The sequence below is a fragment of the Dermochelys coriacea genome, chromosome 26 (assembly GCF_009764565.3).
Source record: "Dermochelys coriacea isolate rDerCor1 chromosome 26, rDerCor1.pri.v4, whole genome shotgun sequence".
Lineage (NCBI taxonomy): Eukaryota > Metazoa > Chordata > Testudines > Dermochelyidae > Dermochelys > Dermochelys coriacea.
The window spans coordinates 11,698,476-11,816,912 of NC_050093.1; the positions used below are offsets into that span (position 1 = coordinate 11,698,476).

At 44.3% G+C, this 118,437-nt stretch overlaps 4 protein-coding genes and 1 non-coding gene across 24 annotated transcripts in view; 3 read left to right on the forward strand and 2 right to left on the reverse strand.

Moving 5' to 3' along the window:
* Positions 1-2,293: 2,293 nt before the first annotated feature.
* TRNAG-CCC lies at positions 2,294-2,364 on the forward strand. The gene has a single exon. It is a non-coding gene; the product is annotated as a tRNA-Gly (tRNA).
* Positions 2,365-2,564: 200 nt separating this feature from the next.
* Positions 2,565-43,686, forward strand: TIA1 (TIA1 cytotoxic granule associated RNA binding protein). 8 transcript variants are annotated; one of them, XR_006277172.1, is made up of 15 exons: positions 2,667-2,890; positions 11,964-12,060; positions 12,528-12,626; positions 13,156-13,210; positions 13,385-13,417; positions 14,688-14,775; positions 18,725-18,800; positions 19,900-20,008; positions 20,887-20,982; positions 21,080-21,164; positions 21,825-21,948; positions 22,535-22,677; positions 28,454-28,550; positions 30,109-30,358; positions 43,596-43,686. XR_006277172.1 is itself a non-coding variant. In XM_038384677.2 (13 exons), exons 1-13 carry the CDS (start codon positions 2,568-2,570, stop codon positions 24,116-24,118), a joined length of 1,452 nt encoding a protein of 483 aa, XP_038240605.2. In that variant the 5' UTR covers positions 2,565-2,567; the 3' UTR covers positions 24,119-27,213. The 8 variants fall into 8 exon arrangements, 5 of the variants coding, with proteins under 5 accessions (XP_038240605.2, XP_038240609.1, XP_043359085.1 ...); XR_006277171.1 differs by having other exon boundaries at positions 28,454-30,358; XM_038384677.2 differs by lacking the exons at positions 28,454-28,550; positions 30,109-30,358; positions 43,596-43,686 and adding an exon at positions 23,995-27,213 and having other exon boundaries at positions 2,565-2,890.
* C26H2orf42 (chromosome 26 C2orf42 homolog) lies at positions 22,543-55,646 on the forward strand. 3 transcript variants are annotated; one of them, XM_043503149.1, is made up of 9 exons: positions 22,543-22,677; positions 39,958-40,792; positions 43,596-43,706; positions 44,026-44,130; positions 47,797-47,901; positions 49,858-49,965; positions 52,783-52,883; positions 53,800-53,962; positions 54,969-55,646. In XM_043503149.1, the coding sequence occupies exons 2-9, from the start codon at positions 39,970-39,972 to the stop codon at positions 55,175-55,177; spliced, it is 1,725 nt and encodes a 574-aa protein (XP_043359084.1). In that variant the 5' UTR covers positions 22,543-22,677; positions 39,958-39,969; the 3' UTR covers positions 55,178-55,646. The 3 variants fall into 3 exon arrangements, with proteins under 3 accessions (XP_043359084.1, XP_038240921.1, XP_038240919.1); XM_038384993.2 differs by lacking the exon at positions 22,543-22,677 and adding an exon at positions 30,231-30,358; XM_038384991.2 differs by lacking the exon at positions 22,543-22,677 and having other exon boundaries at positions 39,949-40,792.
* A 53-nt stretch (positions 55,647-55,699) lies between these two features.
* On the reverse strand, positions 55,700-105,097 carry LOC119848779 (1,5-anhydro-D-fructose reductase-like). 11 transcript variants are annotated; one of them, XR_006277174.1, is made up of 13 exons: positions 104,506-105,088; positions 103,754-103,852; positions 94,656-94,683; positions 71,663-71,832; positions 69,628-69,744; positions 68,280-68,357; positions 66,635-66,751; positions 65,454-65,560; positions 64,082-64,169; positions 63,799-63,882; positions 62,814-62,902; positions 60,594-60,767; positions 55,700-57,884 (listed from the first exon to the last, which is right to left on the reverse strand). XR_006277174.1 is itself a non-coding variant. In XM_043503157.1 (12 exons), exons 1-12 carry the CDS (start codon positions 105,052-105,054, stop codon positions 60,728-60,730), a joined length of 1,056 nt encoding a protein of 351 aa, XP_043359092.1. In that variant the 5' UTR covers positions 105,055-105,093; the 3' UTR covers positions 60,402-60,727. The 11 variants fall into 11 exon arrangements, 9 of the variants coding, with proteins under 9 accessions (XP_043359092.1, XP_043359088.1, XP_043359089.1 ...); XR_006277173.1 differs by having other exon boundaries at positions 55,700-58,640; XM_043503157.1 differs by lacking the exon at positions 55,700-57,884 and having other exon boundaries at positions 60,402-60,767; positions 103,754-103,834; positions 104,998-105,093.
* Positions 105,098-108,770: 3,673 nt separating this feature from the next.
* The window catches only part of LOC119848778 (low molecular weight neuronal intermediate filament-like), a 14,558-nt gene continuing 4,891 nt past the window's right edge, over positions 108,771-118,437 (reverse strand). The window contains exons 2-4 of the mRNA XM_038384994.2: positions 114,516-114,833; positions 113,316-113,440; positions 108,771-111,355 (exon numbers count right to left, since the gene is read on the reverse strand). Coding sequence (XP_038240922.1) covers positions 111,100-111,355; positions 113,316-113,440; positions 114,516-114,833 — 699 coding nt within the window. The 3' untranslated portion in view covers positions 108,771-111,099. The remainder of the gene's footprint in view (positions 111,356-113,315; positions 113,441-114,515; positions 114,834-118,437) is intronic.

A 118,437-nucleotide genomic window follows, 5' to 3' on the forward strand; every position in this document is an offset into this window, starting at 1 on the left:
TGCTGGGGGGGTTGGAGGGAGTGGGGGCTCCCTGGGGGAGATGCTGGGGGGGGGTTGGAGGGAGGGGGGCTCCCTTGGGCACTAAGGGGCACAGGGTGCCCTGGGGAGATGCTGGGGGGGTGTTGGAAGGAGGGGGGTTCCCTTGGGCACTAAGGGGTGGGGGGGCTGCCCTGCGGGAGATGCTGGGGGGGTTGGAGGAAGGGGGCTCTCGTGGGCACTAAGGGGCGGAGGGGCTGCTCTGGGGGAGATGCTGGGAGGGGGGGGAGGGAGGATTTCCTATGGGCCGAGGCAAGAGAGCTGGGGAGACAGCAGGATCTAGGGAATGGATGAGTGGGGGGTGGGGGGAGCCCTTAAATGTCCCATGGGGGACAGGGCACTCAGAGAAAACACCCAGTGACCAGATGTCCTGATTTTATAGGGACAGTCCCAATATCCAGGGTTTTGTCTTATAGAGGCACCAATTACCCCCCACCCTCTGTCCCGAATTTTCTCACTTGCTGTCTGGTCAGCTGGGCTGCAGTGTGTTTGCCCCACTTGGATGGGTATAACTCTGTTCAGTGATCCTCACCGTGCCTAGCCTTTGTGCCTGTTGGTGACTTGAATTCCAGCCTTTTGCTGGAAGGGAACTAAAGTGTTTTTTTCCCCCTCATCTGCGGTGTGAAATAGGTGGGTGTTTGACTGTTTCCCAGGTGGGCAGGTGTTCCTGTCACAAAAACAATGAGGAGTCCAGTGGCACCTTAAAGACTAACAGATTTATTTGGGCATAAGTTTTCATGGGTAAGAAACCCACTTCTTCAGATGCACAAAAAATAAGCATCAGAGCCAGATTCACAGCTGGAGTATTCCCATAATTTACACAAACTGAAGCTCTGGCCAAGGGTTGATGTAGCGGAGGAAAGGTAGGGGAGATAATGCAGGATTCATGATTATGTGGCTATTGAGGTCCAAAAACCTGTATAGGTGGTGTAGTGAATTCCATCTTTCTCTCCAACCCTCCCTATAAACAGCCTGCTAGTTTTCCACATGGAACCTAATTGGGTTGAGTGCCAAACTCTGAAGAACTGTTGTCTTAACTATATGTGTTATTTTTGTTTGATATATTTGCATTTATATATGCATATATGTTTATGTATATTTGTATCTTGCATAGTTGGCGTATACGGTGCATGTTTTTAAATTGGGTGAAGCACCCAGATGCCATGGCAGTAAGGTCCACAAGTTAACAGCCTTGTGGATCTGGGCCTACATGTCCTGTAGAAAGAACAGGATGAAATCAAATAAATATATTCAAAATATCTGCCTAAATGTTATACATATTAAATATAATCTTTGAAATTTTCCAGTGTCTATACGCATATAATCTTCATATTTTCATACCTATACAGGCCCCAATCCTGCAAAGATGTACACACTTGTTTAACATTATAGGCAGTAAATAATGTTAAGCCAATGTGTGTATCTTTCCAGGATTAGGGCTCTCTCTCTGTGTGTGTGTGTATATATATATACACAATGTTAACAGATATATTTCTACATACACAGGCAAATAATACTTTATTAATAAATAGGAATATATTATACAATGCATTTGTAGATGTACTTCTACATTTTCATTATATCTTACATGTGCCTTTGAAAATATAATGAAATAAGATGTGCATTTACATTTTAATATGTAATATTCTATCATTTGCATGTTTATTTCTATACATAAATATCTGCAATAGATGGTTTTTGTAATTATAATTCTATACATGTGAATATTGTATGGAATTTAGTATAATCTGTTTGCTTGTGAATATACAGTTGCATATATGTGAATATGCAATGCCAGTTATGCATTTGTACACACATGCCCAGCTTTAATGTCTGTGTCTTTTCTGCACAATTCTACACAATGTGTATATATATAATTCTGCATTTGCATATAGGAACATTTGCTACGTAAATAGCTGCTCTAATGCATGTTCACACTGTACATAACTATATTTATAGGCAATTCATGTGTATATTATACTTAATACTGTATGATTAATTTGCATATAGGCACTGTTTATTAGTGTTTAAGGCATGTGAACACACCTATGCAAATACAGGCACCTTGTTTGTGCCTGTATTACATGCACACAGATCTATACAAAGAAAAGGACTTGTGGCACCTTAGAGACTAACAAATTTATTTGAGCATATTTATTCCATGTGGAGAGTTAGATCTATATGGATGCCATTAGTAGGGACCACGGAATTCGGTTGCAAAGCTGATCGGTGCAGCAGCCAATTGAATTTCTCATCCGCGCCGCTGGTGTAGTGGTATCATGCAAGATTCCCATTCTTGCGACCCGGGTTCGATTCCCGGGCGGCGCAGGGACCCCTTTTTTACGCCCTCCCCCTGTTTAATTATAGCAACAGAGGAGCCAACCATAGCAGCGCACCGCCGGAGATCGCGGTAACATTCAGGCGACTGGAAAGAAAGGAACCGCCACCGCACGGTAGCGCGCATGCGCTGAGGAAAGGCGGAGAGAAAAGAAACCGGCGGAAGGAGAGGGCTAGCGCATGCTGTAGCGCGCATGCGGCATGCCATGCCCGAGCCGGCGGAGGAAACGGGCCTCAGAGGTTACGAATGCGCGTGCGCTTGTCGCCCGGCTATCTCCTGCGCATGCGCTGCTGCTCTCCCCCCCCCCCCCCCCGAGCCGGCCTCGCCGGACCCCTTCCCCCGCCGCCGCCATTTTGAGAGGCGCATCGGGGCTTATTGTCCGCCTTGTGGGCTTCGCGGGGCCGGCGGCGCTCGGGCTCCCCAGGCGCTGACTGGGCCGCGGCCGGCCGGCGCGGCAGGAGACCCCGGTGGGAGGGGCAGCGGTGGAGCCATGGAGGACGAAATGCCCAAGACCCTGTGAGTGGGGAGGGGGCGATCACGCCTATTGTTCGGCTGCGCGGGGGGGGCCGGGTCCCTCACGCCGGGCCGGGGGCGGGGGAGCTGGGACTGCGACTGCTTCTCCCCCATCGCCACCGGTCACTGGCGAGGGCAACTCCATCTCCGCCGCCTCAGGCAGCTCGGGGGGGGCTGCTTCCTCTGGGGGGAGGGGGGCTGCGGGAGCCGGGGGGGGCTGCTTCCTCTGGGGGGAGGGGGGCTGCGGGAGCCGGGGGGGGGGCTGCTTCCTCTGGGGGGAGGGGGGCTGCGGGAGCCGGGGGGGGGCTGCTTCCTCTGGGGGGGAGGGGGGCTGCTGGGGCGGCTCTGTGGGGAGAGGGGCTGATGGGTGTTTTTTCCTAGGCTCAGTGGGTCCCTCATTCCCCACTTCCTCAGAGGGAGCTGGGGGGGGGGGGGCGGAGGTAGGGGTTGAGGAATTGACCCAAACTGCACAGTGCCCTCCCTCCATTGATTATCTGATTTTTTTTTTTTTTTTTTTTGCTTTTCTATTTTTCCCCCTTCCTGTTCTTAAGTCTTTGTTCTTTCCTAGCCAGGGTTCTTCTGTCATCTTTATTTTTCTCTCTTTTCTTTCTTTCTTTCTTTCTCCTTCTCTCTCTGAAAGGCTTGTGTGTGTGTGTGTGTGTGTGTGTGGACCGTTTCCTGAGCATATGACTTAATTTGTAAAAAGAAAAGGAGGACTTGTGGCACCTTGGAGACTAACAAATTTATTAGAGCATAAGCTTTCGTGAGCTGCAGCTCACTTCATCGGATGCATTTGGTGGAAAAAACAGAGGAGAGATTTATATACACACACACAGAGAACATGAAACAATGGGTTTATCATACACACTGGAAGGAGAGTGATCACTTAAGATGAGCCATCACCAGCAGGAAGGGGGGGAGGGAAGGAGGAAAACCTTTTGTGGTGATGATCAAGGTGGGCCATTTCCAGCAGTTAACAAGAACGTCTGCTTCCAATGAAGTGAGCTGTAGCTCACGAAAGCTTACGCTCAAATAAATTTGTTAGTCTCTAAGGTGCTCCAAGTCCTCCTTTTCTTTTTGTGAATACAGACTAACACGGCTGCTACTCTGAAACCTGACTTAATTTGTGTCTGCTTGTATCTGCACAGTTGTATTACCCAATTTGCAAACCTGACCTTTTAAATGGATTTAAAATAATCCTGACTTCTCATTGAGTGAAAACCCCAAAACAGTAATCAAATGCCTGTATAGTTTAAAACAACAACAACCCAACTTTGCAGTAGATTCCATTTCATGAAGACTGACAGTAAAGCTGTTCAGGAAATGTACAGGAGGGGTAAATCTGTATAAATTCAGAGGTATTTGCTATAATAGTACAATGTACTGTTAAAATAAACTGAGATGGGGGGTGGTTGTAAATTATGAGGAATTTTGCTCATAACATGGGCGTCATTAACACACTGCTTTGAAAATCTGATAGCTTTTTCAAAGCAATCAACGGTTTACACAACTGGCTCCATTTGAAATACATGGGAGAGCTGGAGGTATAACTCTTGTCTACATTTCTTCCTCCCTTCCTCTTCCTGACAGATTTTTATCTGGAGTGATTTTTAATGCTTAGACTTCATGATTTCACTGATCTCTAGCTTTGCTGTTCTGTTAACTTGTTCTCCCATTTAGGCTGCTGCCACCATCTATTATGTCTTACCTTTAGGCGTATTGATGTTTAGGTAGGAGTTGTGTGAAGGGGAATCAAAAGGAGGGGATGAAACTTTCCAAAAGTGAGGGTAAAGTTCCTGCATTTGCCCTTGAATGATGCTTTGCACATGTCCCATTGGCATGATAAATGTCTTGGCTGACTTGCTGCTCAGGAAAACAGGACTCTTGTGACCTGTGCCAACTTTTCTAGTTCGTTTTCCTAAGTGATAAAGTAAACACGCTATTAAAAAATACTAAGGTCCCATTATCTTTTCAGTTTATCCATTTCAACTGCTTGAAACATGTGACCTATCTGTTTTCAGAACATTCTCAGCCCCATACTCATGTTTTAACTTCCTATTGTTGTTGTCCTTATTTTTCCACTAATTGATTTTTTTCATATGGAGCCATGATGAATGGTCTCACCAGTTACTTCAAGTGTACTGCTTCTGCTTTAAAGAATGAATTATCTGCACTCAATACATGCAGCTTATTGCAAAAGCCTGAATGTGTTTCTGACCTGCAAAAAATAGCTATTGAGCAATATTCTGAGAATATTAATTTTTTGAGTCAGTTTCAGGGGAGTTGCAGTTAGATCATCTGGAATATTGTATCATTAATTTTAAATTTCAGTCTGCAATATTCATATGCTCAAGATTTTGACTATAAGGCCACTTTCCAACATATGAGTCTGGAGTTTATTTGGAATAGCTGATAGTATTAGGATTTTTGTGTACAGTTTTACTAAAACCTTCATCCATAGAAGGATTAAGTTAGTGTTCTATCCAACTGTAGCAAGACAGTGTGATTGAACACTCATGTCCTTGGGTGTTTGCCAACTTCTAAACTTTATCTTTCTGGTTTTCTTAGGATAGTTGTTTTAGTAGCTCTTTTTGGAGAACATAGGTTGTTTTTAAACAGCCTTTTCTTTATAAAGATATTCATAAAAAGAAAAGGAGTACTTGTGGCACCTTAGAGACTAACAAATTTATTAGAGCATAAGCTTTCGTGAGCTACAGCTCACTCCGATGAAGTGAGCTGTAGCTCACGAAAGCTTATGCTCTAATAAATTTGTTAGTCTCTAAGGTGCCACAAGTACTCCTTTTCTTTTTGCGAATACAGACTAACACGGCTGCTACTCTGAAACCAAAGATATTCATGTAATTCTAATGTTTTGATATGAGGTTGTTAAAGCCTTGATATTTTGAAGCTCAGCTGAGCTGGATTGATAGCTATATTGTTTAAGTAACTCAATCACTGAGTAGCCTATTTATGTTTACATAGTAAGCTATATAACCACTGCTTTTGTTTAAATAAATGTTTGAGCATTCAAGTTTTAGGGTCACTTGCAGAACTTCACAGAAGCAGCTGAAGCCTACCCTGAGGAAATAAGTACCAGTTAATTAATGAAGAGTATAGTTAGGAGGGTATGACAATCCATAGTATTCCCATATCTGGAGAGACTTTCCCTCCTCTGATGGAACTGTTAGCTAATCCAGCTCAGAAGAATCATTAATATTAGTGCCTACTCCTGCAATTGTTGCATGTACATGCTTATTTCTGACTTCAGTTGAGTTACACTTAGGAGTGCAGGACTGGACCCTTAATGTATTTAATCTGTCATTGCCTCTCCACAGTAGTTTTACTGTAGCTTTGTCTCCCTGTGAAAAAAGCCTGTAGAAATGATGGTGGAGTGTAGAAATATCAATGGGTAATGACTGTTAATCTAAATATTAACACAATGAAGAGTTATAATGTAGCAAGTGAGCCTAATCTACACTCCAGTATACATGTGCAATGCCAATAAAGCAGGGGTTCTCAGTCAGGGTGAATCACTGCAGGAAAGCATAGTGTCCTTTTCAAACCAGAGATGCTGATTTCAGTTTGCAGGCACACAGCATTGTTAAGATCCATTTTACATTTCACTAGTTATTCATACTTAACTTGATGCCCAATAAATTATGAATTCTCTAGTGCATTTGTGAGGGTTATTCAATGTAAATGCAATCTAGCAACTTATTTTGCCAGCAATCACTCCACATAAGGTGGTGGTAATTTATTTCTATAAAGCCATCACATCCCCCAGTAATACACTTCACATATTTTAAAGTACTGCCATTTTGTGTCTTGTTGTGAATTTGACATGCATACAAATGTAACACTGGTAGTAAGTTAGTTTTTTTTTTAAACTTGTCACTACTGACAACTGCTGAACAGTTAGTAGGATGTTAGTTTACTGTCACCAAGCAATACTGTCTGTCTTCAGAGCTACCTTTTTTATGATTACACCTTTGCTGCTCCCCCAAATCTTAAACTAAACCACCCTGTTAACATGTTAGAGAATTCATGTAGCATATTTGACTTCAGTAATAAATATGAAAAAAACATCAGTCCACTTCTAGGAACATTGACATGTCCACTTTAGAATAGTGTAGTTTTTCTCTGTTGGTCTACTGAAGCAGCAGCTATGGAAAACCACCCATTCTACTGTCTTATATTGATTAGCTTGGTATAGTACAAGTTTTTTTAAAAAATAGAATTTGGGAATTTTTTATTTCAAATGCTTATGAAATATTTCTCTAACAAATCTGTTTTTAGATTTACTACGCATGCATAATTTTTAAGCATAGTTTCCCAATTAATATGATAGTAGTTAGTCCATTTTATGAACACTACATTTATGATCTCTTTCATACTTTTGCTTCTTGTTAACTCTTTGACCAGAGCTTTTAATATTTTAGGAATGTTTGATACCAGCCCAGAACTTTGCATGCCTTTCGTTAGCCAATAAAGTCCAAAGAATCTGCAAAGTTATTAGCCATTGAGACTAGGTAGCAGAGGTACACAACTATAGGAGTTAAGCTATAATGAAAAGTAAGGGAAGTGGAAATTTGATATCTTTAACCTATTCTTCTACTTCCCATTTCTGAGAACACTTGCATGTTTTACAGCTTCCATTTTGGCTTTCTCCATTAACCATCACTACCATTTAGCAAGTCATTGTTTGCTTTTCTGATGTTATGCCTCTTGAATGTTCATTAAGACATTCTGCATATGTATACAGAATTCTAGACATATATGCACGAAGAACTGGAAATTATAGACATATATGCACGAAGAACTGAGTTTTGATATTAGACATCACTGACACTAAGATGTCAGAAAACTTGTAGCACCATTCATTCATGTTGCAGATATTGATCCTGCAGGAACATATTTTTGCAGCTCCAGCTGATATAAAGTTTTGTGTGGCTGCCAAGAGATTATACAACTAAATCCAACATTCTAGAAACTTCTTAGATTGCTATGTAATTATGCAGGTGAAAAGGAAACATTATTTACTGAGTGTTCAATTTGTAGATGCTCATTTCTTAGGAAACATTATTACTTTTATGCTGTTAATAAAGCTAGCCTTGAAAGCAGTGCAAGGCTGTAAATTCTCAACTGAATTATTTAATGTACAGTAATTTAAGTGCAATGCTATATAAGTCACTAGCTATTATCGTTGCAGGATTACATTTGATGTGGGGTGGGGCTGTTACTCAACTGATTACTGAACATCTGGACTCTTCTACCAAAAATTTTATTTAAATTACTCAACCTAATATCACTTTAAACATTATAATAGCTGCACTATTTATAAGAGAAATCTTTATCACTAAAATGCAGAGAAATCCTTGCTTTAGTCAAAACATCAACACACACATTGCAATCTGATCCTGATGAAATCTTCCAGGTGTGTAGCTTTTTAAAATACAGTCCCTGGGTCATACTTAAGGTTGCCATTTTTCTTAATGTATTACTTCTTTATTCGTGCTTGCAGGTGGCCAAAATGCATTAAATTCCAGTAGAAGTTAATTAAAGGCATGGTAGCTGAGTGGACAAAGTGTCTGCCTTCTACGTCTCGTATACTGAGCTCCTATTCTGTTGTGGTTTATAAATTATATAAGCCCTTTTATCTAGAAAAATGTAAAAAAAACCCTACCTTAAGTAGCTCTAATATAAGATTCCTAATGAAGAAATTAAAGCTACAAATCCATCTTGAACTTGCTATAAGAGCAGGAAGTTTAATAGGAGGCTGTCACTTTGTCCTTAACTTACATTTTATCCTCGGATCATTAGAACACGACCTGAATTTTATGGTGCTCAGATGCAATGCTGGCGGTTGTTGGTATAAAAACCCAGATTGAGCAGGAAATTTGCTGCTTGTATTGCCTGCCTGTGCTTTATTTAGTGTATTTTGTGCTTGGCAGCATTTTCTGACACTAAGGTTTGCCACGTTAACTTATAGTTTGTGGGAAGGAGCTATCATAGGAATCTTTTTAACTCCTGAGGTTGCAAAAATGCCATAAAGGCAACATTCTAAAGAAACTTGGTACTGACACAGTTGAATATTATAAAGAACGTTTTAGACTGGCCCTCTCAAACACAGAACTAAGATGGAGTCCCAGGCTTTTTAGTGTTAATATGTTGGCACTAGCTGCTGTGAAGCAAATTTTATGGAAATCAGGACTTCTGTCAAAAAGGAGTGAACAGATCTTACCATTTTTGATTGTTTTTCATAATCATCTTGATTATGATGTCAAATGGAGTTGTTTAAGATCCAAGGAAGACTGAAGTAAATGAACAATTAGCATACAAAATTACCTTATTAAACACATATGGACAAAAATTAACTGATAATAGGTTTAGTCGGCTAGTTTAACTAGCATGTGCTGTAGACTGCTCATCTCCCATCTTTTGTTCAAACGTAAACCAAAGTCAGGTTCTAAAACACAATACTGCATCTATTCCCTCTGTCTCAAAAAGCAAATACTTTGTATTTCATGCAGTTGTTCATGTGCTTGTGGGTCAGAATGATGGATCTTATGCTCTATGTTGAACTACACCGCGGTGATTAGGCCTCAGCTGGATTGTCGTATCCATTTCTGGGCGCCGCATGTCAGGAAAGATGCGGACATATTGGAGAGAGTCCGGAGAAGAGCAACAAAAATGATTGAAGGTCGAGGAAAAAATGACCTATGAGGGAAGATTGAAAAAAATTGGGTTTGTTTAGTCTGGAGAGGGAAGTCTAAGGGGGAATCGAACAGTTTTAAAGTACATAAGAGGTTGTTAAAAAGAAGAGGGAGAAAAGTTTTTCTCTTTAGCCTCTGAGAATAGGACAAAATGGGCTTAAATTGCAGCAAGGGTGGTTTAGGTTGGACATTAGGAATAACTCCCCTACTGTCAAGATAGTTAAGCACGATGAATTGGCTGGGAAGATTGTGGAGTCTCCATCATTGGAGAATTTTAAGAGCAGGTTAGACAAATGCCTGTCAGGGATAGTCTAGATCAGCGCTTCTCAAATGCGACCACCATGGCTGCCTGCGGCCACCAGGGACTTTTCTTGCGGCCACAGGCTCCTGGGCGGTGGCTGGAGGGGGGGATAGAGGAAAGCAGCGGCCCCTGCCCCGGGGCCACCAGAAAAGGTTGGGTCCTGCCCCCCACTCTTTAGTAAGAAACTCTGGAGGAGCAGGCGGCCGGTGTGAGTTCCCACCTTCCTGGGGCCGATGGAGCTCGAGCTTCTGGCTTCAGCCCTGGGGCGGCAGGCTCCAGCCATGGGTCGGTGGGCTCTGGTCCCTGGCCGCAGGGCTTCAGCCAGACCTGCTGCCCCCAATGCCTCCTCCAGCCCCCATCCATCGTTCTGGCCCCTGCTGCCTCACTACCCACCTCACCATCCAGGTCTTAATTTGTCCCCCAGTTTGCCGGGACTTTGTAAATGTGCTGTGAACAATTATATTTGTATGTTTGTTTGTTAATATCAATTTTCATTGCCTCCTAGCTAGCTAGCAAGTCTGCTACTGTGAAAAATGATATAACAAACATACAAATATCACTTTTCATATTAGTAGACTTGCTAGCTAGCAAGGCTACCAAAAAAATTGTTGAGATCCCCTGGTCTAGATAATACTTAGTCCTCCCTTGGGTGCAGGGGAGTGGACTAGCAGACCTCTCGAGGTATCTTCCTGTCCTGTGTTTTTCTGATACCCTTTTAAATAATTGATAGAGAAACTTGTTAAACTGTTACATTAGTAACCATTTTCGGTTCTGCTAATGGAATTTGAGTATGTATTAAAAGCAGGTTGGTTTTATTTAATACATTTGAAATTATTTTAATAATTCTTAAGTTCTAATTTGTCTTCCATTATTATCCAGATGATAGAAATTTGTGGCCTTTAGAACTATCATAGAACAGTAAGATTCAGTACTAGATACTTGAGGTTTGCACAGGGATTTAATCCAGCTCCTCTTAAAAGTAATCTACTGTTCATTTCCTAATAAACGCATCACAAACCGTGGGACTGCACCTGTTTAAGTTCCTTTTTGAATTGGGGCATTAGTCTTTGGTTTGGTCTACACTTAAAAGTTAGGTTGACATAGCTAGGCCATTTGGGTGTAGTCCTCAATGACATAGCTAGGCCTACCCTCCCCACAATGCCCCATGTGTAGATGCAGCTATGTTGATGGAAGAATACTTCTGTAGACTTAGTTAAGTTCCTTCAGGGAGAAGGTGGTCTTACGCAGATGGGAAAAATCCCTGCCGTCAGCGTAGGCTGTCTGCGTGCTATGGAGTTATCTCCACAGTGTGGATACAGCTTTTTGTGTGTCTCATATCTGTAAATGGGAATAATACTCCATTTCTCCACCCTTTGTTTTATTTATTTATAGTGTTAGCTCTATAGAGCAGGGACTTCTATATTTTTGCTATATGTCTGTACAATACCTGGCATAATGGGTCTCAGTTGAGGACTAGACTCTACCATAATGCAGATAATATGTGTGGGGATGGCTGTAGCTTTCATCCATGCCAGAGCTGAAGCACGTTGGTGAGGCAGCCCAATCCTGCAAGGAGCTCCTCATTTGGAGAGTCCTGTGCTCACATTGAGCTCCACTGAAGTCAATGGAGATGTGCCCAGGCACAAGTATATGCATATGGAGTTCCTTACAACATCTGGGCCTAATTGTTCATTGATCAACTGATGACAACAGTCTCCAAAGCTATCAATCCAACATTGCTTGTAAGCATTAGGTTTGAATGGGAAAATGTAATCTATGCTATTTAGGTTTTTATACTGTACTCATCAGTGTAGTATCTGAACGCCTTAATATTGGAGTATTTCCATAATAATCTGAAGTTAGAATGTAGTTTGCATGTACATATATTAAAACTGAAAAGCTTTCAGAACAACTGTTGAATTTGCTAACTCGTAGTAAAATATTTTGCTAAATTAAGGGATTATGCTTGGTTCAGCAAGAAGTTCCTGCTTTCGTTTTTAATAATGCTGAATGGAGAAAATAAAAGGAATGTGTAAATAAATAAACTTTTTTAATCTTACAGATATGTAGGGAACCTGTCAAGAGATGTGACTGAGGCACTAATCCTCCAGCTGTTCAGCCAGATTGGACCATGCAAAAACTGCAAAATGATCATGGATGTAAGGGTCTTTTACTTGGATAACTTTTCCCACTTCTTGTAGCATGTCAGTTTAAAGAAATTCCCAAGCGTTTAACTTTTCATGAGTACAATGAAGAAATTTAAAGAAGGATGCTGAGGAGCTTAACTTGCTGATGCAAACTTCAGTATAACTTTAGTGATGGGTATGACATTGTAAAAGGAATAGAGCATTTGATGTAATTGGACTCAAATGTTGGTTGCTAGTTTTTTGTTATAGCAAAAGGGCATGGGGAGGCACAAAACATGCAAACCAAGATGCCTACCATAGCATACTTTTAAAATATTTTTCTAATATGTAGTTAATATTGTGACTGGCTTAAAGCTGTTTCAGTAAGCTTTCTCTAAATTGCTAAGACTTGCAGACATAAATATAACTGGGCATCAACTACAATTTGGGTAAAATTTGAGGGGATGATAATGTTTAATAAGATGTGTTTTTTTTAACAGACAGCTGGAAATGATCCATACTGCTTTGTGGAGTTTTATGAGCATCGTCACGCAGCTGCAGCATTAGCTGCTATGAATGGACGGAAGATAATGGGTAAGGTAAGCTGTCATGTCTAAAGGGTGAGTTGCAGTGGAAATAATATATACGATGATGTGGATGAAACATCTTTAAAATAAACAAAACAAAACCCCAAGCAGAACTGAGCCACAAAAGGTAAACACCTTCTCCTGTTTTTTTTTAATCTTGTAAAGTGAAGAACTTTTAACTTCATTTGAGCTTTATGATTGTGGTGGTAAAAACTGAATAGTGACGGTTCATAGGAGGGTTGGGCACAGAAGTGGGGCAGGGAAGAAGTCAAAATGATTGTAATAAATATTTTAATTCCATTGATCTTGAAGGTGAGGCAGACTAGCAGAGCAATAAAGCAAGATAAGTTCGTTATCTTCATTGTAAAATGGCTTAATGTAGCTGGAAATAGAACATTTAATCAAGAAACTTCAGCCACTAATGTCTTTCACTGCAAACTTGTGTACCTTCTCCCCCTGCAGTACAGAAATTAATTGCTAATAAAATCGGAATATAGTTCCAATTTACTTGGATATAACTTTAGCAAATAATTATTTGTAGGAAGTCAAAGTGAACTGGGCAACAACCCCCAGCAGCCAGAAGAAAGATACCAGCAGTAAGTGCCCCTTTATGCTTTTGAGTAATTTTTTTTATTTGCACAAGTAGTTTTTAAATGTAAGCAATAAGCAACATACAAATGTTTGCAGTAATGTTTTGATCATTATCCTAAGATGATATTAAATGTGTTTGTGTTAATAAACTTAAGAACAAATCTAATCTTTGTCATCAGGTAGTACCGTTGTCAGCACACTGCGTTCACAAGGTAATTGTATCTTCTTAAACATAAAATGAAATCTCTCAAGGGTATTCACTAACCAGCTGAAGCTATTTTGGGGGTTTTTGTTCTGTTTCGTTCTTTCGTTTGTGGCAAGATTTCCCTCTGCTTTCCCCATTGCATCAGAATGTGGTCTGTTGTCCACTCTTCCATTCTGGTGCTGCTTATTATAGTCGTTTGACTGCTATTCTAGAATTTCACCCACTATGAGAGCAAGATAATCAGCTGCCTTCAAGGCTGTTGTCTGTGCTGCTCCATACAAACTCATTTGGAGTACTTAAATTGCTTCTGAAATTCCCCCTTCATGGCAACCCAGTGTGTTGCTTCTGTACTTGGCCAGCCTTAAACTGCTTTTAAGAATTTGCGGTTTAACCAAACTAGTATTGTAGTGGATTTGTAAGTTTCACACCTGCTCTAATACAAGTTAGTTTGTATAGTGTTAATTATTGAAATATGCTTTATGAAAAATTGTGTAATCAAAGTGGAAAAAATCCTCAGATGTGGGATCTTTATTTCTCTCCAGTGCTCTTTTTAATGGCTCTGACATAAAATGAAGGATTACTCTTTTCATCTGTTGCCTTCAGTCTTAGTTCACTTGTACATGGATTCACTTATATTGAATACACATGGATTCACATGATGTAATGGCTGGGCAACCAAAACTGTTTGACTTTTGAGAAAACTGTCAAATTCTTTAACATCAAACTATTGCAATGCAAGGTATTTCTTTGTTCTTCACAAAATATGGTTGACATCAAATATTTTGTAGCTAGGTTCAATATCCATCTGACTTTTAAAGCAAATTTTATTCTACATTGCTCACAAAACCACTAAATGCTTTAGTTGGTAAAGTTTTGGATAGTTAATGAACTATCTGTAAATTTATTTAATTTTAACATTACTTTTGTAACTTTTGTAAGATTTCAAAGTAAGCTTTGGCTTTTAAGTAAACAGTCGCAATCTTTGTATGGTAAAATAGTGACTGGTTATGAACATAACTACAAAAATACAAAATTTGAGTTAAATACTGTACGTCACAACATTATCCTTTAAAATTATTGCTTTTGTTGTACTGTCACCAAGTGATGGCTATATTTGAAGCAATGACAAATGTTACCTTTGATAGGTAAAGGATTTTAGTTTCCCATGTAGCTCTCAGATATATGGAAGTTAATGCAATATAAAGTTGCTATGCTGCTTGTGTTTCCAGGAACATTCTTCAAACTTGTAAATTATTTTTTCTCTTTTTCCCAATAAGACCATTTCCATGTCTTTGTTGGAGACCTCAGTCCAGAAATTACAACTGAAGATATAAAAGCAGCTTTTGCACCATTTGGAAGAATATCGTAAGTGATTTCTTAGGGCAAATAAATTAACGTTACCTTTTACTGGAGGCAAGCTTGTGTTTACAGTAAGTAAAAGTCCAGTCAAGTTGCTGAAATGACTGCAACACACTTTTTTTTGTGCTCATAAAGAGAATTCAGAGTTCTTCTACTTGAGTAATAAGTAGGGATACATAATAAAATTACCCACCAGCAGTCAGTTTTTCTTTTCTTTTTTTAGAAAAATTCACTGTACATCTAGCTTTGTTTTTATACCGTAGAAATCCTCATGTAAGTTGGAGGGTGTCATACTGGGTAATTTCTCTGACTTGGGTTTTGTATTTCTTTTGCCACTAAATGTAATCATACATGTAATTATTCTTTAAAAAATAGTTTAATATGAATCAAATTCCATGTGCATATTCAGGTCCAATCAGATTTTGGCTTTTTGATGATGATCTAGGTATTTAATACGAAAGTTCTGTTAAATAAAATAGTTTGTACTTCTAGTTTAATAATCTGTTTGGTGGTTGTTTAACACTTGTCTTGTGGTAGCTTCTAAAGGCCACAGCCAGTTTGGGCCTCATTGTGCTAGTCACTACACAAACATAGTACACAAACATCCCTGGCCCAAAGTGTGAAAGAGTGTGAAAGACAAGATTTAACAGGTGGATGGGAGAAACAAGTGAGCTACAGTGAGGTGGGGAGATGGGTTAACAAGAGAACAATATGTGTAAAGACTTAGCTGATCAGTAGTAGTGATCACAGCTCTTTACCTGCCTACTCATTACTATTTGCTGTATTAACATACAGCTGTAGTGCTTATAGTTTGAAAAGCATATAAAAATACATGCTTTGTAGCAGGGCTAAGAGCAGCTTTTTTGTTTGTTCCTCCAATTTTAAACTATTCATTTACCTGTAACTAACTCTTTGTACTTGGATTGCTGCTCCTTGATGGTGAGGTAACCAAGATAAGAGTGCTTTGAAGTGTTGTTTCAAATAAAAGCATCACTACACAAGTTTTTCTTATGAAGTCCAATGTATTGGACTTAAATCCTAGTTTCATTTCTTGTTATGATAGGGTTTTCAAACTGGATCTGCAGGAGAGTCTCATTTTAGAGAACACTAATTTATATTTTAGATTTTTTTTTTTATTTTAATCACTGTTTCTTTCTGTAGAGGTAGCAGATATACTTACTTGCAGAGGAGGTTCAGTGCTTCACATAGCTGAACATCTACTCTCCTGAATGACACATGGCTTCTAAAATAGGACTTATCTGTCCTTGTCCAGAAGGATTAGAGTCTGGGAAGGAGGAAGTGGTACACTGAAATGTAGGAGGGATAGTTTTAGGCAGATCTTCTTTCAGAGCTGCAATCCTTTTTCCACCCAAAATACTGGTCTAGCAGTCAACTGCACAAGGCTTTTTTGAGAGCTGGCTTAGTGCTGGTCTACACTGAAAAGTTATGTTGGCATAACTACATAACTAAAAATCCATACCTCTGAAAGATGTAGTTAAACCAACCTAATCCTCAATGTAGACAGCCTAGGGTTCTGCCTAGTGGAGAGGTGGATTATCTGCAGCAACAAGAAAATCCCTCCTGTCACTGGTTAGTTATACACTGAAGTACTACAGCGGTGCCAGCGCAGCTGTGCCAGTCTAGTGTTTTAAGTATAGGCATTGCCTTACTCTGTAGTTTATATCCTGATACTCAGAGTGTAAAGAGGGGGGTTAGTTCCAAACATAGGCTATTTTAAACTTGCTTCCTTAATTTTTTCAGTTCCTCTGAGGGGCGTTTGTAATATTATAAAAGAACTCTTAAAACATGTCTGAAAAACGACAGGATTACTGGGTTCCTGTATATCATTCCCTTTGTTCCAAAAGAGATACTGGTAGTGGTGGTTTTCTCTGCAGTGAGAGAGCTGATTATCCAGACTTTTCAGGGCTGAAAGGTTTTTTTTTTTTTTTTTTTTTTTTTAAAGTCAGGTTTCAAATAACTTGTGTGAGAGACCCTCTTATTCTTTCTCTTTGGGGTATTCAGTACGTAATTGTAGGGCAAACTATCTGAAAAACCTTTTAGGTCATCTTGGCTCAAGCTGACTGTTCATGCAAAAAAAAAAAAAAAAAAAAAGAATTTAAGATCCCTCTTTGTTGTAAACTGTTGTCCTAAAGAAATAAGGGTTAATAGTAATAGTGGACCTTGATTTCACACAGTTACTCAATTAAATGTATGAAGAATGCTCCATATTTATAAAATGATACAAAATTTAACTCTTCTTAGTCATTGACTATTTCCTGGAAATGTGATTGAGATTTTTTTTTCCTGATTTTCTGTGAAATAATCAAAATTGAACCAACACATGATTAGCACTTAAGAATTTTTGGTAGCTTTGTACACCTTAATCTCTAATGTAAATACATACATCTTTATTGTGGTCTCCCTTTATGTTTGGTGTATGCATGTTTTCACTTGTTCAAGTCTTATTTTCAAAGTTTTCAGTTGAGGGTAAGTATAGCATAGTTTTTATTTCCTTTTTAGGCTGTGCAGAGCAAATTGATCTAAGATTACATAAATGACTGTTCTCAGGCAATTTGTAACTTATTATTCAAACTTTCTTAACACAGAAAATTGCAAGCAGTTTAACACTTTTTCATGAAGGGTTAAGGTACATTTCATTCTGTAGTGTATGGAAGTGGTCTTAATTTGAGTCTTTCCGTGATCTACATATTCTCTATAGCTGTATGTGTAGAAGAACTAGGTTTTAATACAGAATGCAACTATTACAAGGTTTTAAAAGTGGCATCATAAAACTCTCATTATGATTTTTCTGCCAGTCTTGGAGTACTGAATATTGTGCATCTAGCTGATCTAAACCGTATTTTATAAAGACTTTACATTACACTGCATGACTTGCTGACTGGTTTTATTTGTCTTGTTTTTTTCAAAAGTGCCTGTGTTTTTGTGGGATTGGGGAGGGCAGGATAGGGGTGTGTGTGTACTTGATATTTGGCTAACTGTACACGAATTGCCTGAGAAACACCATTTAATAAAATCAAACTTTCCACAAATGGGGTTTAGCTATTGTAGCCGGGTCTCTCCTTTTTTTTTTTTTTTTTTTTTTTTTTACTCAATCTCAAATAATAGGCCTCTGGTTATTTTGCAGAGTGTCTCTGAAGAATGGACAGAATTGCCATGGCTAACTACAAGCTACAGTTCACAGTGGACAAACGTTGTAGTTTTCTTACTTACTTTTTATAAATTTTGCCTTTATATCTTGTAGTTTCCAATCAATCCTGTATGATTTGCTGTTTGCGAATGCAGTTTTAAATTCTTGATAATAGTATATAGTTTAAAACATAAATGTCTTTAGTGTTTTATTTCCTTCAATAATGCAACCATTTCTGAAAATGTCAATTTTTCAAAATTTACAGCTGCCCACAGTCCAAAAAGGGGGTAACGAATTGACCTGAGAAACTTAAAGAATTCAGTTAACAGGCGACGTATGCCTTTTAATTCCTATTTTTTCATTTTTTCTATTTTATATTTTTAATGAGTAGGTAGAATGTGTTGGCAATTAGCAAGCTATAAATTGCATGGTTAAAGAGAGCCATTCAGCTAATGTTAGTCAGCTGTGTGGCTTAAGTGAGTCATTTGAACAGCTGCTTTGACCATGCTTAGTGTCTTAACAATATGTAAAAGCATTTTGAACTGGGAACCAACTATTGTAAAATATGTTTGTTAGAGAAACTATTGATTTGCATGTTTACAAAATTAAGTTTAATTTTGCTACTACATGACAAAACACAAGTAATGTTTCTGTTTAGAAAAGGAGGAATTTGTTTTGAATATGTTGCTGGTGCATTAAACAGTTCACTTTAATAAAGGTGAAACATGAAAATGAGCTGTGTGTGTGACTCTCATTTTATCAAGTTTTTTTAAAAATGCTAAATTGGCTATTGCTTCTGCTTTTTAGAGATGCACGAGTGGTTAAAGATATGGCAACAGGGAAATCTAAAGGATATGGCTTTGTTTCCTTCTTCAATAAATGGGTAAGTGATGGCATGAGTTGTAAAATCGTGGTAGTTGCTTTAAAGAGAACAGCTATGTAAAACATGTACATTTTTGGTCCCTTTTATATCTGGTATTGTATCAGTGTTCCCTTCTGTAAATAGGTAAGTAGTAGTATCTCCATCTATCATGTGATACTAATAAGGCTTCATTCATGTTTATAAAGTACTTGGTGCTTTCCAAGCATCATCCCTATGTAAGTGCAAAGTATTTATGTACAGAGATGAAAACTAGAATACTCACTGAGACTGATATTTGTACCTTAAAATTTTACACTTTTCTTCTTATGTTAAATACAGATTACTTTGGACTGAGTTATTTGGCTCTGACAGAATGGCAGTGTTTTAGTGCTTAAAGGTCTGGTGCACTAATCTCTAGAGCAACTTCTATTTGGAATTACCTTTATAGGATTTGTATTACATCATTAGTCAGTTTTTATAGAGCCTTATGATTGGCCTGGAGTGGAAGGTATTCAACATAAAGGGAGGAAAATGGAGTTAACCAGTTTAATATTAAACGTAGAATAATCTAACATTCCTACTTACAGCTTCTTTATGGGCAGGGTACTAAAAACTTTTTATGGCTCCAAATCTCTGTCTGTCTCACTCACTCACTCAGAAATAATACACTTCGGAGGGAAGAATGAGTAGGGCAAGCCATTATATGGTCTCAGTATATTTTGAAAATGGGAGATTGGGGGAGTTTTAAAAAAACCAAACCACATACTTTTCTTGGTGTTAGGCCAGACCAGGTTAAAATATTAGGTCTGAGAGATTTATTCTAAGTGCAGATGAGGGAGAGCTAGAGACTCAGCTGAAGGAATGTTCCTACAGCCTTTCAACTTAGTGGAGCAACTGAACACATGCTATACAAGAGTGCGTAACTCTTCTTGGGATACATTCAGTTTGGCCTAAAATAACTGCCTGAATCCTGTCTTTTAAACATCTTTTTGAAGCACAGATTTTATTTCAATATTTGTTATAAGTTGGCAATATCTGAGTCTGACAGACCTACAGTGATTCACTTTTAACATGGTGTTGCTCAAAAAGAATTTGAAAAATGTTTTTCCCCTATGGACAGGATGCAGAAAATGCTATTCAGCAGATGGGTGGACAGTGGCTTGGTGGAAGACAAATCAGAACTAACTGGGCAACACGAAAACCTCCAGCTCCAAAGAGTACATATGAATGTAGGTTTTTAGCTTTCTGTCCACCTTGCCCCCACCCAAATAAGGAACGAATAAAACCTCGTATTAGTTCTAAGTATTAGCGCTTCTATCATGAAAAAATTCAGTGCCCTGTAGAATTCAGAAGTAAAGGTTTTGCTTAAAGAAATACGTTAAATTATAACTTTACACAAATTTCCTTAAATTTTAACAATATTAGTATTTAAAAACCCTTCAGTTACTTTTCAGCACTTATTCAGTCTTGCATTTAGTCAACTTGGACAGTGAAAGTAGTGTTTTTGATTTAACTTGTTTTCATGCACTGCCAGTGTTGCATCTTTTGTGATGAAGATACAGGGTTGGGGAGGAGTGTGTTTAGACTTAAACTGATGGAAGGAAATATATCCATTAAGTGTATTTAAAAGTAGATTTATAAACCTGAATTTTGGGCTTAATTTAAATGACATCCCTTTAAACATTTTATGCATCAGTAATCCATACCATTCATCATTTGGGATTTACATCTCTCCTATTTGAGATCATCATGTATTTTGAATGTAGCTTTCCTTTTGGCGTGCACTTTTGTTTCTTTATTTTGCGAAAATGACTCAGTTGGGAAACCTCACTGACTTTTCATGTCCCTTTTAATGCTTGCAATTCTTTGCTTTACATCTCTCTCACTTTCTAAACTAGCACCTGGGAGGATGTTATAGCTATATATTTTGTAAGCTAAGACTAATGGTAAAATTAAAGATTTACAGGAGAAAATGTATTGGTATGCTTTTAGGCATCACCCAAAAAAGCCCTAGGATCCTTGCTCTTTGTAGACTTCTGAAGACAGGAGGAAAGTAAATCATCTGCGTAAATGGGAAAACGTAAAAAAAAAAATTTTTTTTTTACAGCAAACACCAAACAGCTGTCTTATGATGATGTTGTAAATCAGTCCAGCCCAAGCAACTGCACTGTATATTGTGGTGGTGTTACTTCAGGACTAACAGGTATGGCATCTTCTAAATTTTGGGGTTTCCTCATAAAACAATCTAAAAATCAGAAGTACTTCCTAATTTTTGATTGTCTACCTTTTCTACACTGCAGAACAGCTAATGCGCCAGACCTTTTCTCCGTTTGGGCAGATAATGGAAATTCGAGTCTTCCCAGACAAAGGGTACTCTTTTATACGGTAGGTTACATTTTTGCTCACTTTTAAAAATGTGACTTTTACCTTTCCCTTGCAAATATGTTAAGCACTGGTGTCAAATGGCCTCAGAATGTTTCTAGTAGGAAACTGTCCTATACAGACTTAGATTATCCTTCAGTGTCTACAGTTTCAACTATAGTATCATCTTGTTTGTGTGGTAATGTTGATCTGAGTTAACAAAGATGTACTACTTTTCTTTTTATAATTTCATAGCTGTACGTATTGGATATGATTCTTGCAGATTCAGAATCCTATTTTTAAATGCACTTTCTTTATTTTCACTGACAGCGCTGTAGATATTCAAAAATGCAGCTTAACACAATTTCAGATGTTACCTATCATGTGTGCTACTTACTTTTTGTTCCTTACTCAGGGTGAGACCGTGAAACTAGATAGGTCAGTTTTGCTTTCTGAATCTTCTGTACGAATAAATGCTGCAGTATTTGAGTTCCCTTGCAAAGACTAGTTTCTCCTGCAACAATTATTTTCATTGTTTTGGGTTTTTTTGTAATCAAACTTGGAAACTCTTAAAACTTCTTAAAGTACAGGCACACTTTTAGGCTGACAGTCTCCTTTTAAGTGTCTTGTCTATAGGTGTATGGAAGGTGGGTTTATATTGATGTTCCTTTTGTATCTTAACAGGTTCAATTCTCATGAAAGTGCTGCACATGCAATTGTTTCTGTCAATGGAACTACTATAGAAGGGCATGTTGTGAAATGCTATTGGGGCAAAGAAACACCAGATATGATCAATCCAATCCAGCAGGTCAGAGAACAAACCTACGCTAACTTGTACACTAACTTGTAAGATGGTGATTAGTGTGATCTTATTAATGAGATTCTTAACAGATTTCTACATATTAGAAATACATATTAGTTTCAGGGTGGTGGGTTGTGGATTTCAGGGTCACGTGGCACATGTGACCTCCCAAATTAATTCTTGGTTCCATGATATCTGCCTTTTAAGATACTTGATCAAAATTAAACTGTTTGGAACTTGAGGAAACCTGCTTTGGTCAATGATAAAGAAAGAGTGGGAAGAGCTTTAAGTTTCTGACTAAATTTCAACTTTGCTCTTTCCTGCAGTGCTTTCTGGAAGAGTTAGTTGTAATATTAGACTGCTGTACTCCAGAGAATAATCAGCAAAATGTGTGTGTGCAGGAGGTGGGGTGATTTTTCATATATATAGCGTTAGAGGGAGTTGCCCAGCTAAATTCTATAATAACCTTCAAAATGAGGTATTAGAATATAAGACCTTTTAATTTCTTGGTGAAAGACTAGCTTGATAGGTAGGAGTTTCTACAGCAATAGGTGACTGTGTAGTGTATTCAATATTTCAACTTTCTTTGCAGAATCAAATTGGATATCCGCAGGCTTATGGCCAGTGGGGCCAGTGGTATGGAAATGCACAGCAAATTGGTCAGTATATGCCTAATGGTTGGCAAGTCCCTGCATATGGAATGTATGGACAAGCATGGAATCAGCAGGGATTTAAGTGAGTATGCATGCTAACTGATCTGTGTGCTATAAATAAATTGCCAAGAATGATGTTGCATTGGGGGAAATCATCAGTTGAATTTAGGATTCATTGAAGTCCAAGGAAGTTTTATACCATTGTAAACTGGTGTAAGAAAATCAGGTCCCATATCTATCTGAAAGTACAAGAGGAATTTTAGGTTGGCAGAATAATTACCATACTTGAAATATTTTCAGGATGTAAGGGACTACTACCCTTGGGAATAATGCCAGAACTACATTTTAGAGTAGGTGATGTATACAGTAGTATCCTGGTCAAACTAGTACTCTCTCTTTACTAATGGTCATCTTGAACTTCGTGTAAATATAGGCACATTTTGTTCCTTTGTCCTAGCCAAATTCTAACTCTGGTAATTACACTACACTATGCTTGCTTACAATTCCTTTGAATTTTAAATTTAGATCAGTATTTAGTTATTTCAAATAGCTGCCATTACTTCCCAGTTGTGGGTGAAGTGATGTCTGTGCATATGCACTCATATTTTGGGATGATGGATACTATATTAAGTATGTACCTGAAAATTGGTTTCTTACACAGAATACTTCAGGGTTTAAATGTTGGATCCGTTAACCAGTAGTAAAACTTAAATCTACTATACTAACCTAAATCCATTGAACTACCCCTTCTGAGGGGTCTGGTGGTAACAAGCCACTTGAGCACTACGCTTTCCTCCCCTCTGTTCCCATGCCAGCCCAGACAAGGAGGTATAGCATCCTCCTCTTAATATAACTACAGATGTTTATAAAACAATATGGCCCTCTTTAAAATTCAGCTACATACAGCAGCAGAATTCCTGTGTGGATTCTTTGTTTTTACATTTACTGCCCTTTGTTGTCAACAGTTTTCCTCTTTTGCTTATTCTCATAGCTACACTTCATAAACATTTAAGTAACACCAATCTAACTGTCAAGTGTTGTAAGGGATTTTCTCTCCACTGAACTTGTTTGTTTTTCCCATCTGAAATGGGCCTAAATTTTTTTCAGAAGTGCTGAGCATCTACAGTTCCGGTTGACTTCAGTAGTGCTTGGCATGCCTTAAAGTAAGGTCCTAAATGACTTGCCCAAAGCCATAACATCAGTGCCCAGAGCTGGGGTTACATTTAGGAATTTTTCTATTTACTGGTTAAGATTCTGTTGGCCAAAACTTGGAAAGTATCTAATTAGCTTTCACTGCAGCATGGCAGTTCTTATCCTCTCCAATCTCTTTATGTAAATTCAGTCTCTTGGAACTATACATTTTCTGTAATCACCTCTCTTTCCCCTCCCTCCACAACAGTCAGACACAGTCTTCTGCCGCATGGATGGGTGCAAATTACGGAGTTCCACCACCTCAGGGGCAGAATGGAAGTGTGTTAACTAATCAAACTGGATATCGCATGGCAGGTTTCGAAACTCAGTGAGAGAAAAGGATTCTGGAACCTAACACCAGTGACTTAAGGCAACAAGGAGTGCTGTAAAGCCTTTGTTTACTTAGATTTATCAAGTCAGTGCAAATGTCAGATACAGTGTATTTATTTAAAGAAATCATTTTAATCATGAAACTATTTGTCATCCACATTGTTTAAAAAAAAAAAAAAACAGGAAAAACTAGATGCTGGATGTCTGCCAACTTTTGCCTTCTTTTCCTCCTTTTGATGTGTGTTTCTTAAGATCCTTGTTTGAAACACAACAAATGCAGGGATTACTGCCACTGTTAAAATGGGGCAGAAAATTGCACAAAGTCGAACTTTTTTTTTCTTCTGAAGTAGTGTGCAGTTTTAGTTTGTATTCCTAATGATTTAAAATGTATTATAAACAGTTGTACAAAAAAGCCAAAACTGTGTGAATTCTGAAGGTTTTTTACAATCTTCAGCCTGTGCACAAATTTGTTTTAAAAATAGCCTATTGTATAAAGTGTCCATCTCTCCACTTTTGTTTATACCAGGGTTTTCAAATATAAATTATTTTACATCATTTTGTATCTAGACATTTTTCAAACAGTTGTCTTTGCCTTATGACATGAGGAAAATGTGATGCTCAGCATAAAATTGCGTGCACAACTCTCAGATGGATCTAACTGAAGTCACATTGTGTTCTACATGAGAAGGTGCCTAGAGAAATCCCTGTTGGATTTGTTCTATAGGATTTTTATCTTCAGTGATAAACTTTGATGTGTACTAGGGAATATAAAATCCTGTTACAAATACCACAATGTGACAAATTCCTAAGAACCAGCTTTTTTCTGTCAGTCTATATTTCCATATATCCATTATCATGTAAAATATTTTAGCAAACTAATATTTTGCACAAAAGTTAGCAAACTTTGTATGTTTCCTTATTTAAAGGTAGGCTGCAGAGTCCTTTCACATGATTTATGCATAACATTTTTAAGGGTTTTTTTGGGGTCTTGCATGTGAATATCAAATATACACTTTGGAAGTCTTTGAATACAAAGTCATCCACTCTTGTTCTTAAGAAACTGTAAAAGACACAAAGTTGTATGTAGAAAACAAATAAGTCTTGCTGTTTACTGATAGTAAATTTTACTCAAATAGAGTAAGTTGACTTGATTTTAACATGTACAATTAGAGCTGTGAAAACCTGTAGCATTGTATGTGTAAGCATCAGGCAGGGGGTATGTGGAATGCTCCAATTAGGCCTGAAGGACCAGCTGGGCAAAGCATTTTTAAATGTTCAAAGGCCAAAAAACTTTCTATCCTACCTCCTTGACCAGCCTTCAAAGAGCAAAAACTTCTTCATTGTGTAATGTTATTTATTATCCCTATTAAGCTTTGGCTTCTGGAGTTCCCATATTCCTTTTTTCCCCCCATTAGTTGCCGTTGGGCAACTCAGAGTATCAAGGGTTTAAACTTTTGCGATATCGATAGTCATGTGACAATATATTTCAGGGTCTTATATGAAGTAATAACAGAGGATAGTGGGGAGTGGGACAGGAATGAGGTCAGGCTTCCCTCCCCCCCAGTTAGGGATATAATATTGGACTGTTTAAAATTTTGAACATTTCTATTAGAAAATGGGAGAGTTGGGAGAGGGGAAGGCAGGTACAGGGCAAATCTCTTAGGAGATTGCATTGGCCTATATCTCATAGCCAACGTTCTGTAAGGTGTGGAGGACCTGAGTGTGTGCGACTCTCTGGAGTACTATTCTTTGCAGCTGTTTTTAAAACTTGGCTCTAAAGATAGGTGAATACAAACCAACTTTTGTACTTGGAAATGTTTTCCCCCTTGTAACTCTTGCAAATAGGACTCGCAACAACAAAAAACAAAAAAACGAGCTTAAAAGTGAAATGTTTCACAACGTATATCAGTATCTTTTTCACTTCTATGGATTACTCTAGGTTAGGGCTCTATTCTGACTTTAATTATGCAAACATACATTTTTACTTTCTGCTTGACCAGCTATGCTGTATCATATTTTGCCCAAAGAAATCTATATCTGTGAGTAGGCTCTGGAGTTTAGCTAAATTCTGTATTTGAATACAGATTTTAAAACCAATATATGCATAATGTGTATTTTTACCTCTTTTATTTTGACTGCATGAACAGCATCTGTCTAAATTTAAAAAAAATGTACTGTGATTCCTGTCATTAAAACGTACACATTACTGCTTGGTTTAATTAAAAGCAGAGTGGGGGAGGGCTTCCTGTGCTGATTGCTGAAGACTGAAATACCTCTTGAATTATAGACTCCAAGAGACAAGGACACACCCTTTTTTATTTTTTTTTTAAATGAATCAATGAGAGGTCACATGCAATAGGGAAAATCTGATCTGTAAATGGAGAAGATACCTCTTTATTTCTCTGAGGCCTAGAGTTGTGAATCGTATTCTCAGAATGAGACACATCTTGAATTCTTCCAGTGCACTGTCTTTTTCCTTGCAATGACCTTGGTGTAAACAGCTCTATAAAAAGCTGCTAAATGTTCATTGTGGAAGTTATGCCATGCTGTTTATCAACCAGTGTTTAGAACGAATCTACTAAGTGAAGTAACTTGTGTCGTGCTCTCATGAGTTTTGCATTGGGAGCCAGAGAGGGCCGTAAGTGATAGTTGTATTCGTGTTGTATCCCGTTTATCCCCACCCACTCCACAAAACACCTAAAGCAATATTGAGGTGACAATCATTTGAACGCATTCCTCTGCCCTACCAGTGCTCTCCTTTCTTCCTCTCTCTATTTTTTGTTCTGAGTATTTGCACTTCTGCCAGGCTTTGGTGTTTACAGAAATGACACAGCTGCCTTGATATGTAAGGTGTGCGTTACAGAATCCCAAACACACAACAGAAAAGGATAAATGGCTTAATTCCAAGGTAGCAGCCTGAAATGGTTTTTGCATTAGCAGCCCACTTCAGATTTGTATGAAACATTAAATTACACTTGAATGAATGTATTTTGATATTTGTGGTTAGGGGTATAAGACTCTTAACTCCACGACTGGTGACTTCTTTTTAAAGCTGTTAAGGATGTTAATAAAACTGTGTGAACTTGCATATTCCCAACCTTATCAGTTTTTTTTTTTTTTTTATTTTGCTTGTCACAGTGGAGGTTCTAGTACTTCAGGGGGAAAGCTGGCACTAAGAGGTGCTTCCTTTTATTATAAGCCTTATGCCAGAATGCAGTAGGGTTGTATATATTGGTAGTGAGTTGTTTTCCTGTTTCCTCAGAGAGAGATCATACTGGCTCTGAATTTGTTTGTGCTTAAAGGTGTAGCCCTGGTTCTGTGCTAATACATATAATTTTCTTGATTTCATATTCGTGTTCCCTTTGGCTCTAGCATGCCTGAGCAGTACTCTTATTACATGATTCACCAATAGCTATATACAGCAGTTTAGTAATTCATTGCGTCTTACTGGATGGAATTAAATTCTACTCTTCAAACAAAATATTTATTTATGCAGTGATATTAGTAAAGCATGGTACCCAGTATGGTAGGAGTACCATACCAAAGGTGTGAGCTTGATGTCAGTTTCACAATTCGTTAGCTTTTAATTGGATTGTTCCCTCTTGTGAATGAATTAATGGTTTGTGCATGTGTCCAGGGTAGAGGTCGTGGATAAACTAATTTAAGTATTTCTAGTGCCCCAAAACTCTAGTTTTAGAGTCAGAACTAATCAAATAACCAGTTTGTCACTTACCTTCCTCTCCAAGTTACTTAAAATCAACTTATGAGCACTACTTACTAATTTTAATGTAGAAAATCTATAATAGAATTTACATTAAAGCAATTAATAGTCTCTGCTTCTGTATTCACAAAACATTAAATCCCCTTATTCGTGTAAGTGGTATTGGTTGACAGTGCTTAGTCCTGAGCATTCCCAAGTGTCTACTGATGACCACTAACTTGTCACATACTAGGAGGCTCATCTGGCATTCCTTTTGCAGGCATAATTCCCTATTGACAATAAGAATTTGGCCTGTGTTTTCATGTCACCAGACTAGACTCTCTGCTAAGATCTAGCAAGTAAAATAGCTTATGAGCACCACTGGCTAACCGGGGATATATCAGTGGCACCCTGTTTTAATATTTGGCAGTTGGGGGAAATTTTTTCAACCTGAAACTTTTCTAACAGCATAAAAACTTAGAGGCTCTTGATCATGCCCTGGTTCTTTGTAAATCTCAGGGCTGTTAACCGACTTGATACAAGTTAACTCTCGTTCCAGTCGTACATTTGCAGTAGCTTTGCCGCTGCCTGCAAGGTAAGTGTTTAGCTGGATAATTGTTGCTTCATTTATCCACAGGAATTTTTGTGAATGACTTCCTATAACAATATATCTGAGGACCCGACAAAGACAGTGATGCATTGGAGAGTTATACAGGAAAAAAACACATTCCCATGTAATGTTCACAATCTAAACACTGCAACATGGTGATACTGCTTTAGAAAGGGTCACACTGTTGCCGCCTTTCATGACTTTACAAGGAGTCTTGCTTTGTTTTTTCTTGAAACCATAGCTCTTGGAATCCTCAGCTTTCATTGGCGGGGGGGGAATTCTAGCCCTCAGTGTTTGAGAAAAGCTTGACCAAGCTGTACTAGTAAACGTCAAAAATTAGAAATCAAATGCAAAGAACACATCTTATTTTTAAAATATTAGTTTTAAGCCAGTCTCATGATTTTTTAGGGGTACCTGACATGATTTTTGAATAGTTGGGTTTGGCAATACTTGTGAATACCTAGGCATAGATTCAGAGTTATTTAGGCTCCTTACTTCCAGTGAAATCAATGGCAGTTAGGAGCCTAAATGCTTTTGAAGATCTGGCCCTGAGTCCACTGTGAATGTGTAATTCACTAACACAAAGTGAAAGTGTGCTTTTAAGGAGTGTTTCTCACTAAACTCGTGCAATCCTGGTCTGTTTAGGGAAAATTTACACCTCTGTAAGGTGTAAAGTTAAAACCTGATGTCACTATAATTGCCCCTCTGAATATCCTTAAGAGCATGTGGTGGTGGTGTTTAGTTCACCTGACCTTGAAAGGTGATTAAGCTAAAGTGCAAAAAGCCACTTATTCTGGAACAAGTGTTCATGCATGTTTTATAGCGGTAGAGCTAGGTGGCTTCATTATGCTGGTACAGCGTTGTATAAATGGTAAAACTTCATTGTTTAGACAAGCCCAAATTCATATCTACACCTCTGCACACCCACTGTAACATGATTACTAATTCACACTCAATTACACTCTCAGCTATTAACTCACTGACAAAGTTACATCTACGCTTAAACAGCTACAGTGGTAATGCTCTTATGGTGTCAGTGTAGATGCAGTTGGGAGGGTTTCTCTTAGCACAGATAATCCGTCTTCCCCTAAAGGCAGGAGCTACTTTCATGAAATAATTCTTCCAGTGTCCTAGTCCTGTCGATGCTGGGGGTAATAGTATGTGTCTTGGGGGGGTGGATTTCACCCTGAGAGACGTAGCTACGCCAGTGAACTTCCTACTGTACACCAGCTGTCAGTCCATTGAGCCCAGTATCTTGTCTTCCACTGGGAGCCAGATGCTTCAGGGCTAATGCACAGAACAGGACAACTTTGAGTAACCTATCCCCTGCTGTCTAGTCCCTGCCTCTGGTAGGTTGAGGGCAGGGGTTCTCAAACTGGAGGTTGTGAGCTGTCAGCCTCCTTCCTAAACCCTGCATTGCCTCCAGCATTTATAAGGGTGGTAAATATAGTAAAAGGCGTTTTTAATTTATAAAGGAGCGGGGGTCACACTCAGAGGCTTGCTATGTGAAAGGGGGCACTAGTGCAAAAGTTTGAGAACCACTGGTTTAGGGATACTCTGGAGTTAGGACCCTGATCGTAGCGGCTCATTCATCCACTCATTTGCTAATTGCACTCGCACCCATTAACTCACTGGCACACTAATTCACTCCCATTCATTAATTAGATTAATTACACTCCCAGGCATTCCTGAGCTCCAGCCACAGCAGGCTCACCCCAGTGCGCTAGTGAATTACAAGCCAGCTACCCCCAGGCGGAACTACATCTCCCATCATGCTCAGCCTGCTCACCACGTGACGGACAGCGGGCCAATGGGGACTGCCGTTACAGCCGAGGCCCGCTGGCCGTTTGTAAGGAGCCATGGCGGAGGCCGCTCGCTGACTCCCCTCGCCGGCGGCCCGGCTGGGACCCGAGGCCCGGGGAGGCCGCCCAGGTAAGGCCGACGTGAGGCCGAAGTCTCGTTTTGGAGGGGCCCCGCTGTGGCCCCCCCGGAACAGGAAATGACATCAGGGAGGCCGGAGAGGCTACTGGGAAATAATGGGGGGGGGTCTCAGGCCCCTTTCGCCGGGCCCTGGTGTGGGAGAGGTGGTGACACCAGCGTGTGCCGTCGATGCTGTCGCAGGCACCCTCCTTACATCACGTGCACCCCTGTGACGTCAGCGACGCTGTCGCTGTGACGCAACCGGGGTAACCCTGGCGCTGCGGCGCCCGTGCCTGTGTGATGTCATCGATGTCGCTGTGACGCGACCGGGGTAACCCTGGCGCTCCTGTGCCTGTGTGATGTCATCGATGTCGCTGGGACACGACCGGGGTAACCCTGGCGCTGCGGCGCCCGTGCCTGTGTGATGTCATCGATGTCGCTGGGACGCGACCGGGGTAACCCTGGCGCTCCTGTGCCTGTGTGATGTCATCGATGTCGCAGGGGCACAACTGGGGTAACCCTGGCGCTGCGGTGCCCGTGCCTGTGTGATGTCATCGATGTCGCTGGGACACGACCGGGGTAACCCTGGCGCTCCTGTGCCTGTGTGATGTCATCGATGTCGCTGGGACACGACCGGGGTAACCCTGGCGCTGCGGCGCCCGTGCCTGTGTGATGTCATCGATGTCGCTGAGACACGACCGGGGTAACCCTGGCGCTGCGGCGCCCGTGCCTGTGTGATGTCATCGATGTCGCTGAGACACGACCGGGGTAACCCTGGCGCTGCGGCGCCCGTGCCTGTGTGATGTCATCGATGTCGCTGGGACACGACCGGGGTAACCCTGGCGCTGCGGCGCCCGTGCCTGTGTGATGTCATCGATGTCGCTGAGACACGACCGGGGTAACCCTGGCGCTCCTGTGCCTGTGTGATGTCATCGATGTCGCAGGGGCACAACTGGGGTAACCCTCGCGCTGCGGCGCCTGTGCCTGTGTGATGTCATCGATGTCGCTGGGACACGACCGGGGTAACCCTGGCGCTGCGGCGCCCGTGCCTGTGTGATGTCATCGATGTCGCTGGGACACGACCGGGGTAACCCTGGCGCTCCTGTGCCTGTGTGATGTCATCGATGTCGCAGGGGCACAACTGGGGTAACCCTCGCGCTGCGGCGCCCGTGCCTGTGTGATGTCATCGATGTCGCTGGGACACGACCGGGGTAACCCTGGCGCTGCGGCGCCCGTGCCTGTGTGATGTCATCGATGTCGCTGGGACACGACCGGGGTAACCCTGGCGCTCCTGTGCCTGTGTGATGTCATCGATGTCGCAGGGGCACAACTGGGGTAACCCTCGCGCTGCGGCGCCCGTGCCTGTGTGATGTCATCGATGTTGCTGGGACACGACCGGGGTAACCCTGGCGCTCCTGTGCCTGTGTGATGTCATCGATGTCGTAGGGGCACAACGGGGTAACCCTCGCGCTGCGGCGCCCGTGCCTGTGTGATGTCATCGATGTCGCAGGGACACAACTGGGGTAACCCTGGCGCTGCGGCGCCCGTGCCTGTGTGATGTCATCGATGTCGCTGGGACACGACCGGGGTAACCCTGGCGCTGCGGCGCCCGTGCCTGTGTGATCTCATCGATGTCGCTGGGACACGACCGGGGTAACCCTGGCGCTGTGGTGCCCGTGCCTGTGTGATGTCATCGATGTCGCTGGGACACGACCGGGGTAACCCTGGCGCTCCTGTGCCTGTGTGATGTCATCGATGTCGCAGGGGTACAACTGGGGTAACCCTCGCGCTGCGGCGCCCGTGCCTGTGTGATGTCATCGATGTCGCTGGGACACGACCGGGGTAACCCTGGCGCTGCGGCGCCCGTGCCTGTGTGATGTCATCGATGTCGCTGGGACACGACCGGGGTAACCCTGGCGCTGCGGTGCCCGTGCCTGTGTGATGTCATCGATGTCGCTGGGACACAACCGGGGTAACCCTGGCGCTCCTGTGCCTGTGTGATGTCGCTGTAACCATGGTGCTGCGGCGCATGTGCCTGTGTGATGTCATTGCTGTCTCTGTGACACACCCGGAGTAACCCTGGTGCTGTGGTGCATGCATCCATGTGATATCATCAATGTCTCTGTGACGCAACCGGGGTAACCCTGGCGCTGCGGCACATGTGCCTGTGTGATGTCATTGCTGTCTCTGTGACACAACCGGGGTAACCATGGTGCTGCGGCGCATGCATTCATGTGATGTCATCGATGTCACTGTGAAATAGAGGTGTAATCATGGTGCTGCGGCGCATGTGCCTGTGTGATGTCATTGCTGTCTCTGTGACACACCCGGAGTAACCATGGTGCTGTGGTGCATGTGCCTGTGTGATGTCATTGATGTCACTGTGACATAGAGGTGTAACCCTGGTGCTGCGGCGCATGCATGCAGAGAGACCTAGACAAATTAGAGGATTGGGTCAAAAGAAATCTGATGAGGTTCAACAAGGACAAGTGCAGAGTCCTGCATTTAGGATGGAAGAATCCCATGCACCGCTACAGACTAGGGACCGAGTGGCTAGGCAGCGGTTCTGTGGAAAAGGACCCAGGAGTTACAGTGGACGAGAAGCTGGATATGAGTCAACAGTGTGCCCTTGTTGGCAAGAAGGCCAATGGCATTTTGGGATGTATAAGGGGCATTGCCAGCAGATCGGGACGTGATTGTTCCCCTCTATTCGACATTGGTGAGGCCTCATCTGAAGTACTGTGCCCAGTTTTGGGCCCCACACTACAAGAAGGATGTGGAAAAATTGGAAAACGTCCAGCGGAGGGCAACAAAAAAGATTAGGGGACTGGAACACATGACTTATGAGGAGAGGCTGAGGGAACTGGGATTGTTTCGTCTGCGGAAGAGAAGAATGAGGGGGGATTTGATAGCTGCTTTCAACTGCCTGAAAGGGGGTTCCAAAGAGGATGGATCTAGACTGTTCTCAGTGGTGGCAGATGACAGAATGAAGCGTAATGGTCTCAAGTTGCAGCGGGGGAGGTTTTGGTTGGATATTAGGAAAAACTTTTTCACCAATAGAGTGGTGAAGCATTGGAAGGGGTTACCTAGAGAGGTGGTGGAATCTCCTTCCTTAGAAGTTTTTAAGGTCAGGCTTGACAAAGCTCTGGCTGGGATGATTTAGTTGGGGATTGGTCCTGCTTTGAGCAGGGGGTTGCACTAGATGACCTCCTGAGGTCCCTTCCAACCCTGATATTCTATGATTCTGTGTGCCTATGTGATGTCATCGATTTCGCTGTGACATAGAGGTGTAACCATGGTGCCGCGGCGCATATGCCTGTGTGATGTCATTGAAGTCATTTTGATACATTGGTGTAACCATGGTTCTGCTGCGCATGCGTCCATGTGATGTCATCGACGTCGCTGTGACATAGAGGTGTAACCATGATGTGGCGGCGCATGCGCCTATGTGATGTCATTGATGTTGCTGTGACATAGGTAACCATGGTGCTGTGGCCCATGCAGTTATGTGATGTCATCAGTGTCATGGTGACACAGAAGTGTAACCATGGTGCTGTGATACCACTTGTGTGATGTCATCAGTGTCACTGTCACTATGCTGCGACACACATACCTTTGTGACACTGTGCTGTGTCATCTCTGCAGTCATTGTGACACCGCAATATAAGGATGCCACAGCGCATGTGACTGCGTTTGGTAGACCAAGTGATGCCCTGAAGTCACTGTAGTATGACATCAGTGTCACATCACAGTGTTGGCCTCTTGATGCGATGATGTAAAGGTGCATATGACCAGGTTGTGGGTCCTTTATTATCTTCATGGCATCATTGTATTGTGATGTCATATTATTTGCATAGTGATGTGATGATGCCTTGAAGACACAGAATTTGCATCTTTATGGTAACTTCGCAAAATCTCTGCATCATTGCTACATTGTAAATATCAAAACACTTGCCATTGGGAAATCACAAATCTTTGTATCATGATGTGGCATCACCATGAAATGACACTATCACGTCAACCTGTGCTGTAATGTGACATCCTCCAACCATCAGTGGCTGTGACTACCCAAGGGTTTTGGGGGTGGAAGGGTTGGCAAAACTTGCTCATTTTTTGTTAAAAGTGATGCAGATCTGTGATAGTTTTAGTACGGATAGACAAATCACCTGTGGTCAGTTTGAGCATTGTGGTGTCTAACCCTGATCTGAGCACCTGCCAAATGATAGGGTTTTAAAAACACTGGGACCCTTGTCTACATTAATGTCTTTACTGTTGTTAAGACCAGCACTCCAGTGTTAGCAACAGTGGGAATTTTTTTTTTTTTTGACAGAAATGCCTAGGGTAGCCATTGAGTTACCATGATACGATACAACATTCTGCACAACAACTTCTTCAATATTTGGTGATGTGATGGTGCAGAGGTTGTTATATAACAATATTTTTGCATCATGTTCATGTAATCAATTCATAGTGGCAAAGCGAAAGGACCTTTATCCTGAAGAATGCTGGATTAGGATATTGTATGCTGTGACTCATCTGATGTACCAACCACCCTTCTGTGTTAGAGGCTGGATGCAAGCTGCTTCATGATTATACTAAATAGGGACAGCCCTGGGGCTTCTGGCATATTGACAGTGCAGCAAAATTTGGACTCACTTAATCTAAAAAGATCTAAAAGCTGTAAATGATTTGGATCAATCTGTTCAGTCTATCTTGTAAATTAACTTTTTATTTTATTCAAGCCATATGTGATTAAAGAAGGAAAGACACCTAGCAAACAACTGCATTCAAACACACTGCTTATATAATACTTCTATACTCTTCATCTGCATCTTTTAAATATAAATCAAGGAACAAAGACCAAACTAAATAATCCCTCTAATGATATGACATTTTTTCTCCAGTATTTTTTGAACTCTTATTATCTCTGTGTATCAGCTACATGCTTTTTTTGTTTTTACATGTAAATAACAAAACATAGATATTCCTCTGAATCTGTAACATTATAGGATTACTTTACATAGCCAAATTTGTACATGTTTGGTAGCTGTTCTTCAAAGTTCCATAACGTCTCATTCAGTCCTGGGTGAATCTGTCATACGTTAAAATCCTTCCTCACCACTCATCTCTTTGAATGCCCACAAGTGAGTTGACAATATTACCACACAAATAAAAACAAGCATCCAACTTATTTCTTCATCTGGTTCCTAGTGTCAACTCGGTCTTGCTTAGATCGGAAGCTAATTGGGGCAGGAAATGGCTTTACTTTTGTGTCTCATCTTCTGTCGTACACATTGCTGGCACTGAATGAACAAATAATAACACTTATGACAAGGTCCACATCCTGTGAAATAAATTGACATTATCCTTTGCTCCATCATAAGGTAGCTCTGAGCACAAATAGGTGAATAGGTCTCATTGCATTGTGTTTCCCACCTACAAAACATTGGCAGATTTCAGTTTTCTTACAAAGTTTGCTGGGCTATTGCTAACGGTCTCAGTAAGGACTTGTTCTTTGACCTAGTCATTTTGGTTATATCTAGACTTGGAACGATGAGATTTTTTTTGGTAAATGTTGATTTCACTGTACACTGAAGTCAATGCAAAAATATTTTCATTGTTGATCAGAATGTACAGATAAGCAAAGAAAGAAAAGAACTATTTGAGAACTTACTAGAGTTTGACTTAAGGGTATTTACTGTGTGTATTTTGACATGTGACGTTGACAATTTGTGTTTAACAGTTATAAAACTTTAACTTTTAATCTCAACATCTACTGTCATTAAATCATTTTGGTCCTCCCCTCTCCCCCCCACATAATTTCCTGCAACTGTGAAAAATTTAAATAGGTAAAAAAAGCTTACAACGAACCATTGATATTACCAGTCAAAATTATAAATAAATACAAATCTAAGTCTCCTAGCCTAGTTTTTCATTTTGTATAGTAAAAGCCATTAGATCACTTGGTCCTCTCATTCTTTTGCCAAAGTCCTAGCACACATCATTCAAGTCCTAACCTTACACATTCTACGCCTGGGATGTCCAGTATGTCCCAAAGGTCACTTTCTGCTGCATTAATTGTAGATCCAGGTCTCACCCTCTGTGCAAATCGGATCTGTTGTGCTCTCACAGCAACAGCATGACAGTCTGCCACCAACAGATCAAACGGAACTTCTTTATTATGACACCTCTAAAATTTAGAGGCTAGACACTGGTCAGAATTCCAGGAAGACTTGAAAGCATCAGATCTGACCTTTTCCCATCTCCCCAAACACAGAGCCACATGAGACATTCTTAGCGGCAGATGTGAGTACAACTTAAATCCTGTGTTGCTTTTCCTCTGAAGGAAGCGTCAGCAGCATTATTGGGTAACATTGTGGTGGTGTGGGTGGAGGCAGAGATGGGATTTATAAATCTGTGGTATATAACGTTGACTTTTTTGTCTGCACCTCCCAGCCTGCTGGGAACTCTAGCTGTAATGCCCACAGATAGCTATAATCAACTGTGGAAAATAGTTGAGCTTCACCTTCAGGGCTCTGCACAACTGTTCCCTCATCTCAGTGACTTTTTTTTTTTATCTCATTTTCCCACTCTCATATTCCCCTTCTCTTTCAGGTCATCCCCCTATTCACTCCTATACATGGAACTAACTCACACTCTCTTAATAACCACTAAGGATGCACCCTTACATTTCTAAGTGCCTTTCCTCCTCCCAATTCAGTTTGCCATTGACCACTTCCTGCAAGCCACATGCGGAACTCTCATTCTCAGCCCCATGACCGGCAAGAACAAGGCATTCACACTTGAAGAGAGGCTACCATCCGGGTAGGAGGCCAGCTGTCATACAGAAAGCCAGTGCATAGCTCACTGTGCAGCAGTGGGGAGTGAGCAGATTTTGGCCATGAGCCTGGAGCAAACCCTTACACGTTGAAAGCTGCTGGGGGATTTTTATGTCTATGCAGAGGAGAAAGGAGATTTTATAGATATTCAAAGGACACATTAAAAAGACCCCTGATAACAAGCTGTATAGAAGTCAGTGTTTCTGCCTTAGAAGAGCTGAGACAACCCTGCCAGAATTTGACCCCTGGCCCCAGATCATCAAAGATAATCAGATATCTGCATTGCAATCCCATTTAGCTGCCTATATATTTTTGAGGCTCTGGGCCCTGGTGCTTAGAGTAGTATCCAGATTGCTAGCAAGGGGTCAAGACCCTGATCCTTGCAGCCTTAACTCTGAGTTGACTCGTGGGGCCTGATTTGCCTCTAACACTTGTGTAACTCCATTGACGTCAATGTAACTCCATTGACATTTGCACCCGGAGGAGGGAGGCTCATTGTCTTTAGCAGACCTACGTCTGAGTTAGGGCTGAAAGATGAGATCCCTGCATAGTAAGAATATCATAGTAATGCCATTCTGATCAGGGTTTTAAGTTCAGACCTTGTCTACACACAAAAGTTATACTGCTTTCATTATGCGGGGATAAGTAATACAATACAACCCTCCTCATGTGGATGCATTTATACAAGTATTAAAGTGCTTATACTGGTATAGCTTTTTCCCATATGGGACAGAGGGACAGGAATAAGGTATAAGGCACCTTTATGTTGATGTAACTATGTAACACCGGGTATAATTGGTAAAACTCACACACCTCTAATCAAAATAATTATATCGGTATAAAAACTGTGTGTAGACCAAGCCTCAGGGTGGATAGGCTTCTTTGTTTTCAGTTTAAACTGGCTTTTATTGAAAAAATCTTGGGTTTTACAAAAAGTAGTATTCGTTTTTTTCCGATTTTCACCCTACTTTTGTATCTTTCAAATATATAGAAAATAACTTTTTCTATTAGAAAAATATGTACATTGCATGAATTACATCGTATTACGAGAATACATTAGTCTGCGTGTCTATGCAAAGCTGCCTGTGGAAGCAAGGCTAGAAGATACACACAATAAACAAACAGGCACGCACGCAAGCCCTGAAGCGTCTGCGCATCTGAACGTACTGCTGACCGTCACGCCCACCCCAGACACATTTCAAGCCGTTAGCAGGGAACGATTTAAAGATCTGGCCCACTAAAATGGGAAGAAAACGAAAATCTGTATCAGAGTGCGTTTCGGAACACAAGGAAAGTTTTAAAAAAACAAAAACAGGAGAAAAGGATGGAGTTGAATGTATGCGTTGCAAGTGATGTGGCCCAATTCTTAAATGTAAATATTTATTGGCTAATAGTACTAGGTCTACAACTGTAAACTGTTTATTCAAATGAAAAGTTTTATTTGGGGATTAGAGCTATATTGTTTTCTTAAACTCAGAGGAGAAATTGTGTTCTGAGTCCTGTTTTAGTTCTGCAGAAAACCACATTAAATTCCATTCATCAAAACATTCATCCACAAATACTTTTCCCCTCTCCTTCCGTCCACCAAAATAAACCCTAATATTTACCCAGAAAAATTATTAATAGTTTTTTCCACTGATTTTCACCTGTTTTCATTGTTGTAGTAATAAACACCGATAAATTCCCAGGAAAAATTAAAATAAAAACCAAAAATGAAGGGCCCTATTGATATAGTAAGTATCTTTAAACTTTACTTTCTCCTGGACTGAAGAGACTTAAAATAGCATATAGACTGAACATGATGGTGTGTGTGTGTGTGTGTGTGTGTGTGTGTGTGTGTGTGTGAGAGAGAGAGAGAGAGAGACACACACACACACACACACAGAGCATTGTCTCTCCGGAGCATTTTTTTGAAAGAGCGCCCACCCATCACCTCCAGCTAAAGAAACACTAGGATCAATCAGCCACCACTATTTTAACCAATGTGACTGAGATTTTCAGAGCTGCCTAAGAGGTTTGCACACCCAGTTCTCAAGGAAATGTATTGAAATAGGGCATCCAGATCCCCGACATGGCTTCGAAAACACCATCCCACCTTCAGTGCTGCTCTTAGGGTTAGATGGCATGGTGACGAACATGTTGATGGCTGCTCCACACTAGTGCCCCACTTCACACAGTCCGAGTCTCTCAGCTTGGAACGTGGCTATGTGTGCATGAAGCTGACTGCATCTTTGAGCAAGGGGTTGGACTAGATGACCTCCTGAGGTCCCTTCCAAGCCTGATATTCTATGATTCTGTGATCTATGGGGCCCTTTTGAAGATTTAATCCTACATTCTTTTCAATTCTTTGATTAAGAGAAGCTGTGATGAACAACACAGGTAAGGACGCTCTTTGAAATATAATTTTTAATCCTTTATTATACTCAAATGATTTGAAACACACAGCACGGTCTAGCAGATGGGGCATTAGACTGAGGCTGGGGAGACTTAGATTCTGTTCCTAGCTCTGCCTCTGACCTGCCATGTGATTTTGGGCAAGTCACTTCCCCTCTCTCTGCCTCTGTGTCCCACCTTTTGTCTGCTTTGTCTGTTGAGCTGCTGAGGGCAGGGGCTGTCTCACTATGTGTTTGTACAGCTTCTAGGACACTGGGGCGTTGAGCCCCATTGGGGCCTCTAGGTGCGATTGTAATACAAATCATCATAATATGAGCAGTGAGGGAGCAAAGCAGGAGATCCAGTTTGACTGAGTTCTTGACTTCTCTGATGTTTCAGGCTCCCTGGAGGATGGACCCAAACTCAGTGAGGACTAAAGTCCCAGCTTTCTTATCGGACTTGGGAAAAGCTACACTCAGGGGAATAAGGAAATGTCCCCGGTGTGGCACTTACAACGGCACCCGAGGGCTGAGCTGCAAGAACAAAACCTGCGGGACGATCTTCCGCTACGGCGCTCGGAAGCAGCCTGGCGTCGACGCCGTGAAGATCATCACGGGCTCGGATCTGCAGATCTACTCGGTAAGGCAGAGAGACAGGGGACCAGACTACAGGTGCTTTGTGGAGCTGGGGGTTTCAGAGACAACCATCCAGACTGTGGATGGAACCATCATCACGCATCTCAGCTCCGGGCGCTGCTACGTCCCGTCATGTTTGAAGGCAGCCACTCAAGGCGTGGTGGAAAACCAGTGCCAGCACATCAAGCTGGCTGTGAACTGTCAGACCGAGGCCACCCCTTTGACCTTGAAAAGCTCCATCTTAAACTCCATGCAGGCCTCCCCCGAAACGAAGCAAACCATCTGGCAGCTGGCAACGGAGCCCACCGGCCCCCTGGTACAAAGGATTACCAAGAACATCCTGGTAGTGAAGTGCAAGGCCAGTCAGAAGCACAGCTTGGGGTATCTCCACGCCTCCTTTGCTCAGAAGATGAGCAATAAGAATGTGCCAGAGCACAGATTTCTCTGCTCGTGCCAGACTCTGAAATCCAGCAAGGCCAGCTCTGCCAAGGAAGAGGCTGCACAGAGATGCATTCACTTCTTCGCCTGCATCTCTGCCTTTGCCAGTGATGAGACCCTGGCGCAGGAGTTCTCGGACTTCCTCAGTTACGATTCCAGCGGTAAGCGGGGCTAGGGCAGGCGTGGGCCTGCAGGGAGGTTTAGAATGACGAAGCGAGCGAAAAAAGATGGGGGTGGGTGGGAATCAGAGAGCGCAGGGTTTGGTGAGCAATATTCCAACTGATGGGTAGTGTCTGCATGAGGATGGATAGCCTGAAAGCTGCTGTCCATTTCCCCCATCTGATGACTGCTAAACTACGCCTGCCACAGAGCATTTCTGTCTCCGTCTCAGAAAACAAACGTGGCCTGCAGCAGATCAGAACCACAGGGGGCTATTGCCCCCTTCCCACCTCCCTCACCCCGGACTTGATTACCCACCTCATCCCCATGTAAGTAATTTACTTTAGAAGAGGAAGCAGAAACTTTATATGGATGGTCTCGGTGGGAGAACTGAGGCAGAGGCAGTAATACAGTGGATCATTGCTGGGCTGCCTTATGTGGAAGAAAATCAAGAGCTCAGGAGTGGGAGGCAGATAAGAGTTTCTCTTGGGGTAGCTAAACTGGGAGGGAGCATCTCTCCACTCAGGGGTGAGGGGTACACAAGACTAATGGGTTTTAAAGGGTGTTTTTGGGTAGGGTGGTGGATTTGGGCCTTTAAGTGGTGTATGTTAAGAGATGACTGTCTAATCAACCCTGCTTAAATACATCTTTGAAAGAATGTATTCTCGCGGCTTCTGAAAGCTCCTTACTCACCTGGTTTAGAGTAGATAAATTCTTTATTTTGCAGGGAAGGATGCCTGGTTTGTGAGAAGTTAAAAAATTTCACTAGGGTAGGAATATAGACCTACATTGGGCCTGGATGAACAACAGATTTAACCTGAGTTTGGATGTTAGCACAAGTGATGAGCCCAAAGTATGTGGCCAGAAGAAGAGATGATGAGAAAGAAGGATTGTTTGTGTTTAATCGGTAGTGACCCCTGAAATATCAGGGTTATCTTCTATAAGGTTTGGGTTGAGATAATAAAAATAAAGACAACATGCTTAATTGGACAGAAAACCTTGATGAGGTTCATCTTGTCTTCAGTGGAGGGGGAAGGACAAAATTCAGCCCTAAACTGTCTCTTGTGGGTTTAGCTAAGGTGCAGTAACCAGCAATAATGTCATTTGTCTATTGTAGTGTATAAAAGGCAAGGTTTTAGGGGTTTCTTTGTCAGAGCTATTCCTTTCCCTTCTGGAGTCATGCCGTGACGTGAATATATCTCCCAAGGTATATTGTTGTGAGTATTTGGCCAGTGCTTCTAACTGTATTGTCGCCAGGACATAGAGTAAAAGGGGGTATATGTTTGTATTTTGGATGTAATCTACATCAAGTGACCTTTGGACTAATAAAAGAACACTTGTGTGGAAGCTGAGTAAACTAATTAGGGAAATTATTTCCAACATCTAGCTAAACCAAATTGGCTATGTGAACATTAAGGGCTTGTTTTTGCTAGCTATTTAGGGACCTAAAGATAGACCTAGGGAGTTAGGCACCAAGGTGCTCTTGAAAATTCCAGTCGACACCAAGCATAAATACCTTTACTGACTTTAGGTTCCTAAATACCTTTAAAAATTTTGGCCCTACGGGACTAATTCTGATTTATGCCAGTGTAATTAAGATCAGGCATTGGCTCTTCACCAGTGTAAATTATTATTTGTATTGGGGAGCAAGGGAGAGCCCCAGTAATGGATCAACATCGCATTCTGCTAGGTGCTGTGAAATTGGTGTATGATCGGAACCAGACTCTAACTGGCCAAACTATATTAACACGCATTAACGCTGCTGCTGACTTGCTGTGTGACCCAAGCAAGTCACTTAACCCATCAGTGCCTCACTTTCCCCATCTATAAAATAGAACTGATAATACCTAATAACTTTTGGGGCCTAACTGATTAGTGATGTGCTTTGAGATCTTTGGGTGAGAAGTGGTAAAGAAGTGCAAGGTATTATGGTTATTGTTCAGCTGTTACCATGTACATTTCCACCACCACTTTGCCAAGGTGTACATACTGGGCCAGGTTAATCTCTCATGTAACACCATTTAACCTGGTGGCACTACCCCATGAGAGAAATTGGCCTATTGAGTTCTTTACCTCTTAAATTACAAAGCAATCCTTTCAGCCAAATATTGTGGAAATCAGCTAACCCTGGTGCAAGCATGTACAGTTCCTATTGAAGTCAGAGTTGTCCCTGTTTGCATTGGGAATGAATTAATCTTGCCTTGAATATGGGAGCTGTTGTGCCAGCCATACAGAGATATATTGTGGTTTGATATTAGTTAGGATCGCTAATATTGAAGCAAAAGCCGCTGCATACAGAAGCAATGGAGACTCAAGCTTACACTGACATCTTATCCATGTCTGTATTCCTTTTGATTTTCCCCTGTTTGTTTTTCTAATTCTTACAGTTGTGTACACATGGGAAAGAAGCTCTTTTCTCACTCTAAAAGTTGCTACTTATTTTTTTCACACCTGTAACTCAACGTAGCTGAACTCTGGATATGTGGCTTATTGACAGTTCAAGATCCTTACTTGTGTGGTGAGGAAGGATTTGCAGAAACAGGTCCCTTATTAACGTGGAGAGGGAGAAATGGTTAGAAATGAACAACGCTGGGGACATTTGAAATACAGACTAAGTTTAGATCTTGCACTTTCAGGTGAGGAACCTCACACACAGGTAGCCCCACTGAGTTTAGTTGGATTGTGCACGTCTGTCAATTTAAGCATGCACATGCATGTTTGCAGGATCGGGGCCAGGATGTTGCCTTAACCTTGCGCTTAGTTATAATTGATTCATTATAAAGACTCAACCGTTGTTTTTTCCAGGTCTCAAAGGGATCATAGTGCCCCAGTTAGTTTGCCATCCTGAATCCACTGTGCAGGCAGGCGAGCCCACTGCTTCCAAGCCAAAAAAGAGGAAAAAAGATGAAGCATCTGGTAAGGGACCATTTCAGTTCTTTAATAGGGGTTTCAGTGGGAGTTGGATCAGGTCATTGTTGATCTGGAGGAACATTTGAATCTTCTAACCAGCCTATGATTTTGTAATGGGATTCAATGAAACTAGATGTTTCCTCTGTCTTGTCTCTGAGTGCACTTGAGATGCTGAGAAGTGGAAAGCACCTCGTTCATTCCATCCCTGTGCAAGGATGGAGCCCCTGGGTATCTCAGTTGTTAAACTTGACTATCAGAAGCTACTATTCTAGCTCTGCAGGTTACAAAGAATATGTCACTAAAGCTTTTTTAAATTGAACCTAAGGTACACAAGGAAATAGCCCACTCCTGGCTCAAGATCCGGCCAACTGCAATCTGAGGAAAAGCGGACTGAAAAAGCCAGCTGTTGCATCTTCACTAAAAAGGCAAGGTAAGTTTCATTTCTGCGGTCTGTTTCGCTCAGCCATAAGAGCAGCAGAAATACAAAAATACCTAGTGAGTGGGGAAAAATGCTGCAAACCAAGGGCCATGAAAGAAACATTATGGACCTGATTCTCCTCTCACCTACGCTGGTGTAACTCCATTGGAATAACTCCAGGTTTGCAATGGAGTGAGATGAAAATCAGACCCTATATTCCCAATGGCCTGTGATGAGATGTTAGATGGGGTGGGATCTGAGTTACTACAGAGAATTCTTTCCTGGGTGTCTGGCTGGTGAATCTTGCCCATATGCTCAGGGTTTAGCTGATCGCCATATTTGGGGTCAGGAAGGAATTTTCCTCCAGGACAGACTGGAAGAGGCCCTGGAGGTTTTTCGCCTTCCTCTGTAGCATGGGACACAGGTCACTTGCTGGAGGATTCTCTGCTCCTTGAAGTCTTTAAACCACGATTTGAGGACTTCAATAGCTCAGACATAGGTGAGAGCTTTATCACAGGAGTGGATGGGTGAGATTCTGTGGCCTGCGTTGTGCAGGAGGTCGGACTAGATGATCATAATGGTCCCTTCTGACCTTAGTATCTATGAATCTATTGCAACTGATGGTTCTGTGCTGCTCTTCTGCAATTCCTCCTGCATATTGGCAAAATTATACTCCTGAATACCAGTGTCTGTCTGAAAGATGGTGCTGACTCACTCTCTTGTGTAACTGCTAGGGTTTGTTCCTTCTCATACCGAGTTTAAAAAAAAAAAGCGTTTGTAGAGGGGATAGTGTTGTGTGAATATAAAATAAAAAATTGTTTAAGATGAAACTGAACAGTTTGGCCGAACGGGAATTGAAAACTGACTTGAGCTTTTATTCTGGCCTTTGTCACTATCTTGCCACTGTCTTTGTATCGTCTCCCAGCTGCATGTCTGTGTGAGATGATTCTTTGTGATGCATTTTACAACCACCTGATGGCAAATATTTGTGCAAAAAGACAAGCCAGGTTCTGTCTTCTGTTCTTCTAAAGCCCGGGGCCCTGATTCTCTTCCCCTTTACTCCTGAGTTACACCGGTATAACTGTTTCAGAGTAGCAGCCGTGTTAGTCTGTATTCGCAAAAAGAAAAGGAGTACTTGTGGCACCTTAGAGACTAACAAATTTATTAGAGCATAAGCTTTCGTGAGCTACAGCTCACTTCATCGGATGCGATGAAGTGAGCTGTAGCTCACGAAAGCTTATGCTCTAATAAATTTGTTAGTCTCTAAGGTGCCACAAGTACTCCTTTTCTTTTTACCGGTATAACTGCATCAAATCCAGCAGAGCTACACCAGTGTAATTTAAGTAAGGGAGAGCCAACACTGTCGTTCTGGCTGGGGACACACCAAGCGCAAACACCACTAACTCAAATAACTCCTGGCTTTCTTTGAGTTATTTATACATGTATATTTTAGAACTGTTTATATTTCATTGTAGGCTCGCTTATTTCTCTCTACATTTAAAATTATTTCTGTTTACCGTGATAGAGACTTAGGGATTTAAGGCTCAATCCAGTTCCCATGGAAACCTGTGAGAGCCTTTCCATTGACATTTGGACCAGGGTCTTATAAAATAAACTTTTTTTTTTCTATTTATTCATTTTCCTTATTCACCTGAAACTCATGATTGCCAGTGGTTTGTTAGATTTTTCTTAGCACTCTTCTCTCATTACTTTTTCTAGGAAAGAGCTAAAGACTGAACAAATCAGTTTTCCTTTTCTCTGCTTAAAAGCAGTTACTGCAGTCTCTGACTCTCTCTTGTATCTCATCAACTCTTAGCTGAAAATATCTTTGTTCCTTGTCTGTGCATCTTACTTTTTCTTATTTTGGGGCCCGATCCTGCTACAGTCCAATGGGATTACGAGCAGTAGTAAGAGGAGTTTGTCCATTTTTAACCCGATTGGCTACTTAGAGTTCAGGGCCCTGGGAATGTTCCAGTTGGAAATAGACATTGATGAAGTCTGGTGTTTTCTCAGATGCAATCATGTTTATTCACAAGAAATGAACAAAGCCCTGCTCCTGTGAATGCAAGAGGAACCAAGAACAAAAGGAGTAGTTTCTTAGCTTCTAGTCCTCAAGCCTCTTGGGCCAACACTAGACCCAAAACACTCTCTCTAGCCTTTTCTAGGGTCACACTGTTCATACAGGCTCCTAGTTGGTTGTCTTGCTTTTTGCCTCTGCCTTTGTCTGTTCTCAGTTCTCTCATCTCACTCCCTCCTCCCTCCGAAACAATACTCAGCCAAAATAGGAGTCACTGGGCAGGTTCACACACACTTTTTGTCTTAGGTTTTTAGGTCTTAGGCTTATGCTTACAGTTATGTTGACTGAAGTGTGAGTTTGCACCTATCAATCTCAATGGGGTTTTTAACTCAACCCGTAACAAGTTTTCTCCCAGCTCATAACAGCTGCTTACCCTTTACTGAAAGTGCTTTCAACTCTGGATTGGATATAGCGATTTGTTTAATAGCACACAGTGACACTACGCAGCCGTTTAGGACATTTAGACGCAAAAAGCACCGTAGCCAGTTGACATTTCAGGGAGGATTTAGCAAAATGTAACTATGTCCCCAGTCCTGCAAATACTTACATGCTTGCCTAACTTTATGCACTGTGTGTAGTTCCACAGACTTCAATACAATTTCTCACAGCATGTAAAATGAACCACACCCACAAGTCTGTGCCGGTTTGAGTTTCGATTCTCATTTTGGGATATAGTTTATATGAAAGTTCATATGCAGTATGAAAGGCCTGATTTTTCTGTGGAGCTGAGCACCTGCAGCTCCCATTGAGTCGAGGGAGCTCAACACTTCTGAAAATCAGGTGTAAAGTTGCAGGGGTGTGTGTGTGTGTGTGTAAGTTACACAAACACTTGGCAGTACATGCCAACTGTCAGGCCCCAATGACTTTTAATTGTAGAGCTGAGTGAATAATGGCTTTTTAGGTGGGGGCTGCCCCAAAACATCTTAAAAAGAAATCTGGTTCGATTGGAAAGAAAGTGAATTTTTTCATCAAATTGACCCAAAATGTTTTGAGTCAACCAAAACCAATTCTTTTTGAGTTCTTTGTTTCGATTTGGGCGTTTTTCACCTTTATTTAAAAGTTTGTTTATTTTTTTTAAGCTGACAACATTTTGATTTTAAATTCGGTCTTGAAATGAACCTGTTGAAACAGAATGTTTCAACTCTTTTGAATTTTCTTCCCCAGCCAAGGCTATTCATCAAATTCAGAAATAGTTTTAGACCCCGAAAAATGCATTTTTCAGCAAAAAAACAATTGGTCAAAAACCATTCACTCAACTGTAGTTATAAACCCCTGAAATGGGATGTGTAATGGAAACAATGTGTTCTTCTTCACAGCAGAAACGTTGCTGTTCATTGCTCTCATATATTGTGCACCCGGTATTTCTGTTTTGCATTTAGTGAAGGGCATCAAGTTCTGGAAACTGTCTGATAAATGTAATGCTGAATATACTTTGATATATATGTATGCACACAGAAAGCTTCTGGTGTGAATCCAGCATGTATCTGGCCTTTTGCTACTTATTGTTTCCTTTGGGAACAGCATTGGGGAAGTGAAGAATGCTTATCCTCTCTGTTTAAAGAGAGCATTTGTATTTGATGAGGGGTTTCCTTTTCTTTTAGCCTGTAATCAGCTGCTGGATGAGTCACAGGTGACCTTGTCCTTCCAAGAATGGCTGGCCAGTGTCACCGAACGCATCCATCAAACCATGCATTACCAATTTGATGGTAAGTGTTGCATGGGAGCCACCTCATGAGAGCCTAGAATCTTGTCTTGTTGCTAGTTAAGCAGCGTAAGTTGTGATCAGCTTGAACTATCTGCTGGGTCAAAGAGAGAAGAGCATGTGGCTGGGGTGGGGCAAGCATTTAATTCGATTTTCTTCAGTCTTGGTTCTCTCTGTAAACCAGTGGTTCTCAAACTTTCCAGACTACTGTCCCCATTTTGGGAGTCTGATTGGTTTTGTGTACCCCAAGTTTCACCTCGCTTTAAAACTATTTGCTTACAAAATCAGACACAAATATACAAAAGTGTCACAGCACAGTTACTGAAAAATTGCTGACTTTCTCCTTTTTACCATATAATTATAAATCAGCTGGAATATAAATATTGTACTTACATTTCAGTGTGATACTTGAGCCTGTTTTTCACTTGTGAGCCTTGTCTGAAGCCCAAACCCCGCTGCCCGAGGCTGAAGCATGCAACTTAGCTTCGCGGGGGTCCCTGTGACATGAAGCCCTGGGCAACTGCCCTGCTTGCCACCCCCTAATGCCAGCCCTGCACTTGAAATTCCCCTAAACCCATCCTGTGACACCCCCTCCCCGGGGAGTCACAATCCCCCAGGTTGAGAAACACTGATCTAAATGAGTTGAGTACCCCCTGGAAAACCTCTGTGTACCCCTAGTTGAGAACCACTGCTGTAAACATCAAACGTGGTCTGAATTGTTGCACGAGGCTTTGTGCTGGCTTTTTGCACTGGGATGAGTTTTGCCCTTAAGGCTAGATTGTGCCTTTAGGCAAAGGGTGGTGCATTAGCTGCAGTGCCTCAGGATGCATTGTGCCGTGGAGACACCTCCCCTGCTCCCCTCTTGTTCTGGGAGGTGTGTCTGGAATAAAGAAAGCTGCTGCTGCAGTCCTTACAAGGGTGCATTTAGCTGTTCCTCTGACACCGGGCGGCGGGTAGAGCTGAGCCAAAGCTCCATCCAGTCCTAGCTCTTCTCTGTCCTCGCCCCTCCCATGTGCTCACAGGGATATGCTCTGCACCTAACCTGGACCCAAAATCTGGGTAGGCCTTATTGGCTGTGCAGGGCAGTGGGCTGCTCCGCTGTGGAAGCACTAGGGTCAATCTAACCATTCATGATTTGGGATCTTAAACATTGTGACCTTTGGCAACCAAAGATTTTCCAGCACTCGGGAGATTCAAGTGTGGGGAATGCCAACCTTATCGCTGATTTTCTTGCTGAAAAGTCTGGATGGAACTGGGTGAATGATCTGCCTTGGCACAGGTTTTGTGAGACGATCCACTGACTGAATAACTTCCTCCGGCCCGCAGGCGTTCTAGGTTTTTTAAAACAAAAATCCCTTACTGGCACCTCATGTGTAGGCTGTACATCTCCACTGTTGCCATATTATGGGGATGCACCCTGGCTAGTCAGGGTCTGCTACAGCAAACGTTAATGAGAACTAGATCACTTCAGTCTAGAGCATTTCATTCAGATCGGTCTCAAAGTCCTTTACAAATCTTTGCTGTTCACACTTGGTACATGGGTTCATAAAATGGTGTTAGAAGCATGCTACAGGTGTGGGCGGAAGGTGCTATGGATGGGTATAAAAGTCTATCAGTAGAAGGTATTGTAGTTGGTTACAAGCAACTTTTTGGATTCCACAGCTATTGATTAACTGTTTATTACACCTATTAATCATTTATGAACTCTTTATAAACCATTTGTAAAGGGAGTCTTATTGTAAAGTGGGACCCATTTACTGACCGGGCCTGACCCTGCCTAGCTTGTGAGATCTGACAAGATCTTAAAGGGAAAACAAAACTGATTACCTCTTGTGTAGTGAAACCAAATCCTTGTAGAAGCACTTAAGAATATTTATTAATATTATGTCCCATATCACCTGTTTCCAATCAAACTGCTCCTTTTTTCTCTCCTCTAAAACGCTCTTGGTTTATTGTGCAGGCAAACCAGAGCCACTGGTGTTCCATATACCTCAGTCTTTCTTCGATGCCCTGCAGCAGAGGATTTCCATAGGAAGCACAAAGAAACGGCTGCCTAATTCCACCACAGGTACAAGATCTTATGATCTCATAAGAGCAAAGCTTTGGAAATCTGAACACTGCGTAATCTCTGGTGGTTTCCATGCAAAAATCTGCCTAGTTTAGTGTTTTTGGGGCCATGCATTGGGAATGTGAGGTATAAAAAAAGCTATGGGTGAGGTTGGGGGTACGCTGATGGCCGGGCTGCAATGCATGGTGCTTCCTCCAGGTTACAAAGAAAATGAAAGGACCACTGGATATCTCTGGGGATTGGTGGTGGGATATGGAGCCTAGATCACCTGTCTCAGGTCAGCAGTGAGCAAAAGTCACTTGTGGCTACCTGATGTCTGTAAAATTAGTTGACTGTCCAGTTCCCAATGCATAAGTGTCCACCCACCTCACTAAAATCCATCATGCCACTGGGCACTAAGTGACATCTCTGCAGCCAGCCCCAGCAGAAAGGCTAAAGACTGAATGGGCCACAGGGACAGACGCCACCTCCCCTCCTCCTTGTTGAGGTACTCACTGCAGCTCAAGAGTGGAGGACAGTGGCTGAGCAGCGTGCGGGAAGCTTTGTGCTGTCCATGCTGTCCCTGTACTTTGAATAGAGGAGGCCAGACTGCAGGGCCAGGCAATTCCTCACATCAACTTGACGCTCACTTTAAAAATCGTGTATTTACCTTTTTTTTTTTTAAGTATCAACCTGACTTCAAACCTCCAAAGCCAGGAGGTGAAAGGTTACAAGACAAACTCGCTGTGACCCCGTAATAAAGCCAGTGGAATGGTTACAGTTACAACTTTTTCAGACATAAGGCCAGTGGTGGCTTTCCAATCCAGTCCACTTCGTCAGTGCCTATTGGTGGTCAGTCCGCAGATTGGGATGGCTCCCCAGCCACTCTGAGCTGCTACGTCAACGTGTATTTACGATTCTTAAGGCTGTGGATTATTGATGTGACAGACGGTAACAGTCTCCTCTAGCAACAGGCATTAGTGTAATTAATACTCCATATATTCCAGGGACTATTCTCTGCATTCATACCAACAATCCTCAGGCCAGTGGGAGGAATTCACTCATAATCAAAGGGCTTAAATCTCTCTTGAGGTGTTATGCTGGCCCTCTGCTGAGGGGTGAATTTCACACTATGTTCATTCATCCGCAGCAGTAACAGCTGTGTAAATATTGTTTTCTTGCTCTTTTAGTTTAAAAATGCTTAATCGGAGGCAATAGCCTGTAGTGTGTCATCTATGTGTGAATCTTCGCTCGCCTTCAGCCTTGATTAGAAGAGAATAGTAAATCCGGTGACAAGGGGAAATACTTTACGATTCACGGGGTTTTGAAAACCATTCTGGCTGACATAGCAGTGTAACTTACCTGTTCCCTGGAACTGTCTGACAAGTGACTTGCTCAAAGTCTCAATGGTGCTTCAGCCAATTTGAAGCCCTGACCTCCCTGCCTCTAAGGCCTTGTGTATGTGGGGAAAGCTTTTTCGATATAATCTAAGGTGTGAATGTATACAACCTCCCATGTGGACACTCTCTTCTGATATACGAGCAGCTTTTTCTGGTTGAGCTTGTGTGGTTTGGGAAAAGCTAAACCAAAAAAGCTCTTACGCTGGAATAAGAGTGTCCTCAGAGAGGGTACACCTGTGTAAATGGTAGGTCTTGTCTACATGGGCAAAGTTTTTAAGTCACTTTCTTCAACCTCTAGCTACCCACAATGTTTAGTGGAGGAAGTGCAGTCGAATGGCAGGGCACTGGGTCTGAAAAGCAAGCTCTAGTCACAGCTCTGCTGTATGAACGTGGGGCAGGTTGCTTGGCCTCTCCAGGGATCAGTTTATTACCTATAACTTGGGTGTGATAACACTGACCTAATTCTCAGGCGTGGTTTGAGGCTTGCTTTCATGTCTAACTACTTTGAGAGATTAAAGTGAAATAGTTCAAGGGCAAACCCCTCTTCGTAAATATTTACCACGCTGCTTGTCAGTTCTTTCCTCAACGGGAGACTAGTTTCGGGGGGCATCATATATGCCTCAAAACAATGTTGTCTTGGTTTCCTAGACACGGAGCGTATTGCATCTACATTCTCCTTCAGTATCCCTGTAGGCCAGGCTATATAGCTTGTGTTTCTGACCTCAGAGGTGCGGTTCCGTCATAGAAAACAGTAGGAGGAACAATACGTTTAGTCAAAGCAAAAAGATGGCCTAGCATGATACTGTTGCAAATATTCAAGTGCCCAGACTTGTTACAGTTCAGCAGCTCCTCCCTCATATTTTATCTTTGTGGCTTCAGGGGTATTTTTTGTTCCAAGTTTACCAACATCTTGTAAGAAATGTTTATTTGCACCTCTTTGGAAGCATAGCCTCAGGGCACCTGTTTGAGGTACAGCCAGTCAGCGTTATTATCTCTGTTTTACGGGGGGAGTGACACGAGGCCCAGGGAAGTTAATTGATTTGCTAGGGCCACGCACTGAGTTAGTAGCAGAGCCAGGGACAGAACCCAGGAGCCTTGACTAGAGCGGATGGAAAAATAAAATGTTGTGTGTGAAAATATGTTGTTGTTTTTTTAACAAACATCTGCCTGTGCCAAAATTGTGGTTAATTAAACCCAAGTTAAACCAATTTCAATTTGAAACAAATTATCATTTAAAATGGCTTTCAGTGGAAGAAATCCAGTGTCATCATCATCATCCAACTGGTTTGGTTTCAACTAAATTGCGTTTTTCGACTATGCTGGTCGTGTCCCATGCAGTAGCCTCCCTTCTCTTGTTATTAGATTAGATTGCCATCAGATATAGACCAGCGCTGGCCCTACGGTTTCAACAGCTGTAATACAGTCTTCCTGTTCACAGCTTTTGTCCGGAAAGATGCATTGCCTTTGGGTACCTTCTCCAAATATACCTGGCACATTACCAACATCCTGCAGGTCAAGCAAATATTTGACACTCCCGAGGTAAGGCGTATTTGTTCTCCTGATTCCTCTCTAAAGCGTGAGCGTGGAGCCCAGTCGGTTAGGTCAGCAGGCTGAGGAGGAAAGAGGGCAGAGCTAGACATGGCTCCTGCAAACACACGCATGAGTTCATCGAGGCTGCTCACATGGGTAAAGTTAGATCTGTGCAACCAAGTTTTATCAGCATGACTTTGTTATGTAGGAGCCTGTATGTATACTCTGCTTATACCAGCACTTATTTTTTTTGCTGGTATAGCTTGTGTCATTCAGGGACAGGAGGTGACTTAAGTATACCTGCAAAAGAATGCATCCGATGAAGTGAGCTGTAGCTCACGAAAGCTTATGCTCAAATAAATTTGTTAATCTCTAAGGTGCCACAAGTCCTCCTTTTCTTTTTGCAAAAGAACTGCATCTCCACTAGGGGGCGCTGCTGGTTTAGTTATACTGGCAAAGCCTTTATGGCGTAGACTAGCCCGTAGAGTTTGCAGAATTGGGGCCCTTGATTGCTTTGCAACGGAGTGATTCCGAGCTGGAAAGTCTGCAATTGATTCTAGCAGTGGAAAGCATTATTTGGAAGAGTTCCTTCGGTGGGAATGTTTGAGCAGGGATCAGGCAAGCATATTCCAGCCTCAGCTAGAGGGACTAACTGATCACCACAGCTGAGGTCAGGCAGAAATACTTCCTATAGCTTAGAAGCAAGGGCTTTGGTGGTGGTGGGTTCCCTCTTCTGGAGCACTGGGCAGACTAAGCTCAGATGGGCTTATCCCCCCCCCCACCCTCAGGGTCTGTAGAGGTGGTTGGCAGGCCTCAGCTCTGCCGAGAGCCTGCAGGCTAAGGGACAGTTTCAAATACAGCTTGGTGGTTGTTGACGGCCACTAAAGCTCTCTGCTGATCATCTGTGCCTGGCTTCTGTTGCAAGATGCCCTTGGAAATCACACGCAGCTTCATCCAGAACCGGGATGGGACCTACGAGCTGTTTAAGTGCCCCAAGGTTGAGGTGGAGAGCATCGCGGAGACGTACGGTCGCCTGGAGAAGCAGCCGATTATCCGGCCCTTGGAACTCAAAACCTTCCTCAAAGTTGGTAAGTTTATAACAGAGGGAAGAAGAGTGAAATCAACCCAAGCAGCTGTTATCTCGTGACCAGTTCCTACCAGTTTGAGAAAAGAGAAAACTGTCATCCAGTGGTCTGAACATGGTGGGGGACAGACAGGACAACTGGATTCATTTATGTGTGAGGAGTCCTTAGTTCTGGCCATAATGGGTCAGACCAATGGTCCATTTAGCTCAGTATCCTGTCTTCCAACAGTGGCTGGGGCCAGATGCTTCAGAGGAAGTGAACAGAATGTGGTAATTTCCCAGCTCTGCCACTGACTCTGTGGGTGAAATTCACATCCATGCAGAGGGTCAGCACCACTTATTTCCACTAGTGTACAGGCCTCATGCTGATAAATGTCACCCTGCCTGAATCTGAGCGAGTCGCCTCACCTCGCTGTGGCCCTAGACAGGACTAGTGCCGCTTTGTCCTCCTTTGTAAATGTGTTGGATGAAATCAAGTGCCAGATACTGTCAGCTCCATGACTCGTGTCATCGTCCTGTTAAAGACCTCTGAGAAAGCCCTTCCGTTGCAAAATGGGGCTGGTTTTACATCCTGGGAGTACCTAGAGGTCCCACTGCGTTTGATGCTGTATAATCATGCCCTGAGACCGGTCCCACCCAAAGTCTTACAAGCTAACAGACAAGACAATGGATGGAAGAAAGCAAGCGTTATTCTAATGAAGGGGCATGGAGTCTCAGCTGACATGATTTAATTCTGCAGCAGAAATGACAAGGAATTCTGATTTGAGCCAGTGTTTGTGGGATTTATTTTGTAAGCAATTGTCATTATGGCACAATTAATGCCACTTAGGCAGCCGGGGTATGCCCATAGATTGGGTACTTGGCCATCTAAAGGACCAGCTATGCCCACAGGTACTCATCCTTAATTTTCAGCCTAGTTTTAACCAGCCCTGTATGGTTAAACCTCCATCTAATACGTTGTTAGAGTGATACAGCTGAAACGCTACCGCCTCTTGCTTCTTTTCCCCCAGGCAACACATCACCTGATCAGAAGGAACCAACACCTTTCACTATTGAGTGGATTCCGGATATTTTACCCCAGTCCAAGATTGGTGAGCTGAGGATTAAGTTTGAATATGGCCATCACAGGAATGGACATACCACTGAATACCAGGAGCAACGCCCTTCACTAGAACAGACCCTGGAGCTAACCCCTCTAACCACCATCACCTTTCCTTGACCTAACCCATAGCCCCTCTCCAGCTAAGTTTGCACAGCCCTGCTCCCTGGTGTCTCTGCCCAGGGCACTATTAGCATTGAACTTGTACGGGGTTTCGTACTGAACTGCTCTGTAGATCTGATGTTTTCTGATTTCTAAATAGCCATGGGACCTACACTAGACGAAAGACACCTCACCTGCTCTATAAATACCATATTTTGATGCTGCTTTACATGTAGTTTTCACTCACACTGTACTGTATTCTGAACACACTTCTGCATTCCCATTCATCAGGATGCATTGAAACCTTTGGGGTGTAGTTCCTTTCTATCACTTCCCCCTTGAAAACAGACTTATTCACAGCTGGGAGAAGACAGTATATTACGAAGACAGTTAGATCCTTATATTACTACATGAACCATCATGGCATAGTCTGAGTTTATGCCATACTTTAAAATATTTTTTTTAAATAAAGCACCCTGGAAAACGGTGCTGCTTTTTGATTTCAAACTCTTTTGGCAGGAGGAAGGCACTTTGAGAAGGAGAAAAGTCCCTGTACAGGTTGCCTTTGGCCGGCCTTACAATGCTCTTAGCCCATCATATGATGAGCGGATGAACTGAGCTACAGAAGGGTTCATATGACTTGCTTTAGAGAGCAGCAGCCGCACAAAGCAATGCACTGCCCTGCTGCTGCTTTTTCTTCTCCTGCCAGTTTTAGGCCCTAATCCAAAGGCTGTTGATGGCTGAGTCTTCGCACAACCCTCAGTGGGCTTTGGAGCAGGCCCCCTGCTTCAAGCCCTGCTAATGTGTTTCCTATTCACCAGCAGCTCAGTTGTGTGCAAAACACTCAAGCGTGCCAACCAAGAGTGGCAGGATCAAAATCAAATTCAAACAGGAAGTATTCAAGGGCTGTAGGAGGTTTAGGTTCACTTCCCTCTTCTCCTAGATTTGAAACCTCATCACTTGAAGGAATGGCCTCCGTACTGGGCTATGAGGCAATCTGATGGGAGAACTGCCTTAATCCTTTCTGTTGAATTTGTTTCACTTTCACTGCATATTAACTGGGCCAATATACCCTGCTGAAGCCCCCTAGGGGGTGGGGGGTTAGGGTGCTTAGTTAACATGTAGGAGATTCTTGTTCAAATCCCCACTCTACCTCCTCAGGGGGTCTCTAGCTGATGAGGTAATAGCCCTGGACAAGGGCCATTTTACAGGGCCTCTTGTTCCTTTTAATTGAGGATTAATTGCAGCTGGATGCAAAACCCCCTGCACTCACTCTTTGTCCACAGTGATCAGGATACACAACCAGGTTGTGGCAGACCCCAGGGCACTCCCCTGCTCTTTTGAGGGGGGTTCCCACCTCCCAGGGAGAGTCACAGGTGGGCAATTCCTGTCCCAATCCCCTCCCTGTCCCAAGACAACAATGGGCTCCTGAGAAGGGGGGGGGGGTTCAGACAAGGATGGCCCACCTCAAAAGGACTGTCACCAAGGAAGCAGGAAATCCCTGCTGAACAGACAGCTGGGGGATTTGAAGCAGGATCTCCTCCAACTCAGGTAAGTATCCTAACCACTGGACTAGAGAGAGAGGGTGGGTATTGTGTTGGCCTAAATCACATTTAATTAATGTGAAACAGTTTCAACAGGTAAGCAGGAGGTCACTCCCTCAGTCTAACAGAAAGGTGAGGGCATACAAACAACGGGACAGGTTTGAACCCACCTCTTCCCCCACCCTAGACACATAGCTTAACCACTGGACTGCAGAGGGAGCTGCTGGCCCAAACTCCCATTTAATTAAAGTGGAACAGCTTCCACACGCAAGAGAGCGCAAGCCCAAAGTTCAGGGCATACCCACCACCCCTGCATTCAACACCTGCCCCAAGCCCTACTAAGCACAGGTGGAGGGCAGATTTGAAGCTGCAGCTCCCAGAATCCAAGCATGTGGCCTATAGCGGGAGTACTGGTTTTGCTGTCACCCAAACAAGAGTTAATTAATGTGGAACAGCTTCCACAGGGAAAAACAAGGGAGCTCCCTATCCCTACACATCGGACACCACACAATACTCCTAGAGCCCCTGTTCACAGTCCTTCATGAGAAGTAGAGGGCAGATTTGAACTCACCGGGCCTGTTACGTAGGTGAGCAGCCTATCACCTGCATTATACAGAGAGAGAGAGAGAGGTTTTTGACAGCCCCAATAAGATTGCATTAGTATAACAGTTTCAGCAGGGTAGAACCCCAGACTGGTACTGTAAGGTAAGTGTCCATGAGCGGGCTTGGTTCATGAAGCCCGCCAGAGCACTGTGTTTCCTTCCTCTGCTTTCTCCACATCTTCAAATGCTTCTGGCCATGTTTGCATTTTCTCCAAGCTGTCTCTTTTTCATCTTCTGGGACAACATCTTGTTCACGGAATCACCCCGTGCCATCCATTTCAAATCGATTCGTCAACACGTTCATGGATTTTAACGCCACGGTTACATGGTTCCCTCTTAGAGCATGGCTGATGACTGGAGCACCACAGAGGCTGCCTTCTACAAGGAGTCTCCAAACACACTGTCTTGCCTCACACGGCCTCGCTCACGCATGAAATTCACGGCCCAATGCTTGCCTCCCCTTTGGAGGTGGTCATTGTCCAATTCATTTGGATTCCTCCATTTCATCAACCGTGCTTTGCAGATTGCTTCATCATAGATGACACAGGTCCAGTCTTGGCCCAGAGAGTGGACCATAGCCTGAAAATATTTCATCACAGTGTACGCTGTATTAACATGAGTTGCTGTGCAGTAGCCAATGTTTATAAAATAGACAGAAAACTTCTCAAATCATAATGGCAAATATGTCGATGTAATATGTGGAGCAAAGAGGCTCCTACTGTCATGGAATTACAGACTTGTTTTAACTGAAGGCAAAAAAAGTACAGGGAAATGCATAAAAACCTGTGACATAGAGCTGAACAGGTCCCAAACTTTCCAAAACGCTACTATTTTAGGTACATAGTTGCATTATCAATTATATTTAGAAGCTTTCTGCTAATTTTGGTCAAAATTAGCCTGTGTTGCTTCCAGTTATGGCCCTTTGTGTGATTTTATGATTTTTTCCAGGTTCGATGCCCGATAACCTTTAAACATTATGTGATGGGGGAAACTGCACCACTTCCAGCATCTCCATCCACCCTAGTGATAATCACCAGCTATGCGCCTAATGTGTGACCAGAATGGCATTTTTCTAGCTAATGGGTTACCCTAACTCATTAATAAGACTCCTTTTTAAATCTGGCTGTAGGCTAAAAGGTTAATGCTGGGTGCTTGAGAAGGGGGAATTGCCGCTTTGCATTTGCCCAAACTCTGTCCTCCTTGCCATGTAAACAAGTCTAATTCCTGCATTTGTCACAAATCAGACCCCTTCAAGGCAACTCCTCTGGCTTTAGACCTTGTTCTGGACCCAGTTAAGTCCAACAAAGCTGTTTCTGGCTTCTAAAGAAGCAGGCTCTGTCTGATCTATGCAAGGAATAAGGGAAGCAGTTGCGTACTTAGCACCGGTTGCAGCTGGGTTTCCCATAGGACATTTTGCATTAGGGCACCAGGGGAAAAGCTACGCTCCTGGCCTTCAACTTAAGAGGTGGAGGAAAACTACATCCTTCAGGATCAAGTAAGTAGGACCCCTATCTTGCAAAGGGTGTCCTTGAGGAGCAGGGTTGGGCTAACTTTTCAACTTTAGACTAGACACAGAGTGAATTACCTTTACTCCACTAGAGGGCACTAACAGACAGGGATGAAGGGCAACCTGGAGAGCTGGTTTTGCACATCTGTTATAATTAAGGGAACAAATAACCTCTCAATTTAAAACAAACTGCCTGGTAAGAATAATGTGCAGTAACGTAAACTGAAGACGCTGGAGAGGTAGTTTAAATGTGAGATTTCAGCTAAAAAAAAAAAAAAAGATATCATCAAAGCCCTGTACAAAGTATTAAATATTGCTACATTTGTTATCTAAATGAATCCTTTCCTTTCCAATTCAATGTGAAAGGGCCATAATAACTAATTATATGCAAGTTATTTCAACTAGGTCCATAGGAAAGTTTCATCTGACATCTTTCCAGTTTGTTTTTATTCTAACACACACACACACACACACACACACACAGTGCGCATGCGCTTTGCACATATATTCTTGGAGTGTAAATTTACACTACATCCATTCCACACACATAATGATCATCATCTGGCAAACAAACAAAGTGAACGGCCAACACTAAGCAGGGGCTAGTGTATCTTAACACCTGAGGCATGTGAACTTGTGTATCTTAAACACCAATACACATAGATCTAATGCATAGTAAAGGGTTTAAGTCTCTCAAAGTTAATATTGGGCCTGACCATACATTCACTGAAGTCCACTGCAAAACTGTTGATACCAGTGAATTGTCAAGGTCAGCTTGCTGCACTGTGCAGTCCATCAGGACATGCTGACTTTTATACACATACATACAATGACCTAGCCTGTTTGCTGAGCACTTGAAGGGAAAGGGTGCTCCTCAAAAGGTAAGCAACATGCAGTGAAAACTGCAATGTCTTCAATAGACATTCACCGATGCATCGAGGGCTATGCCTCGCTTAAATCCCATTTCATCAGGAGTAAGGGGCCAGAACAGGCATAACCTAAGTGGGACTGAAGTGATCAGGTTGGTCTTCAGTACAGGGGTACATTCTGCCCACAGTAAATAAGTCTGTGACTCCAATTGATAGAAATATTCCAGTTGGTACGACTCTTCCCCCGCACCGTAAACTAAATGATTTATAACATGGCGGTGCAGAACATAGCTGAAGCATTTAAATTGCTGAAGATTTTGAACAGGAGACTGCAAATCCCAGGTTGCATCAAGTTAAAGGCGCTTTGGTTCAGTCTGCTGTTTAACAAAATCCCAGTTGTTCAGTGCTTGGTGAAAGTCCTCTGAAAAACCAACACATGAACTTGAACCGGAGCCCCGGGAATGCTAAATGCCATCATTGGGCAGCTGGTTTTTATTGCGTTACTGAAAGAAAATTGGGAACATTACAGAAGCCTCTAATCATAGAATCATAGAATCATAGAATATCAGGGTTGGAAGGGACCCCAGAAGGTCATCTAGTCCAACCCCCTGCTCAAAGCAGGACCAAGTCCCAGTTAAATCATCCCAGCCAGGGCTTTGTCAAGCCTGACCTTAAAAACCTCTAAGGAAGGAGATTCTACCACCTCCCTAGGTAAATCCTTTACCCCCACACCTAGAAACTGTCAAGAGAACAAATAGCTTATCAAGATCCCCCCTTACCCTTTGCGGAGCGGATATTTTAAAAATCACCCATGTAAAATTCTTCTCCATTCTCATGTAATTTTAAATGGGCAAATAAAACGTAATTAGGTGTAGCCCCGGTGTACAGGTAGGCAAGTACATTTTAGTTTACCTTGCCTAGTAAGTTTTCATAAGGATTTTGAGAGGCTGATATGGATCAATTCAAAAGTTTGCCAATACATGCAGTTGATTTACTGGGAACCGGATCTTCCATGATTGACCTGCCATGTCTCTAGGCCGCGATAGTTACTCGTCACTGAATGGGAAGTGTTTGTGTGTCTCCATCCTGGAATAAAAGACAAATACATCCTAAATAAATAATAGAATCATAGAAGATTAGGGTTGAAAGAGACCTCAGGAGGTCATCTAGTCCAGCCCCTTGCTCAAAGCAGGACTAACCCAAACTAAAATCATTCCAGCCAGGGCTTCGTCAAGCTGGGCCTTAAAAACCTCTAAAGGATGGCTGAGATTCTTGGAATCTCCATTCAGAATCTTCCATGTAGAAGCTTTTTCAAGAAGCAGAACCGTGCAATAGCCAGCCACTTCTTCTCACAAATAATGGGAAGAGCCAAAATAGGGAATTTAACTAGAATTTAAACCTTTAATTTAACATGCATTAACCCATGAGTTTAATTAAAAGAAACACAAATAAACTAAGCCCATCCGTCTCTGGATTTCCTGGTGCATTCTGTTCCGTCAGCCGCTCATCTTGCAACAGGATCTGCTAGTAATAGGTTGCGCCAGCAGAGGTGTTTAAACCCAGAAGCTCTCCAACTAAAAGGATGAGCCAATCCTACTCTTTAGCTCCTGTTGCATTCAAAGACATAAGGGCCTTGATCCTGCTCCCAATTAAGTCAACAGAAAAACTCCCATTAACTTGCCCAGTGCAATATCAACTTCTAACGACGAAAAGAGGCTCAACTTAGCAGGTCGCCAACAGAGTTTGGTTGTGAAACCCTTGCCCTTCCTGCAGCATGGGTGAGTGGACTGGGACATGGGAAATGTGGGTTTTGCTTGGATGACTCTGAAGCAAGTCACTTTGGACTAGATTCACAAAGCTTAGGGCTGAGAATTCCAGTTGTTGGCAGGGCACCATGGGGGGTGGGGGGGAAAAAGGGGGTTTAGATGTTGGATTGCTTAAGTACCTTAATGAATCTGGGCCTCTGATCTACTGCTGAAAAGTGTTATATAAGGAGCTAGATTTTATTAGATGAGAGAGGGGACCCAGTAGGGAAAAAGGTTGACAACCCATGCCTTAGCAGGTCAGCATTTTTCACCCAAAATGCGGCCTCCCAGTTAAAAATAGCTTTTTGATCAAAATGAAAATGTCATTGGATTGAAAATGTTCAGCTGTTGAAAACCAGAAGTTTTCTTTTTGGGGCCCATCCCCTCTTTTCAGTGGAAACAGGGAAGAGGAGGAAGGGGATTTTTTTTCTAATTTTCCTATAATCAAAAGACAGAAGTTCTGCAGGGTCATTTAGTTCATATTTTCAGAAAGAAAGAAACAGCTTTATCTTTTAACCAGCTCTATGGCTGATTGAAACATCTTTGTGGACCAGCCACTAGAGAGCATCAAATCCACATTCTCCTAGCTCAGGTTATGCTACTACTGACCCCGCCCTCCACCCAGATGAAATCTCTTTGGGTCCCATGCTGGCCTCTCCGATTTGCGAGCCCTACCACCAGGGAAGATTTGATTGTGTGTATTGTACAGGGGCCAAGCCTACCATCAGTGCTTAAATAAACAATAGCAATACTTCAAACGTATTACACTGGATCTTCAACGTGCTGCTCAAACCTTTGTGATTTATCCCTGGCCTCTGAATGGGTTAGCATCAGTGAGGAGACAACTCCCTTTATAATAGGTGAGACCCACACTGGTTTGGGAACAACCCCACGTGAAGCTAATGGGGAGAGTCGCTCCTGGGTTTGGTCCCTTACCTACTTCACTGTGGGTTAATTAATGTTGGGAAGGTGCTTTGAGATCCTTACATGAGTAGATGCTACTGAATATCTACCTCCTATAGAAGCCCTGTGGATGAAAAGCAAAGGATCATTATCCCCGTTTTGCCTGTAGGGAAACTGAGGCAGGGGGTGGGAAGTGACTGGCCTCAGGTCACCTAGCAGGGCAGAGGCAATGCTAGAAATAGAACTCAGGTCTCCTGCATCCCCATCCAGTGCGCTAGCCCCTGGGCCACGTGACTGAAAGCATCCACTGCTTCCTAGCCTGCAAGCTTCCCTGTGTACGATCATAGCCGGGCCCTGAAGGCAACAGCACAGATGCACGCGGATACGTTTTTTTTAGTTAGACGAGCCTGTTTCAATCACTCACCCCAGCAGTTTCCATTTAATAAATCGTGTGTTGCAGTTTAGTCCTTCCAGCATCTGGATTTCTTTGTGTTTCAGCTGAAAGTCATATACCTACACAGAAGAAACAGCCTTTGAACCCAAGCTAAGGGCTTTCTGGGCTCGGAGGTCTGCAGGGAGATGCAAGTCCCCAGCAGAGCATGGAAGTCACGGGCGGATATTCTGTAAGGCTGGAAAATGCAGCCACTTGGAGGCTGGATACGGGGAGTGGCAGGGTGCGGGCATAGGACTTCCCCGGCACGCACACGGGAGGTTACTGCGTGGCAAGTTGCTATGCTGAAATTCACCCCGCCTTGCCCTGCAGCAGACAGGCCCAGACACTCTGCGTGTCTCTCTCTCTCTCTCTCTCTCTCCGAGGCGAAGAGCAGATCTTCTGCTGGGTGCCTGGCCCGGCCCATTTGTTCAGCACAGCTCTGCCAAACAGGCATGGCCACCCCCTCAACTCCTCAGTGAAAGGACAAAAATCCTGCCCCCAGATGTACGGGCCACAATCTATTCCCACAGCTGCTTCCCTGGCCCAGACGTGTTTTCATCCAGAGCGTCACAGCTGGAGCCGGGACAAGAATCGCTGTGACGGCTTAGAAATAACTCTGTTAACGGGCTCCTGGGGTACTGCGGGACCCCACCTCTCACAAGGAGGGCCGTGCATGCCAATCAAGGCAGTTTAATAGCCAGACCTTGCTCTGTATCCTGTGTTCTACAAGGAGCAAATCCACCTAGGTCTCCAAGCTACAAGCGTATCTCCGAACAGAGCGGCTAACCCTCAGGCTAGCAATACTTAAGGGTACCTTGAACTAGCCATTCAAATCCTGCTGGGTACAGCTCAGCTTTGGTACAAGTCCCTAGCTGTTGCCTGTGTGAAGCTTTTCACCCCGCTCTGGTGACATTAACACCTCAGCCATTTGCCAGGAGCGGAAGAGGGCTCCTGGCTCACTAGCCATCCCCGTTACCTCTGCGTTCTCCACGATGTGGGATGGGGTGACGCTTTTCGGGATGGTGGCGATGCCCCTCTGAAGGTGGAAGCGGATGAGAACCTGCGGAGAGGGCAGGAGGAGCTGGTGAGCCAAGGTACGTGGCTGGCATGGTGGCCAGGAGGCACACAGCCAGCAGGAAAAGACACACATTTTTCCCCGCACTGCACCCACAAATTCCCCCCCCTCGCACCGTGTAGGTTAGATAGGATGTTGTGCGGCTACAGACAAACACCACTAGGGCCAGTGCTGCCCCCCTCACCTGAGCGCTTGTTTTTCCGTGCTTCTGAGCGATCTCATTCACCGTTGGATTCTCCAGGAGGGGCATCGGACTGTTCTTCTCCCTAGTGCTAAGGGAAGAGATTTGGAGAGTCCTGAGCAACGGGCAGCCCTTTGCAAACAGAAGGCTGGTGGGTTTGAGAAATGGGGAAGGGAAGGCACTGAGGGTTTCAGGCACTCCCCTGGCGCCAGCGACAGGGTCGACGAATGCCCATTGGTGCTGCTGTGCAAACAATGGCTGCTAACCACAGCCAGCACCCCTCCCTGGCCCAGCTCACTCTGCCTCTCCCCTGCTTTGTCATCACGAGGCAGCCAGAACTCATCACGTAGAGGGACCCCTGTTACATTGGCCTGGCTCTTGGTTAACTATTTATCCAAGAAAACAATAAGAGTCTGGTGACACCTTAAAGACTAACAGATTTATTTGGACATAAGCTTTTGTGGGTAAAAAGCCCACTTCTTCAGAGCTCTACTTCACTAACACGGCTAGCCCCCGATATTTATTCGAGATAAATGAATCCAGTAAATGCTATTGTATTCTTCTCTCCCTCAACTAGTGTAAGTCCCAAGCCAGTGAAATCAAACCAGAGGAGAGCGAGCAGAATGCAGCTCAGCGTATCGAAGATCTCAGCCATACCTTGGCCGGGTGGGCCAGGGTTACCGGACACGAAGCTCTAGAAGAGAAGGACCCCAGCTTGTGTCTCAGAGCCAGCCCAGGCTGAGTTTGCAGCCATGGCTGCCAGAAGAAACCTCAAGCACTCCAGCTCACACTCACTCCATTTGCCAGGCAACACTGAGCCCTGTGATGCCAGTTCAGGGCAGAACTGCCGCTTTGTGGTATAGCTGTGTGCTGTGGGCATCTACTGTCCCCAGAAGGGTGCTTTCTGAGTCAACAGCATGGACTCTGGAGCAGCAGGAACACCACCTTCTACCTCCCCCTCTTCTCCGATTAGCTCACTAGTCATTCTCCCTTTACAGGTCACTTTTCAGAGCAGAAACCTGCTCCAAAAACCGACATCATTGGAGTCAGTGACTCCAGATCACAGATGCACCGTGCTCCTCTAACGGCCATTCAAACCTCGCTCCGGGGTCCAAGAGCCGCCCTGGCTTCATTCTGTCACCCACGCGCACAATGCAGCTGCTCCCGCTGCAATGCAGGGGGCGGTTCCCCCCCCGGGGATACCCGCGCCAGACTGGAATCTGGCTCCCTAGTGGGGGTAAACGCTGATCTCTGAAAGTTAACGAGCAGACAGGATTGACAACAGCACCACTTGGCTCCTGTGTGTATTCACCTTCCAGCATAGCCCGCTGCTTTAGATCTACCCACCAAGGGTGCCCGTTCGGGGGCGACTTACCAGGGCAGAGCAGGGCCTCCCAAGGGACTGTATGCGATGAGGACGATCCCCTGAGACTTGCAGAACTCCACCAGCTCGGGCTGGGTCAGGTAGGGATGCAGCTCCACCTGGTGGAGAAACAGTTATTGTCTCTCACGCCCACGCCCCATTGCGTCAAGGTGCTCATGAGTGGGCTCTGAAGGGCCAGGAAGTGCAGCTTTCATCGGAAAACCCAAAACTGGGGCCTGGTTTGCTGAATATCATGGGCCCCCGTAGCCCCAGGGTCAGATGAGCTTCCCTCCTGCCCCGGGCAAGTCTCCTCCCTGCCCAGCCCCACATGCTTCTCCCAGGATGCTGGGCCGAGCATCAGATGTGGCCTCCTTCTTCCACACCCTGGCCTAAGAGAGGGGGAGCAAGGCTCCGGCTGCAGCTTTCTGGCAGATCAGGACCATCAATCCCCTTTCTGCCTGCACAGCATTCCCCGGGGCCTCCTGCTGCAGCGTTAGCTATTGGCCAGTGACAGTGGCTGGCTTGGAGAACGGACACAGGACGTGGCAGAACCTAATTAATGGGGCCCGTGGTTCTCAGCCTTCTCCAGGCCACGTCCCACCCCCATGTTAGAGAGGCAGCTTGACCTACTTAGGGGCGATTTGGAGCCATGAGACTTGGGTTCTGTTCCCAGTTGTGCCATTAACCTAGAGAAAGTAATTTCCCCCTCTCCAGGATTGTTTCCCCTTTGCCCGTCTTGTCTCTCTGGACCGCTGGCTTTTCAGTGCAGGGACCGTCTCATACCGAGCACAGTGGGGTCCCACGCATGGTTGGGCTTTGTGCTTCTGGGAGTCCTTTTGGGGGCCAAGCCTTCGAAGAGCGAGCACAACCACTCTGGCTCTGCTCAAGCTGCGAACTCAGGCATTCGAATGATGCATTAAGCCCCCAAAGCCTGCTTAGCACAGTATGGAGGATGCCACAGCTGCAGGTTCCCAATTCTTGTTTGCAACCGTAAGCAGCACAATGCAAAGTGAGCACGAGCACTCCCCGGAGCGGAGACACCATTGCTACAGACAGAGCAGGTGAGAGAGACAAACTTCTGAGCTGCACAGAGCTGAAGGAGACTCACCCACCTGGTCTCTCTCATATCCTGGGAGCAGCCTACCCCACCACAGGAAATGACATTGTTACAAGTGTAACTCACACGCCTTTACCTGGTTGGCAGCAGGCTTGATCCTGCACATGGACAACAGCCTCTCCAGCTGGGAGATGTTGAAGTTGGAAACCCCCACCGATTTCACCAGGCCTTCATCCACCAGCTTCTCCATCGCCTGCCAGGAAAACAAAGAGGTGCTGGATGATTTAGTTGCGGTTGGTCCTGCTTTGAGCAGGGGGTTGGACTAGATGACCTCCTGAGGTCTCTTCCAACCCTAATCTTCTGGGATTCTATGCAACAGGTCATGGGCTGGGCCTACACAGCTGGGGAAATGCAGGGGTCTACTGGAATAACGGGCGAGTGACAATGCACTGGCTGGCTTTGCCGGAGTGCTGGAATGCTTGCAGCTGCCACCGGCTTCACCCGGAGCTGTGGGTGCTCAGCACCCGTGTCAAACTAACCCAAAGCCCACCACCTCCTTAGGCATGTCGGCCCAGATCCTCGAAGGGAGTGAGGCACTGGTGCCTGAATACCTTTGAGGAGGTGGGCCCAGGTGCATGAACCAAGCCCAGTGATTGATGCTCTCACGTGCCACAGAAGATCCTGCCCCGGTGCTTATGCTGGCAGAAGAGGGTCCCTCCCGATTGTCCTTCCCACCATTTGGTCCTCCACACCCACCCAGGGCAGCGCCTGGGACGACTGTGATCAATCGGATTCAAGTGGCAAAGGGCTGATCTCCATCTCTCCACGTGCTTAGGCTGGGCCTTCAGGCAGTGCCGAGAACGGAGCGCCTTAAAACACAGCCTCTGCCTCGGGCACCCACACAGGACAGATTTGCCAGGCAAGCTGCAGTGACGTGCCCGAATTCGGCCTTCTGCACACGCCCAGAACGACGGAGGTGAAAGGCCTCTCGGAAAGTGGGCTGCCCAGCAGAAAAGCCACAGAGGGGTATTCCCATTTCCAGAGGGAAAGGGCAGCTGGGCTGGAAAGCCAGTGGCTCTGACACCCAGGAGCTGACTGGAATCGTAGCTCTCTTTCCCCTTCGCGACAGGTTTAAAAATATTTCCGTCGGCACGCAAGCACCGCCTGTCTCCTCCTGTGAAGGATTAGCTCCTTCCTGGGGTCTTTGTACATTTTAAATGAGGCCATTCCATTGTCTCCAGCCAGACTAAAAACCTGCCCCGGCTCGCAGCTCTTAACTTTGCTGGTAATTACCAATTGCTACAGTGGCAGGTGCATTCAGCCTGTCTCTTGCAGCCAGACAGCAGAGGCTGGTGATGGGAAATATACGTGAGGAACACGAGTCAGCCATGGAGATCATTACGACTGGACGGGGATGGGCAGCCTGTGCTGCTCGCTGAGCACTCTGGGCGAGCCCATCGAAGCCAATGAGAGAGTCTTTCCACTGGCTGGAAAGGGCTTTGGATCAGGCCCTGTGTGCTTATGGTATCCATCAATGGTGCACATCACCAAGGCATGCAGGAGGTGGCAATCAGGGCTTCCCCTGGTAAGGGATCCCTTCAAGGGGATCCCTTCCATCTTAAATACCTCCATGTAGATCAGCTGCCATATCCCAATTGCTACTGCACCGTTAGTTCACACGGTAGCAGCTTGGGCTGAGGTGCAAAAGGTCCCAGGTTCCGTTCCTGCTCGTGACCCCCTCATGAACATCATTACACTTGGCCTGATGTGTGGCCTCTTACCCTCCAGGTGTCCACGTAGTCCACATCCGAATGCAGAAGCAACCCGTCCTTTTGAGGCATGAGCTCCTCGTTGATATTCTGCAGGGGAACAGACCAAGAGCCACTTTTTAGGGTGAAGCATCCCATGGGCATCTCTGGAACTGCCGAGAGTCCTGCCCAGAGTTGACCTGGTTTGCCAAGAATTAACGAGTGGCCAGGCATCAAACACCCCCGCTGGCCCGTTCATCCCCGGGGAACGCCCATCACTTCTGTCAGAGTTATTGCAACAGGAGGAAGAGCTAAAGGAAGCCGGGGCACCGGATTTTTTGAGCTGGATGATGCAGCGTCAGTGAAGTCTGCATGGGGCTTTTCCAGAGAGTGAATATCCCAGCCTGTTTGCTTGACCCCTCTCCCACTATTCCAGTCACGGGGAGGCAGTCCAGGCTCATGAGCTCAAAGGAGAATGAGGCTGGGACTCAACTTGGATAGGAGACTCCCCTGCTGTGGTGTTGCTGAGTCAGCACATCCAATTCAGCAGTAAGCATAATTACCCCAAAGGCGTTTAAGCCTGGTGTTCTCACAGGTCCCCCTCCTCTTACCAAAATCGCCAAGAGATCCTCATTGATCAGGATGATGCTCTGTCCTATCCAGACGGCCCATCTACAGTAACACAATGCCCAACACCCGATTGCCCTCAACTTCCCCTACAGTTCCAACTGGATCCTCTCATTTTCTTCATTTCCCAGCATAAATTATTTTGCTGTTAAATAGTTGCTGTGTACCACCCCAGAGGTGGCAGCATTCCAGGTGCCAGGGAAGCTATCCTTTATTTGTCTCCAAATGGCACCTTGGACCTACATGAGTCAAGTTCTCTATCGGCTTATGCTACCCATCCATGGAAGTCAAACAACGTGGCCCGGTTATGCCACGTTTCTAAAGCCCTTGTAGCTACTTGGATGGAAGGTGCAACAGAACCTTTACCTTGGCTCTTATCACCATAATATCTGAGCGCCTCATGCCCTGGGAAGCAGGGCAGTGCTATTATTTCCATGTGGCACAGGGAGAACTGAGGCCCAGGGTCTATCAAGTGAGTTGCCCACAGTCGTGTTTTAAGTCTGTGAGTCTCAGCTTCACATTTTAGCCACAAGAACATGCTTCCTAGAAGTGCAAAAAAGAAACCAGACAACACACTCAGGGGCTTTCGACCTGCCACGGAGGGACAACCCAGCCTGCCTTGTTTTGCCTCTTGATAATTACAAAACGGAAACCCACTTCTGTCCTGCACTGACTCATCACCATATAAACTGCTGTGTGGCTAAGGGAAAGAAAGGGAACTAAATGCCATCAGCTCAGAGAGAAGCCACCTTACCAGAAAGCCCATTGGAGAGTGCATGAGATAGAGATCCAAGTAATCCAGCTTCAGCATCGTCAGGCTTTTCAGGAAAGCCGGCTTCACATCCTGTGGGGCGTGGAAGCTGTTCCACAGCTGTCCAGAGAAGATAGTTGCATTATTAGTTGTATTCCAGGAGCACCTAACCAAAATGAGGGCCCCCTATGCTAGGCACTATCCGCACATATAGAGAGAGAGGCAGTCCCAGCCCTGCCGAGCTCACAGTCTAAATAGAAGAGACAGACACAGGGTGGGAGGAGAAACGTGGAGGGGAGGTAAATTACTCCAAGTCACACAGCGAGAGATAGATCCTGGATTTCTACACTCCCAATCCACTGTCTGTTCTACTGGACCAGGCTGTGTCTGTAATATGGGGGGGTGATGGTCAGAGAAAGAATAGGAGAACAGGAGTATAATGAGCTGTATAGATGGGAAACCGAGGCACAGAGAGACACTGTGACTCGGTCATAGCGGGAGGGTGTGACAGAGCCAGGAACCGAAGCCAGACCTCCTGAATCCCAGTCCAGTGGCTTCACCCCAGCACCATCCTTCCTCTCAAAGATCAAAACAGACATCCCTTTCCCCAGCATTTTACACTATACAAATGACATGTGTCCACCAGGCCTTAGAGCAATAAGTCAAATGTTGCTCTTCATTCCATGTCCTCACTCCTATTGGTCTGCTCTTCTCACCAAATAACCAGGAGGAGGAGCCAGCACCATGTGACCAATCAGCTCTCTGGTACACCCAGCTTGGTGTTTAGCATTCTATTTAGCATTCCATTGCTGATTGTTGTAGGCACCTACTATGGGTCTTTGTTACTTGCATCATAAACGGAGTCTTAAATAATATCAAATATAGCTTAGTCTTCAGAAAAGACAACTGAGGGGGACCTGATAACAGTCTTGAAATATGTGAATGGTGGTAGATAAAGAGGACTGTGATCAATTATTCTCCATGTTCATTGGAGATAGGACAAAAAGTAATGGCAGGAAAGGCTATTGAGGTTAGATATTTATTTAGGCTTCCAAGGGAGGTTGTGGAATCCCCTTGCTGGAGGTTTTTAAGACCAGGTTGGACAAAGTCTGTCTGGGATAGTCAAGGTTTACTTGGTCCTGCCTCAGTGCAGGGGACTGGACTTGACTTCTCAGGGTCCCTTCCAGCCTGACATTTCTATGATTCTATAGTAGCTATGGGTGTGCGCCACAAAAGTGAGATGTTTGTATATATGTAGATAGATAATAGAATTAGTGCTATCAAATGGCATACAAGAACACTTAGCACTACTGGGCAAAAAATGGAATTTGAATCCTGTGGAAAATTCCAACGAATTGAAATTTCTAGTGGGGTGAAAATTCAGAAAAGTTTCTATTTGGAAACATTGAAACTTTTCAGTTTGCTTAGGTCAAAATAATACAATCTGGACTAACAAAAATATGCAAGTGGAAGTTAAATGAAATGGGAAAGTCGAAACCATGTGTTTTGACATTTTTTCCATCGCAATTTTGGCAAAATTGAGATGTTTCTGCAAAATGGTTTAGATTTCGACAAAATTGTATTTGCCAATGGAAAAAAAAAAACTGTCCCATTGTCCATTTTCGATCATCTCTAATAAGTTAGAAAGTTTAATAACGTTGTTGTTCTGCATTGGGAATGACAGCTCTTTGACAATTGTGTTTCAATCCACAAGGCACACAGTACAGTCAACATCAAGCCTTCATGAGTCAAGCCCCCTCCAGAATCCATGAGATTGGCTTAAAAAGCCATAGGGTCTCATTTGCCTTCTGGCCTTTAGGGGGTCTCATTTTGCAGCTTCTGTGAATAACTGAGGGGGTTAGGAAATCATTTTTTATTTAATTTTCACCGCATCATGAGTCCAGAAGCAGAGGCCATGAGAAAAAAAAACACAAAAAAACAAAAAAAAAACCCACACACCACCCAGTATCCCAAGTCTTGGGGTAATTTAGAAAATTGGCAATCCTGGGCTTCTGTCTGGAAGGGAAATGGGGCTCACCTTGCTCACCACATAAAGCTCGTCTCTCTTCAGCCTCCCTTCCCCCAGCGTCTTTTGAAAGGCTGCTCCGATTGTGGCCTCGTTCTGGTAAAAATAAGCACAGTCGAAGTGCCGATATCCAGCATCTAAAGCTACCTGCAGGACTTTCTGAACAGCATCCGGGGGACACTGCAAAGAAAGCAATAGACACATCACTGCCTGCTATCTAATCTTCCCCCGAGCCACACTCCTGGGGCTGACGAGCTACACCGATTTACACCAGCCAAAGACATGCTGAATAGCTTGAGATCTCTCAAGCCAAACCCAGGGCCAGGCCTTGTCCACACTTGGGTAGGAGATACCTCCAGGGAATGGCTAGGTGCTGCAAATTCCACAAATGGTGCTCGGCCTTCCAAGTCTGTGTTAAACCAAGGCCCCAGCATGGCACTGTGGTGCCCACGATGCCACCTTTCAGCTATGGTGCATAGCGGTGCTCCAGCCCACATTCGGTTGTCAAAAGGGTCCCACGGCACCCCAGGCAAGAGAGCTTCAGCTGCAACTTTGCAGAGCCAAGACTCATGGAATATTTTGTTGCCTTGGAAATTAAAAGGGCTGTGGGTACACGCACAGACTGGGATAACAAGATTGTCCTTTGCTGCATCAGTCTCTGGGGGCTCATACGCCAACTACCAACATCCAAAGGCTCATAGGCACTTCAAATATTAGTTTCGACGTGCTCTTGCCCTTCATGGGTTTGCAATTAACATTCACACACTGCTAATAGGCTAAGAGTTATTGTCTCTCTTTGCTACCAGCCCCAGCAAAGTCTTCGGGAACTACCACGTTCTCCCTTGAACAAGGAGTCTGATCCTATGTCCGTTGAATTCAATGGGCCTCTTTCCGCTAATTTCATGGGCCGTTAACATCTGCCTGAGCATTAACTCGGCCTTGTAAACATTCACCTGATCTGGGCCGCGGCATCCTGCTGACACCGAGCCGCAACCTGGCTGTGTGGGGAAACAGCCGCCGAGAACCCTCTCTGACCAAGCCTGCTTTAATTAAAGCATTTACCCAAGAGTGGAGGCCAGCATGCCCCTGCCTGCAAAGAACACGGAGACAAAGAGCAACCGCGGCGTCCAACCTAAACAGATGAACTGGCTGTTCCTGTTTCGCAGGGCTGTTCCTGCTTTGGAACAAAGGGAAAACAGGTGGGGAGAAGTGTAGGCCCAGCAGGAGTTATGCCAAGAGGCAGGATCCCTGGGGTGGATTGAACACAGCTGCACCCACCCCTTGTAGCACCCGGGCTTTCTTGTTCTTGAAAACGATCAGTGTTTAACTTGTGCTCGATATCAGATGTTCAGTACATCATGCCACAGCACCATCCAGTGAGAGAGCCCGCAGTTGGGTGGGCTCCCTGCCTCCTTCTCCCATCTAGCCAACACATTGCTAAAGTCCTCAGTCAAACCATCCCTCCTCTCCCAGCTACCCAATGTCCTGGTCTTCTCTCTAGCTATGTTCTCCCGCCTCCTGCACTCTCGTGTGCCAATGCTGGGCTTTAGATCTTAGGCCCTGGCTGGAAATTCGCGCCCCTCTCATCCCAAAACACCGATTCAACAAGATCAGGGCTTGCGCCATGGTGCGTTGGCGCAGATGACCTGGATCTCTCCCTTGGGGCTGACAGAGAACATCCCATCTCCAAGGCTGCCAACCCAGCAGTCTTTCATCAGAATTCAATTCCCATCAAAGACCTCTTTGAAAGGAGATTAAGGTAGACAATTACCTCTCCCAGCTCTTTCTCGGGTCTCGTGAGCGCTGCTGGCAGCAGATGCCTGAGACAAGGCTGAAAAAGCCATGGGGCACCCCACGAGCGTTACGTGTCCCAGGGAAGTTTATTAAAGGATTAAACCTACAATGATTATTTAATTGCACAACAAAGCAAACGGATCCTGATCGGCCTCAATGGGAAGCCACTTCCCTCCATAACAAACGGAGCTCTGCCCTGGCACGGAGACATGAAAACCGCCTTGAGGACCAAGGATCCTTTGTGAAAGTAAGGACCATAGCTGGGGAGCAACTACATCTATTCCATGGCCACAGTAGCCCAAAAGGAATGGTTTTCCTGGCCATCCTCTACACTTCAGTAGCCAACATAGTTTCATGGATTGATCCTAATGGAACAAATCCCATTGACTTGAATGGACTTTGGGTCAGCTGTTTGAAGTTTGTTGTGTTTTGTTTTAAATGCCTTTGGGATGAAATGGAGATGTTTGCAAGAAAAAAAAAAAAACCTACTGTTGTCAAATTTGTTGAGCAACAAAACAAGAGCGGGATTTAAAAAAAAAATTAAAATCCAAAAAATATCACTGAAAACATTTGGTTGATTGGCTGACTAGCTTTTTCACAGAACATAACATCCAAGTATTTGCCAACCGGTCTACTCTGGCAAAAAAGTTTCAGAACAAAAGCAGTGCGAGCCCAATGGAACTGGTTCCCCCCACTACAGTCCCTTCTCTTTTATTTTCTCCCTCTCATCCAACCTCCCACCCAGTTTTTCCTGGCTCCTCTTTTTGGTACAGGCTAACACTATCGCTGCAGAAGGGCAACCCACTAAGACCTCATCAACACTTGAAAGTGAGGCCAGTAAAACTATTTTGCTTGGTGCAATTTTCTTCCAAAATAGTCAGACCAGACAAAGATGTGGCTTTGCCTTTTACCTTAGTGTGGTTTTAACCACACTGGAAAAGGAATAAGCTTCCCTGATCTTTTTTGGGGAATTGTATTACTTCAAAATTGTACCAGGATAGTTTGGATTGGCACAATTTTATAGTATAGGCAAGTCCTGTATGTGATTAGCCTGTAGGACTCACTGCTGAAGGATCTCAAAACACTTGAGACAATTCAGGGAAGAATTGGACACAAAGAGCATTGGCAGTTGGACCAGCCAGGATCCAAGTTAAGAGACTTATTCAGCCTCATGCCTCAGGGAAGAGCAGAAGATCCACCAGCTCGCAGAAAGAAATACTGATGTTCAAAGTCAAAAATGCTCAAGTGCTCTGAAAAGTGACTGAAATGGCACCAGGAGCTGCCAGGTTTATTGGCTTGCAGTGATTCTAGCTCAAATCCGTTCACAGTTTGCAAGTAAGGTCTGACCGGGGGCGGCATTAACAATAAGGGATGAGAAAGGCGGGCACAGTTGCAAAAAGACAAGACTATCAAACATGCCTAAGAGGCCAGTGTTACATGCCAAAACTCTGGTGTTTGTGCCCCAGCAGCCTGGCTAAGCCCCTGATGCCTCCCCAAACCAGATCTCTCCAGAAACCTGACCCTCTTTCTCTCAAGTTCCACTCATCACGCTACACACTTGGTGCTTCTCTTATACTCCGGCTTCTTTGCCCCCTGTGCACGTTACAATTGCACCAAGGCTTGCTCTAAATGCACTCTGCCTGCCCACACCCTGCATGAGCCACTTTGGCTGTCAGGATTGCCAGAGTTGTAGGAACACCTTGGCCATCTCCCCCTTGTACTTCACAGCAAATGCAGAATTTTTTATTTTTTTATTTTTTAAAACAGCTTTGATTGAACCCAATGACAACAAACAGAGGACAGTGCTTCTCAGCGCCAGCAAGCCAGCACTTGACATAGGTGTTATGCATTCATTCTGCAGCTTCCATTCTCTCTTAAGACCACTGAGGTCAATGGGAGTTTAAACATTAGACTTCAGTGGGTCTAGAAAGTGGTCCTCAAATGAGTATCTGCCTCCTGTAAATTGACTGCCAGTGAACTCAAAATATTGTTATGTGGAGGATGTTAATAATCTTTGATCTATAGACAATCACAGACCTGGTTAAAACCAATGCATGTGCTAAGCACCTTTCTTCCAGGCTCAATAGAAGGAGCAATTAAGCCCCTTTATGTCATGAGATACCAGACAACGGTAGAAGCCACCACCCAAGCCAATGGCAAGATCAGAAGCGGAGCCATGTGGGCTTCCCTGATCGCAAACACAGAAGCTAGGCCCAGGCAATTGTTTGGCAAGGTGTGGGTGTGGGTGTATTTGAGCAGAAAGCATGCAGACAAAGAGAGAAGCAGTTATGTGGGGGAGCAGAGAGAGAGCTCCTTGTGGCCTGGAACTGCTGGAGAGGTAGGCTTGGAAACTGAAAGCCAGGAAACTGTTTGTTTTTAATTGTTTTCGGGAAAAACAAGCAAACTGCACAGGTGCCTTTTTGTAAACAAAACAGGATTCAACCAAACAAATACCTACCATCAATTTCTCCTCCTAACTGAAACAGACTTGCCAGATCCTGAAAATTGCCTCAGTACAGGGACTAAGGGGGCAATGGTACTTAACATGTTTGTAAAGGCTAGTACGGACACTCCCCACACATCTAATCACATTTGTGGTTTACCCGGTGCTATGTCTTCACTGCATTTACACAGAGATCGCTACTTCGATGTAAATTCCAAGTGGAGACAAGGCACAGGGCTTTAATGTTTTTACCCCAATGTAAATGTACCCCAATGTAAAGTAAACTCCTGAGGGATGAAGGGTGGGGAAGAGGGTTGGCCTCAACTAGCTACATCAAGGTAAAAACTACCAATGCCTTGTCTCCAGTAGGATTTTGTTTCAAGAGAGCTATCTCGAGGGATCAGCTGACTGTAAACTACAACCATGTGCCACAGCTGGATCAAGTGTGAGGGGAACATCCTGACTATTGTTCACAAACGCGTTCTGTACCTCAAGTGAGTCAGTGACCCTGAGCTGAAAAAAAAAAAAAAAAAAAAAAATCTAGCAAAGACGTGACTCCGAGAATGGGAGTGTCCGTAACCCAAGGAATTAGTAACAGGTTATAAATAAATACGATTGCATTGCCCAGATTCTGAACTGCCCCTTGGAAAAGACCCAGAAATACCCAACTGCAGCCCAGAACACCGTTGCCTTCCCTGCCTGGTAATACACCGGCAGATGCCTCATCGAAACATCTAGCATATCTGCGGGGACGGGACTGCTCCAGCCGCTGGGCTGCGTGAACGTTGGTGTTAGCAGATTCATGTCAGCTCTGACGTCTGAAAAGACAGCGAGATGTCACGCAGGGTTTAAACTCTATTTGAACTCCAGTAATAGCACCGAAATTCAGCTAGTGCCAGTGTCTAATGGCCCTTGGTCATTAGGCCCTTGGGCTTCTGGGTTTGTGTTCTTGCTTGTTCTGACAGCTTTGATTTTAAATGCACAAAGGGAGAGGACAGGAGGAAACTGGCTAAGATTACATTGAAACATGGAGTGCAGGGTGAGCATTGAAACAAAGGCAGATGTGTTCATGTTGGCTCCGAATTCCAGGAGCCCAGTGGGTCGCAAAACTAGGCATGGTCTGGATCAATGGTTCTGCTTTCGACCTGTCTCTGTGCCAAGCTTCAGCTTCGTTCAAACCAGAGCCCACTGCCGGACAACTCAGTTGCTTTCGATTAAAGCCACCTTTGTTTAGATTTGGTCTAGAGGCCTCATCCAGAAAGGGGCCACGTGCCCCTTGGAACGTACTCTGTACCCTCAACTCACCGCGAGGACGCTGCTGTGGGATCAACACGCTGCAGGCTCAGGCCCTACATTGTTGATCCCAGCTTGTGTGGAGCACCCGCAAGCCTCATCGACGTCACTGGGAATCGAGAGCACTTGGGGCTAGCTTCACAGTGCGCCGAGGGCACTGCAATGCTGAGCTTTGCAGTAGCTAATTGCTAGTTGCCAGGGCTCCTCCCGCATAGGATGGTGAAAGTTGGGAACCGTACACAGGGGTTCTCAGAAGCGAACAGGCTGAGCAGGGAGCAGCCTACGTAAGCTCGGAGCGAAACACAGAGGGAAAGGGCAGGGCCCAGATCCACAAAGGGAGCCAGGTGCCTAACTCCCACTGATCTGGGGCTCAGGCATTTGAATGACAGGCCAGAGAGCGGTGTCTCTCTCCATTCTGGATCCTCAGCTGGGAACCCTCTCTGGGAGCCGAGCCCTTTCTCAGGAAAGGCACAAAGAGAAAAAGCTTCCCCTTTACCCTCCCCCCCCCCCCCCACACACACACACCACAGGGCGCTCACTGGTTAGGTGGGACAGTCAGGTTAAAGCCCTGGCTTCAAATTGGGCAGAGCAGGGCTTCAAACCTAGGTCTCCTACAACCCCCGTGAGTGCCCTGGCCACTGGGTTACTGGATACTGATCAGCACAGACACACACCGTGGCCTGAATGGCTTGTGTGTGGGTCTGGCGTGCTTGGGGCATATCTGTCGGATCAGGCCCTGCAGGCAAGATAGGCTGAGGACCTCCTAGCTGGAGAATCCCACTGGGGTTTAGGCATGAGCGCGGGCTCCGAGCAGCTTGTTAGCCCTGGGGTGGCCTCAGGATTTAGCCGGCTTTGCAAATGCCACTGGCGGAAACGTAGGCGCCTACAGGGTGAGGTGGCAGCTGAGCCGCGATTTTGTGAAGGTCCGTGGGGCCGAGCTGTTGGTCTTTGGCACCTAAAGAGACACTTAGGCGCCTAAATCCCTTTGTGAAACCAGCCCTTCACCAGAGCACTCAAGCATCTTGCCGGATTGTGCCCTAGAGGAGCGTGACCCATCACCGATCTCTTGAAAGAGCTGCTCTGAGGGGGAGCACGTGGCTGAACATAAGCCCCAAAAGAAGGAATTTGCCACTCTCAATAGTTCTCAAATTTCACTGAAGGGGGAGTACCCCATACCCCTTCGCCTGGGGCTGCCCACTGGTAATCCAAACACTCGGTGCCTCCAGAGAGCCACTACTCAGATCCAACTGGCTGGGCGAACGCTTAAACTTGGATGATCCCCAATGACTGATAAGGAGAGACAAGATGGAGGTTCGCCAAAGCCGGGATGGACGCCAAGACGCAGCTAGAGACGTGGAGAGAGGGGAGCAAATCTAAGCGAGGGGGTGGGAGGGGGGACAACAGCGGCATTTACTCATTAGTTTTGTTGCTTTTCCTTGTGCCAGCTGCCCAGTCCCGGCAGGGGCGGGACACAGACCCGGCAATCATGGGGCAGACCTGCCTTCTTTCCGCTGATCTCCATTGGTGTAATGTTATTACTACTGTCCCCACACGCAGTGGAACAAGCCGCAGGCGATTTCAGTGCTGCATATTAAGCAACTCAAATATGAAGTTAATTCTAACAGGGCACATTTTGTACCACGTATGGATTAGAAGTATTTGTGTGGGATTATGTAATGGATGCATGGGAAGCTTTCTATGGGTAAGCCTTAAAAAAAAATAATAATAATAAATAATAACAACAACAACAACAACGAAGTCAATGGGTCATCTACAGCATCTAAATTAATCTTTTCATGCTTGGAATTTTATTTTGACCCTGTGCGATTTCCATGGCTATCTAGCGGAGGTACTTAGCTGGTTCCCACCACTGTAGGGTGTGGGCACCTCCCACCCTTTAATATATTTAGCCTCCCAACCCCGCTGTGAGACAGGACAGTGCTATTACTCCCACTGTACTGATGGGGGAAACTGAGGCAGAGAGGCTAAGCCAACTTGCCCAGGTTCTCACAGGATGTTTGCAGTGGAGCAGGAATTGAAGTTAGGTCTGCCACAACCCATGCTAACCACTGCCCCTCCTCTTCCTCAATATAACAAGTCAGATTTCCAGCTAAATGTCTTAAGGGCCAAATATCTAAGCGGTGCCAAGAAACGAGATCCAAACTGTGTGGCTTGGGGTGTTTCCAAGCCTTGTCGGTGGTGGATTTGGGATTTTAGTGTCAGCCAATAGGTACTGGGAAAATGCCAAGTTTGAGACAAGATAGAACAATGGTCCGATAATAGCACGGACCCTCCCACTTAGCCAAAATCTGCTGTTAGGACCCGAACTTCTGCTCTATTAACTAAAGCTATGTGAGAATTGAGTCCCATCCTCAGTGAACGGTTGGATTTTTACTCAGGAAAATCAAACAGACCCCAAAACTGAAGTTTTTCTACCAAAACCTAAAAGTTTTCTGGCAATTTTTCTCCAATATTCTCTTTTTGGGGGTGAGGGGTAGTGATTTGTGGGATTATTTCAGATAAAAACCGTTAACAAAACCATTTGGTTTTCCTGCCAAAACGACTGGTTTGCCAAGAAAAACAAATTCAAAATAATCAATTTTTCCAGACACTTTCCATGAAATTTCTCACTTTGTCCAAGCCCCAATTCATCAAAGCAAAGAGTCAACAAAAGATTTTCAACCACTCTCAAACCCTGCTAACCGTGTGTATCACCATTCTGCCCCTTTATTGGGCGCCAGGCTGCGCAAAATCAGAACAAGACCCTGCAGGCCTGGATACCAGCTGCCACATGGGATACATGGCCTGCTTCTTAGATTTCTAATCCCAGCCCACGCTCTCTCTCGTGGACAGCTCTCTGCCCCTTTTTCTGCATGCCATTTGGAGCACAGAGTTGTGACAAGATTCTGGTCCCCTCTGCAAACATGTAGATTTCCCTGTGCCACGTTCTTGTTTTAAGAGAACCACCCTGTAGCTGACAACTGTGGTCTATACCCAGGAGTTGCAGGCCATGCAGCTGGCTTTAAACTCACGTCCAGTGGATGCTCTGCACACCCAAGTGTGCAGAAATTCAGCAAAATAGGCTCCTTCCTACAGTGATTTGTTTCTGTTAGATTATGGGAACGTGCAGAAAGACATACAGAGTTTGGGAAAGAGACACGTATAGGGATGACACTAGTTTGTTACACTGGAGCATTGCCCAATCTTAGCGTTCCAGCACATGAGCGCTATTGGGGGGAGGGGCGGGGAGGAAATCAGAATCCCAACACTTAACACCTTGAGTTTTGAAGCATCTGGATCCCAGAACTGGATCCCACAGTACGGACCCATCTCCAATACGGAGCATTCTGCAACACGGCAGTGGAAACTGTGGTCGTTCAGCCCTTACGAAAATCAACTGGTTTAAAGTGGCGTTGAAATATCATAAGCGCTGGGCAAAAATATTTGTCGTCTCCATCCACATGCCCACAAACCCAGCATTTTTAGCATCTAAGTATACAATAAATCAATTGGAATATAAATATTGTACTTACATTTCAGCGTATAGAATATAGACCAGTATAAACAAGTCATTGTCTATAGGACATTTTAGTTTGTACTGACTTCACTAGTGCTTTTTATGTAGCTTGTTGTAAAACGAGGCAGATATTTAGAGGAGTTGATGTACCCTCGGAAGACCTCTGCATGACCCCAGGGGTATGCATACCCCTGGTTGAGAACCACTGCAAAACAAGCAGACGCTTCCACTGCCCCCCAGTCAAAATTTAACCTCCGAGAGAATCTCCTTTGAAAACCCAATTGCCAAAACAAAAATGTACAATTTCCAGGAAGCTCTCCACTCCAGTAATGTTTTTGTCGCCTTTAAAAAAAATTATTATTTTTTTTTAAATTAAAAGCATGGCAAAGGCATTCCTAAAAACATTGTTAATTTGCCAGGTCGCTGTAGTAAAAATGAAATACTTGGAGTACAATCAAAGGCTAATTCTTTAAAAAACAAACTCAAATATGCTAAGGAGTATTTTATACAATTGCTTGAACGATGTCGTTTCATAAACTAGTCACATTTATAACTCTTGAAGAAACAAGTTTTAGAAAAATTAAAAAGCTCATCCCTACCACCCCCACCCTCCCAAAAAAGAAAGGACACCTTGCCTAGTGGGTAAAGCACTGAACTGTTACTTGTGAGTTCAATCCCCAGCCGTGCGAACTTGAGCAAGTCATTCTGATCAGTTCCTGCTCTGCAAATGGAGAAAATGCTTCTTTTGCCTATCTTATCTAGTTACGCCCTGGTCCTGCAAACGGTGGGCTGCTATGCCCAATACAGACCGCCAAGGAAGCCACTAGCACTCTGCCCATGCAGAGTTGCAAGATCGGACCTTGGATTGTAAAATCTTTGGAACAAGAAGTGTTTAATACAGCCCCAAGCGCGGACAAAGCCTCTACATGCTACCATAATCCAGATAATTATTATAATCCTTTAGATAGCTACCAATCCATCAGCAACAAAGTTCTAAATCTTACTGACCTATTTGAGTCATCCACTCCCTTGGGATTAAGAGAGATGTGGCAAACACTTCTATGGGGTTATTAAAGTGCATATATTTTAGTGTATAAAGTGAATTCTAGGGGTAGTGGCAGGTGGTGTATTTAAGGGCCTCAGCTTGCAACCACAGGATTGAGTCCAAACTGGTATATAAGCTAAAAATAAAGAAAGGGGAGGAGATAACATGGCTCATTTGACATTGGGGACATATGCCTTTCCCCAGCAGATGAGACCCTCCTTTTGAGAAAATGACAAAGCCAAATTCTGTATACCGGGCATCTCACTGAATTCCCAGCCATCGACTGACATGGCTACATGTCTTTTGACAGACTCCCTGCTTTTGCAGAACATCATCTGGCTCCCACATTTGGCAGTGGAAGGCAGGAAGGAGGTTGATGCGATATTGGCCAGCACATTGCGCCAGTAATTAACTAGTAGCCCCATAGCTTTTTGTGGACTGTAAGCTTTTATATTTAAAACATTCTAGTTTTAGTTGAAGAAACTTGACCCAACCTGATCCTCCTCAGTGCTGACTTCCTGAGTCTTCAGGTAGCAATATTTGTAAAGCAATAATTTCAAGAGAGGTGGATGCCCCATTCAGCTCAATTGTGTGTTAACTCTGAAGCCTACTGATCAAGTAAAATGCCAATTTGCTCCTTATTTCAGCGCTGTCCATTTCAGTGGAAGCCTCCAGCTATTTTGGGAGAAGGGGTGTTGTTTCAGCGGCTCCATTTTCTCCTTCCCCTTCAGACTTCTGATAACAAGGTTCTTTTGGTAGGTGCTACTCAAAAGATTTCAATGAGAAGTCCGTATAGCTCATTGGAAGACGATTGTGTCAGAGCAATGCTGGGTTTGCAGTGCGAGCTCTTACGAGCACCGTGGTAGGGAAATTTAAATGGATTGAGCTACAGGAGACCACGTGAACTTGAATTATTTTCATGTAATTAACTTTTAAAAAAAAAATCCAATGCACACTGAAAATCAGACTGTCTTATCTCGCCTGTCTGACAAAGAGATGGTCACATACTGCCCACTGCTTGCTACTCAACATAGTGCTGGACAAGCCTGGCACCAGCTGAACATCCCAGTGTTTTAACACAAACAGCAGGGGAAAGAGGACTTTGGGAAAGAGGACTATCTACTTGTTATAGTATTTTGTACCGCAAGAACCTTGTTTGGCCAGAGATCTCCAGCAGCTTTACAGCCATTTGATATACAGCTGTTTGCTGTTATTTAATAGCTAGTGGGCAAGTCTAATGATTCGTATTGTGGTAGCACCTCAAACCCCTAACCAGGATCAGCGCCGCCCCATTTTGCTAGGCACTGTACAAACATCATACAAATTTGTTCCCTGCCCCAAACAGGAAGGAGAAAATTTAAGTGATTTCCCCAAGATCTGGTCTGCACTAGGGTTATTTTTCCAAGAGTGCTGGGCATGTGCCAGCTGCCAATTTGGCCAATACCCTGGGCATCGACTGCTACAGCCAGCGCTGAAGAGCCAGATTCGTTAGCTGCCGGCGTAACAGCTTTCTATGCTATGTAGACAGAGCAGAAAGATGGCCCACCTTGCACACCTTCACCAGCTGGCTGAAGTGGGAGCCCAGGGTCTGACTTTAAGGCGAACTCAGCCAACAGCAGCTCCTGTTTCTCTCTTCATCTATGCGCTTAAAGGAGAACAGGGCTCTTAGGAAAATCGGGCCCACTACGAGAGCTCACCCACCAGCCTTTTAAGCAATCAGTTAGCGACTAACACATTTATTTGGGCATAAGCTTTCGTGGGCTAGAACCCACTTCATCGGATGCATGGAATGGAAAATACAGGACCAGGTATAAATACAAGAAAGGATGGGGGGGGGGAGGGGTTGCTTTACGAAGTGTGAGGTCAGTCTAACGAGATAAATCAATTAACAGTTGGATACCAAGGGAGGAAAAATAACTTCTGAAGTGGTAAGAGAGAGTGGCCCATTACAGACAGCAGCAAAGAGTCCTGTGGCACCTTATAGACTAACAGACGTATTGGAGCATAAGCTTTCATGGGTGAATGAATACCCACTTCGTTGGATGTACCCACGAAAGCTTATGCTCCAATACGTCTGTTAGTCTACAAGGTGCCACAGGACTCTCTGCCGCTTTTACAGATCCAGACTAACACAGCTACCCCTCTGATACTTAACATCATTACAGACAGTTGACAAGAAGGTGTGAACAACAGTAGGGAGAAATTAGTATTGGGGAAATTAAGTTTAGGTTTTGTAATGACTCAATCACTCCCAGGCTCTATTCAGGCCTAATCTGATGGGATCCAGTTTGCAAATTAATTCCAGTTCTGCAGCTTCACATTGGAGTCCAACTTCACTTCACTTTTTGAAGTTTGAAGCTGCGGAACTTGAATTAATTTTGCAAAATGGATACCATCAGATTAGGTCTCAATAGAGCCTGGGAACGGTTGTGCAAAACAGACTCCAATGTGAAGGAGACAGAGAGCCGGGGGGGGGGGGGGGGAAGATGAGTTGGGGGTTCTGAGGGGGGCAGTCAGGGGGCGAATGGGGGCAGGCTGTTTGTGGAGGCACAGCCTTCCCTACCTGGCCCTCCATACCATTTCGCAACCCCAACGAGGCCTTGAGGCAAAAAGTTTGCCTACCCCTGACATGGCTGAAGTTGCATAAAACTTAGATCGATCTCCCCCCCTCAGTCTGGAAGGAGAACGAGACCAGAGAATTGCTGCCATGGAGCTTACCTGCCAGGTCCCTAGGCCAAGCAAAGGCAGGCGGCCCCCAGAGAGCAGCATTACCGCCTTTGAACTCATCACGATGCTTTCAAGGTTTTGGAGCTCCTGACACATGGCAGCACCGTTTTAGGGACCAGAATTTTTATGCGTCAGCTAACGCTGCCTAGACATGCCCACAGGTCGGGGCTAGAATGACGACACCCTTTATAGTCATTGGCCATATGAGCAGCCAATGGAAAAGCTTAAGGATATTTTGCAGCCTTGAGAGTCCTGGAATAAAAGTCTTCATAGGAGCAGGTAAAACCCACAACAAAATTCTGTCCTGCCAAAAAACCACCCCACCCTCCAGAAGCATCCAACCAGGGAGGTTACCTGACAGGCAGCAATGCAGGAGGGGAAGGGAAGAGTCACCTGGACCCTTTCATCGTTCCTCCAGCTGAAGGTTCTGAAACTAGAGACAGTCAGGGAATTTTCGGAGAAAACGCCTTTCTGTTGAATACCAAGTCATCAAAACGTCTAGCAAGACAGGGTCAGTTTCCACAAGATTCCCATTTTGAACTGGTCCAACCGTCCTCTCTGGACATTTTTGAAATGAAAAGTTTGTTGCTTTTTGGTTAAGAGGACTTTTTTTGGTTTAGCAATCCAATTCATTTGGAGTAAAAGGAATTTAAAAACAAAAAACAAAAAACGTAACCAGTCAAAAACAAACACCAAACAGTTCCAAAGTTAAACAAAATGTTTCAATAGGTCAGTTTTTTCTCTCCCCACAAATTTTTTTGGGCTCATGAAAATTTTAGAAACAAGTTATTTATTAATGCAGCCTGGTCAATGTGAGTCAGGTAACCCTCAACATTGGTAGCTCCCTCTTGCTTTCTGGCCCAAGTCTTCTCTCAGATCACTTTTAAGCCAGCGTAACACCAGTAGAGTTATTCCTGACATACACAGGGCACAGGTGAGGGGTGAATCAGCCTCTGCCTCCCTACTGGAGTATTTAGTAGTGACAAGATTGACCCACAGGAAAGTAAAAGGTGAAGTGAAGTGATTTTCCCAAGGTCACACAGCAAGTCAGTGGCAGAGTCAGGAATAGAACACGGCTAGCCTCTTAGAGAAAGGACATCAGTCTGGGACTTGGATTCAATTCCCTGCTCCACTATACCTCCTGGGCACCCTTGGGACATTGCTAAGGCCCAGCTTATTAAAGGCTTTTAGGCCTTGAGCCACTGGATTGCAACACCCACCTGACTTCAGTTCCTAGGTCTCATTTACACAATGACTCAGGCCCAAGGCTGAATGGTTAGGGACAAGCGAGGTTCATATCTGCTCTTCCATTCTCCCACATAGCCCTGGTAGGTAGCATCTGTCTTGGTCTCTCCTGTTGGAGCTGCTCCGCACCGTATAAATATTTAAATATTCACTGGGCCAAACGGATGGGGGGGGGGGGGAAGACACAGATTTTGTGGCCCAAACGGTCGGAGCACTCCCTGGGAATGCAGGAAACACAAGCTCAAGGCCATGGTCTGAATCAGGCAGAGCAGAACCCAGAAGACACACATTCCCAGGTGTGCACCCTCATCACATGGCCGTTCTGGGGTGGATGGCTCTCAAAATTCCATCCTGGACCTGAGAAACCATTTTCCCATGGCAGTTTCATTAACACAGGTACGTGCCCACAAAAAAAGAGTTTTCGTTTCAACACACTGGGAATTGTTTGATGGAAGATGCCAGCCAACTCGACTCATCGCCCAGCACTGCATTCATGGCAGAGTTGGTTGAAACGTTTGTGATGAAAAGTGGCTTTTTGGTCAAGTCATAAATTTTGGCAGCCCCCCACCCCCAAAAAAGCAACGCACTGTTTCCCAACCATCTGTAATTTCCAGCCCGACACACAAAATTATTATTTACTCCTCTCGTGTAGCAATTAGTATAGATGCATATTTAAGCCTGCAATGGAAGTCAGATTAGAATGCCATGGTGGAACTCCTGATGCAAGCTAATTACCCTGCGTGCTCAGCCCCTGATTGCTGGCATTAAATGCCTCAGATGTTTCCATTTGTTTGCTTTTTAAATCCCACAAGTAATTAGACCACTGTTCTAGATTAATCACTTGTCAAATTGAATTTATTCAGCTAAAACCATGTTTTGAGCTATATTTGTATGTACAGTCAGGTTAATGGTCTGGTGTTCCACCTCAGACCAAGAAGCTACATGGGCAAGACCTACCAACTCACTCCAAAAGAACTAAAGCCGAACGTTCCTCCATGCAAGGGATTTTGTGACCACAGGTAGATATATTAGGCTTGGGGTTGTAAAGAGAAGGAATGGCAAGAAGTAGGGTGACCAGATGTCCTGTTTTTATAGGGACAGTCCTTTTTTGGGACTTTCTTATATAGGTGCCCATTACCCCCTACCCCGTTTTTTCACAGTTGCTATCTGGTCACCCTAGCAAGAAGGGTTTAGGAAGGTCAAATATGGGAAGGCAGCCTTAGGCCAGACTAGGAATTTGAGCAGTTGACATAAGAACAGCCATACTGGGTCAGACCAAAAGGTCCATCTAGCGCAGAATCCTGTCTTCCAACAGTGGCCAGTGCCAGGTGCCTTAAAGGGACCTTAAAGGGAACGAACAGAACAGGTAACTATCAAGTGATCCATTCCCCATCGCTCATTCCCAGCTTCTGGCAAACAGAGGCTAGGGACACCATCCCTGTCCATCCTGGCTGATAGCCATCGATGGACCTAGCCTCCATGAATTTATCTAGTTCTTTTTTGAATCCTATTATAGTCTTGGCCTTCATAGTATCCTCTGGCAAAGAGTTCCAATTCCTGATGAAAGATCTAGCACATAAATTCTTTTATTTAAACCAGCTGTTCTCAAACTGTGGGTCGGGACCCCATTTTAATCAGGTCGCTAGGGCCAGCATTAGATTTGCTGGGATCTGGGGCAGAAGCCAATACCCGAGTTCCACCCCCACCCAGGGGGGCAGGGCTCAGGCTGTGGGCTCCCCAGGCCCCCCTCACCCCTATACCCGAGGCGGTGGGACTGAGGCTCCATCCCCCCTCTCGGGGTCATGTAGTAACTTTGCTGTCAGTAACTTTGTTTGGTGCAATGAAGTTTGAGAACCCCTGATTTACACCAATAAAACTCCATTGGCTTCAGTGGAGCCACTCCTAATTTACACCAGCGTAAGTGAGATATGAATCAGACCCATTAACTCTACTGAATTTACTCTCAATTCTCACCGATGGGCATGAAGAGAAAGAACTAGGCCCAGTAACTTCAGTGGAGTCTCTCCCTGTTTACCCGAAGGTAAGAGCGGAGAACTAGTTCCAAGTCCTTTTCATCAACGTAAGCCGAAGAGAAGACATTAGAGCAGAGTCCTTATCCAAGTCTCCAGATCCAATTGCCTCCAAGTTTGAAGATTTGGGTATGAACTTTCCCTAGAGTTCAGAGGTATCTCAGATTCTGTCCCATCCCAAATATACTCAGGTGCTACTAAAGCTGATCTAAGCCACATCTCTACGCACAATAAAATAAGGTGATCCAATCACGGTTCGCTGGTTTTGGGGCAAACCCAGATTCCCCTCCCCAACCACTTAAAAAAAAAAATAAAAAAAAATTCAAAGGACAAAATCTGATAGCAGGTGTGCTCCCTTTCAAATACAGAGAGCAAGAATGGTCTTTTGGTTAAAGCACAGGTCTGGGATTTGGGGTCAGCTCCAAGATCTGCTGTGTGGGATACTGCATCCCACCTCATCTCCCGGTGCCGCAGTGCCCCACCTGTACAAAGGAGACAACAGTATTTCCTTTGTCTTATCTACTTCGATAGCAAGAGACAGTCCCTGCGCTGACGCCATTACGGTGATCACATGTATACATAGTCCCTAACCTAGCAGGCCCTGATCTCAGCAGGGACTGCTAGGTATTACCAGAATATTATTAACCTGCCAAATCTTTTGGCTGTTTTCTGCTAAGCAGCCACAAGTGAACCACCAATCAGCGTCTAGGCAGAAAGCCTTTGGGTGAGAACTGAACTCTGCTGCTACAGCGGTCATGAAGAACTCAGGAAGGCACCGACGACCCACTTTGCAAGCACTTACCGCTTTACTAAATAAGACCCAGGCGAGCAACAGCGAGGGAGATGAAAGGGATGCCAGCAGCGGGTTAGTCACGACGGTGCTCCTGCCAATGGGGCTGTCAGTTTAGTGAGTGAATTTGACTCCAAACAAAATTACTTTCAAACCAGACCAGACAGTCTGCAATGCAGGAGTCTATATTTAGCAGCAGCTGAAGCTATGGCCCGGGGGAAATGAGACAAAGCGCTGCAGTACTTACTGCATAGAATGTAACGTTTGCTGTTTAGTGGTGACCGTCACGGATACCCCAGGACTGATTCTTGGTCAACTGCCATTTTATTTCAGTCTATTGAGCAAAATTCAACCTCCGTGTAATCAGGCTAAGGTAGAGCAGCCCCGAGGCTGCTCTAGTTAACACCAGGGTCAGACTGATGGCCCCAGGATTATGGACATTTTTCTACCTCTTCAGCCTCCCAAATTGGACTGTGCACACCTCCCCTCTGCTGGAGGGCTGAGACAATTTAAAGCCCTATAGAACTTAACAGGGATGGAAAAAAATAGGGTTCTGCAGAAGGAACTCTAAAACCCTAAAGAATTTTTAGAGGGAACAGGATTCTCGCTATAGGATTTTGCGCCATCCTGAAGAAATCTATAGTAGAGATCTCTCTCCATTAAACCATAGAGGATGGTTAAAAACCCTTGAGAGACGCTCTCATTCTCTCTTAGGTTATCCCTTTCAATAGGGGCTCTCCTACCACACACAGGGTTGGGGGTAATGGGAAATTGTCACAGTTGCTGAGTTTATTGGACCACTGATCCTTCCCCGTCTCTTTGAGGACACCACCACCCTTCAGGCCTCAAACGGTCACCTCTTTGCGGGAGGGTCATGTAAAGGGGATCCGATTGCAGTCCCCCAATGTATCAACTAGGATTACCTGAATCAGACCTGATTTATGCCCAGACTGTACATCTTTTCCCAGAGCAATGACAGGTGCAACCAGTGACCAGACAGCTCTCTCTAAACCAAGTATTATTTATTTAGGACAAAACAGATCTTAGCACAACAGACAGTGCGTGTGTAGTTTACTAGGTGTCTAACCATCTTCCACATGGGATCCCTGGCAAGTCTGACTCCCCAAAAACTCCTTGCTGAGCCTCTCTCTGCGTCAACTTGTCCATGCCAAAGATAGTTGACAGCTCTCTGGCCAGCCCCTGGCAACTGATCCTCAATTCCTGCGAAGGGAAACTTTTAAACTGTTTATAACCCTTTGATCTGGTAATGCTCAGCGTTGGCGAACACAAGGTAGGAGCCTCAAAGCTAATAGCTTCCTCCATTGTCTGTCATGCCTGTGACTGAATATTCATACCTAGGATCATCGCTCTCTGGCTTGTTCCAACTAAATAGATATAGTCATATACTGTGATAGTTTGAGAGAGACTGTATAACTTGTTTCAGAGTAGCAGCCGTAGTCTCTAAGGTGCCACAAGTACTCCTTTTCTTTTTGTATAACTTGTATAAGCATTCCACTAGGTTGCCAGCAGTATTCTTAGACTACTACAAAGGCTCTCACACAGAATATAAAATTATATTATATGAATACAAAAGGATTGCTAATAAACCAACAACATGGAAGCGCTATTGCATTATTTCAAAGCCACTGCTTTCCACTCCGGCACGGGCTGCATTTCAACTGCTTCCAATTTATTCGCGGGTTTGGAGATGGGCTGCAAAGGCTTGGAGTTTTAGCAATGCCTCTGGAATGGACCGAGGCTCGCGTTCAGAGAGTACATAGCTCAGGTAGAGTGAGGACTAGAGCTCAGATATGAAGCCGCACTCAGGAGAGATTTCGGCCTTCATTGGTGGATCTCCCAGGATCCAGGGTTAGAGGTCTGCCATCTTTTATTGTGAAATAAACAAGATGGAGTCTCTTCCGCTAGTGAAGGACACAGAGCTGGGTCCTTCGACAGCTTGTCTAAGCTCGAAAGCTCGTCTCTTTTACCACCAGAAGTTGATCCAATAAGAGAGATCACTTCGCCCACCTTGTCTCTCTCCCATATCCTGGGACCAATTTGGCTACAACACTGCAAATATCTCTTATTATGTTTATTACATGACCTTCCAGGCCTTGATTCAGGAAGGCCCTTAAAGCCCGTCACAGCTTTTGCATGCATTAAAGTATGTTCTTGAATCAGCACCTATATAACGATTCTGCTGACCACGTATACTTATGGCTCCTATTAATATCAATAGCCAAATTTCAAGTTAAGTAGCCTCGTTCTTACTGCTTACAGTTATTATTTGCTTGATGGTAGCGCTTAGAGACTTTGCCTGAGATCAAGGCCCCAGTGTGCTAGATTCTGCGTGCACACAGAAGGATATAGTCCCTGCCCCAAGAGCTTACGATCATTTTAGAATTATTATCCACATTTTGAAGATGGGGAATTTCAGCACACAGAGACACGCCCAGGGTCATACACAAAGAGCCAGTAATTGAACCTAGGTGTCCCAAGTGTCTGTCCAGTGCCTTAACCAGAAGGCTCTTTATTCCTCTCAATTCCCTCTGCAGTTTCAACAACATTCTTCCTTTTCTGTCCTAATCAGTAGGAATGCTTCTGCATGCACTCTTCAACCACACTCCCCCTTGAAAAGTGGGGAAACTTCAAAAAGAGGGGGCAAAGCAATTCTTGCCTGTTTTGTGAGGTACTTCTGGTTAGCCGTTAGGCTGAGAGGTGCCACTAAGAAATGACAGGTTTCAGAGTAGCAGCCGTGTTAGTCTGTGTTCGCAAAAAGAAAAGGAGGACTTGTGGCACCTTAGAGACTAACAAATTTATTTGAGCATAAGCTTTCGTGAGCTACAGCTCACTTCATCGGATGTAGACGTTCTTGTTAACTGCTGGAAATGGCCCACCTTGATTATCATCACGACAAAAGGTTTTCCTCCCCCCGGTAATAGCTCATCTTAAGTGATCACTCTCCTTACAGTGTGTATGATAAAACCCATTGTTTCGGGGGGGGGGGGTGTATATAAATAAATCTCCCCACTGTATTTTTCCACTGAACGCATCCGATGAAGTGAGCTGTAGCTCATGAAAGCTTATGCTCAAATAAATTTGTTAGTCTCTAAGGTGCCACACGTACTCCTTTTCTTTTTACTAAAAAATGAAAGTCATTAGCATCCTTTCCCCTCCATTCTGGCCCAAGGGGCATTCAGAAAAAAAAGGTTAAGTTGTTTATTTCAGCTGATGAACTGTGCTTTGGAACAACCTGCAGAAATAAATTATAAAGATAAAATTCTTCAGTCAAGCTGTGCGCGACTCGATAATGAGACTAATAATTGCACTCCGAGCTGAAATTCATTAGCAGAACACTCATTTTTGTTACTGTGGCACTGGCGACTACTGATTTGAAACCCCGTGGTTCCCAAAGAAAGATTTCCAGAGATATTAAGTGACTCAGGAATCCTTTCTCCGAGATGAATTTGCAATTCTAGAGAATGCTCCAAAAACCTATCGTGGGTAGGTGCGTGATTAGCTGATGAAGGGCATTATCTTTACAAGACCTCCCAACCAGGCGTGCTCAAGCATTTGCATAACACCTAAGAGCCCTGATGCCACTCATGGCCGCATTGCACTCTGGCCTGTGGAATAAAGGGTATGTCTAAACACCTATGGCTTGCCAGTGTCTGCTGATTCAGGCTTGCTGGCTCAGGCCGGAAAGCTCTTCTGTTGAAATTATTTCAGCCAGTCTTGCATGCAAACACATTAACTGTGCATCCAAATAAGGTAGGCAGTTGCTTGTACAATATTTATTATGGTAATGTCTAGGAACCGGCCAAGAGAACAACATTATACAGTCACAAAAGTAGGAGATCGGCTTTCCCTAGAGAGCTTACTTCACTGCACTCCTGCCTTTATTCAGGCTCAGACCCATAAGACACAGTTCCGACTAGCCACTCTGCTACGCTGGTTACATGCTGATGTACTCCGTACAAGTTAAATGAGTTACACTGTCATAAAACCAGTAGATTGAAAATAAGGCCCTTTAATCCTGTAACAGGATCCTAGGTCCAAACACCCCCAAACTGGTGTGTTCCATAGCTGGATCCAAATCTGTCAGCTTGAGACCATCCGTACTAATATAAATGATCTGAGGGGGGTTTCAAAATTGTAACCAATTCAGTTACACCAGGGAGGAATTTGGCCCAGTGTTTGGTCGGGAAACTATTCTTTAAGTGATGTGCACGCCCATGTAGATTTTATCTCCATTTCACTGAAATAATTGTGTATTCCGGGAGATGATCCAAACACAGACCCATTTATCCAAATCAGCCCGATTCTGACTTAGACAAGAACAACCTGACCCTTTCATAGCCCCTCATAAATCAGCTCATCAAGATGGCTGCTGGCCTTCTCTGAACTCCCTCCAATTCACCAGCATCTTCCTAGTAATGAGGTTCCTAGAACAAGATGCAGTTTCCCAGCGGTGGGAGCGAGGCTATTGCATCCCAACATCAGTTTGTGCCCCCTCTGCATTTTAGAACCAGAGCGAAAGCTGATGGAGGTCATCTGAACGACTTTCATCGAGGTCAGTGGGCTTTGGATCAGATCCTGGCAGCAGAACAGTGCATTGGCTTTTCTTTGCAGCCCTACCACCTACTGAACTCATTTCCAATTTGCTCCCACTCCCAGCTATCTTCCTGGACCTCGGTTAATATTCCATTAGGTTCCATTGCAGTTCTGTACATGTAACCCCCACACCTTCTGGGTGTATAGTTCTGTCCTATCTAGTGACACCGGGACCACTTAAAGAGAGAGAAAATGAGTCTGTTCTACAGCCTTTAGCTAACCGCCAGTTGGCTTTTAGCTCATGTAGTAGTGGCTCATGCACTAAGCTCCAGAGGTCCTGGGTTTGATCCCACCCGCTGACGCCCGGAGTCTGTCGGCATTACATACACACGGCAAGTTCAGTGCATGAAGGGGGATGGAGGATCTCAGAGCTTCGGATGCAATGACCTTGAGGCTTGCTTTCCCATTTGCAAAGGGTCAGTACCATGTTATTTCATTCTTCAGCACTGCCATCCATCACAGTTAAAGCACTTTAGAAATGGAAAACAAATGAAGCAGGAGGGACCGTGACCTTGTCAATATATAGTATTCTGCAGCAAGAAAGCCACCGTGTGCCCTTGAAATGAAAAACCGTGTTCCAGCAACAATTGCTGCATGCATTGAATGAGTTTCCTTAAGAAGCAGCCAACCCATTGATAGAACAGTGACTTTAGAGCAAGTCCATGGAACAGTCAGGAGTTCTGATTCCCAGTCCCCTGCTTCCATCACTAGAACACACTCCCCTCGTGACATTGCAGTCTTGGTATTTCTGCTATTTAGACAATATTACAAAATGTTTTGTCCTTGGCTCTGAAGTGCTAGAGAACTGAAGAGCATTATAAGAAGTCGTCCCTTAAAATGGGACAAGACAAAGACCTTATCCTCGGATATTTGTGGGCACTGTAACAAAGAAAAAAAGAGACCCTGACACATGTTATAGGATTGTCCAACAAATCAGACAGCTGAGGAAAGAGGGGGGACACAAAAGTTAAAATAGCACCCAGCTTCAGCAGCCAAACCTCTGCCAAAAATGATATCCTAGTTTTTTTTTTTTAACCTGCTGAGCTGGGTTTAAACTCCACCAGTTCTGGGGAGCTGTAATGATCACCAACCACGTGATTTTACAAAAATGGAAGAGGACGCTTATGCCCAGAACAGAGCAATGGTATTCACACTTGTCCAACCTATCGGACAAAGAAAGAACAGCTTCTCTCCAGAGAGAGCAATTCTATTACTCTGAAGAAATTTGGACTCTATTTCTAGATGCATATGGATTAAAATGGAGATCTGGAATTCTTTGAGCCATCTCAACATTCCCCCTAGCCCTCCTCTTTTTCCCTTTCTCCCGGTCCCCTCCTCTCCCTATTCATGTAGGTCTTTTATTTTATTACTTTTATGCTCCCCCCTTATTCCCCCTAATATGGGTCTGTACTATTGTCTGGTCTTGCAGCTTTGACAAGTTGTAAAATTGCATAATTCTATTGGCAAACCACGCAGTATTTGGAAACACAAAAGAGTTGTCAGTACTTTTTGTACTTCTCCTTATCTGTTTCTTCCTGAAACAAAAATAATCACAAAAAATAAGAAATAATGCTGTATTTTGGTTAAAAACATACCAATTGGCTTCGAACTGCATGCACTGGCTTGGTTCTGTGTGCAAGCTGGGAGCTTTTATACCTTATTTTGCGTGACTTGGGACTGAACTCTCTAGCTAATAATTTTCAGATGAAATAAAAATTTAACAATAAGCACCGTGTGCTCTCTCCCCTGTACACATGACTGGTTATTTTTACTTGCTACTGAAAAGCTACCAAAAGGAATAGAAAAGAAAGAAGGCATAAAGACAGGCTAGAAAGCAAGCGACACAGACCGGGTATCACAAGAATTTGGTACATATTCCTGGAAGTCCCAAACAGTTTAGCACAAAGATAACCATGACCTATTGAGTGAGAAGAACATAGGGTCTGTCTACACAATACACTAAGCCAAGACCCACTTACGCTGACACTTTTCTGACCAGAGTCAGAAAGCACAAAAGACCGAGGTTCTAGGACTCTGCTAGGGGGTGGGTCAGGGCTTAAGTCCCACTGAAGCTCTGGTCCAAACGCTTTAATTTTGCGGTTTGGATGCAGCTCAAGCCACAAACCCGAGTGGGAAGATCTGTGTAGTGCAGTATGGATGCATTGGCACGGCTGTGAAATGCAGAGCCAGCAACTATAAACACAGTGCAGTTTGGACTTTCAAACATAGGCTTGGAAACACAGTCCACAAGCCCAGGTCTCACAGACACGGGTTTTCAATGCAGTGTAGACATACCCATAGAGACCGGCACAAGCCCCAGAGTTTGGCTCTGGATTGATACCACCACCAAAAGTTCAGGGACATTAAGATACAATGATCTCTAATAATATAAATCCGTTTCATGCCTTGATCTCATTACAAAAATATCATCCCCATCCTTTCTACAGATGGGGAAACTGAGGCAGAGAGAGACTTAACTTGCCCAAGGTCACATCGCGAGTAAGTGGTAGAGCCAAGAATAGAATTGAGGTTCCCAAATCCCACTCTAGTGCCCAGCCCATTAAGCCAAGCTACCTTCCCCAGTGGGCTGCTATTTAGGTTACTTGTGCTAAAACCGTCTTCCTTTAACTTAATCCTGTTTGCACAAGAAAAGAAAAGAGGCCTTCCTTTGAAAAGTCACTTTTGAGTAGTCTAAAGTGCGAGGCCTAGCAGTGGCCTTGCTATTTGCTATCGCGCCCTGGCAGTCGGTCCCCGAGGTGCACTGCTCTGATACGTTTGGATTGGAAATACTCATTCTCCGAGACTGGCTGTTTGATTTAGTGGGTGAATAATTGGATTTCTGGCCACGTCATCTCAAAAGCTTCAGTGAACGGGGGGGGGGGGGGGGGCATCACGGCTCACAAGGCCAGGAGCAGCATAACCTATTCCTAGCTAGCAGAAGCCATCTATCAGGCTGTTCAAAGCCCCTTTTCCTTTTGCCTCAGCGTCTCAAACTGCATTCCTGCAGAGAAGCTGTCCAACGGGTCAGCATGAAAAAGGGTAAATCAACAAAGCGTGGGTGTGCGCGTTCCTGTAGTAGCCACTTCGGGGACACACTGTATCCACTGCAGTGATAAATTCTTGCAGTGATCCAATATCCAACCACAGAAAGGGCCCAGTCCTCGGCTGATGTGCATCTGCGCTTGGTCCACTGACTTCAAAGAAGATTTCTTCACTGGTGTAAAATCAGAGTACCTCCTTTGAAGCTAACAGACCAAGCGCAGATGGACACCAGCCAAGAGTCAGGGCCTAATATCTTAAAAATCCATCTGATAGCAACAGTCTGCTCAGTTATGCAAAAAAAAAAAAAAAAAAAAAAAAAAGTCATCGCAAAAAAAAGCCTTATATTCCCTAAATGCTGCTTTGAATGGGGTACCGTGTTAGGCCAGAGTTATGCCTTTTGTCCCAATCGCAGAGTGTCCCACTCGACATGAATAGGACACCATATTAGATTCAAATGAGAGAGATCATTTATGCAATATTTAAAAAACAAAACACTCCCCCTTCATGTAACAATGCCCTGGGAGGCCACCTTTTGGGATTGAACCCTGGAGCTCTGGATGTAAAGGCCAGAGCCTCTACTGTTTGAGCTAAAAGACTAGCTCCATTTGTTCAGAGGCAGTAGCAAACGCAAACCTCTTGGTTCAAGATAGTTGAAGTTTTTCATTTACAAAAAACTGGGTCCTGAAAACCAAAATTAAATAGAAACTCCATTGAAGTTTTCAGAAGAAACAATGCGTTTCTTTTTAAATTTCAGGGAAATAGCCATACCGTTTCCCAACCAGTTCTACTCTTTAATTAGTCCAGACACTAGAGGGAGAGAAAGCCACACTTGGCCAGCGTGTTACATTTACGGCCATGAATCTGCAGCAAGAATTTTTGTAACTCCATAAAGAAGTCTCAGACTTGGTTTTGTATTTGTACGGGGCCTTGGTGCAGGACTCTCAGATACTACCACAAAGAAATAAATACTCTATTTGGCCAAAACTATACAGCGATGAGAAACATTCCTAAAAGCCTTCCCTCACCACAGTGATGATCTGAGAACCAGAACAACATTCAGACAGATCCAAGATAAAATAATTTTTTGTCCACTGTTGCAAGTCTTAGGCTATGTATCTAGCTACCACCACCTCCTACCCTACAAGGATAAACAGCTCCTAGTGCCAACTATTCTCTCAAGATCTACTCTCCTTCAGCAGCATCCAATCTCTCTGGTGGCAGAGCCATCTTTAAGATGCAACCAGCACTGGAAGGAAATCAAAAAGAACTTAATCTGCCGTAAGCATGTTCAGGCCTTGACAGCTAAATTCATTTCCCTCTTCCCCTTTGTTCTTCTTCCTCCCTTTCATTGAGCGAGCTGAAATAGGCTCATCATCATTCAAATATAAATCCCTAGGTATGATCCCAGTCTATCCATTCTCCATGGTGACGGTTGCCTTAGATCAAGTTAAATTGGGCTGTGATGGATTTCCTAAAACCTTAGTCTGCAACGTAGATAGCTCCTTTGCAAGTCCGGTCTCCATTAATATACAGAGTAACTATAGCTACTGAAAAGCCGCTCTCTAGAGAACTTCTGCTAATGAAATATCGGTCATTATGGCTCAGACTTGTTCAGCAACAATTCAGATGAGAGCCTGGCTGTCTTCATTCTAATGGAAGACATGAATCTCATGTTTGAGCTACTGAACTGCCAGCATAAAGCTACTTAATTACAGTTGTATGGTGCCTTTCATGTCAAAGCACTCTACGAATGCACAATATAGGATTTGCTTTGTCCACCACTGGACAGCAGCCACCTCTGAGATGCACCTTGGCAACTGTTTTAACAGGGCACAGCAGTTTAGGAAAAGAAGTGAAGATTTAGCTGGTGTTGGTCCTGCTTTGAGCAGCGGATTGGACTAGATGATCTCCCGAGGTCTCTTCTAACCTTAGTCTTCTATGATTCTAATCCTACATCCACTTGAATACAGAAGAGGGTGTGGGGACTGAAGTCACTGGAGGTACTTCTGATCCACAACGGCGTGAGTGAAAGGAGGACAATTAGACTCAGTGTGGAAGAAGGGCATCTGCAAATGATATGGGAGCTGTTTTTCAGCATGGATAAAGTTCTCTGTAGCCTAGATTACAATAATAAATACAGGTTTCAGAGTAGCAGCTGTGTTAGTCTGTATTCGCAAAAAGAAAAGGAGTACTTGTGGCACCTTAGAGACTAACCAATTTATTTGAGCATAAACCTTTTCATTTTGTGAATACAGACTAACACGGCTGCAACTCTGAAACCTATCTTTATTATTGTAATCTAGGCTACAGAGAACTTTATCCATGCTGAAAAACAGCTCCCATATCATTTGCAGATGCCCTTCTTCCACACTGAGTCTAATTGTCCTCCTTTCACTCACGCCGTTGTGGATCAGAAGCAACTCCAGTGACTTCAGTCTCCACACCCTCTTCTGTATTCAAGTGGATGTAGGATTAGAATCATAGAAGGGAAAGAAAGTCTGCTCGGTTTCCATTTCCAAACACTCCTTGCAGCTACTATGCTGCATGCATCATAAATCATTAAACAGTTGGAGCTCTGGTAGCTCTTCCTGAAGTAATCACTGTTTGAGCTCAACTTGAGAAATGGCAGAGAATGGAAAGCAGGAAAGGGGAACCGAATATGGCTCAACTAACCTTGTTAGCCTGCTCTTCCTAGCCATTAACGCAGACTCAGAGGAACCATTTGCTAGGCTTCAAAACTGAATGTGTGATCTAATTCTGCTGCTGCTAATGCTGTGGGTTTTTTCTGTTTTTTTTTTTTTTTTTGGCAGTGCTAGATGATGATCTCATTGGTGGCGGCTTATAAAATTTAAATTCCCTGCACTAGCAGCAAATACTCTGTAGCTTGTGGCAGGACTTGTGTTTCATGTATCGCAACCAGGATCCTTGCGCTGTGCAGAAAAATATTTACACTCCTTTTAGCAGTGGATTATTTTCAAGCTTTTGATATTCTAGATTATTATAAATGAATGGAGAGCGCGTTTACTTCCATAAATTCTGACATGTAAATGTGTTTGCTATATGGATACTAAAGCAGTTAGTAAGCTTACTTAGACAATACAATTCCCTTTCCAATCCAGCTGCTCGAAGGTAATATGGACAGTGTGCACAAAACCCCCTCAGTTAACGTACATCCGTTGGCCCAGATGTATCTCACAAAGGCAGACATACAAGGGCCATGAATGGATGACTTAAGGATTCATGGCGAGTTGGTGCAATGGACCATACCAGGGTAAGGACCCTATTCCACATTCCATGTGTGACATCTGCCTTCTTGGCTAATATACCAGATACAAAAACCAGGGACTTCCAGAAATAAAAGCATGAGCTGCTACAGAACAAAGCTGGGGCTGTAACAACTCCTATCCTCACAGTTACCCACTCTCTGCTGAGCTATAAACACACACATTCATCAGGGGGTTACACACGCCTAGTTCTTCCCACTTTGTGTTGCAAGCAGTCCACATACAGGCCTCCTATTGACTGCCATGGAAGTTGCACTGGCAGGATTGGACCCAACTGAACAAATCTAAAGTCTGCAGCCAGATACTGTATTCTACAATCGACTATTATTTCTATGACAATAGCATCTGGAGGATCTGACCGCAATCAGGGGCCCATTGTGCGAGTTGCTGTATAATCACATAAATAAGAGACAGCCCCTGACCCAAAAAGGTCACAGTCAAAATAGGCAAGACAGACAGATGGGGGGGGGGAATTAGCATAATATTTCTTCTGAGTGGGGAAACTGAGGCACAGAGATTAAATGACTTGCCCAAGATCACACAAGAAGTCCCGCTCCCGTGCCTTAACCCTAAGACCATACTGCCGTGTCACCTACTTTCCAATCTTCTGACCAACATAATCCCCTTCAGCCTATAACTTCAAACCCTAAGTAACATTTGCTTAACACTGGAACAGCATTTCCATTCACCGTTGCGGTGATCTGGTGATTTATGGTGTAATTATCCGCATGCCCCTATTTTATCACCTCTGTAATTGTTTCTACCTTTCAGTGATATTTCTCCCTTCCCCCTTCTTCTCCCCCCCGCAAACACACACACCCCCGAGCTTGCTCAGCAGGAATCCATTTTTTGTATTAAAAAACAACAACAATCATAAATGGGATAAATGTCAAAGCCCTCTCTTCTCTGCAAAGCAACCTGACCCTCACCACATTTCTGTAAGGTTATTGGCTGTGGGTGAAACAACTGCACCTAGCAGAGAAGAAGAATTTCCTCCACTGTAGGAATGACAAGGTGGGATTTGTTGGCCTGTGTGTTATACAGGAGGTCAGACAAGATGATCACAAATGTCCCTTCAGGCCCCAAGGATCTACGAGCCTCTCATTGAGCAGATGTCAATTTTCCAAAACTGCAACCAGCTTCTTTTCTTCAAAACAATTCAAGAGAAAGTGCTTTTTGATTATTATTTTTGCAGCCGACTAAATATACATAGAAGTATCAGAAAGGTATTGACTTTAAGGGTCTGTCTCCACTGCTTTGTAAACTGAGTCTGTGGGACCTGGGCTCGTGGACTTGACGTTTCCAAGTCTGCGCTGGAGTGTCCATGCTGCATTGTAAACCTGGGTTTACAACTGCTGGACCCGTGTCTCACAGCCGTGCTAATGCAGCCACCCTGAACTAGGCAGACTTGACTAGGATCTGCTGCTTCCACACTGCAAAACAACAGGGGGTGGACCAGAGTCAGAGCAGGACTTGGGTTCTGACCCACGTCCTGGGAGGGACCTAGGTCCTGAGTGCTTGCTGACCCGAATCAGGCAGATTTATGTGTGGATAGAAAGCAGGCTTGGCTGAAACTAGAGTCAGAGCCTGGGCTTAGAATGCAGTTTAGCCATACCCTAAGGAGTCAAAGGGACTGAATTAGAAATGACAAGATCTTTTTTGGCCGGGGGGGAGGAGGGGGTAAGATGGATTAGAGTATTTTGGTTTTCTTAACCTGAAGGCAAGTTATGGTAGCTAGACGAAGTGCTACATGACTGTATGAAAAAGACACTAACCTATCCCACCTCTCATTCGCATGAGTTAGAAAATAGCCCATAGAATCTAGAAATCTTGCCACCCAGCAAAAATCAGTTGTTTTATTTCATGAGTCAGGATCCTTCACTTTGGTTTAGCATCACCCAGATGTGACTCAAAGGACAATAAAGTAGGACTAGAATAGAATAGTGACAGGATCCTGTTTTATGGACATTGCTAATGATTTCCTAGCATCCTGCTTCTGCATAAAGAGATTTACTGTAACAGTTAAGCCTTCTACCATACTTCCTTACAACCGCTTTGCAAGGTTAATTTCAGAATGTATTTAACATCCTGGTAATCATTAACGCAAGCATCAGATCTGACAGGCCTACAGACAGGATTTCTCTTCCTAACATTAATAAACCGTAGCCAGAGACAAAAGCAAAGAGCTAGTATTGTTTCACATTGGATAATTACAAAACTTTTAAGATCTCATTTTCAGGACCGGATCCCCCCCCTACGGTTAGTTTATTTTCCAGCAATTTCACCCACGTTAAACTCTTGAGCCTACCAGATTAGGTGGCCACTTACATCCACAAATCTTGCAGAGTTGCATTGGTGCCATTCACACATTCTCTTTTCCATTTTAGTTTGAAGGTTATTTCAGGAAGTGGGGTTGTAGTCGCAGGCTGGGAATTGCAAGAGAGCCTAAGGGAATTCCATGCTGAAATCCCATGGGATACAGGCTTCATCAAAAGTCCCAGCCTCAGTAAGGAACTGTCTATCCAGTGAGTCAACAGTGAATGAGTTCTCCAGCATGGCATCGTGGTTTGGTGTGCTACTGAAAGCTGCATGGCCTAGTGGACAGAGCACTGAGCTAGGACTCAGGAGACCCAGGTGCCATTCCCAGCTTTGCCACTGGCCTACTGGGGGACCTTGACCAAGTCACTTCATTGCTTCATGCCTCAGTTTCCCCAGCAGTAGAACACAAATCCTTTGTAATACATTTTTGGATCAACTGATGAAAAGTGTTAGGTAAATCCTCAGCAGCATCATTACTGAAAGAGACCGAAATCAAAGGTCCCCAGACCCACTTGTTTAGTCAAGGTCCCCTAGCACCCTTTATGAAAAGCATCAAGCTCTTAACCCCTCTTGCCCTCACCAAATCCCTCTTTCATCCTGTCCACCTAGAATGGAGGACAGGTCACTGATGCAGAGATCTGGATCACTCGGTAAACTGGGCGCACAGCAAACAATGGGTGTTTGAACACGGCTAAAATGTAAATGCCTACTGCTAGGAACAAAGAACACAGCCCATGCTTACAGGATGGGGAACTCTGTCCTGGGAAGTGGTGACTCTAAACATGAGCTCCCAGCATGACAAGAGCCAATAAGATCCTGGGATGAATGAACAGGGGAATCTCAAGGAGGAGCAGAGAGGTTATTTCACCTCTGTATTTGACACTGGTGTGGCCGCTGCTGGAATCCTGTGTCCAGTTTTGGTGCCCACAATTCAAGAATGATCTTGATATATTACAGAGGGTTCAGAGAAGAGTAACAAGAAGGATTAGAAAACATCTGTTAGGATAGAATCAAAGAGCTCCAGCTATTTAGGTTTCAGAGTAGCAGCCGTGTTAGTCTATATTCGCAAAAAGAAAAGGAGGACTTGTGGCACCTTAGAGACTAACATTTATCTGAGCATAAGCTTTCATGAGCTACAGCTCACTTCAGGGTAAACAACAATTGGAACAAGTTAGCAAGGGTCATGGTGAATTCTCCATCACGGATAATATTTAAATCAAGATGGGATGTTGTTCTAAGAGATCTGCTCGAGAAATGGTTTTGGGTAAGGCCTCTGGCCTGTGTTATACAGGAGGTCAGACTAGCTGATCACAGCGGTCCCTTCTGGCCGTGGAATCTAGGAATTCCCCATGCAGTTTGCACGAGTGATGGTTTGTATCCTTGACTTCCTGTTCTCAGCCGTTGCGTAACATTGCTATGCATCACTGAAGAGCCACTCTATTCCACCCCAGAGCCAGCTGCATGCAGTGGAAGGTACCTGCCCCTGGAATATCCCTTTGAACACATCTAAAGCCCTACTCTGGCACATACATACAGCCCCCTGCAGCCAGGCACAGCCCCACTGACTTCAATGGGGTTGTGCCAAGCATAGGTCTGCCTACATGGAGCACATGGGAGGGTCAGTTTTGGGTAGATGGGGGTGTCAATGATACATCTGTCTATGGGCGCTACATCAGTCATGCCAACCCCTGATTTGCAGGAGGCAGGTAATAAAGGAGAGACTATACTACTTCTGATGCCAGGCAAGTGGTATGAGGGGTGGAGGTTGAGGAGAAGGAGAGACACAGAAGCAGAACACCCCTGATCTCGCCCTTCCAGGAAGAGACTAGTAAATGAGCATAGATACCTGTATTTCACTAGCTGTTTGCTCCTCTGCATTAGATGACTGCTCTTCTTTACATCTGGGTTTTCTAGCCTAGTTTCTATAGACCCAGACCACTCAGCATTATGTCTCACTCATCAGCCAAGCCGGAGCCTTCTCTTCCCCAGAAGTTAAGCTCAGCTCCTTGACGACATGATTACCGCGGACAGCCAGGGCCTGAGCAAAATGCAGCTGAGCCTAATCAGGTTAATAATCACAGCTGCCAATGTTGATCAGCGTCCCAAGTCATTACACCACTGCTACTTCACAGCACCCAGCATCGTGTTAGCTGAGGGCGCTTTCCCTGCTGCTTCCAAAGTCTCCAACTAAAGTTCCTAAATTGTCTTGCCCTCTTTAAAACATTTAATCAAATCGAGTTTAGTGCACACAGTGTTATTGATATGCAGAAAGGGCTTTAACCCCGATTGATTTAAGTTCAGGCCACTAATTAGAATTTTATATCCCAGCTGTAACATAAATCACAAGCCAATTCAGTTATTTTCCTCCATTCCTATTGTATCCACTCCAGGGAGCAAATGCTCTGCTAAGAGCAGCTTTAGGTCCAGATCCTCAAAAGGTATTTAGGCATCTAACTCCCCTTACAATCAATGGGGGTTAGGCACCTAAATACTCTTGAGAATCTGGCCCCTAGACTTTGAACCTACAAACCCTTAAGCCCATAGGTAACTTTAATCATGTAAATAACCCTCATACATGCCACAGGAGAGCAAAGTTATGCACATACTTAAGTGTTTGCAGGATCAGAGCCTTTGCCATCTGCATGATGAGCTGGAGTTTATCCATGCACACAAAGAGACCCTTAGAGTGTATAGTAACAAGAAAGACCTTACCTGACAAAAACAGCCCCACCTCATAATGCTGGGTGTAGTAGCAGGACTTTTCATGGCTCCTTGAGATCTCAAGGGGTGCAGGCAACAGTAGAGACATCTCTGGGGAACCATGTTTTCACTCCCAGGGGAGAGCAGCTGTAACAAAACCTTTTTCTCTCCCCAGGGCTGCAGCTATACTGAGAATTTTACAGAAACCTTCTACTAATGTATGAGAGCCAGAGTTGGGAGCATGAGCTGGGGCAGTTTTACTCCACCAGGCAGCGGAGCGGCACCTGCCCTACAGTGGTGGGGGAGGAATTCCCTAAACTTCTCTGAGGCAGATTCTCCCTCACCCTATACCTGGTGCAGCCATTCACCCCTGTGCAATGTGGATTGAAAACACTATCAGTCTGATCTGGTAACACTTTGCACTGGTGTCAGTGACTGCACAAGCTGGAGAACAGCAAAGAATCAGGCCCCCAGCATAGACCAGATCTAGGAGCAACTATAGATGAATTTAGAGGTCCTTCTGGCAAGTTCACAGGAAGAGAGACCCCTCAAATGCAGCATTTCACTGCTGAGCTATCTGATAATGGGCCAGATCATCAGCTGATATACATCAGCAGTGATCCATTGACTTTATATGAGGAGCTGCCCAATGACTTTATTAGAAGGGAATTAGTAGAGTGGAATATGAGTGAAATGAGAACACAGCAGAATGAAAGTCCCAGAGCCTCAAAGTCAAACTCCCCCCTGGGAGTTAGGTCTCGAAGTACCTTTGAGGATCTGGGCCAAAGTCCATTGAAATGCCCGTGAAGCACCATGGGACATCACTACAAAGTAGCATTTCACTATGACCAAGTTATAAGCGGGCTCTGTGGTATTCCTAAAAGGTCCCTGGCTGTCAGGAGCCTAACTACTTTTGTGCATCTGGTCCTGTGTGTGTTTTAAGCCAGCCGCAAAGCTTTGTTTTTTGGCTCTCGTACCAATTACCTCCTTGGGAAGAGCTGGCTTGCAGGGAGCCTTTGTGTGATTTCCCACCTCCTTTATTGGGCCGGGATTTGTATACACATCGTTAGGGTTTTCAAGCTCTGCAACTTTCCAAAGAGGATATGGGGGAAACCCTGACTGACTTGATGCATGTTTTCAGGCTTTACCAAAAGGCAGTTAAATGGCAGAAACAAAGCCTTTGGGAAACCAAAGCTTTGAGATCTGAAGGTGCTGCTAGAAATGCAAAGAATTATTACTATTACTGCTTGGGGCTTCCCATAGGGTCTAACAGATTTAGGTACCCAATTCCTATTGACTTTCAATGTGTGCCTAACTCTGCTGGTCTCCTTTGAAAATCCAAGACTTCATTATTAGTTATTAAGTACTATTATTAGTGTAGGTTTCAGAGTAGCAGACGTGTTAGTCTGTATCCGCAAAAAGAAAAGGAGTACTCGTGGCACCTTAGAGACTAACATTTATTTGAGCATAAACTTTCGTGAGCTACAGCTCACAAATAAATTTGTTGGTCTCTAAGGTGCCACAAGTACTCCTATTATTAGTGTAGTGCCATCTAATTTAAATCAAATGCTTACCTATCACTTTCAAATAAACAGCTGTTCTTATCCATCTGAACACCTCTAGCCCATGGTAGTGCTTATAATCTTGATAGCAATGTTTGAACACCACAATATAGGCAAATTTCATGATCAAAGAAGCTTTTTTTAACTCACCACTGTGGCCTTCCTTGTCATTAGGGTAAACAGCAGCTTTCTATAGCATTACCCACTAACAGCCTAGAGCTATCAAAAACAACCTGTATAAAGGATAGAAATCATATCATTTTTAATAGAAATGGTTTGGTACCTGAGGCTTTTAATCCAATAAAACAGAGGATGAAATTCATCAGTGGCCTCATTAACAGAAAGTTCCGCATCCTTTTTATTGAGTTCCACAGGAAACAATAAATACCCCCAAAGATAACTGCTACTGGAAATTGTTAATTTAATTGAATACTGGGAAATGCTTCAATTGATCAGACTGGGCAATGTACCATAAAGAGCATTAACTCTTTAGAAATACACCCTAGCAAGCTGCTTCACCCACTAAGAAATCCTTATGACTTTTTTTCCATGTTCAAATTATATTAGCAATAACCTCCTGGGGATTAACGAGCCACTGGCTTGCTCTGTTAGTTCCTAGAAAGTGCCCGGTGCCTGATTGTTATTGGAAGTAAACTCTTGAAGGGATTTTTTTTTCATGTAGCCTGTGTTTTTAATCCAATACAGTTAATAGTCACTTATATTAATAAAGAGGTCAAGCAAAGGCTATTGCCGTTATTCATATCTAGGATGCGTCTAGACAACGAGTTTGTGTGACCGGCAGCAGTAAATGATGGAGTAGAGGATTTATGGGGAGAGGAATACAATGGGATCAGATATACTGAAATTCCATTCACAGTGAACCACAGTGCAATGCCCAAGCCCTTGTAAGGTATCGGCAACGTATAAAATGCCTTTCAAGCAATAGCCAAACGTCCACCGAGAGTCTTTTTCACCTGACGATCTCAAAGCACTTTCCCAAGATGGGCAAAACAATATCAGTATTCCCATTTCCCAGTGGGGAAAATGGCACACAAAGTGGGCCTTTTAGCAGTCTTGGAAGAAGAGCTGACAGCAGAGAGCCAACGGTGGCAAATTTAATAGAGGGCCTACACCCTTGGCTTTGTATCCTGAGATACGGCACTGAGGGTTAGGGTTCTAAGTAATACTTGTCCTGACTAAAGCTTGGGCTACACACAGTTTTTGTACAGCTACAACTATAGAACGGGGAATAGAAGCCAGGTCATGCGAGTTGCAGTGCTGTGCTTTATCTCCTAGGCAACACTGCCTCCCAAATAGCACGAGGACCATTTTCACCAGCTGAGGATCTGCCCCCAGAAGTCTTTCCATTAACTCAAAATTAGATGTGCCTCCAAGCATTAAACTTCAAGAATAGTTGGATCCAGCAGTGGGAGTTTTCAGAGGATATTTACCAGGCCTTTCAACCTAGGAGCTTACTGCTGGGTGCCAAGGCAGCTCTGTGTGGTACGAGTTCATTATGTGATCATCAGCTCTATTTTAAAGAGCAAAATGGCACAAGCAGCTAGGGAAAGGCAGCCCCGGGGGAACTAGAAGTTTTCGGAACCTCTCAACTTATTTTGGGGGGTTAAAACAACTAGTTTGAATTCATGAATTCCCCCCCCCCCATTTAAAATTATGTGTCTCCCCCACCCCCTGCTCCAACCCCCAAGTGATTCAATTAAAAACAAGAGCAAAACATGCTCTTCTAACTACACTGCAGCCTGTGATCTGTATTATGGAGAAGAGCCCCCCAAAAAGTTGGCTGGCACAATTGAGCGCCCTATGTTACCATACAGAGATTGTGTTCATTCTGCCGTTTGAATGCTGTTCCCTCCCACCCCAACTCCTTTGTCACAAGTAGTGCCTAGGGGTGAAACTGTCCAATTCTGAAGGCTTAACCGCTGCATAGGCCTTGCGCTCGCTGCCCGAACTGTACCCCCTCCCCCAGGCATTTTGCAATGGACTTAAATACAGAGCCGGATATTGAGCTGGTGTAAATCAGTGTGTTTCCACTGCCTGCAGCAGAGTTAAGCCGATCTACATCGGCTGAAGATCTGGCCCAGTATTTCCAAATGGAGAAAAACGGACAAAAACAAAGCCAACAACCAAATCATGGTCCCTGGACTAGAGTATGGCACACGTGTTAAACCAATGAGTCTTAGAAATACAGGACCAGATCCTCAGCTGGGGAAATCCACATAGCTTCACAGACATTGAGGGAGATACATGCTGAGGATCAGGCCCAGGATGCCATGCAGATCAGTTTACAAGCCGCAAACATTTTTGTTCAGACACCAACATATTGTTTATTGGGAGTTCGATTTTCTATTCATTTACCTGCCAAATAAACAAAGAATATTTTAATGGAAAAAGAGGAAAGTCACATTCAAATGATCTGAAAGGTAGCTTCATGCAAAAGGATACCTCGATCCAAAACGTCATATCTATTAAAGCACACTTGCAACAACCACTGTCTTATGATCAGTCTACATTCCACTACACATACATACTCTAGATTAGGCCAGGCATCTGCATTCAGTAACGGTCTAAAGTTGACGTGGTCAAATCATTCACAAAAGAACAGTGTGAAATATTTTTCTCTCGTTTTCTGTTCTGAAATGCAACACTTCGACCAGATTTCCAGTTGATTGAAGGGGAAAAAAATTGGAGAAACTCTCCCCATTTTTCAAAGGTCAAATTCTGAAACTGTCAAAGTTTTGACATTTGAAGCATTATGACCAGCTCTAGATTAAAGTTTTAAGCCTACCTCAAGCCGAACTCTAGTGTTCCCAGCAATCAATTGCTGTCTCCTCTACATTCAGATTATCAGGGTTGGAAAGGACCTCAGGAGGTCATCTAGTCCAACCCCCTGCTCAAAGCAGGATCAATCCCCAATTTTTGCCCCAGATCCCTAAATGGCCCCCTCAAAGATTGAGCTCACAAACCTGGGTTTAGCAGGCCAATGCTCAAACCACTGAGCTATCCCTACCCCCAATATCAAGCTAATTCTTTCTACAGAACATTCACTTTCATGATACAATTCTTTTCTGCCCCCTGGGTACATTCGTGGGTTGGAAGAGAGACAAACAACACCCGTTAAGTCACTGAAAGATATCAGACTGTTTTCAGAGTAGCAGCCATGTTAGTCTGTATTCGCAAAAAGAAAAGGAGTACTTGTGGCACCTTAGAGACTAAAATTTATTTGAGCATAAGGTTTCGTGAAGTGAGCTGTAGCTCACGAAAGCTTATGCTCAAATAAATTTGTTAGTCTCTAAGCTGCCACAAGTACTCCTTTTCTTTTTGCATATCAGACTGTGTTTACAGACCGTCTCTCTGCATCACAATTACAGCACCTGAATTTCCATGACATCTTCATTGTTTCGGATGTTACACTTCAGATGGCTGTTCCCAGAAATTATTATTGATGCAATCTGCCCTACGCTCCCGAAATCCTGTTTTTTTTTTTTTTAAAAGAGGAGCTATAAATCCACTATTAATCAAGAAGGGTTACATTTGCAAATTTCAAAATCCGGGCCAGATTGGCAGAAAAGCTCAACATCAAACACGCCAAGTGTCCTCTTATGAAAATCTCTCTCAAAGGGCCAGATTCTTAGTACCCTTATTTACACTGATACCCTTGCTAGTGCCCCAGTGAGACCACTTATGGAGTAAGATGCTATTCACTGTGAGTAAATTAATCCAGCCCTTAAGCCCTCTCCTATTGTCATGCATGGCCTTATCTACACTAGAAAGGGTTTGCTGGTATAGCTAAGACGACCCAGGAAAGGCAGAACAAGGTGTAAGAGGTGTAGAGTGGGGGTTCCCAAACTTTTTGCTGGTACAACCCCATTTTAATGAATGGTTTCCTCCCGGGACCCCAGACAGCCTGGAGGATGCCATTTTGAAGAACCAAATAGCATCCTCTGCACAGCGTGACCTCATCCATACAGTGCATGCGAGGGCTCACTGTGTGGAGGTAGGCATTTTGTAGAGCAAAATGGTGCCCTCTGGGCATCGTGACCTTGCATGCACCATATGTGCGAGGTCACTGCTGTGCAGCGTAAAATGGTGTCCTCTGAACACTAGGGATCGCCGTGACCCCATCTGCTGATGGCCCATCCCTATTCGGGGTGGTGACCCACAGTTTGGAAAATGCTGCTCTAGCTATTGCTGAATAATAGGTGTGTCTAGGGGCCTTTCAACAAACCATTTACACCCACTTGGTTTCCAGGGGGTATTTACTGGCTTTGGCTCCCAATCCTTTCCAGCCAGTGGACCAAGTTTGCCAGGCTTTGGGCCAATAAAATGGTCCCCTGGAATCTATGGGAGTTTCAATATTTACTTCAACAGGGACCAAGGTTTGGCCCTGTGCATCTAGGCTCACTTGAATGGGAAGTTGGCTGGTGCAGCTATTCTATAAACCACAACGGAGAGAATGGGGGTTGGAGCAGCTAACGGTGCACTGCAGAGTGTGAGAGCGAGGGGATCAAGGCTCTGAAGCCTTGGACACTTATGTAGGGGGTCAATTCTGACCCCCGCTGAAGTCACTGGAATGTTTTATCACCATGTGCAGTGTGAAGGGGATGAGGGCCTGGAAGTCTAGCCTGGAGAAGGCAGGGGACACACATACATACCTTTGTTCTATAAGCATTATTATAGTAGCACCAAAGGTTCCAATGGAGATCAAGGCCCCATTGTGCTAGGCGCTGTACAAACACATAGCTAGAGACAGTCCCTGCCCAGAGAAGCTTACAATCTACATAGACACGGTGAGAGGAAACTGAGGCACAGGGAGGTGAAGTGACTTGCCCAAGGTCACCCAGCAGGCCAGTGGCAGAGCTGGGACTAGAACCCAGGTCTCTGAGTCCCAGTCTGGAGCTCTAGCCACTGGACAAGGCTGCCGCTCAGTGTTACTGTAATTGGCTACATTAGGACACAACGTAATCTCTCGCCTGTGAGGGACTCCTTTTCCCCTTGGGGAGGCGCACAGTGACTTCACTCCAGTTTAGTTCTTGGCTGGGACGGCTTCGACCTTTTCTTCTCCAGGCTGATCTTCCTCGGCAGGCTTCGGCTCCTCTGAAAGTCTGGGGTCCTTGTTGCTTTCCTGCAGGTCTCGCTTCTCCTCCCTCCTGACGGTGACCGTGCTGGTGGAAAAGGCTTTTGCGCCGGAGAAGGGGCTAGACGAGAACGTGTAGCCAAGGCCAAAGGTGTTCCCGCTGCTGACGGTGCTTAGCCGTGTTTCCTCCCCTTCCAGTAATTTCCTGGGGGTGGGAAGAGGGAAACACCAAGAAAGGTGCAATGAAGTTGCTGCTGGAGATTTCAGATCCCTGCCTTCTCCTTCCTAAAATATCCTCCCCAGATCAGTTTTCATTGAGCTGTGGCAACAGAACCCCTCCACCCCCCGCCTCCCATGGGAAAGCAGCCAAGGCATCAATCAGCACATTGCCCCCAGGAAGGAACAGCTTTTACTGCAGGCTCAGCATTTTGCTACACACTATCGACAGAAGGCTACTGAGACCCTAAGAGCTACTTCACGGGCACACTCCATACACCACTGTCAGACTATCCAGCCAAACCATGTCTTGGAAGGAATCGGATAAAAACTGGCAACACGCTGGTCATGAATATCATCGCGGGGTGCGTGTCCAGGTCACGTAGATAGCGTTACAGATGTGTGCTGGAAATAGGTTCTTAAAATAGGCTGCCCTTGACAAAGAAATGCTGTTTTGACTGTTTGTTTGCCTGCATTCCCAAAGCATATTGAGCAAGGTGAGGCCAGAGACAATGGAAAGACATTTACATTGAAGGGAAAACAAGTGATTAAGTCAAGCAGAGAAACAAATTGATCAGAGGAGGAAGGAGACAGCCTGGCATCTGCACAAGCAGCAGGGGAGAAAAACTTTACATGGAGATACACTTCAAAGGTTCACGGGACTATAAAAAGAAAGGGAAAGAACCCTTAGTTATCCATCACTTGGGGACGTATGGTACAGCACCCTCCGAGCCTGTGAATGGTAGAGACTTGCTGATAAATTGCTGCCCTCAAGGAACAGTTTTCTGCAAAGATGTAGCTTGCTAGAATTAAATTTTAGGCCCTAGAAAGCATGTTATTTTTGTATTGTTTAATCCTTTTTTCCCTTTTATTCTTGCCTTATATCACTTAAATCTGTGCTCTTTATTAAACTTATTCTTGTTTTATACAAAACCACCTCAGCACTGTTATATTGATGCGTTAGCCTTCAGCCAAACAGGCTGGTGTGCGCTCTGTCTCTTCAGAGGCAGCAAACTTCATAATTTCTAAGCACGTCCAGAGAGAAGGACTGGACGCTGCAGGGAGATGTCTCTGCGAAACTCGGGACCTGGGATTCTTACCTGCAGGGCCAGGTTTGGACTGGCAGAGTCCGGAGGAGCTCGTTAGCAAGGCCGACACCCTGGAGCATCAGGGAGCTGATGCATAGTTTAGCAGCCGCAAAGCTCTCGCTTGTGGAGGCAGAAGGGAAACAGAGGCTTAGGGTTCTGTATTCCCTGACGAGAGCGTGATGCACGACTCAGATGCCATGGAGACGAGTGTCCAGGCAACATGGTGACGACAGTGATATATGTCAGGGATCTTCGAAGGTGAATAAGGGAGCTGGATACCATATTCCTGTTTAAAATGGGATATGAGCACCTAACTCCCTTCAGTCATTTGAAAATCCCAGCTTGAAGACCTAGACAGACAGACGGCAGCTCTACAGCATCTTGATCTAGGTTTCCTAATGCATATTGCTGTGGACTCCTTTTTGGATTTTTTTTTTTTTTTTTAAAAAGGATCTCCTCGAGGAATTATTTTTGGGGACGTTCTCTGCCCTGTGTTATGCAGGAGGTCAGACTAGATAATCATAATGGTCCCTTCTGGCCTTAGAATCTATTAATCTCTAGAAACTTTAAAAAGCGTATGCGTATGAGGAGGATAGGAGTAAAAATAGGAGCAATGGGGGGCAGGGGGTGGGACTTTTGACCAGTTCTAACCCTGAGCCAAACCTGGGGATCTGCTGCAATAAATCTGTTTTTTTCTCATTACAGAACTGCTCAGCGGGATTGCTACACAATATTACAGAACATCCAGGGGTACAATATTTCTGGGTATTTGTTTCTCTCTAAGCAAGCGGAGAGGTGTGACCGCCAGCATCAAACATCCCCAAAGCCACCGGGGAAGGTGGCCTCTTGGTATTGTTTTACCTGTATGCAGCTATTTCAATATCCAGGGCCATTTTCACGTTCAGCAGGTCTTGGTACTCTCGGAGGTGGCGAGCCATCTCTCCCTTGGTCGTCCTTAGAGCATTTTCAAGCTGGTTAATAGTCTCCTGCAGAACAAAAAGTGGAAGGGAGAACATTTTGATCATGTCAGTAGTTCCCTCTCATTTGCTTTTAGTGCCCCTCCTTCCAGATGTGTTGTTCAAACTGATCTCAGGAGGAGAAATCAGTGTGGTCCAGTGGATTAGAGTGCTGGAGTGGGACTCAGACTGGACTGGGTTTCTATTCCTGGCTATGCCACTGACTTGCTGTTTGAGCAGGGCAAGTCATTTCACCTCTTTCCCCTCCCACCTCTGCCTTGTTTATTTCAGCTGCAGTCTCCTCAAGGCAGGGATTGTCTTATTTTGTGTTTATACAGTGCATGTCCCAAATCTCAGTAGCGATCCTATACATTTACTAATACGATTAAACATTCGTTTGGCTGGTCCCTTCCCCAGCACATCAAACGTCTGCTGTTCTAGCAAATGAGCTCTGTACCTCACCAAAGGAGTTCATGTGATTATTATTTTGTCTAATAGTCAAATCAGGAGACTAGAAGCCTGGACTCCTGGGTTCTAATTGTTGGCTCACAGCCTGATTTTGGGCAAGTCACTTAGATCTACAGTTTCAAACAAGTCCAATAATTTGGGAGGTGCAATTGGAATTTGAGGAGGCCAGCACCTCTGGAAATCAGCCCTACAGTGGACACCCAAAAACCAGAGGCCCCCAAAGATCAATGAATGCTTTGCACCTCAGTTTCCCAAGCTGAGACGTGGGGCTAATAATACTTACAATCTACTCACCAGGGGCTGGAGGGTGGGGTAGTGAATAAATGTTTTCAAAGTGTTTGAAGATCACAGGTGGGAGATATTATAGAAATGCTACTAACAATCTCTCCCCCTGCCATTCAGTGCAAGGTTTGCTAAGTACATCCCATTTCCGTGTAAGGACTGTTTTCTTCCCAGTGTAAACATAACCAAAAGCATGGCCTGCACAAGCTATCAGGAAAGACAAAACCCCAGGATAATCTTTGCTAGATGCATATCTGGCATTTTGCCACTTGAGTCTCTGATGCGTAGGGCTGTGAGCGAGCTCTTGAGTTGGAAACAAATAAGAAGCCAGTGTCTTTTGGCAAGTGTCAACTACCTGCAGATTATGGATCTCCCCATTGCTCCTCTCCTCCGCTTCCTGCAGCTGCCTCTCCAGGGACTCGTTGGCATTCCTCAGAGCCTCGATCTCGATGTTGCGGGCCTGCAGCTGGCGCCGGTACTCCGTGATCTCTTCCTTGGCCTGGCGGATGCTGTCACTGCTGCGAGCTGCCTCCTCGGTGAAGTTGGCGAATTTGGATTTGTACCACTCTTCGGCAGACTGTTGGTTCCGGGCAGAAAGGACCTCGTACTGCATGCGGATCTCCTTCAAGGCAGCCGTGAGGTCAGGCTTGCTCACGTCCACCTCCACCGAGACCTGGAGAGGGTACAGAAGGAAGGGACCCCACCCCACACACATACAGCATGAAAGTCAGGGAAACGGATAGGAATACAAAGACACTGAAGCTGCTCGGGGCTGTTCCCTGCCATCCTAGGCTGCACGCCCTGAATGAGGCTCAGATCCCTCCCCTTGTCCCCCATGAAGAGCCGGAGGGCTCAGGACACAATGAAACAGCTGTGTTTCCTCTGCATGGAGCAAGCTGGAGGACGAAGGGCTCCCATACGGATGTCAACATCTCTTGTGAGCGGTGGAGCCCAGCACCAAGCGGTCCCAATACAGAGGCTCTTTGAATTAAGGAAAAAGGTAGAAATGAAGTCAGGGGATTTAGTGCTACACGGCTCTTCTCTCCACAGGCATGCACGATCACGGAGCTCATCTGCCGTTACGGGAAGTCCTGAGGGCAGGGGGAGATGTTGCTTGCCCCTGTGGGGTTTCCCCAGCAGCTAGCCAAATTATTCAGATACTTGGGGCAGGAATAAGTCCTAACAAAATGGATTGGTGGACAGGAAGTGGGCAGTCACTGGTGCATGACCGAATTTCACATAGCTGGGGGAGCACTGCAGGACCCTCACCTCCACATGTGCATGATACGGCATAGTTATAGAACACAAATTATATGGGACCGGATCCTTAGCTAGTGTAAATCTGCATAGCTCCTCTGAAGTTAGCGGAGCGACGTCAATTTATACCAGCTGATTATCTGCCGTGCCCTCTGCCCCGTGCCTATATAGCCATACACAGCGAGTAAATATGTATGCAGAAAGACCAGATAGGCAAAACACATAGATGGACAGGTATAGCTAGATAGCTGCATTGCCAGACATTCTCTCTAGGTGTATTTGTGCGTAGATAGAGAAAGAAAGGGTGTGTGTAGGGAGGGAGGGAGGTAGCTTGGTACAGATAGATATTGACTCACGTTAAAAAAAGTCAGTATCTCAACAATTACTAGGTAAACGCAACAAATTAACCTGGGTTCAGAGAAATGCATCAGAGGAGCAAAGACTGACAGGTACAGCATTTATTTTAGACATACAAGTTGTGCAAGATCGGTTTAGCAAAAAATAGTTTATATTAAAGTTCTTTTTTGATCCTACACACAGCTCTGCTAAGTGTTGCTGTATTGCTACCGTAACCCCACCCAAGAGTGAAATGACTCATTTATTTAAGTTGTCCAGTGTTTCTGCATAGTGCTGGCCTTCGGTCAGTGTTCAATCTGAATCTAAATGTGCAAATGTAACTGGTTTATTGCTCCCCCATTTGATGGAGAAAAATGACAGAACTGTGGGCAAACAGAATGCATTGCTTTCTCAATCCAACCCCCAGGGCCTGCTGCATTTTCTGTAGCTCTGCAGACTACAGATTTTACCCACTGAAAGTTTTCCACAACCCCCAGGGCCGTATGCTGCAAAGTATTAGGATAGCCAGAAAGTTATTGGTCTGTCAGTGACTTTTCATATAGATGGCGGATTATGGCCATGATACAGGAGCTCATTTTAGGGTTTGCTCATCAGATGCCTGCACATATTCATTATAATACAGCCAGTGAAGTTCCTCACTGAGGAATATGGACCGCAGAATATGGAATAAGCAGGTGCAACTCTCGCAATGGATTTAGTCCTATGTATGAAGGTAAGTTATGTATTAGAAATGAATGGCATTCCGGAAGTGGAGTTTAACCTTGCAAACAAAGGACATTGTAGCAAATCTGCAAAAGGAATGGCATTTGCCAGTATCATTGATACCCCATTACACAGGGAGGTCACAAGTGAAATCAAACTTCTAATTGCAAATGTATGGGAAAGTCCTCCTTTAAATGAAATCAGCTTCAGCTCTTTGTCTAGGAGAAGTTCAAATATTCATGTATTCAGGAATGTACTGGGTCAAAGTCAGTTGTGGTGTAAGCAGATGCAACTCCAAGGCTGAAGTAGTCTCATTATGTTGGCTTGATCCTGTAAGGTGCAGAGCACCCTGGCTCCAATCTAGCAAAGCACTAAAACATATATATTTGCTGCAAGTAGCATAGTTAAGGAGGGACTGAACGCCGCTGTCAGAGGAACAAGCAAAACAAGCAAGAAAGAGAGAACAAAGTGGAAGAAGATTCATATTTCTAGGTTTAACGCACTGAGAATACAGCACAACCTTGATTATTGCAACCATAGTCAAATTTCCCTGTTATATCCAGAGTTGTAGCCTTCTCTGCTCCACCAAAAAAAAAAAAAATCTATTTGTGGTATTATCAGAATTATATTTACATGCCCCAATGTGCTAAGTACTGTACATACAAAGATTGAGACATTCCCCACCCACCACTAACAGTTTATGATCTAGAGAGAAAGAATGGGAGAGTACTGACCTGATATTACAGACAGGAAACTGAGTCAGGGTCAGACTAAGCGACTTGCCAAAGTCACCCAAGAAATCTGTAGCAGAGCTCATCTCAAATCCCAATCCAGTGCTTTAGCCATAAAACCAACCTTCCTCTGCATAAATTAAATGAAATTTCCCCTTCATTAGCCAAAGCTCTGGTCATCTGAATGTATTCTGCATCCCTCATGACATCTCAGGGAAAATCCATGGTGGATGGGTGAGGTCCCAGAGTACTGGGCAAACATAGTATCTGTTTTTAAGAATGGCAACAAAAAGCTACCTAGAAATTATAGGCCAGTCAGCCTAAATCTAATACCTGGAAAGATACCAGAACAAATTATCGAACAATCAATTTGTGAGCACCTAGAGGATAATAGGATAAGGACTAACCAGCATAGATTTGTCAAGAACAAATCATGCCTAACCAACCTAATTTCCTTCTCTGACAGGGTTACTGGCCCAGCAGATAGGGGGAAGGAGTAGATGTGATACATCTTTATTTTAGTAAGGCTTTTGACTCTGTCCCACATCACATTCTCATAAGCAAACTAGCAAAATGTAGTCTAGCTGGCATTACTAGAAGGTGGGTGCACAACTGATTGAAAGACCATACTCAAAGAATAGTTATCAATGGTTCACTGTCAAACTGGGAAGATGTATCTAGTGGGATCCCACAGGGGTCAGTCCTGGGTCTGAAACTATTTAATATTTTTATTAATGATTTGCATAATGGAGTGGAAAGTGTGCTTATAAAAATCTGCAAATGACACCAGGCTGGGAGCGGTTGCAAACTCTTTGGAGGACAGGATTAGAATTCAAAGTGACCTTGACAAATTGGAGAATTGGTCTGAAATCAACAAGATAAAATTCAGGAAAGAAAAGTGTAAAGAACCACACTTAGGAAGGAAAAATCAAATGCTCAGCTACAAGATGGGGAAAACTGGTTGGTAGCAGTACTGCTGGAAATGGTATGGGGGTTGTAGTGGACCACAAATTGAACATGAGACAATAGTGTGATGCAGTTAACAGGAGGTAACTGTCCTGTTCTACTCGGCACTGGTGAGGCCCCAGCTGGAGCACTGTGTCAAATTCTGGGTGCTACACTTTTGGAAAGATGAGGATAAGTTGGAGACAGGCCAGAGGAGAGCAACAAAAGTTTAGAAAACCTGATCTACGAGGAAAGGTTAAAAAACCTGGGCAAGTTTAGTCTTCA

Excerpts from the sequence above, each read along its gene's own strand:
- LOC119848779 (XM_043503152.1), bottom strand. The coding sequence starts at position 104,616 with ATGGTTCCCCAGAGATGTCTCTACTGTTGCCTGCACCCCTTGAGATCT. Across the intron at positions 64,170-65,453 it reads GGAGGCCCTGCTCTGCCCTG|CACTAGGGAGAAGAACAGTC; the intron begins GTAAGTCGCCCC and ends CTCTTCCCTTAG. Across the intron at positions 60,768-62,813 it reads ATTAAATGGAAACTGCTGGG|GATGGAGACACACAAACACT; the intron begins GTGAGTGATTGA and ends CTTTTATTCCAG.
- C26H2orf42 (XM_038384991.2), top strand. The coding sequence starts at position 39,949 with ATGTTTCAGGCTCCCTGGAGGATGGACCCAAACTCAGTGAGGACTAAA. Across the intron at positions 40,793-43,595 it reads CCTCAGTTACGATTCCAGCG|GTCTCAAAGGGATCATAGTG; the intron begins GTAAGCGGGGCT and ends TGTTTTTTCCAG. Across the intron at positions 52,884-53,799 it reads AAATATTTGACACTCCCGAG|ATGCCCTTGGAAATCACACG; the intron begins GTAAGGCGTATT and ends TTCTGTTGCAAG.
- TIA1 (XM_038384677.2), top strand. The coding sequence starts at position 2,568 with ATGCGGCATGCCATGCCCGAGCCGGCGGAGGAAACGGGCCTCAGAGGT. Across the intron at positions 13,211-13,384 it reads CCAGAAGAAAGATACCAGCA|GTAGTACCGTTGTCAGCACA; the intron begins GTAAGTGCCCCT and ends CTTTGTCATCAG. Across the intron at positions 20,009-20,886 it reads TCCAAAGAGTACATATGAAT|CAAACACCAAACAGCTGTCT; the intron begins GTAGGTTTTTAG and ends TTTTTTTTACAG.